At 38.1% G+C, this 144,055-nt stretch overlaps 8 protein-coding genes, 3 long non-coding RNA genes and 1 pseudogene across 18 annotated transcripts in view; 3 read left to right on the plus strand and 9 right to left on the minus strand.

Moving 5' to 3' along the window:
* LOC112202244 (protein NRT1/ PTR FAMILY 2.7) overlaps window positions 1–988 on the minus strand; it is a 5,019-nt gene extending 4,031 nt beyond the window's left edge. The window contains exons 1-2 of the mRNA XM_024343196.2: window positions 840–988; window positions 462–679 (exon numbers count right to left, since the gene is read on the minus strand). Of these exons, the coding sequence (XP_024198964.1) occupies window positions 462–679; window positions 840–918 (297 nt within the window). The 5' untranslated portion in view covers window positions 919–988. The remainder of the gene's footprint in view (window positions 1–461; window positions 680–839) is intronic.
* Window positions 989–7,096: 6,108 nt separating this feature from the next.
* LOC121049254 lies at window positions 7,097–23,885 on the minus strand (annotated as a pseudogene).
* Window positions 17,625–18,316, minus strand: LOC112164964. The gene is made up of 2 exons (XR_002922568.2): window positions 18,053–18,316; window positions 17,625–17,888 (listed from the first exon to the last, which is right to left on the minus strand). It is a non-coding gene; the product is annotated as an uncharacterized LOC112164964 (long non-coding RNA).
* A 120-nt stretch (window positions 23,886–24,005) lies between the features above and the next one.
* LOC112164963 (mitogen-activated protein kinase 3) lies at window positions 24,006–26,875 on the minus strand. The gene is made up of 6 exons (XM_024301334.2): window positions 26,447–26,875; window positions 26,219–26,348; window positions 25,822–25,959; window positions 25,369–25,701; window positions 24,732–24,915; window positions 24,006–24,588 (listed from the first exon to the last, which is right to left on the minus strand). The coding sequence occupies exons 1-6, from the start codon at window positions 26,602–26,604 to the stop codon at window positions 24,419–24,421; spliced, it is 1,113 nt and encodes a 370-aa protein (XP_024157102.1). The 5' UTR covers window positions 26,605–26,875; the 3' UTR covers window positions 24,006–24,418.
* Window positions 26,876–42,169: 15,294 nt separating this feature from the next.
* Window positions 42,170–43,363, plus strand: LOC121049255 (putative MO25-like protein At5g47540). The gene is made up of 6 exons (XM_040505938.1): window positions 42,170–42,304; window positions 42,400–42,459; window positions 42,554–42,622; window positions 42,970–43,014; window positions 43,102–43,215; window positions 43,316–43,363. Exons 1-6 carry the CDS (start codon window positions 42,170–42,172, stop codon window positions 43,361–43,363), a joined length of 471 nt encoding a protein of 156 aa, XP_040361872.1.
* A 4,660-nt stretch (window positions 43,364–48,023) lies between these two features.
* LOC121049560 lies at window positions 48,024–48,468 on the plus strand. The gene is made up of 2 exons (XR_005800734.1): window positions 48,024–48,184; window positions 48,278–48,468. It is a non-coding gene; the product is annotated as an uncharacterized LOC121049560 (long non-coding RNA).
* Window positions 48,469–54,272: 5,804 nt separating this feature from the next.
* On the minus strand, window positions 54,273–57,031 carry LOC112167733 (L-ascorbate peroxidase, cytosolic). The gene is made up of 10 exons (XM_024304784.2): window positions 56,872–57,031; window positions 56,605–56,738; window positions 56,328–56,502; window positions 56,152–56,217; window positions 55,350–55,398; window positions 55,173–55,258; window positions 54,968–55,047; window positions 54,751–54,853; window positions 54,604–54,662; window positions 54,273–54,510 (listed from the first exon to the last, which is right to left on the minus strand). The coding sequence occupies exons 2-10, from the start codon at window positions 56,721–56,723 to the stop codon at window positions 54,495–54,497; spliced, it is 753 nt and encodes a 250-aa protein (XP_024160552.1). The 5' UTR covers window positions 56,724–56,738; window positions 56,872–57,031; the 3' UTR covers window positions 54,273–54,494.
* Window positions 57,032–72,981: 15,950 nt separating this feature from the next.
* LOC112202134 lies at window positions 72,982–80,223 on the plus strand. 3 transcript variants are annotated; one of them, XM_040505374.1, is made up of 15 exons: window positions 72,984–73,141; window positions 74,020–74,119; window positions 74,466–74,590; window positions 74,669–74,822; window positions 74,940–75,052; window positions 75,177–75,260; window positions 75,369–75,417; window positions 75,515–75,606; window positions 76,041–76,179; window positions 76,358–76,437; window positions 76,521–78,028; window positions 78,267–78,380; window positions 78,463–79,212; window positions 79,536–79,646; window positions 79,862–80,223. In XM_040505374.1, exons 2-13 carry the CDS (start codon window positions 74,027–74,029, stop codon window positions 79,047–79,049), a joined length of 3,138 nt encoding a protein of 1,045 aa, XP_040361308.1. In that variant the 5' UTR covers window positions 72,984–73,141; window positions 74,020–74,026; the 3' UTR covers window positions 79,050–79,212; window positions 79,536–79,646; window positions 79,862–80,223. The 3 variants fall into 3 exon arrangements, with proteins under 3 accessions (XP_024198819.1, XP_024198821.1, XP_040361308.1); XM_024343051.2 differs by lacking the exon at window positions 79,536–79,646 and having other exon boundaries at window positions 72,982–73,141; XM_024343053.2 differs by lacking the exon at window positions 79,536–79,646 and having other exon boundaries at window positions 72,983–73,141; window positions 74,943–75,052.
* Window positions 80,224–88,851: 8,628 nt separating this feature from the next.
* LOC112165104 (ethylene-responsive transcription factor RAP2-7) lies at window positions 88,852–92,946 on the minus strand. Of its 2 annotated transcripts, XM_024301519.2 has the most exons (10): window positions 92,022–92,946; window positions 91,886–91,911; window positions 91,745–91,775; window positions 91,542–91,629; window positions 91,299–91,444; window positions 91,010–91,054; window positions 90,793–90,896; window positions 90,524–90,654; window positions 90,060–90,173; window positions 88,852–89,548 (listed from the first exon to the last, which is right to left on the minus strand). In XM_024301519.2, exons 1-10 carry the CDS (start codon window positions 92,534–92,536, stop codon window positions 89,309–89,311), a joined length of 1,440 nt encoding a protein of 479 aa, XP_024157287.1. In that variant the 5' UTR covers window positions 92,537–92,946; the 3' UTR covers window positions 88,852–89,308. The 2 variants fall into 2 exon arrangements, with proteins under 2 accessions (XP_024157287.1, XP_024157288.1); XM_024301520.2 differs by lacking the exon at window positions 91,010–91,054.
* A 9,536-nt stretch (window positions 92,947–102,482) lies between these two features.
* On the minus strand, window positions 102,483–103,464 carry LOC112163892. The gene is made up of 2 exons (XM_040505939.1): window positions 103,170–103,464; window positions 102,483–103,100 (listed from the first exon to the last, which is right to left on the minus strand). The coding sequence occupies exons 1-2, from the start codon at window positions 103,401–103,403 to the stop codon at window positions 102,483–102,485; spliced, it is 852 nt and encodes a 283-aa protein (XP_040361873.1). The 5' UTR covers window positions 103,404–103,464.
* An 18-nt stretch (window positions 103,465–103,482) lies between these two features.
* LOC121049525 lies at window positions 103,483–104,588 on the minus strand. Its single transcript, XR_005800628.1, has 3 exons — window positions 104,276–104,588; window positions 104,097–104,179; window positions 103,483–103,837 (listed from the first exon to the last, which is right to left on the minus strand). It is a non-coding gene; the product is annotated as an uncharacterized LOC121049525 (long non-coding RNA).
* Window positions 104,589–127,069: 22,481 nt separating this feature from the next.
* LOC112166559 (DNA repair protein RAD51 homolog 2) lies at window positions 127,070–131,211 on the minus strand. 5 transcript variants are annotated; one of them, XM_040506888.1, is made up of 12 exons: window positions 131,005–131,147; window positions 130,813–130,902; window positions 130,564–130,716; window positions 130,350–130,453; window positions 130,181–130,244; window positions 130,012–130,067; window positions 129,731–129,811; window positions 129,129–129,188; window positions 128,944–129,035; window positions 128,748–128,867; window positions 128,130–128,273; window positions 127,070–127,438 (listed from the first exon to the last, which is right to left on the minus strand). In XM_040506888.1, exons 2-12 carry the CDS (start codon window positions 130,894–130,896, stop codon window positions 127,383–127,385), a joined length of 1,014 nt encoding a protein of 337 aa, XP_040362822.1. In that variant the 5' UTR covers window positions 130,897–130,902; window positions 131,005–131,147; the 3' UTR covers window positions 127,070–127,382. The 5 variants fall into 5 exon arrangements, with proteins under 5 accessions (XP_040362822.1, XP_040362823.1, XP_024159202.1 ...); XM_040506889.1 differs by having other exon boundaries at window positions 130,564–130,730; window positions 131,005–131,042; XM_024303434.2 differs by having other exon boundaries at window positions 130,564–130,730; window positions 130,813–130,926; window positions 131,004–131,031.
* Between the last annotated feature and the right edge of the window lie 12,844 nt (window positions 131,212–144,055).

Consider the following 144,055-nt stretch of genomic DNA (forward strand, 5'->3'; position numbering starts at 1 on the left):
AATGTAAGCTTAAATTTCTAACAATACTTTATCCCATATTTAAGCTTCTACAGGAATCACTTGTTCATTGCTAACTTTAGGTAGGTTTTCCTTTTCTGTAAAAGGCAAGTTTCTTTAATATTAAGAATGTACCTGTTCCGAGGCACAACCAAGTGAAAACATTAATATATCACTTAGTGCCCCATAGATCAGCAAAAGATAGCATGGATTAATTAGCACATACAAAAGGGATAGTATGTATATCCTACAGATTCTTTTGTTTCTTTCACCCATTTAAAGCGCATAACGACAGGAGTCTCATTATAAAAACCTTGAATTGTTTCTGACCATTTGATCATATATGGAAGTGTAAGATGTCATTCATGTATTGTCTAAGAAGACTCAAGACAGGGGCACTCATTTAAGGACTTCATTGAATAATATATAATTGACGGTAATTAACAGACAGAATTGTTACGTACCAGCAAAGAAATGAATGAGGAAACTGAGATAACTGGGAATGAGCCTAAGAAAGAGTCAGCTATGATGGCTCCAATGACTGGAAAAAAGCTGGTAGAACCATTGATCACGTTTGAGACCTGGGCTGCATCAATGCTCTTTACATTGAATTCTTGAATCAGGTACACAATCAGATTTGAAACCCATCCTCCGGCTGCGAGTGTCAAGCCTGCCATAGTCCCTGCTCAATATTCATAGAAAATAATCATTGTCACCACAAAATTAGATGTAACTTTGTCGCTCTTTTACTCTGTAGTACATGTAGTGCTTGTACATATCAATGCAACATGCATGGTTGTGTGCGTCTAGAAAGGAAAAGAGAGAGGGAGTCTGGGAGAGACCGGTGATGAAGGGGAAAGTGATCCAACCACCGCGCCTGCTAGCGGAATCTGATGACAGAGGGGAGAGGGAGCTAGCCATGCTGGACTTGTAGGTGAGCTCTGTTGAAGAAGTTCCAGGTTGCTGCTGTTTTTATGCTTGCTTGTTGCAGTGCAAGTGACATTCAATGAAATATGACCCACTTAGTTAATACTTAATACATATATTCTCAGAATCTTAATGAGTAGGCCAATTTTTTATTTTTAGTAGGACCTTATACGAGTGATCTTCCCACAAGGAAAATCCTATAGTACATACCAGTATCTTATACACATATTTACAAATGTGACAACAAATTTGTTGTCAGAGTGGTAATGTTGAGTCCTATTTTGTATAATCTTAGTTCTAATAATGGTAATTACACCTCTTACGATATTGTTACAAGCTTTTGAACAAATTCGTTGTCAATGTTGTAATTTTTGTTTAACTATATGTAAATAATGTAAATGAATATGGTAATTTTTGTTCTCAATGTTGTAATTTTAATTCAAATAATTGTAATTTTTTATTCAAATAGATCAAGCTGGTATATTGGTGGGTATGGGATACCCCTCATTTACAACTATTTGAACAAAAATTTACAAGTATTTGAACCAAAATTACAACATTGAGAACAAAAGTTACCATATTCATTTACACTATTTACATATAGTTAAACAAAAATTACAACATTGACAACGAATTTGTCTAAAAACTTGTACAAATGTCGTAAGATGTGTAATTACCATTATTAGAACTAATATCACAACATTAACAACGAATTTGTTCAAAAACTTGTAAAATGTCGTAAGATGTGTAATTACCATTATTAGAACTAAGATTACACAAAGTATGACTCAAATTACAACTTTGACAACAAAATTTGTTCTCACTTTTGTAAATGTGGGTATGAGATACCCACCACTACACTAGAATTTCTCGTAAAATGAGTGTATGAGATACTGATATGTATCATAGCTTGTCTCCTTACATAAACCTGGTAGCTATACCATTCCAATTAATTGCATGAAATGATGAAATTGTCAACTAAAGCGGTTGCTGCATAATGCAGCTTCATTAGATGGCTACTTCTTTATTGTTAGAGGCCTCTAAACCATTATCAGTTTGTCTTTTCATTAAAAACAGAAGCCACCATCAATCATTTCTTCAATAAGACAATCTTTTAATTTGACGCAAGTTAATTAATTTGTTCATCCAAAAGAGGTAGAGATCAAGATGCGGTTAGTCAATCAATTAAATCACCCTCCTATAGATTTGGATTTTGTAACCCACTTACAACTATCTTACGATCTCAAATCTCAATCATCAATAATTTTAGATCGATCTCAAATCTCAATAACCAATACTTATTCTATCGTGTAAAGCACTAAACTCTAAACTAAATCATCAACTACCCAATACCAATACTCACTGCCTAGTTACAATTATCAACTTTCTCCGCACTACTCTTAATATTTTAAATTTTATGTCCCCAATTATTGAAAATGAAATCTATAGTTTCTTGTCTGCAGGAATCCAATTGTCTTAACCCCTGCATGAGTTCTTGTTTTATTGTAATTTTTTTTTTCTTTCACTTTCACCAACTGTTGAATGTGGTCAAAACTCATACAAATATAAAGGTATACTGTTTTAAGTAAATTAATGAAAGTGAAAGCAATACTTTCTCGTCTGCCGGAATCCAATTGTCTTAACCCCTACATTACTCTGGCTACCTGTCTTCTTGTTTAATTTTATCTTTTATTTTTCTTTCACTTTCACCAACTGCGAAATGATAGGTGGTCAAAATTGATACAAATATAGAGGTTTACTGTTGTAAGTAGTTAATATATAAAAACTCAGGTGACGCTAGTACTGGTTGTTTTTTTTTAATTCAAATAAGAGATTAGGCGGTATTAATTCCTCGGAAGCAGACGATGTAAGGAGCAAGTCCCACCCTCAATTCCGAAGGAGAAGGGTCTGCCACACTTTGGGAACCCACCGCCCGTCCCCCTATTCATATTTTATTAATAAAACAAAAAAAGGAAAAATACAAAAAAGAGGGGAGGTACATAAACCTTACCCCAGAAAACCAGAGAAGCAAATAAAGCACAACTCTAATCAAGCATTACGCTGAGAAGGAATGCCCATATCATCCCTAAGCAAGAAAGGAGACAGAGTAGATGGTGCGGTTGAGTACCAAACTAATGCAGTGGATGCCAAACCCATATTTGTCAACCTATCAGCAATTGTATTCCCTTCACGGAGCTTATGAGAGCAATAAAAGGTCAGCGAACGGATACGCGCTAAACAAGTCGACCAAGCAATCCTTAGAGGCCAAGGAGGGACAAATGAAGAAGAGACAATGCAAGCAAGAACACTAGTGGAGTCACTTTCAAGCCATATGTTATTCCATCCAAATTGAAAAGCGAATTCAATTCCAATAATGACACCCATTAGTTCAGCGAAAAAAGCTGTCTGATGACCAAGTCCTTGACAAAAACCACCAAGATAACAACCATTCTCATCCCTAAAAACTCCACCACATGCAGCTGGTCCTAGCTAAGCCATCTGTGTTGAGTTTGATCCATGGAGTAATTGGTGGATGCCAAAAAATCAAGCGAGGAGCTACTTATCTTCGTGAAATCAGTTGAATACCCAAACCCACAAGCAACTGAGAATCCACCAAACCAACTGTGTGTCCTAGTGTATGGGGTGCAATAAAGTGAAGCCATGCTCTAATGGAGCGAAAAACACGTAATAAAGAAAGAATCTTATTGTCAAAGCGAAGCTTGTTACGCGCTTTCCAAATTGCCATCAGTGCATAAAGACAGCCGGCTATCCAAAGATTCTTCAGTTGAGGTGAGAATGTTTTACCCTTGATTGTATTCCATAAATCAACAATGGTACCATGAGATGGCAAAGAGCAACCAAAGCAACATGCCAACCATTGCCATACCAGTTGAGCAAAGGAACAAGAAACAAACAAGTGGGTGGAGTCTTCAACAAACCTGAAAGAGCAAAGCTGACAGACTGAAACTGTAGTTGTTGATCCACTTGATTGCATTCAAAAGTGAACAACTACCATCCAGTACTCATTATCAAGCCTCCCAATCATCCCAACAAGATTCATTCAAAATATAAAGCAATGCCTATATATTATCACTGCAACTGTTTCAGTTTCTGCTATTTTAATTGTGCCAAACGGGGGTTAGGAAGCGATTACATAGTGGGACTGTGGGAGAAAGATACGAGTGGAACCAACAGTCGCATAGACCGAACTGGGATTTGGAAAGTGAATTAATTGAGGTAACAGTCCATAGCTAGATCTTGGAGGATTGTTAAGAAGTATTTGTGAAATATTGTGAGAATAATATACTTTTTCCTAAATGAAATTTTGTGCTAGTAAGGTTGAATGTGCAAGTAATAGAACCAACAGTTTCCTTTAAGCACATGCATATGTATTCTTCGTTTTTTTTTTTTTTTTAATATATATTCTCCTATCGAAAAATTATATAATATATACCCATATGTCATACACACATTTATAAATGTGACAATAAATTTATTATCAAAGTAGTAATGTTGAGTCATATTTTGAGTAATTTTAGTTTTATTAATGGTAATTACACCACGTACGTACGACCTTGTTACAAGTTTCTGAACAAATTCGTTATTAATGTTGTAATTTTTATTTAATTATATGTAAATAGTGTAAATGAACATAGTAACTTTGTTCTTAATTTTGTAATTTTAATTTATAAAAATTATAATTTTTATTTAAATAGTTGTAAATTAAGTGCATGATCCTGTAGCTTGTCCCTCTCGTGTCCCACCTTTCACAGGCTTCTCAAAACAAGATATTTAGCTTAGCTGTACTGTGCATAGTTGGAGATGATGCATTGCCACAATTCGTTCTGTTAGTGCTCTAGCTATTCTATAATTGATTATCAAATTGAAAGTGTTTATAACACGTGCTTTCTATTATTGTTGAGAATTCAATTATCTGATGGACTTGTTCCACATATACTAGGGACTGACTTGATTGGACCCTGCGATGGAAACCATGCAAACCTGTTGATAGTTCGCCCAAGACTTAGTCCACAAAGGCCTCCACTGTAGTTTACTCCGGCCGAATCTGTTATGCCGAGTTCAACACTTCAACGCCTTTGTAGACTTGGACTTGGGCGAACTATCAACAGGTTTGAATGGTTTCCATATCTAGTCGAGACAGTCCCGAGTATATGTGGAACAATTCCACTAGATGCTTGAATTCTCAAAAAATAACAGAAAAGCACGTGTAATAAACACTTTTAATTTGATCATCAATTATAGAATAGCTAGAGCACTAACAGAACGAATTGTGGAACTGCATCATCTCCAACTATGCACAGTGCAGCTAAGCTAAAAATCTTATTTGGCCAAGCCTGTGATAGGTTGACAGGAGAATTGGTAAGAATATTATTCTAAACCATGCATGGATAGGTTGCTTTCCCAGCTTCAAAACCATGCATGGATACTATGCTGATCGAATGTTTAATTTACTAAGCTCCCACGTAACTGAAAGTTTCTCTATCCTAGGTTTTCAAACAAAAAAATTAAGAGAATGAATGGTTATTATCTACTCAACATAAAATCTAGCTTCTAGCCCAGTTTTTTATTATCACTCACAGTTCAAAAGAAGACTGCTTTGAAAGTAGGGCATTACACTTTGAAAGTATATATCATTAGTGCTACTGTTTCTGAATGTAAAAATGGAGGTTTGTTATAGTTCAACTTCAGAGTTTATCATTTCATTTGTTAGGAAATTAATCCCCCGCCACGCAATAAGTATTAGCAATAGAGATGGAAAGAAGAAATAAGCAAACCAAGAAAACAACAAGATTTAACGAGATTCGGCCAAAATCCATGCTTACGTCTTCGAAGAGTTTTCATCTTCACTAGGAGAGAATTACATAAGTACAAGATACACCACTCAAGTTTATACACAACTCGAGCAATCAAGTTGACACCCAACCTAAACCCTTGTATCCAACAAGATACCCCTTGTATACCCTCTTTCATCCTAGAAGATCACTCTACCCCAATAGTTATACACGCCCCTTGAACACAACGAAGATCACTCTACCCCAATAGTTATACAAGGGAGGGATAGGCACCAAACCCAACAAATATTGCATTTGAGTTTCTTATGCATCCGAGTTGAAACTATAGTAATTCTCTTCTGCTTTATTCTACAATAGTTTTCTTCACCAAAGAAAGAAAAAATGAAATAAAACTGATGATCATTCTGTTTTCTGCAGAAATAGGTAAGCAACAGAAATTGCATCATCGTAACTGACACAAAAATATGGACATGTAATTTAAGTCAAATTCGTACCTCCACTTGGTGTTTCAGGCACTAGCTTTGCCTCCCCATCACTGCGGTAGTGGACTAGTGGTAATCCTATCTTCTGGTTGAGCGCAAAACCTTCGCTTTCTACATTAATAACACGAGCTAAGTTCAATACTGTTCAATTTGTGGCTCACAAATGACCATAGAAATGGCTTCCTGAAAAGGAAATGGTTAAATTGGTTAAACCAATGAAATCAAAAAGAGCAGATGAGCTGAATCCCAATTCCCAACTGACATTGTCCTTAATACAGATAAATGGCTGTCGTAAAGCAAGTACCTCTCCCACGCCAATTGGTACCAAAGCTATTCGTATACAGGCATAGAGGACCTTAATGGTGCTCCACACAAGCTTGGTACTGAGGCCTCAAGAAGCCAACCATTGCAGTCAAAGCTAAAGAATCATCATTCCCTGAAATTTAAAAACACAAACTAGCTACAGATTATAATGAAGGTCTCAAGTCTCAACAAGAAGATTGCATGACTCTGACTATTTGAGTTGCTGAGGGACAGCTGGATATAGCAAAGATGGAATTCTACTAAGCCTCTCTAGGACCAACCCATTTACGTACGAACCAGATGTTTCTTTACTTCCAATCCCTTCGCTACTATTAAGCATATCATCAAATACTTGGAAAAGAAGTAATATTCTATAACTAAGAACTTTCGTCATCCAGACACACCAGTATTGTTTTGCAGGGGCCGGGCTTTTTGAAAATTTTAGCCTGTGACGATTTGAACAGGGTTTCAAAATCCTTTTTATTTCTTAGGCAATAGAAGGTGGTTACATTGATAGAATTATAATTATGGTGTACAATAGCTGGTATTGAGTGCTGAATGCACTCAAAGCTGTCAACTGTGAGAGCCTGAACTCCCTTTCACTACTCCCTTGTTAACATTCTGATTCTTGGACAACTTGGCACATGATAAATAATAACCGAAGTTAAGACAGCTATCACCACTACCATGCTGTACACATTATCTAGCCTCCCGTGGTTTATATTATCAGGTAACCATCCTGTAACTCTTCGAACAAGATCAATCAAAGCTGTGCCCAAGTAGTAAACAATGCCTACTATCACTGCAACCATTGCAGTTGCCATGCTTTGAAGTGACACTGGAAATTTTTGATACAACAATTGAAGTTTGCCCGGAGCATGAAATGCTTCTCCAATACCAACCACAAAGCTGACATGAATTTTGAGCTGTTTTAAGACGCTTCTACTCCACTAACGCTGAAACAGCTATGCTGATACTGAAAATGTTTAACACATGGCCTAATCCAAGTCACTGAAGTGGAGTAGGAGATTGATGGGTCAGTTTATGACAGATGGGGTTCAGGAAATGATCGATCAGTGGGAGAGAAAAGCAGGTGGACATTGGAACCAAGACTAGTGTCAAGGGCCGAACCTTACAATGCGCAAAGCGGACTGTGCGGCACTTGCTAGCAAGCAAGTCAGCCAAGTGAGTACCTTGCAAGGAACAATAAAAGCCACACGATATTAAAATAGTGCTAGCAACAAGCAAGAACACAATTATATAAACGTTGGGCAACCACGAAGAACAATGAATAATCGAAAGGAAAGATCAAAGGGCAATCTCACAAGATACAGATGATAGAATAATTCCTCTTTTATTGATGGTAAGACGGCAAGGGAGGCAAAAGTATATGTGCTTACCTATACTAGTTCCGTAGTCCAAACTATGCCGACTAGGAACCCCTCCCCAAAGAGCATATCGGCCTTACATGAACCTGGCAGGAGGAAACATGAAAAAGGCCAAGGAGACTAAATGCTAAATAAAATAAATTACATAATTTGTAAATTACCAAAACACCCCTAGCACACAAGCAAACCAACCAAAGGCTTGACTAATGACCCTGGATAAGGTTTCTTGCGGCATTACAAGTGCGGCCCCTAACAACTAGCATGGAGCCAGCTGGGATTTTGAAATGTCTATTATCGAGGTGGCGGTCCATGGTTAGAGCTTGGAGGTTGCTATTGGGGTACTGAGAAAAGTATTGGTTGACCACAAAGGGAAAACTCTGGTGAGAATTTTGAGGTCTTCTACATATTGGATTGTGCATAGCCACCATGGCTTTGCAATTGAGCCATCCACATTGCAGTCTCCTTCAGTTTCAGCGCAGCATGGTTCAAAAAGCTGCAACAAAAAAGAGCTACCACTGTTAAATTGTGGAAATTGGCTCTATGTCACATCACTAGCCATTTTGGATGCAAAACTTCTATTCATGGCGAGTGGCCATTTCATCATTGACTCATTGTGCATGATACTATGTTTCCTACAGTTTACACCACACTAGCTTTCATATCAGTTCAACAGAATTTCCAACTGTCCCCTGGGCTAGAAGATCTATGTTAGCATATCCAAGCGGGCCAAATCGCTGGATCACCGAATGCCAAATGTTAAGGTTTATATGGTGTTAATTTAATCAACTCATATTGCTTTGCCTCCCATTAAACTATCATGAAAGTATACAGAAGACCACATGGACGAGAAGTTTGCTAGCCCCTTGACACTGCAGATAGTGTCATCGCACATCACTAAATCCTTTTGGATTAAGTGATGTGCAAATCCAGCACTAATCTCACTATTGTTGAGAATATATACATTCTCAATTGGCAATGGATGGAGTGACCCGAATCCTAATAAACTCATAGAAAGTAATCTGGGGTTCACATCCAAAACCAATTGGCAAGCCATACACATGTGGAGTTGCCCAATCCCTTATAAAATGATACGCAATGTCCCATTTTTCCCATTTGGGATGTATATATTCTCAACAGAACTACCCGCCATGTAATTGACAATTCAATGATAACAGAGCAGTGATGAGTTTCAAGACTTTGCATCTTTAATCTTCTTCTTCGTTAACAATGCTTCATCTCAAATGCACAATCAAAGTATGCTAGGTATTGTTAGGTCAAATTTGTGATGAGATGACTTTTGAGATATGTTTATTTAGCAGAAGAATAGGAAGGATTAAATTCTGTTTGCTATGTGTCACAGGCCAACATTGCGATGCGCAAAGAGGACCACACGGCACTTGCAAGTAAGCAAGTCAGTCAAGTGAGTTCCTTGCAAGGAACAATGAAAACCACACGATATTAAAAGGGTGCTAGTGGCAAGCAAGAACACAATTGTATAAATGTTTGGCAACCACGAAGAACAAATGAATAATCGAAAGGAAAGATCAAGGAGCAATCTCACAAGACACAGATGATTGAATAATTCCTCTTTTATTGATAGTAAGACGGTAAAGGAGGCAAAAGTACATGTGCTTACCTATACTAGTTCCATAGTCCAAACTATGCCGACTAAGAACCCCTCCCTAAAGAGCATATCAGCCTTACATGAACATGGCAGAAGGAAACATGAAAAAGGTCGAGGAGGCTAAATGCTAAATAAAATAAATTACATAATTTGTAAATTACCAAAACATCCCTAGCACACAAACAAACCAACCAAAGGCTTGACTAATGACCCTGGACAAGGTTGCTTGCGGCATTACAAGTGCGGCCCCTAACATCCTCCCCCACTTAAGTTGTTGGCGCTCTTGATGACGGAGTTGGTCCTGAAGTCTTCAATCTTCTGCTGGAACTTCTTCTTCAGGGCTTCAGCGTTCTCCTAACTGGTTTCTTCATCTCCAAGACCCTTCCACTTGACCAAGAACTGCTAGCATAGGCGCTTTGACACTCTGATCACTCTCTGTGCTAGGATCTCCTCTACTTCTTTTGGCTTGGGTGGTCTAATGTCGACATGCTCTCGAACAGGCTGGTTGCGTGCTTGATCTTCACGGTCTGGCTGGTACGGCTTGAGGTTGCTGACGTGGAAGACGGGGTGAACTCTCATCCAGGCGGGAATATCAAATTTGTAGGAGCATTTCCCCACTTTAGAAATGATGGGCAGCGGTCCTTCATACTTCCTGAATAGTCGCCTGTCTCTGGAGCGCAGGAACTTGAGTTGTTCCAGGAGCAGCTTGACAAGGCCATGTCTCCTGCTTAAAACTCCCTGGGCTTGCGGCCTTGATCTGCCCACTTCTTCATTCTCCCCGCCGCTTTCTCTAGGTAGGCTTGAGCAATCTCGGCATTGGTCTTCCACTCTTTTGTGAAGTTGAAAGCACGCGGATTCACCCCTTTGTAGACTTCTTGCATAGTATGAGATAAGAGAGGCTGTTGGCCAGTGACAATTTCAAAAGCACTCTTGTTGGTGGATGAGCTCTTCTTCAAGTTGAAACAAAATTGTGCAACATCTAGCAATTGTGCCCAATTCTGTTGATTGGCATGAACGAAATGGCGCAACTATTCCTCCAACATCCCGTTGAACCTTTCTGCTTGCCCATCAGTCTATGGGTGATAACTTGAAGATATGTTGAGCTCAGACCCGAGTAGCTTGAATAGCTCGGTCCAGAATGTTCCCGTGAATCGAGTGTCCCGATCACTGACAATGTTCTGAGGCACCCCCCAATACTTCACCACATGTTTGAAGAAGAGGCTTGCTGTGTCTTCCGTCGAACAATACTTTGGGGTTGGCACAAAGGTGGCATACTTCAAAAAGCTGTCAGCCACCACTAGGATGCTTGACAAGTCTCCCACCTTCGGGAGGTTAGCAATAAAGTCAAGGGAGACACTCTCCCACGGGCGAGTCGGAATAGACAGTGGTTCCCTGGAGTCTTTTGACGCTCAATCTTGTCTTGCTGACATGTTAAGAAAGTCTTGGTGAATTCCGTGAAATCGTCCCGCATTTGGGGCCAATAGTAACCTTGCTTGAGAAGTGCGTGGGTTCTCTGCCATCTAGGGTGATCTGCCCACAGGGTGTCGTGACACTCCCTCATGAGCATTCTTCGTAGCCTTTCAGCTCGCGGAACAAACACTCGTCCTCCTCTGGCCATCAATATGCCATCCTCCATCCAAAACCGACAGCTCTTCCCTTCCTTCACCATTTTTATAAGGGATTGCACCATGGGATCATTCTCCAAACTCTCCTTGATACGTTGCTTGATGTCTATGGCAATGATACTGCTCGACAAGGCGGCCAACACCTTAAGGGTGGCAAGGTCGGCCTTGCGACTTAGAGCATCAGCAAATTGGTTTGTGTGCCCGACCTTGTGTTTGAACTGGAAGTCGAACTCTGCGAGAAACTCTTGCCATCGAGCTTGCTTTGGAGTTAACTTTGGCTGGGTCAGAAAGTGGCTGACAGAAGAATTGTCTGTTTTCACAAGGAAATTTGACCCCAACAAATAGTGTTGCCACGTCCTCAAACAGTGAATTACGGCTAGCAACTCTTTCTCTTGAGCCGTGTACTTCCTCTCAGTTTCCGAGAGTTTATGACTTTCATACGCCACAGGATGCCCCCGTTGCAACAGGACACCTCCTAAGGCGAAGTTAGAAGCATCTGTCTGGACTTCAAATGACTGATTCAGGTCGGGTAAGGCAAGGACCGGATCTTCCATCACGACCTTCTTCAAATCTTGAAAGGCCTTCTCACAATCACTACTCCAGTCCCATGTCACTCCCTTCTTCAAGAGCTCAGTTAAGGGAGTTGTCTTCTTTGAGTAGTTTTCAATGAAACGTCGGTAGTAATTAGCCAGCCCAAGAAAAGAACGTAGCTCTTTCACATTCTTGGGGTTTCGCCACTCCTTTATGGCTTCTACTTTCTCCATATCCATCCTGATTTGACCCATTTCAATAACATGACCTAAAAACTTGATGGTCACTTGCGCGAAGGAGCACTTCTCGCTCTTGACATACAACTGATTGTCCCACAACCGTTGGAACACTAGCTACAGATGCTCTACGTGTTCTTCTAGGGTTTAGCTGTACACCACAATGTCATCTAGATAGACCACCACGAACTTGTCTAAGTACTTGTGGAAGACTTGGTTCATCAAAGTGCAGAATGTGAGCCCCCGAAAATTTTTGTTTAATTTTTGAAGGTAATTTTTTTGCCAACAAGATTTTTCCGCAAGGTGATTTAAGTGAAGGAAGTGACTTTGGAGATTAATTTGGTGTCGAGACTACTAATTGGGCTATTCGAACTAAGTTCGGGCTGAGATTCCTTCATTTGGGCCTAGGAAGAAGTCGAGTTATTAGGAAGTTTCCGACGAAAAACGAGTAAAAGAAAAGCTACGAACCCAAAACCGAAAGCAATTAGCTAGAAGAGTTTCGTAATTTGTCGCAGGGGCAAAATGGACTTTTCGCATGGGCTATGAATAAATGGGTTAGTGAAACCCCAAAATCTCAAAACTCTCTCTTCCCCTCTCGGCCGTACCTCTCTTCTCTCTCCCCGACCCATCTCTTTCTCGTCTTCCTTCTGCAACCACCGGAAACACAGCGTCCGGCCACCATCTCACCACACCGCTACCCCCAATCGATCCAGCATCCAAATTCGACCCAAGCCCAAGCCTCACCATCGACATGCATAGACTCCGGCCTCCACCTGCGATCCTCCGAACCACGACACCACTGTCGCTACCTCCTTTCGAATCCCAGCTACCGCCTCGCCACACCACCATCACCGCTAAACTCAGTGGACTACGGAGATCAAAACCCCAACAGCAACTTCCCCAACCGACGCCGGAAGACCACCGTAAGCGCCATCGTCGAAGACGAGGATCTGCGGTTCTTTGTTCTTCAATTTCCGGTCTGAATCGAGCTATAACACTCACATGGATACAATCCTCGCTTCACGACCTCCCAAGCACCCCAAATTCTGAACCTCCGACTCCGACTTGAGCTACTGCTGGTGCGTGGTCCACCGTAGCTCCGTCGCTCACAGTCGCCGGAAACGTTAGGTCTTCTCGATTAGGTAATTTCCTGATTTCTCTTAGCTGGAGCTTCTAGTTTGAGTAGAGTGAGCCCTACTAACTTGTTGTTTAATTTGGAGTATGAGGTTTGTGAAGTTCTGCGTTTTTGGAGTTCTGGAGAAAAGGAACTATTGGGTCAGTTCATTGATAATGGATGGAGGTAAGGACCATGAACTCTGTCTTGCATATGAATTTGGTTAAGGTTGGATTATTAAACTCATCCTGCTTGCTAGGAATTCGAGTGATTGTTGGTCAAGGAGCAGTCGAGCCAGAGCAGCAAAGATTGGATTCGCCTTTGTTTGAAAAGGGAAGAAATGGTAAGGATTAGGCTCAATTTCTGTTTTGGATACAAAAGTTGGTGTTGGGTTGATTGTTGAGTTTATACTGTCTGCTAGGGATTCGAAAGATTGGTGAGGATGGGGCACGACTATGTTGGATCGAGTTACAATTTGGGAAAGAAGAATGGTAAGGGCCCGATTATTCTGAATTGTGAAATTGATGGTGATGGTGTTTTGTTTCTGATTGTTGTAAATGGAATTGTTGGAGTTGTTTTAGAAAGTGAAGTTGTTAAAATCAACAGAAAGTAGTTTGTTGCCTCATGAATGGAAAAGAGTAAAAATGGTGATATGGTGGTTTAAACGTTTGGTATGGCATTTGTGGTGATGTTGTGATTTCTAATGATGCTTGTGATCTGTTTGTGTCTAATTACGGAGATGAAATTGTTTTAATTGTGGATTTGTCGTAAATACAAGGTAGACAAAGAATGGTTAAATTGGTGACCTTTATGCTGTTAAGTGAAATTAGGACATTCAATTTCGATATTTGAAGCAAATCACAAGTGAGGTACTTTAAAAGCTACCATATCCCAAAAAAATCGTAATCCATCTGGAATGGTAGTAGTGTTTTGTTTTCTTAAAGTAGAATTGCTAAACAAATGAAGGTGAATGTGTCAAGTATGGTCACCATATCCCAAATGATTTAAATGCTATATCATTTGGATTATTTGGGAATGGTGGTTGCTATTTAATTGCTTAAGGTTTAAAAGATAAAATAAAATGAGGTCAAACCGGTTGACCGAAACTTTAACATGGAAACAAGTGTGATCACCATATCCCGAATGAGCTTATTACGTTAAGTGAATTGTTTGGGAATGGTTACCATTAAATATCGATTCAGAATAAATTGGTGACTCATAAAGAAATTGAGCAAATGAGTTATGAATTGGTTACTTATTGGTTTAATTTTATTATAAAGGACTCGAGCGTGTGCCCATGAAATTGGAAGAAGTATCGAAAGGCATAAACGAAGCTAAGTTTGGGCGAGCACTCCAATTTCAGGTAGGGTGAGCCGTCCCTATCTTGTTAGTGGTTTTCTTGTGCGTGTATATGCTTATACATATATTAAGCTGCCTGCAAGTACGTTTTTGGTTGTTCATTAGTCGATGCCTCGTGATACATGTGTTTTCAGAACTGATAATTGCTAATTACGAAACCCGAGGCTAGACTTGCATGTTGAGATACTGTACCCTTGTATGTATGTACTTGTGACTTAAAAGTGAATGGGACCTAGACGAGTAGATTCCTAGGGATCCCACGGTGTCGATAACCGTGAACCTCCGAAGGGGGCCGTGCTCCTATATTTGTCGAGGAAGAGTGAGTACAGACAGTGAACCAGTCATAGGAGACTCAGGGCCAGAAAATAGACACTTTCGCTACTTGTAGTCACAAGGGCTACAGAGTAGTTGGCCGGTTCTCGAAGGATGACGAACCAGGTCAGTCACCGATTTGTTTTAGATTGGCCGGCAGGTAAGTATCTCGGAGCTCCAAATTGTGTGAAGCATACTGCATATGCTTTATAAAAGAAATAAATGTTTGTGGTTGCCTCTTTATAAAGTATTTTCGATAAACGTGCACAATATTATGTAGTAAATATTTTCAAGTATATTATTATTTCCAAACCTAGCATGGTTGGGTCGGCCCCTACTGGGCATGCGAGGACGAAAGCTCACCCCTATAACAGTGTGCAGGTTTTGAGCATGTGGTCGGGAAGCGTATAGGAGAGGCGCATGGCCCGTATTGGCGTATTCCTCTTTGTCTTTACTAAAGTATGGTTTTGGGTCCATTATCGGATTTCGAAGTAACTTATTTATTTACTTTCTTACTAATTTATTTATTTATTTATTTCTTACTCGCTTACAAAAATTCCGGGAGACCCGTAACCCTGGGGCGCGTCTCCCATGCTTGTAGTCACTTAGTGATTTGTTTTATTTTCCAAATTGGGCTCCGATTGCAAGCCCAAAACTCTTAGCCCATTTCAAATTCCGCTTTTGAAAATGTGTTGCTTGGTTGCTAGAACGACTTGTCCAAGAAAGTGTTTTGTAAACCAACAGTTTGAACCCAAAAGGCCTTGCGATTTCGGCTTGATAAGTTATCAGGATGTTATTCGTGACATGTAGGTTTCTCATTGGCTCAGGGTCGCGGCGCTGTGGGACCCCCCTCTCGGGTCACCACACAGAATGTGGCTGGCGCGTTGGTCAACCCGAACGGCATCACCAGGAACTCAAAGGAGCCATAACGGGTGAAGCACGCGGTCTTGGGTTCATCACCTTCTGCAACGCGAACTTGATAGTACCCCGAGCAGAGGTCTAGCTTTGTGAAATACTTGGCACCACTGAGTTGGTCAAACAGATCTGCAATCAAAGGAATCGAGTACTTGTTGCACACCGTGACTTTGTTGAGAGCCCGATAGTCCACACACAATCTCCAACTTCTATCGTGCTTCTTTTGAAACAGCACGGGCGCACCAAATAGGGCTTTAGATGGCCTATTGAATCCTGCCTTGAGCAGGTCTTCGAGTTGCTTTCTAAGTTCCGCCAGTTCTGGGGGAGCCATTCGGTAAGGTGCCTTTACAGGAGGTTTTGTAATGCCCCCAAACCGCACCTCACCAGCTTGGGCACGTCACAGTGCCGCGGGGCTCTAAAATATAAACCGAAAGCTTGATTCACATTCTAGAGGACCGCTAGGCATTTTGTTAGAAAACTTTTTGCAACACACAGCGGAAGCTATCGATATTTTTGAGGTGAAAAACTTGAGTTGCTGAAATCTATTTCACTCATCCAGTACTTGGATAAGGATCACACGAGGTATGAATTTCAATGAAAGAGAATTCAACTAACTTTGACACGATGCTAAATAACCACAAGTTCCGAAACACGGAGTTCGAGAACTGGAGATCAGAATAAAGCCCAGAAGGTGGTTTACCAAACTTGTTCTGCACACCCAGCTCCGTCCACCATTGTCCCGTCACCAGTGCACAGTACCTGCATCCACACTGTTGTAGGGGTGAGTTTTCGTCCTCGCTGCTCAACAGGAACTCTATCTCGACTAGATTTTAAAATCGATAAATAAATTATTGAGGCCTCAGTATGAAAACATGCTTTAACCAAATATTTCAGTGAACGACAAAACTTTTTAATAATGCTTTCTGACTCAAAAATCAATGCAAGGTACTCAAGTAGACATGCGCGCTGAAACTTACCGGATGGCCGGTCCCATAGACCCACTACACGACCTTACCTCAAATTAATTTAGCACCAGGTAAGCGTAGCGAGAGCGTCCACTACCTAGCTACACACACGTACCAGGCCCGTTATTACGATCGGAATACTCGGACGACCGGCGTAACTAACCCTCCGGAGGTTTTGGGGATTGAACCCAAGGAAGTCAGAGCCACCCTTCGCTCTCAAGCCATTACATTTCTCACATGGTTTGGTTAGTATGCATTGCATTTGAACATAACCAAACCATACCAACTAACATGCATCATTTAATAACAATATATAAGAAAATCACCAACCGAGGAGAGTCCTGAATCCCTACCTGGATTCCGATGCGTTCTCTCACGTACTCCAAGAGTTGCGAACCTTCTGTTCCTCGAGTAACTGGAGTCCTAGATTCCGACATTTCGATAGTTAATAACTCTGAACAGTTAAACGAAATCTCAACGATTAATATATCGTCCAACCCCAACTTTTCCTGGTTTGACCAGGAGTTGACCAAGGGTTGACCACATTTGACCAATCGAGATAGGTTCGATAATTAACCCAAATTACCGAACATTTTATCATTTTATCACTTTTAGATTTTTCACCAATCATAACCACATCAAGATGTTTCTCAAATCAACACAATTTCCTTTTCAATTAGGTGCACTCTGAAAATTACTAAGGGCACCCAACATTAAACTTGAACCATAATTAGCTTTCTATTTAAATACAGATCCCATAATAAGCAAAACCGTGATTATGCCATATTGAAAATACCATGGCATACCCTGGAAATTTTCCTTGACCAATAGTCAAACAAAAGGAAATCACCACGTACAATTCAACCTCACATGTCCAATTAACAATCAAGCTTGATCACCTTTAATTCCAATCAGAAAGCAACAACCCAATCTAGACACCCACTATCAGTTTACCAACTCGTCCAGATTTCCAACTAACCCCAATTCCTTTTTTAATTCACAACAAACCAAATTCACCTCCCTTAAACATGATTTCACGGTAAGCATACAAACACATGCAATCAAGTTTCCAGAAGCCAACTACATAGGTAAATTCTCAGAACCTTCAACAAACTACAACTCACCTTGTGATCAACTAAATCAAAACAGAACCTCAGAATTACAGGTCTGCTTTCCGACGAAGAACGCAGCGAGTTGAACCCAGCCTAGCCCATCCCTTGATTCTGCTACTCGAGTATTACCACCGTCAATTCTTCCTACTAGCAACTAACACGTAGAGCACGAAGAGCAGATCATCTTTCATGTAGCCAGCGAACCCAGAAGTACCGGAAAAGTCGTCGGCGTCGAGGAACCACGACGGAGGCAGAAGCAACCCAGAAACAAAATCATCAAAACTTGATTAAATCGAAAAACTAATCATACTGGGGTGTAGAGCAAGACGAGGAGGTGAGGTTTCATACCACAGGCGGCCCAAACGGTGGCCGGAGTCGCCGGGAACTACAGAACTCGCCGGAGGCAGCTCGGGCTTCCAGTCGTCAATTCTTCGTTCCGGGCCATTGCATGTACAATCCGACACCGCAGAGATGTAGGCGATGACGAGACAAGGCTTTTCCCGGTGGTCCGCCTCGAAGAAGTGGTTGGGGAAGCGTTTTCCGGTCAGGCCCAGTCGCGGGTCTCATTCCGGGTCGGAGAACTCTGGTTCTCTCTCTCTCTCTCTCTCTCTCTCTCTCGATCATTCTGGTCCTTCCAACTGATCAAGTTCCTATATAAATGTGTCCAATTAACGAGGGACGACCACGATCAAGCAGTGGCTGGATGGACGGCCTTGATTGCACCACTGATTTTCTATTTTCTTAATTCCAAAATCTCAAAACTTCGGAAAAATCATAACAAATAGGTCGGGTATCCGAAAAATCTCCCGAAAAGTCCCACGAACTAGTCATGTCGTGCACTTTATCATCCAATCCTTAAATCGAGGATTTCACTTTATGAAAATTTCTGAAAATTTTCTCGAGCATCTTGACATTTATCGAGATCGTAAATAAATAACTTGTTGAACGATCTCAATTTAAGCTCGATAAATTTTCCAAGGCCCACAGGTTTGGGCCCCGGAAGCAATTCGATCTCATGGTCCACACTCCTCCTTGGAGGTAATTCTTTGGGAAGTTCAGGAGGCATCACATCTACATAGCTCTCCAATACCCCCTCAATCTCCTTCAGAATCACTTCCCCTTTAGTCTCATCCCTTATCAAGGGAACTGCTACATAGGTCGGCTCATGACGTTTCACGCCTTTCTTGAACTGGAGGGAGGACAAGAGACAAGGTTCACTTGGTTGTTCGATTCTTGCTGGAACCACACATGACCTTTCTCCCATAATGAGCAAGTGTTAGGCACTAGGAAAGGGAATAGCTTTGTTAGCCAACAATAACTTCATCCCCAATATGACATCAAAGTCGTCCATCTGAACAACTACGAGGTCAGTCTTCCCTTGCCAGTGACCCAACTTGAGTGATACCCCTCAAGCTAGTCTGGTTGTGGGCGAGGCCTTAGAGTTCACAGCTTTCATGCGGCCGACATCCTTCTCCAACTTCAGCCCCAACCTCCGTGCTTCAATTTCTGACATAAAGTTGTGAGTGGCCCCTGTGTCAACCATCACGCTCTTGGCTACTGTCCCATTAATACTACCATCTACGAACATCAAGCCTTTAGCTTGGTACTTCTTAGGTGATTGTGGATGCTTCCCTACCGCACCCAAAAATCTCAAAGCTCCCATGTGACCAGGTTCCTCCTCTGGCTCTTGTTGATCCTCCGTTTCTTTTGATTGAATATGAGCTTGTAGGGCAGAGAGGGCAGTCTTGTGAGGACATTCATTCACTTTATGGGGTCCTCTGCATAAGAAGCATGATAGTGGCTTTCGAGCATAGCCTGAGGGATTAAAAGGCCGAGGGGTGAAGACTCCTATCGAGGCAGCAGGCTTGGACCTTGCCGTGTCCCTCGCATTCGCTGCTCTCTTGTCCCTTCCTCCTGAGTTGGAAAATTTGGACTCCGCTCCCCCACTTCTACTAGGTCCAGGCCTTATATTTCTGTTGACATTCGCATTCGAAAACGGCTGAGTCTTCTTAGTAGAGTTCTCTTCGAATGTGTAGTCCGTCAACCTTTCAGCAGCAGCCTGTGCGGAGGCCAAATCCTGGACCCTCTATCGCTGAAGTTCTGTCCTCGCCCATGGCTTTAAGCTTTCAAGGAAATAGAACAATCGATCCTTCTCTGACATGTCCGGGATGTCAAGCATGAGCACAGAGAACTTGTTCACAAAGTCTCGGATGTTGTTGGTGTGCTTGAGCTCCCTTAGTTGCCTTCTGGCAATGTATTCTACATTCTCGGGGAAGAATTGAGCTTTGAGCTGCTTCTTAAGATCCTCCCAAGTGTCAATGGTGCATACTCCTCTTTGGATGTCATTATACTTGGTTCTCCACCATAGTTTAGCATCTCCCGACAAATACATTGTCGCCATGTTTACCTTCACCTCTTCCGAGTCTGGCTTCATTGTCGGAAGTATTGCTCCATATCAACTAAGTAATTCTCAAGCTCCTTAGCATCTCGCGCCCCTCCAAAAGCTTGAGGTTTCGGTATCTTTACCTTCCTGTAGTCCGTCACAGGTTGGTTTCCCATCACACGGATGGTCAGGTTGAGCTTAGTATTCATTTCCACTAGCTCGTTCCTGAAAGCATCAATGGTGGCTCGGACATCTTCTGCCATATTGTTCACGGTCACCTGGGTGTGTCAAGGGCATCACTCATCGCCCCCATTTGCTTGTTCGGAACGGGAGCTTCTTCCTCATTTCTCTCCCTTCCGCTTCCTCGAGCTTTACATTTTTCAAGGGCCACAACTTGTCCTTTAGGCTCTCCACTTCTGTCATCCGCGCCACCAACCCATCTAGGTTGACGCGGTCCAACATATTAGTGATATCAATCAATCTGTTCGGCACCCTCGCAAGTTCTCCGAGCTGTTGGTCATACCAATCGAATCTTTGTTGGTTTGTGATTTTGCTTGTCATCGTAGTGAGCTTTCTTGAGCCGAGTTGGCTCTGATATCAACTGTCACGGGCCAACTTTGCAATGCGCAAAAAGGATCGCGCGGCACTTGCAAGTAAGCAAGTTTGCCAAGTGAATACCTTGCAAGGAACAATGAAAACCACATGATGATTGAATAATTCCTCTTTTATTGATGGTAAGACGGTAAGGGAGGCAAAAGTACATGTGCTTACCTATACTAGTTCCGTAGTCCAAACTATGCCGACTAGGAACCCCTCCCTAAAGAGCATATCGGCCTTACATGAACATGGCAGGAGGAAACATGAAAAAGGCCGAGGAGACTAAATGCTAAATAAAATAAATTACATAATTTGTAAATTACCAAAACATCCCTAGCACACAAGCAAACCAACCAAAGGCTTGACTAATGACCCTGGACAAGATTGCTTGCGGCATTACAAGTGCGGCCCCTAACACTATGCCAGGGACAAACTTACTAAAAAAATTCCAATATTCTGTCACCTAATAATTATGTGCACCATGTTGCTGACACAAAAACGTCTTTAAGACAAATTTCCTTCTCTCTTTCCTAGATTATGCACATTGGTCCTCACAATGCGAAGAAGGAAGAGGCATACATTTCTTACAAAGATGGAGGTTGTATACCAAGAAAATCAAGGGCCTATGTAAATCTGTTTGTAAGGAACATAGGAAGGTAAAATAAATGTGAGTATACATGCAAGACTAATTAAAGACTCCTTTTGCCAGGATATGAACATTTTGCCTTCCATAAGAGAAAATACTTGCTGAAATCTGCTTTCATGAGCAAAACATTTCAACATACGAATACAACATATTAATCATTCATTGTTTCAGTTGTATTATGTGGAAAATTACTTTCAAGTCTTTGTGAGTTTCAAATAAGATTAATAATTCAGCCACAAGTATCAAATAAGATTGCTACAGTTCTTGAGCTAAGAGATCTTATTAGTTCTGGACTATCTTTGGAGTTTGGTGTTTTCCTGTGAGTTTTTTATAAAACTTCAGTTTAAGTGAACTGTTCTACTTTTCTTCTACCATACTCAAGACAAATATATCTCCTATATCCAAAAGAACAAAAAAAAAATACTGATTATTCCAGGTTTCTTAATATACAAGGAAGATGAAGGTTATAAACAGGCAAGTATATGAACATGGGAGGCAAGTCAAATTTGCACCCAAAACTCTTTTTAGGTGTTGCAGGCAACATCTCTGCCTTTCCATCATACCTGTAGTGGTCATCATCTATCCCGGATGAGAGTAGGACCTTCCTTTTCTGGATGCTGCAACTATAACACGAGCTAAACTCATGAATGGGCTACACTGTGGCTTATCGTACGTGATGGTATAAATGGCTTCCCATAAAGAAAATGATTAAACCAATCAAATTAGCAACAGCACATAGGCCAAATCCTAATTCCCAACTGACATTGTCCTCAATATAGACAGTGGCAGTAGCACTTATGATAGAAGCTGTATATAGTGTGAAGAAAAACCAGTTAAACAAAATCCCTTGATATTTCAGTTTATCAAATTGATTTGCTCCTATTGTTGCTATAGTAAAGCGATCGCCTCCCACCCCACTTGATGCTAGATCTATACTGGCATAGAGGACTGCAAACTGAATTCTTGATGGTGGTCTGCATGAGATTGATCCATTCTCACATGCTGGAGACCTCAATGAGTCAACAGTTGCAGTCAAAGTGAATAAGACCATTCCCTGCAAGGGTAAATGGTAATGAATTGCAAGAAAAAAAAAATGCAACTTTCTGTAAAATAATTTTTTCAAGGAATAAAATAAATTTTTTCAACAGGAAGATCATTTTTTTTCTGATGTACTGGACCCATATAAGCTGCAGGGGATGCTAATAGGTGGATACAAGAAGAAAAGATGGAATTCTGCCACTAACCTATACTAGGATTCTTTTTTCTTTTTCTTTTTTTGGTCTGAACCTATCCTAGGATTGAGATATTTCATTTTATTTCCATCGCTTTTAGGCAATCATGTAAAGCATTAAAATATTTATATATTGTTTAATATCATACTGCTATATATGTGAAGACACTACTAAATTCATCAACTGTTACTTCAAAACTGCTTTCTATATTTTCTCAATGAGTGAAACTAAAATTCTTTCCTAGAAAATGCAGACATCCTGAAGAAGAAAAAATATCATAACTCCTTTGTGTGTGTGTGTGTGTGTGCGCGCGCACGCGCACTTGTGAGCGTAAGAATAGAAATCGAGTGAGACTATTACCAGCAAAGAGATACCAGAAGAGATGAAGATGACAGGGAAACAGCCCAAGAAAGAGTCTGCAATAATTGATCCAATGACGGGAAATAAATTAGTGCAACCATTGATCGCATTGGAAATCTGACTATCCGAGAAGCAGCTCCACGTTATATTCCCGAATCAGATATACAATCAAATTTTCTTGCCATCCTCCAGCGGCAAGCGTCAAGTACATTACAGTTCCTGATCAAACAAGAAAAACACATGTCTAGCTAAGAAAAAGGATTTTTTGTTTTTTCCTCCTGTTGTGCTGAACAAGTGTGCATGAAGACAACTAGAGATACAACATGTACTAATCTGAGAGAGAGAGACCTATGACAATTAAAGAGATGATCCAACCACCTCGTCTACCACCAGAACCCGACATTTCTGCTCCCGTGTTTACAGAGAGTGATGCATCCATGAACCCAACTGCTTAAACTGCGACGGTCTCTTTTAACCTGTTTTCCCAACCCTTATAGATAATGTAAATACATGTAGATGCCACACTAATTGTGGTTCCCTACTAGAATCATTAAAGGACTCAGCTAAAAGGCTTTAATATCAACAAGCACCAGCTTCCTACTTTCAAATATCTGTAAATGTCACACAAGTATTTTCTTGTCAGTGCCATGACTTTCATATTTGAAGGAAACTTCAAGCTAACCAAGTTCATAATGTCATGATCATTTGATAAATTCCACACGTAATTCTTTCTTGGATGTTAGCCAAGATCTACTGATTTATTTGGAAAAAAAAAAGAGTTAACACCATGTATTGTTTCCAACCAAGCTACACAAATAGAGCAGTAAAATCCTTTAACTAGTACCATCCGAGTTTATTGTCACCAAACTGATTTTGATTTGCTGCCAACTGATTAAAAATGTCAACCAACACTGATAGATTGCATCCACAAGCAAACTATGATTGTGGCAAAAAAAAAAAAAAAAAAAAAACCCTAGAAGAACAATCTCACAACCATAAACTGGTCCATTAAACAGAGGCAGATAACTCAAGTACAACAGCTTCACAACTTGTGACAATTAAATCCCAGATTAGACCCAGAAGGAATAAATAGAAGATATTATTGAATCTCAGTTAGGTTCGTCAATCCAATCGTGGTATACATGGTACAAGTTTCGTACATCAAAAGGCAAAAAAGAAAAAAATTAAGATACAAACAAGATAAATCAAATACAAGTTCAACTGCCAGAAGAAGAGGAACAGACCTCAAAAATAATATAAAACATCTAATAATATTGATGGGCGGTCATATTGGTAAAATCAGCAAACCCATCTGAGTAATGATGTAGATGAAACATGATGATCACGGTGACCTGATCAGCAGCCTTCTATTCAACACAATGCACACGGATGCTTGGAGTATTTTGATCACCATAACCTTTTTGATCATAGAAGTGGAACTCCAAATCTTTCTCTTTTATAAATATAAGAACCGAGGAGGAATTCTGCTCATCATATCAAGCATACTCAGGATTGAATCCTATAGCCTCTCTGTAAATCATATCTTTCATTTGCTCTTCTACCAAGGGTTGTTGCTCAAAATCAAAAGAGAATGGAACAGTACAGGCTGGTTCATCAGCTACGTCATGCAGTCTTTCCAGGTAAGGATGAGCTAATGCTTCTTCAACTGCAAAACCACAAGTAAAAGAATTAAACCATGGTGAGGCAATAATAGTATAACCATTAAGACCATGTAATAGAAAAGTTAAAGATAATTACATATTGCTGTTTCAAAAAGCACCAAAAGAATGATATGGGATGAGAAATTACCAGTTATCCTTTTAGTGGGATCAAAGGTCAACATTCTATCCACTAGATCAATGGCCAACGGATGCACATGTGGGAAAAGATTCACCATTTGCTGACGAGGATGCTGGGGAAGCTGCCGAATATATCTTCTGGCATCCTCATTCCGAACAAACCCAAGATCAGACTCGGTTGGTGTCCCAAGAAGCTATAATAAAACATAAAAAACACGTTTTAGTATATTTCCAACAGATATTTCTTTCTTTCAGAGATAGCTAATAACTCAGTCCTCCAAAGTCATGGAGGAAATCTGGACAGTGGACTAGAACTTAACAACTAGAGATGATTAAGTAATTTTGAACGAAGCATGAAGTAACTTGAGAATCTATTATAAAGTGTTCAGCATTCTAAAACAGTAGAAATCATCCCTGAAAATGTAAGTTGGATTTTATATATTTTCCATTTGTTATGTACTTGATGCAGGTGCCAAACGCCTTTTAATTCAAGCACAAAGTCACAAAAACCATATAACAGATCTCCAAGGAGTGAGCATTATAATGGCATTTCATTTCTTCGAAACTATGATCCCGCAATCCCAAATCAAAAGTCAGGTCAATGTCAAATTTAACTTTTACTTCTACCTGTCTATTATTCATCTTACCTCTGTCAATAGGCGCATCTGATGCACATGATCTTTGCCGGGAAATAGAGGCTTTCTATTCATAAGCTCCATAAAGATACAGCCCACAGACCAAACATCTATTGCTGCAGTATAATCTGAAGAGTTCAACAATAGCTCAGGTGCCCTGTACCATCTGGTGACAACATACTCGGTCAATAACTCATTCTCAGCAGTCGGACGGGCAAGGCCAAAATCACATATCTTCAGATCACAATTAGCATTCAACAAGAGGTTGCTGGGCTTCAAGTCCCTATGAATAACATTTGCCGAATGTATATATTTCAGTCCTCGAAGAATCTGATACAAGAAGTACTGCAAAGCATTCCAACATACACCAATCAGTCTTCAAGCAGTCAAACCATTTATATACACCAAAACCAACAATGGGGGCTGGTTGAAGAACTATAAGAGCAAAGAGCCAAAGGCTGGTACCTGACAATGCTCCTCTGATAAACCCTGATTCGAGCGAATAATTTGATGCAGATCAGTATCCATGAGCTCTGTGGCAATGTATACATCCGAAAATTCTCTCCTTAGAGGTGGAGGAACCACATCCCTAATAGCTACGACCTGTTTAAACATCATAAGATTCTACTGTTAGCAAAACTTTTCATACCAAAAACAGTAAATACTTCAACTTTTCTACTTTTTATCTAAAAGTTACCATCAATTAAGCTTCTACTTCAGCTAATTACTAAAAATAGCAAAATTCCATTTTATGGCATAAGATGTCAACTTTCACACACACATACATACAAGCAGTTAGAGCTGAATTGAAAAGCAATTGAGAATCAAGATAAGCACTTTGACGAAAAGCAGTAAAACTCACATTTTCATGATCCAAATGACGAAGCAGCTTAATCTCACGGAGCGTGCGCTTGGCGTCCATGTGATTATCAAAAGCGTTGGCAATTTTCTTCATCGCCACCATCTCGTTCGTCTCCGAATTCAACACGGAGCTGCCAAAAACCAAAACTTCCGATCATCAAAACCAAAACCAAAACCAAGACAAAATCAAAGCGAAAACGATCCTGAGGGAGAAAAAAAAACGACGTACCAGACGATGCCGTAGGCGCCGCGACCGATCGGCATGATCGGAGGGCGGTACTTGTTGGTGATCTCGAAGAGGTTGCCGAAAATGTTGTACTGAATGTACTGGCCGCCGTGCGACGGAACCGCCGGGAAGTCGCCGTTGCCGGTAGGGAGGTCAGCCATTGGAGTTGGAGTAGTGGAGTTGACTTTCTCTCTCTTCAGGAGTATTTGGGTGTTTCTCTCTCTCTCTCTCTAGAAATGAGCTTTGGGGGTTTTTTGGTGTTGGTTTTGAAGTTTGACGAAGAAGAAAGAGGAGAGTGGAGGGGCTTTTAAACTTCAAACCCGGAGAGGGGGTCTCTCCTTCCTCATGTTGGTGCTGCGAAAGCGCGCCACAGACTAAAGCCCGTGGGGACGCGTTTGGAGGAAAAGAATGGAGGGCTGAGATTTCAGCCGCCTCTGGTGAACGGATGCGATCCGTTCAAACTTTTCAACGCCATCGTTCTTCGTTTTTCTTCTGTGACTGCTCTGAATTGTTCTTTTATTTTAATGATGGGGAGACGGGGGTTGCGTGTGGGTGGTGTCACTGACTCACCGAAATGGATGAAGACTTGAAATGAAGTCATTTATGGGTTTTTTTTTTTTTTTCTATATATAAAGTAAACACGAAAATTGCAAGATCAAAATGGGGTCATTAATGGTTTATTACATGTTCTGGTTTAGCAAAATTTTTCAAGATGGCAATTGATTATATCGTAAGAAAACTCAAAACTTTGATATCATATATGTTGGCATATGTGAGGAAAAATGTCAATGCATTTTGTGAACATTGTGCACATAACCCACTTTAGAGTACATTTCAAAGAGAGCAAATTTTTCAAGATGACAATTGATTATATCGGAAGAAAATCCAAACTTCAATATCATGTGTTTCCCATATGTGAGATAAAAGCGTCAATGCATTTTGTGAACATTGCACAAGTAACCCACTCCAGAGTACATGTCAAAGAGAGAAAACTGTATATAAAAGACTTGGACGGTATAATCAAAAGACTTGAAGCCTTATTATTTGTCCGCAACATGAAAAGAGTGATGATTGTAAAGAAAAAGAAACTCCACAATCTCATACCGTAATACAAAAAAGACTCATTCATTGCTTAGGCAAAGACGCCTAGTGGAAAAACTGCCACGCAAGGGCTGCTAAGATTTTGAAAGAGAGTCATTTTATATGATTTCAAGAAACTAAATAAATCATAAGTACATGAATATGATAATTTTTTTTCTTTGTTTCTTTAGAGAGAGAAAAATATATATTGTTTTTGTAAAGAAGAAAACAAAATTCACTTTTAATTCCAATTATAGTGAGTATGTACTTGAATCGTACATGATCTAGCTACCGTAGTTTGTCTTAACTGCTTGATATTCTATTCTATTCTTTTTTCTTTTTTTTTTGAGAATTTTGATATCCTATTGTTTGGCTTGGTTAATCCCTTTCATACAAATGACACGTTGACACATCTCTTTTGGTTTTTTTTACTAAAGTCTGCGGTGCAGTGGATTAGTTTGGCTTTCACCGCAATGTTGGTGCAGGTGTCCTAGCGCTGGGATATCACTGCATGGGTGTGTGAGTTATTAACCGCTAACTACCTGATCAAAAAAAAAAAAATTGGACGACAAAAAATAATAATAATAAAACCCTAATTTTATCTTCGCTCCCTGAATCCATATTTTTCTTATACTACATTATTTTCTATTCCTTTGCATATATTGTCTTTTTCCTTTCTTAGTCAAATAGAATATACTAAGAATAATTTCATGGATGATGGAACTAGAAATCTTATATGAAAAATTGAAAATAATGTGCCTAACAAATAATAATAGAAAATAAAATAAAAAAAATCTCCTAGTCACACTAATACTTGTTTTTTTGACCTAGCCGTCTCTGTTAGGGTTTCTCGGTGGTCTCTACATCGACAAATTACCAAAACTTCATCGGTCTTGTATCGATCTCTCTTTCTCTTTGATGGCAGACGGTGTGAATGGGTTTCCTGCATTGGTCATCGATACAAACTCGTTTTTGGTTACGCTGGGGGAGGCAGGGGCTGCTGTGTTTCATGGTGGCTATTGGTTCATTGTTGGCCGTCTGTTGGCCCCAAAAGCTACGCTTCCAGGATTTAAAGAACCATTGCTGCTATTTGGCACCTTAGATCAGGGCTCACTATACAAGATGCCAGTGAGCGATTTGTTGTCCAGTTTGAGAGTGAAGCCGTGCAGAATCGTATATTGCATGGGGGTCCTTGGTTCTATCGCAATACCATGCTGGTGGTGGGAGTGTATGATGGATTCTGTCCGGTGGAGGTTGTGCTGCTGAATACAATGGAGACTTGGGTTCTGGTGAAAGGTCTTCCTTTTGCTCTGCGAAATAAGACGGCACTCGAGTTGTTGGGGGCGTCAATAGGGTTAACAGTCCAGGTGGATCAGAACACTATTAAACGAAAGGAGGAGGAGCTGCGAGTCAAGATTGTTTTTGACGTTCGACTTCGGATCCGTACCTGGAAGGTAATCGAGTTTTCCCCTGTGGTGAAGTTGGAATTTTCCTTCATTTATGAGAAGGTTAAGGGATTTTGTCAGGACTGTGGATTGTTCATCCATGATGCTCTCGGTTGTGATAAGATGTTGATCAAAGAGAAGGCGGCGATTCAGGCCGCTCCACCAGCGTCTGCTATGGCTGGGTTGTCTCTAACCTCAGGGTCAGAGGTTCATCGTTCACCGGTGGGGTCTGGCCTAGTGTTGGAGTTTTCGAACTGGATGCCGAGGAGCTCTGCTGCACCAAATTTGGAGAAAGGTTCGGGATCAAATAATAAGGGTGAAGGGGAAGTTCCCGCTGGGAAGGGAAGTCGAGAGGTTTTGAGATCACTCGAGGCCGTGGGATCCAAGTTGGTGGGAACTCCAATTATCTTGGGAAACATTCTAACTGGCCTTAAAGATGGAGGTGGTATGCAACTTCCTGTGGTTCAGGGTGGGGTTAGTGATTTGTCATTGGCAGTGGTTCTTGTTGCTGCGATGACTATGCATGAGATTGCCCACGTGAAGTTTTCCTCCATGCAAGTGGAGTCAGCAGGAAGGAAGAGAAAAGCTATCACAAAGTTGGATAAGTTTGGGAAGAAATACTTGGCATTGCCTGATTCTTTGCTTGAGGTAGGAGAGGATGTCTCATTGATCCTACAGCATAAGAATGGTAAGATTTTGGTTTCACTGAAGAAGAAGAAAATTGGACGTCCGAAAGGAAGTAAGAATAGGGTGAAATCCACTGATGAGAAGGAAGAGAAAAAGCTTCGTAAATATAAACGTCGGGGAAAAACTTTGACTTTGGATTCCACTCTTGAAGATTCTGATCCTGACAAGCAAGCTATAGCGCTGGAAGGGGTGAATGAGACTAGTCCTTTGGCGGCGGATACTGCTGTGAAGGGAGCAGTGGAGTGTGACGGTTCACAGTTCACCAATGAGTTAGTTTAATTCTATTTTGGGTCGCAAAAACCAATAGCTTAGTTGGAATCTTTTTATGTAAGGTTCGAGGTATTCTAGGTTTTTGTTAGAATAAAAGGGCTTAAATTTACCAAAATGTGGGTGTACTCGGGATTTCTTAGGGTTTTATTCTGCTAGGATAGGGTCTCTTGAGGTACTAAGAAACGATTCTTTCTGTCAACTCCAAATGGGTGTTTCGTTTTTGTACTGCTTGCTGAAGATTTAATGAAAGTGCTGACCTATTTTCTTTCAAAAAATAATAGAAAATAAAATAAGAAGGAATCAAGCTTGTGCTGCAGGCTAACTAAGTTGCGTAATTGGAAAATCAATAGCTCGGCTAAGACCGGATTAAGCGGATTTAATAATTAAAGCCACAACTTCTGACAAAGACAAGATTCCGAAAGCCGCTGTGAGTGTTCTCCATTATTGGTGCTTTTTAATTGCGTGCCCCATACATTTGTGCATCACAAAGAGATTATTTTTAGCACGTTTTTCACTCACTTCCCAGAAGTGTCCCTTATTACAAAGAAGACTGACTTCTGCATTGGGTTTGAAATGTTTGGTTACATGACTACGACCGTACTGTTCTGCAGGTTGACTTTTGTTTGGTTTGCCAAAATTAGGAATCTTATAGTAAAATGTACACACTTCATCCAATCCAGATTAATGTCGTCCGAGTTTGAAGTTTCCTAGCATCGATACTATAATCAACATATATCCGTTAAATAAAATACGCATGTTGATAGACGTAGATTATATCATTCACACTGTAACCGACACTGACTCATTGACATGTGGATGGATGTAAATCGTGTATGATATAAGTATGTATGTCAATATAGGACTCGATACGTGAAAAACACATATCGCACAGATCCTATTATGATATTATTAGCAAATTTACTAACTGAGGTGAACTTTAAAGCATTCTCCGATTTTCAATATATCCATTGAGGGATCAAATGTGCTTCTTTGGCTTGACCAACCATCACGTGAAAACCTACGAAGATATGAGGAACTTTTTTTTTAGGTCAGGAGACCTCAGGTCTCTAGTTATCCATGATTTACATGGTCACTGGTCCAATTTGACGTATTGTCGTTTTTGTATAAAAATGGATTGAAGTCTAGTCTCACTTTGACCATCAGTGAATTAGTTTCTTATAAATTATCTGGTCTTAAAAGGAAAGAAAAGAAGAAGAGGTTTCTCTCTTCCTCTCGGCATATATGGACAGATACAATGGATCTACTCTATATAGATTAGGTTTTCATTCTTTTCGGCCAAAGAGCCTGACGATATGTAGCTTCATGCTAAAATTGATCAGAGAGTCATCTGTTTTATACTAGAAAGGGTCGTCTTCATTTGTATTTTAATGTGAAGGCCGGCTTTTCTTTTTATAATTATGTTAGGCCATACAATAAGTAGGTATTACTGTTAGGTAAGGTCTTCACCAATTGACCATATAGATTCTCATGGTTTGATGTTAACGTGCATTCTGAATTGTTGTCTACTACTCAATCCGGAATCATGGATGCCATGCTTTACCATTGTACTCGTACATATCAACAAAACTCATTTTTCTTCTTCAAACAATTACAATCATGAGGATATTACATACGTCAAAGCAATAAATCATAATGTCCGGTCAGTGAATGAATAACTCACTTAGTCCAAATAGAAATAGAAATAAAGGAACACTTCAGAAAATAAAAATAAAGAGTAAAGTAATTAAAACTCTATGATATGCAAAAAAAACCACTCAAGTAGCAATTGGCAAATCCCTATTTAGTCATTCACTCGTTCCTTTAAAGTATATTTAGCAGACTCTCTATCTTGACTCCTTAGCTATTTTACAGAGCATATTTAGTTTTTTTTTTTTTTAGCAGCTTCACTAGACTCCTAAGTGGCTCTCCATTTTAATTTTTAGTTATCTCACTCCTAAATATAGATAGCGAGATGAGGCTCTCTATTATTTTTGTTAATTTTTTTTTAAGGGAAAGACGACAAACTATATTAAGTGAAACTGAGAAGTACATGGAGCGATGTAAAAACATCGAAATAAAAACAATAAAGCATAACAAGATGCACAAACACATCTAAAGTGTAGGAAAACAATAAAAGATAACAAGATGCATAGACGCATCTAGAATGAAAGGTAACCATGTGACTTGATGCCGAACGACATCGATGCACTGCATATGTCACGAGAGCAGTGTAAATATAATAGTAATCGTAACTGTAACCGTAACCGATGATATGATCACCTAGGAGAGATGATTCGCTCACCGAGAGTTCGAAAGTAACCGAGGGTGTCAGAAACTCGAAAATTAGCAAACGAACTCCCAAGAACCAGAACAAATACCAGATCAATATGAGCAGCCGTCTCGGATCCAAGGTCCGGATTTGAATAGGACATGCACATCCCACTTCTGAGCCAGAACGTCGTGTCACCATCACCCATGAATTGCAGCACCGCTGTCTCCTGCCGCGAACTCCCTCTAATCTGATCTGGGAATCAAAAACCAGAAAAAAAAAAAAAAAAAAAAAAAAAAAAACCCGACAGCTGCACTCTGCCGGAAGGTTGAGGCGTGAACCTTCCCATCTCGAGCCCTTCCCACAGCCTTACTACCAGAAAGCCTAAGAAGGCACGGCCAAGGTTCTAAGACATCTTCATAATCCCTAGATCTCAGATCAGGATCCGATCCAACACCTCCGATTTCCAGGTGGAAGGTCGCCGACCATAGGCCCAGATCGACCACAGCCTGGGATCCCAAGTTGTAGAGATCTGAGAGAGATGAAACACATCGCAATCCGCCGCCTTAGGAGGAGTCGAAAACCACGCCTTTGAAAAGCAAACTGGAAGGATAGAAGAGACGGTTTGCACCACACTCGAGGTATACGACACCAAAGGAGGAGCCGACATTGATCTCCATCGGAGATGGAGAAAATTGCAGAAGCGACCACCCATCAGGGCAGCTTTCTGATATGGTGAGGTTTATCCTGAAGAATTTGTCCTTCACATAACTGAAAAGGTTTGTTTATTTGAAATATATTATTATTTTTGTTAATTGAAAACATTCAGTTTAAGTTGTATTATGTAATTTATAAATATATTTAAACTTTTTTTCTTCATTCAATAAAACTAGTTAAAATAGAGAGAACTGATGCAGACGCATTCAAAAGTGGCTAGCCAAAATAATATATTGGCTACTTTGACTAAATAATAGCTAGTATTGCTAAAGATGTTCTTACCTACCTACAAAAGTTCCTCGCTCCCCCTTGTTTCCATTAATGTCTTATTAAATGAAAAATACCTCGCCTTGTCGCATAAACAATGGTCTTCAAGTCTAAAAAACCAAACAAGGCAACATTTTGGCTCAAAAATCCCAATAATCAAAGTTAGGAACCGAACCCCACTTCACTAGCATATACTAGGCTGGATTCGGTAAGAAACCGACCAACAATTCAGTCAACCGGCTATCGACAAATTTTGGTCGGTTTACTGAATCTGTAACTGAAGCCAAACCGCCACCGTCGGTTACCGACAGATCGGAATACCGAAAATTCGGCTTGAATTTTGGTTACAGCCGGAGACCATGGATCTGGAAATCGATGATAATGCAGATGGAGATGAGGAAGATCTGATGATGCTAATTTGATGATTTGATGACTGGAAGATCTAGAAACCAAAAGTGAATCACTGATAGCTATTCATGGATTGATACTCATTCCCTACTTCATGTCCATTCATGCATTCATGGTGTCCAAATCAATGAATCATACCCTTCACTCCTTCAGTCTACTATGCCTTCATGGTCCCATTACAAAGTTACAATCTTTGTAAAAGATTTATGAGAAAACAAAACCCAATAATTAAATTACTTTAATCATTGAATCACGCAATCGTTCTTATCAATAATTTGAAAGAAACCTAGATGAATTTTGAGCTCAAAACCGAGACAAATCTTTACAAAGTTGAGTTAAAATGTGGGGCTCTTCATTCTTCGTCTTCTTCACTGAAGTATGGGGTTACTTCACCCTCTCGAACAGCTCTGGAAAACTTTTGTTCTTCTACCCGAAATCTCAAAGAACTAGGGTTTGGGCAAATTCGGGTTTTTGCAAAATCTTCTAAAAAATTAAGAATAAGGCCGAGAAACTATTAAAAGATGTATATGAGAAATGGAAACGAAGATGAGGTTCACTTAGGAAATGTTGAATCCCTATCTCACTTATTGGTTTTGTTTTAATTCGATAGGAAGAACTAAGATATATACTATAAATATAAAATTTGTATATATTATAGTAAGAGCTACTCGTGTTCTAGTGGTTGGAAGCAGAGGTTGTGTGTTAGAGGTTTAAGGTTTGATCCTTACCTCTTACCAATTTTTGTATATATTCGGTATATATACGTATATACGGTCGGTACGGTATACCAACGATATGCGAATATTCATATTGTAGCCAAGTTGAGTATACATATTCGGTACAGCTCAGCCGAGCCAAAGTGTTGGTAAACCGATTTTTTGGGCCCATTCCGGTTCAGACCGGTTTCGAAACTAGGTTGGTTTGGCCCGTTCGGCCCAAAATGCCAGCCCTAGCATATACCATCCATCGCAGGCCATTGTACTACATAGTTAATATTTCTTAAGTATGCATCATGATATAAATATATGCAATTCAAAAATTATTTTTGGGTCTCCATATATGGATGGGTCTTGCCTTAGGTTTGAACCTGGTATGGGCAAACAATGTTCACAAAAACCGAGGACTTTAGAGAACTTGACATTGGTGAACCTGGCTGCAAGCACAGAACCTAAATGTTTGTTTGGATTATGAGAGCTAGAGGCATAGCTAAAATAGCTTGCCCCATCACTACGTCCCTATAAGAAAAACCAACTTTCACAAGAGTAATCGATTCTTCCAAGGGGCAAGATGCCCAAAAATGATTCACAAAACCATACTTCAACAACGCAGAAGCTTAGCATAGATTTGCAACAACAATGACGAGAAAATCAGAGCGGCAGCTATAGGTCATGCTCCTCTAAAATATGAACCAAATGTTACCTCTAAACATATCTTTGCGCACAATTTTGGAAGGAAAAAAAAAACATAATGTTAAAGCGTTGCAACAATCTCTTTGCTCAGTTTAGATTGGAGCATAGTTGAACTTCCGTAAGCACTTGTCATTTTTGTGGACATTGTGAAACTACTCATTGTCATGTTGTACGTTGATAAGTTATCTTTCATCTGATAACACCCCTAAAATCAATTTGTATAATCCTAGTGATGGTCAAAGCAAAAAAGATTATGATTATGGTATTACATTGATTGCAATGTGGATATGAATGGTCCAAACAAAAGAGGATTCTAATTAGGAAAATACTTGGGATCCCCAAGGTTCGAAAAATCGCTACGCGCTAGTTGAGCGGTGACTAGGAGACTAGCGCCCAGGTGCCTAGGCAGTTTTTGTTTTTTAATTATTTATTTATTTATGGGCTAAATACTGGTTACTACCCTGTGGTTTAGGTCCAAAATCAATTCAGTCTCTGGACTTCTAATTTCATCAAAAACACCCCTGTATTTTCAGTTTTGATCTAATAGGTCCAATTCATTAATATTTTGCTATGGGTTCAACTTATAGTTGGATTATTTGATGAAAAACTTTTTATTTGATAGATTTCTAATAGTGAGACCCACTCCTAAATTGACTATGCATGCCACCTCAACACCACATCATAAAACATAGGCCATATATGAGCCACGTCTACAAGTTAAATGACTCAATTATAGGAAGACTAACATATTGGACCTATTAGATCAAAATTGAAACTGCATGGGTGTTTTTGATAAAATTAGAAGTTCAGGGACTGAATTGATTTTGGACTTAAACCACAGGATAGTAACTAGTATTTATCCCTTTATTTATCTAGCATATAACAATATAAATATGAGTATATATGCTTAAAAAGATATATAAGTACTTTTTTTGAGTTGAAAAGGTCACACTTTTATAAATTTCAGCAAGCAGTACAATAACGACTTGCCTATAGGGCCGTCAAAAGAAGCCATTACATAGAGCACACTACACTAGCACACCTCTCACGCAAGCGTACTACACTAGCACACCCACCTTTTAGTATTAAGCTCAGACAAAGAAAAATTAGAGCTTTGAAGAAGAGTAAAAAAGGCAATAGAGCCCCAATCTTTCTTTGTGATCTTTCCCGCTCAAGCCAAGAAAAATACAGACCCATCCTCTTTTTGGACCAAATGAGAAAGGCACACTACTACATTAAAAAATAAAAACACAGACTAGAAATGAACCCAAAGCCCAGCAGAAATTGACCATATCCAAGGCCCAATTTCCGCAAACCCTAGAGGAAAAGACAGCCCTGTGTTGCCCCGCCTCCTCCATGTGGGCCCAAACTCTAGCACTGCCTCTGCCGCCACCCTCTTGGAAACCCCCACCATCACCATGGAAGCTACCACTCCTATGGAAACCACTGCTTGTGTCGAAGAGATCGCTGCCACACAAGACAGACTGCACAATCGGATCCGAATTCGAGCTCCAGATTGCCGACAAGCAAGACCGATCCACCATTACCACCATCGGAGCTATGTAATCCCAAGAAAACCAACCTGAATAATCAACGCGACAACCACCACCGGTCCAATCACCGCCGAACTCCGCAGGCCAAACACCGATATCCATACGCCCCACATCACTAATACTCTGATCCAATCTCAGATCAACACCACTATCACAATAGCCAACGCCGGTGATGAGAAAAATTAGGCAGAAGCCTAGGAGCAAGGAACCCCGCCGGCAGCACCAAGAAGTAAACTAGAGAAAGGTGGAAAAACACCATTCACAGTCAAAAACACAAGACCGCCACCACCCGAAAATAGTCGCAGTCGAGAAACCTCCTTTGCAGGAGTCAAAGAAGTGAGCATCGTCATTATGTTATGAAACATCTAAGATATATAAGTACTTATTATAAGCTATAAATAAAGATATTCTAAAAATATATATTTTATCAACAGATTCTAAGGTAGGTCAAACACATGACTTGATGGTATCCTAATCCATATTCAACACAAACCCAACAGATCACCCAGCATTTTCTCCAAAAAAACAATATCACCTAACAAAATATAAAATTTTACTTTCTCACTCCATACTTGGACCGAGTCAAACTCCACCCCCAGCTTCCACGAAACTCACCCCTTTCATCACTGCCTTCCTTTTTCAATTCCTTCTTACCTAAACCACCGGCCTCTTTTACTCACCACACCCACAACTACACCGCCAGACTCATTCTCGCTCTCAAACGAACGACCAAGACCCATTCATTCTCTTTCCTTCATCTTTGATTTGATTCCGTCAATCTTGACCATCAACAAGACCCTTCAGGCCATTCTTGCCGCCACCGGAAGCTTCTTCGCCATAACCGTAATCTTCGCCGCCATCCACATACTCTTCAAGAAAGATCTTGAAACTCTTCACCGTCTACATACTCATCGCCATAACACCAACTTGGAAGTCGACATATTGCATCTGCTAGAAAAAAACCTAGCGCCTACCGCCCAGACACGACATCCGAGCCGCCTAGGCCGCCCAAACGAACACCCAAATTCTTACGGCCCAAAGCCACCGATTACAAATTAGTCGACTCAGAAGGTTGCCGCCCAGCGCCTAGGCGGCCTGGGCGACCGATTTTTAGAACACTGGGGATCCCAAAACTCTATACCAAATATCAATACCAAAAGATGTGGAAAGCAACACATCAAGACCACATCATTATCTTCAACCTAATAATTCTTAGCTTGTATTTCTATAAATTATTAAACTTTATAATTTTAAAATGAAGTATTAATAATTAAAAATATTAGTCAAACTCGAATACGTTTCAAGTTCGAATATGTTTCAAAGTTTCAAACTCTATCACATAAGCACTTCTCCAAATGATTGTATTTGATAAGCAGGATATTAGAGACCAATTTACAGATTCCATTACTTTAGAATTAAGATTGACAGCTTCATGAATCCTCACTTGAGAAACATAGTTGAAAATGCAAGCATAACAGAACAGAAACCCAAAAACTATCATTATATACAGATTTACACGCCTATGTGAATGATAAAGAATTCTATAGAGAGGCACTGCAATCTGTAGGTACAAGGTTTACACTTGATGTATTGGCATCCCTATACAAACCATTGAAGAAGCCTACAAAGTTCATCAAAACTGATCTTAGAGAATTTCAGGTAATTACATCTCATGCATAAGCATGGGATTGCAACACATGTTGCAATCCCCGAGTCAGTTCTAGTCAACCCTACGTTTTTGGGAGTCCAATTTTGGAAAGTATCTTTTGGTTTTTAGATTTTATTTTACAAAGATATTTTCCAACTGATAAAATCGTGCTTTTGAAGTCCTAGGTGATTTAGGATTTGTTTATTTTAATTGGATATCTTTTATTAAAAGATCTTTCCTAATAGGAGTCCAATTAGGGTTAAGTCTTAATTGTTGAGAATTTATTTTCTCCTCAATATATTCAGAAAATCAGCGTTGATTATGGAGGGATTTTTTATGCAAGAATTATTGTGTGTCTTGCTTCCTTAGAAAGAGTTCCATAGGAGTCCATGAAACACTTGTTCTGTGTCTAAGTGTTTCATTGTTCATTCATATACATGCATTGATTCTCTCAAGATTAGTAGAGAAGGTTGGTAGTGTAAGTGGAGCGATATTTGCAGATCGTTCAAGTGAAGAAGAATGTCAAGATTCAAGACAAGCACCTCTCGAGTGAGTCTAGAGATTGTAGCCGCGTAGAGAGCTATATGTGTTTGTAAAGAACCATATCCTTCATCAATAAGTTGATTGATTTTATTTGGGTTCTCAAGAGTAAGAGCCCCGCAGTGTTTTTAATCTCAAAATTGAGGTTTTCACTGAGTAACCAAAATTATGCTTTCTGTGTGAATTTTTTTATTTCTGCCCAGTAAGGATTGCAATGTGTCTATCAATCCCCGAAACCCATAAAAACGTTTCATCCAAGTATTTTCACTTGGCATCAGAGCTAGTTCTAAAGCTTTTTAGTAGATCCGAGGACAGGATAGAACGTGAATTTGACAGAGCTGCTGGTTCGATAAATTGTCCCCCATGTTTTGATGGTGGAGATTACTCGCAATGGAAGATCATGATGAGGTTCAAGCCCAAGAAAAAGGTACAAAATGTTGCTTTCTCTTTTGTTAAAATGAAAGAAGTAGATGATAGTGGTTCTGTGGATTTGGCTTTACTAACCAAAGAATTTAAAAAATTTCTTAAAAATAAAAACTCTTTTGGTAGTACTTCAGAAAGTATCTTTGAATCAAAAAGGGGGCAATTATCTGAAAAACCTTTTGACAAAAACACCAAAGTCAATAATTTTGATCAAGAGAGAAGTGTTGTTGAAAAACCTAAATGTTATGAATGTGGTGGTATTGGTCATATCTCTTTTGATTGTGGAAAGAGAAAATATAGCTCACCAAATGACTGGACTCTTAAGTCAACTTGGAGCGACAGTGATGAAGATTCTCAAACTGAGAATGAAGAAGAGAACATTGCATTCACCTCCTCACTTTATCATGAGGCATCTGTTGATTCCAACAATGAAGGTGAGATTTTTGATGTATCTGATGATGAGACTAATGATAAGTGCAGGGAACTGTATAAAGCTTCCGGAGTGATGCTCAAAAGAAATCTCAAGCTGGAGAACGAGATTGAGCAAGTCAGAAAAGTAAAGGAAAAGGCCGAGTTAAATCTTGAATCATGCAAAGAAAAATGGGAAGGTGAACGCATTGCTTATACTGACAAAATTGATGTTTTGTAGGATAAGATGAATTCCCAAACTTGGGAGGTGGAGTGTACTGAGTTGATTGACATGATTAAAACCCTTCAGGTTGAAGTTAAAGCTCAATCAAATTTGAATGTCTCACTAACCTCTGAAATTGAGAATTTGCAGGTTAAGGTTAAAGAGTCTCAAGAAATTCAACAAATTCTCAATAGGGTCAGATTTGGTTTCCAAAATGATTGGAATTGGAAAACCACACACCAACAAGAAAGGGTTGGGGTATGAAGGTGCAAAAACAGAAGGTGTAAAAATTGATCGTTCTGACTTTGTAAAAGGTGTAGAATGTAAAAGTTTATTGGATCAGTCACAAGCTTCAAATAATAATGATACTGGTCCCAAATTGCCTAAAAAAGCAGAGGCAAATTTAGCCCTTCAAACCCATCAAGAAGTTGCTCAGGTAAGTTTTGACAGTCACAATTCTGTGCGTCAGCCCAGGTATGTCCATAACTCTAAAAGCTTTATTCCCACTTGTCATTATTACGGAAAATTGGGACATATACATCCTAGGTGTTATATGCTTCGCAGGGTCACTCAAAATCATAGGAAAGCATCAAAAATTAGCCCAACTGCATCGTTGCAAGCTAAGCTGAAAGAGCATCTGAAGTTGATTAGCAGAATTGCAGAGCGTATTACAATCCCCAAAGAGCAGAATTTGAAGCAGAAGCAAATCTGGATTAAAAAAGGTTCAAATAATCATTTTTCTGCTCATATGGATAATCTTGATAATATGCTTGAGCTTGCTTTTGTTCCTACCGAACACAAATTAGCTAATTCGTTTACTAGGCCTTTAGATATAACTTGATTTGAATCACTTAGAAGCACCATTGGTGGATGCTCTAACTATTGATACTCTCACTTCGCTTAATCTATTTTGCATTAATTCATAGTGTATGATATCATTTTAGTATAGGTGCATTGCTCTTTTTATTTCTGCATTTCTATTTTCAGATTTTTGGAGAATCAGGATTGCATGTGAGGTTTGTATCTCAGCGTGTCTGACAGATCAAATTGAACTTAGATTGACAAGTGTTCTAATACTTTCCTTAAATATGATTGTGATGAGTCGAATAACATGTTTTGAATGGGTTCTTGCATCACTTTGTAATCTTGAGCATGAACAACATATTCTTTATCACTTTGTATCACTAGGCCAAAAATTCAATCAGACAACACATATCAGACGACAGAAAATATTTTAACTGTCGTCTGAAATAATCAGACAATAGCAAAAAAAAATCAGTCGTCTAAATTTTTAAATCAGACGACAGTTGTTACATTACTGTTGTGCAATTGTAAATCAGACAATGGTTGTTTTTCCGATGTTGTCTGAATCAATCAATTCAGACAACAGTTATTACATTGATGTTGTTCAAGGTTGATTAACACAATAGTTGAAAAAAGATGTTGTCTGATTGTTTTTAATCACACAACACTTATTACTTCTCTATTGTGCAATTTCTATTAATACAATGGTTGAAAAAGATGTTGTCTGCTTGTTTTGATTCACACAACAGTTTGTTAGTTATCTGTTGTGTCACACTCTTTCAGACAATGTACTTAAATTGATGATGTCTTAGTTTTAGGGTTTAATATGCTGGCGGGTTTAATATGCTGGCGCTCTTACACTTAGCCAAATTTTCAATTTTCACTTCCCTCCATTCGACCAAAATTCATTGTTCACAAGGAGTACTATATAAATGAAATAACCTTAGACTTCTCTCTTTTCTCCTTCTTCCTCTCTCGGGCCGCACACGCTCCTCTCTCTATCTCTCTCCCCGGCTCCCCCCTTCTTCCTCTCACCTTCTCTTTGTCACGCCGGAAAGCTCGACTTCTCACCGTCAACATTTGGCACCGCCACCACAAAAGATAGCCTAGGCGTTGGAGAACAAAACCCAGCCACCCCGCCCTCGATCGAGACCGCCGAACCACCGCACACGACCCCCAAAGCTACGGCGTCGTATTCCTTAACCCTCTTCGATCTCCGGCCATACACCGCCACCACCATTACCACCACCAATGTACTCAGAGAGATCTAAGCTTCAAACCCAGGAGTTTCATTACCATCAAGGCCGGAAGACCACTGGACGACGTCTTCTCACTCAATCATTCTCTGACTCTGTCAAAAGGTACCCAATCCCTCTTTCTCTTCCTTCCTGATTTTTCTTTACTTATTTACCCAAATGAATATGGCCAAACCCCTTATCTCTCCCATCCTTCTCTCTAAGGTAACCGCCTCTCTCTCTTCTCTCTCTTCCGCTTTTATATATCATGTTCCACCCAATCAGTGACTAAGATTTGGTTCCTTTTTTAGCATTGACTGCAAAATGAGCCCGATTAAGGATGGGCTATGGAGGTCACTCGCTGCTTTTAACAGTGTCACAGTGGGTGGAGATAGAGCATCAAGCCTTGGTTTTTAAGTATCTCAAGGCAGGGCATTGCTTTGAAATAGCATCGGATGCTGCAACCACTTTCAATGTTGAGTATGGTTTAATCATTATTCCATATTGTAAAAACTAACACAATCAACTATGTTTGTGTACTAATTTTACTGTCATTGACATACTGCACAGGAGCTTATGACCAGGCATAAATCAACTGTTGCACAATTTTTATCTAATCATTATGACTGGGTAAGATTCGCAATCTACATGAGCTCTTCTGGTTGTAAATATAGAATGATCATTGTCAATATTTGAATTATTTCCCACTGTTGGTTGGTTGTAGTTTTTCCAAGAATATAATTCGCAGTTGCTGGAGTCTCAAAATTACATCACCAAACGGCAGGCTATCAAGGTAAGTATACATAATTTTTGTGCCCCCGAGAGTCTTGTTTATGTCATCCAATTGTCTGTAATACATTCATTGCTGAGATTTATTTTGCAAAAATAACAGGAATAGTTGTTCTGTTACACTGATGAGTACATCTTTGAACATTGTTTCAGCTGTTAGGAAATATGTTACTGGATTGCTCAAACTCTGTTGTGAGGTTCGATACGTGTGCTCTTTGGATAACATGAGAATCCTAATGAACCTTCTCAGGGTATAGACTTGCTCTCACAGACACAGATGTGCATGCATTCTAACACAAATGCAGATGTTTAATTCCTTTTCTCTTTTTTATGCATACTACATGTTTGCAGGATCCAAACAAGATAATCCAATTGGAGACCTTTCATGTCTTCAGGGTTTGTGCACTATGTACCAAACTTTTAATATCGTAAAATGAAGCATTATACATCACAAGGCTGACTTCTTTTTTTTGTTATTTACAGCTATTTGTTGCAAATGAAAATAAGCCTCCTCAGTTTGTTAATGTACTAGTAACAAAGAGGAGCAAGCTTCTCCGTTTGAAAGTCCCTCATGACCTCAAAGATAAGGAAATTCAGGTTAGTTGATGTTCCTTGCTTTACTTTAACACTATATTGTGGGCTACTAGATGATATGTTATTCAGCATTGTCCATTGATTTGCAAAAAACAAAATGCAGGTTAAATTAAACAGAGAGAGAATCCTCTCCTACATGACTGGGGTATAGGTATGGCAAAGGAGGTGATGTGATGCCCCGGAAATTTGTATTTATTTTCCGATGATTTTCTCGAATTTAAATTGTGGGTATAGGACGGTTTCGTGGCTCGTGGATGGAGCGAAAGTGTTTCGGACGAATAATTATTCAGGAAGCGTCGTTTTTAGGGGGGTGCAAGGGTTGACTTTTTATTCGTTGGGATTCTCCGAAAACTTCCTCCACGAAAGTTGTAGAGCGCGTCAATATGAGTTCGTGGACATGTGGAACACGAGAATCGGAGTTCGTATGAAGAAGTTATGGGCTTCGGAAAAAGTTTCCATTTTGGTATATATGGGATTTTTCAGGAAAAATATCAGAAAAATCTGAGTTTCCATTTTGGGAAACTTTTCTCTCTCTTCGGTCGCGACCCCGGTTCGCCCCCTCACCTTCGCCGGCGTCGTTCTTCCTCCTCCGGCCACCGTTTGCTTCGATTCCAAAGGGAATCCTGCTCTCCTTAGTCCCCTTTGCACGTCTGTGGTGGTGATTCGTTGTGGGAAGCACCGTAGACGGCGCTACAAGGCCGGGAAGTTTGGCGGCGACGATGCTTCGAACCCAGATCGGAACTTCCGATTTCGGCCACCTTTGCCGGTGATTCTTGAGGGCTTTTGGAGCCCATAGGATGTTGATGCTTCTCCCAAAGCGGCTTGGGACGATTTCACTTGTGGAGGACGAATCGAAGCTTTGAAATTCTATGGTTCATCAAATTTCAGATGTTGCGAGGTAAATTCTGGCCAAACGGCTATGATTTAGACTTTGTGTTAGTTATGAAAGTTTAAATTGGAGTTGAGATGAAGAACTTTGGTGTTGGGAGCTTTGTCAAATTCCAACTTTGGTCCGGCGGTGGTGCCGCCACTGTGGTGGTGTTTTCCGGCGGTTTCCGGCCACCTCAGGGATATTTTCTGTTTCTGAGTTCGATCTACTTGTCGATACGAGCATTTCGATATATTGTTTGTAATTTTTGGAGATCGTATGAGCATGTTAGGGTTTTTACGGTTTCGGACCGTTCGATATTTTGATCCGTGAGGATTTGAGCATCCGATCGACTTGTGATTTTGACATATCGATCGTATAAGTATTCCGGGGACATTGGGTGGTCTCGGATGTGGTTTCGCCTCATTTGGCGTCACCTTGGGAATTTTGGTTCGATTTAAGGTTTCAAACGTTATTCCTTGTGATTCGTTGACTGAATCAGAGCTGTAATTCCTTAGGTACGTGACGAGGTATTCTTTGGACAGCTATTTTGGGTAGTTTGGCTGCTTTGTTCTGTATTGAAGACGCAGCGGGAGTTTCGAGGTGAGTAATCTCACTATGTTCATTCACGAACGAGTTTACCATATTGTCTTGGAGTTATGGGATTAACTGTGACTATAGTGGTATTAGTGGCATTCCTGAGTGGATGATCATGTATATATATATATATATATATATATGTATTGGTGGAATCTGTGTGATGAGTTGGATGATTGTTATCTATGTGATGACTGATGAAATTGTGTATTGAGTTGTGATTGTAGGGTATCATGTGTTGAGATACCATGGGTCTAATATGACCGTCTTAAGTGAGATTTAAGATATGGTAGCTTGTGTAGGAATATCTGTGTGATGAATCGATGACATCAGTATGATGAATCTTCGTGATGATTGTCATGTAAAGCTTGTGTAGGAATATCTGTGTGATGAATTGATGACATCAGTATGATGAATCTTTGTGATGATTGTCATGTAAAGTTTGTGTAGAAATATCTGTGTAGCTTGTGTAGGGATATTTGTGTGATGATTGTTATTTGTGTGATGACTAGCAATGAATCTATGTGATGATCGCTATCTATGTGATGACCAGCGATATCTGTGTGATGATTAGTTGGATGATCGCTATCTGTGTGATGACCGGCGATATCTGTGTGATGATTAGTTGGATGATCGCTATCTATGTGATGACCGGTGATATCTGTGTGATGATTAGTTGGATGATCGCTATCTATGTGATGACCAGCGATATCTGTGTGATGATTAGTTAGATGATCGCTATCTGTGTGATGACCGGCGATATCTGTGTGATGAATATGTGCGATGATCGCTATCTATGTGATGACTGGTGATATCTGTGTGATGATTAGTTAGATGATCGCTATCTGTGTGATGACCGGCGATATCTGTGTGATGAATATGTGCGATGATCGCTATCTATGTGATGACTGGTGATATCTGTGTGATGATTAGTTAGATGATCGCTATCTGTGTGATGATTAGTTAGATGATCGCTATCTGTGTGATGACCGGCGATATCTGTGTGATGAATATGTGCGATGATCGCTATCTGTGTGATGACCGGCGATATCTGTGTGATGATTAGTTAGATGATCGTTATCTGTGTGATGACCGGCGATATCTGTATGATGAATATGGGCGATGATCGCTATCTATGTGATGACTGGCGATATCTGTGTGATGATTAGTTGGATGATCGCTATCTATGTGATGACCGGCGAATTTGTGTGATGATCAATAGGATGATGGCTATCTGTGATGATCGGTGAAATCAGTGTGATGACAGCTCGGTAGCGGAGTTGAATTGTTATTAAGTTAACAAAGATCGAGAGGACTGCTGTGATGGTCGGGGCTACCTACAGATGTCAGAGTGTGAGGGATTACGATGATTACTATGATTTGAATTGCTTGACTGAGTGTGACCTCCTGAACTAAATTATATGCAGGGGTTACCATGAATTGTTTTGCTTGTTTTGAATTGTGATTGCCCTTGTTTTCTTCTTGATTTGGTTGATTGATGGTTTGATTTATCTTGAAGACCATAGTGGTGACGATTGTGCTCTGTGTGAGGATAGGAAGGTGATTCATTGTTTTCACCTTGATGTCATGATGATGACAAGGTTTCCTGTGGGAAGGAAATTAGTGTGATCCTTATGACTCACTGTTGTGCGTCAAGGGATTTTCAAACATTATCTAAGGAGGTTTTGTTTGACGGGGAATTTGTGTAATGAGATGCTAGGTTGAGAATCTGAGCATGTAGTTTAGTCACGAGTTGACCTACGTAAGCATGAGATGGAAGAGTGAAGCAGATAGCTGTAGGTGTGAGATGTTTGCTTATCGTTGTTTAGGTTGGGTGACTTAAGAAATGTGTTTTGCTTTGTGGTTTTGAGTTACTCATAAAGGCTTGCAAAAGCTTACCGGGTTTGTCATGTGGCAACTCGGTACACCATTCCAACGGTGTAGGGGTTATTTCTGCAGGTCAGGTTGATCGTGGCTGATGCTGAGCTAGCGTGCTTGCAGCTTAACGGTAAGAAGTCAATTTTGTGACTTTACCGTTATAAAGACTTCCGCTTGTAGTGAGCTCTGAGGAGCATTTACGTTTTATTTTGTTGTTGACAATTTATTTCATAAGCTCGTGTATTATGTGACTCTGTGGAGCGAGTCAATATTGAAATTGTGGGTTCAGGGCATCAATATGTACTTGGGTTAAAAGGGAAAAAGGTTTCTAAGTATTTTGTATTGATGGCTGAACGTTTCACGCATATATAATTATGGGGTTATATATCGATTTTTATTATGTATAAAATCAGGGGCGTGACAGGTGACTTGATCAAGAACTTGGGAATTATAGCAAAATCTAGAACTTCATGTATCTTTTGCTGTTATATTGAAGTTTACATTTGTTATCTATTTCGAATGAAATCGTTGGAAAGGTAAAAGTTATTAGAATCTATTGTTTGTTTGTTTGTCTTCAGTTTGTATACCAATACCTTCTTCTACTTGGCATGAGTTTTGCATCCCTAATAAATGTCTTATTACCCTGGAAATAAAATGCTAGTAATACAAGATCGATAAATTATTGTTCTTTTGTGTGAGGACCTTGTTGATCTAGTTAAATTAATTAATTATAGTTTGCAGGGGTTGATGTTTTTTTTTTTTTTTTTGAAATAGGGCCAATACGGCTGCCCCAAGCCTTGACCATTAATGAAACCTCAGAATACATGGGGGGGGGGGGGGGGGGGACATGATACCTAAACCCCAAAATACAATAAGCATAGAGAGAACATTCTAGATTAAAACCGGGATTCTCCACAAAATCTATGTATTCTAACAAGCACCAATTAGCGAAGAGTGCATCATTGGCTACTATATTCGCTTTACAAAGGTAGTGACATACCGGAAAGATTTTGCTCACGCGGAGCCATAAGTTACTTTTATTGATAATAAATATGAAGAGATAATTGAAGCAACTTCAACTGGCTCCAGTTCAATGATTTTCAGGATTGTTCGAATGGTTAGTGAACTTACTTTTATTGATAACACAGACAATTATTTTGAGCAACCTTGCCTTTGTGGAAAAACACAAACTCATTGAGGATATTTATGTATCTGTGCAAGGAAAATCTCTTTCTTTTGTTTATTTTTCATGGCACCTGCTTTCTGACTTTTGAATTTTGAATGATAATTTCTGACTTTGGTTGTTGTTCTTTATTGCATGAAGGAGGTAGACAAGGAGAATGTGTGGTTATTAATTAACTACATGAGGAAAGTCAGTGAACCAAGTTGTCCTCATCAAACAAAACACCTCCTCTGTTTTCCAAACCACAACCATCTCTTTTTACTGTTGCAGGTAATTGTTGTTGGCTGTTGCAGGTAATTGCTCCTCCTCTCTTTGCTGAAATTTATTGGCTGTTGCAATTCTGATAAAACAACTAGTTGGTTGTTGCAATTTCTTTTGATGGTGCTCTGAATCCATATTGGGAGCTTTTGATTGATGATGTTCCTGTGGTGGATCCCAAACCGGAGGTGTGTATTTCATACTTTAGTCTGTTTGTATTTACTCTAGAAACTTTAACGATGTGTCAAGTGTTGAGTCATTCTTCTGCTATCCCGGTGTAGCAGCCCAAGATTCAAGTCATTCAACAAGATGGTGGCAATATATCATGTAAAAAGAAATATAGAACAGTCAGATACAAACCAGAGTTATCAGAAGGTAAATATTACCTCCTTTCTTCTTCTTGTACTGTTGCATGATTGTTTTGATTGAGAACGTCTTCTTTCTTGTTTAATTTGATTGTTTTCTTAAAACCCTAAACCCAAAAATCATTGTCTTGTTTATTTCTTTTGTTTTTGTTTTCGCAGGTTTCTGTGCTCTATTTTCTTTTTATTGATTAGCATAGCAAATGATCTCCAAAATCCCAAAAAATTTACCAGTATCCAGTTTAGTATGTTAGCTTCGTGTCTATAAAATTTCATTTAAATCGGAGCAGTTTAGGTTAGGTTTTTATTCTCGTTTTGGTTTCTGGTCAGAGTCGTACTTATCTGTTTTGTGTTCATTAGATTAGTTGTTATTCAATCTTCTGTGGGTAATGACCCATGTTATTAACTTGTATTTATTTGGTGTTGTTTTATTAAAATGATCTTGCTTCAACGTGAATTGGGTTCTTTCCTAATTGCATTTGTGGATGTGGATTTTGTTATTGAAGGTATGCTTTGAATGTGAATGTGGAGAGGGCAAAAGATGTTCTCATGCATAAAAGGCTATTGCAAAGGCTATTTTTTTTATATGATTTCCCAGTTTATCAGTCCCGAGTGTATGTAAACTATTTGATTGACTTGTGTCAATCTACTTTTTATAAGAGCTTTAGTATTTGATCATGATGCTCTCAATACTTTGACAGTTTATTAATTGCATCTACTTTTCTTTCGTTGCAGTGATTTTTCTTACAACTATCTTGGGAGATTGAGCAAATTGTATTCTTTTTTATTATCATGTAAAGCTCATGAAACTTGAAAGCTTGGTAAGGAAATAGATATAGGCACTTGGGCAAGGTTAATTCTTGTGTAAATGTTGGGATGAATACTGTTGATGGAATGAAATGGTTTTTGGAATCAAGGATGTGTTGTTCAATTGTACAAAATGTATATCTTCTTTTCTATCTCAGATAATTCCATACCAATTGCAAACCATTGTCTAACAAACGAATATAAAGAAAAAAGAAAGAAAAAACTGTTGTCTGAAGCAATGACAGACAATAACTTTAAATAGTTTTCCTGTTGTCTTGTTCAAAGTCAGTCAATAGTATTCAATTACATTGTTGATCTACAAGCGTCCTTCAAACAACAGTTTTTTACACACAAAAAAAGGTCCTCCAACCGTTCTTTACATGTCCCATCCTTACAAGATCTGTCAATTGAAATTGCTTTACACAAGAGTGAAGGTACCAACTCTGTTGTTCTTTGTGGTATTTAGACAACAGACTGGGTAGTAACTGTTGTTGTACTAAATTTTATCAGACGACAGTTTTCTAGTATTTTCTGATTCATGTATCAGACGGCATTGAGATAGACAACAGCAAACCTTATAATCAGACGACAGTGAAAAACTGTCGTCTGATTGAATTTTTGGCCTAGTGTATTCTCACATGCACACATACTCCTTTGTGGTGGTACGTATCCTCTTGGTTGATTTGATTTTAGTTCAATCATACTAAGTGAGTGAATATTGTTGTTGCTCCCTGTTAAAAAGGTACAAATATTTGGAGCAAGGCCAGGCTATTCCCAAAGTAAACAGGCCTTGGTCGTGGTGAACGATATGAGGTTTGGGAAGAAAAGAGAATGGTTTTGTCACCTCGATGGATTGTGAAACTATTGACTCAAGTTGATATGTCCTTTGGGATGTCATTGTTACATCTAGTACCCTAAAGTCAACTGACTTAGGAGTTGCTGGCATAAAACTTGTTACATGAGTCTTAGTTTTCTTGAAAAAAAATATGTGAAAAAGTTTCATAGTGTGTGAAAGGCAAAAAGAAAAAATATTATGCCCACACGGTGTCATAAGGGGAGATTTGAGTTGATTGTGATTATCTTTTTTCACTTCTTATGTGTGTTCTACTTTCTCTGATTCTGAGATTCTTACAAACCCCACTTTGAGCTATGTTCACTTACACAACAAAGGTAAAGAATACTCGATCATCTTCTTGCTTACTTTGTTGTTGTCAAAATCTCTTCACTCATGTGACCTTAACTTATTACTTTCATGTTTGAGGATTGGTGCTAATACTCTTGTCTAAAAGCTATGCTTTTGTCTCTGTCATTTGTACAAGGATACAAATCCACTCATTGTGTGTTTGCATTTCATTCTTGCATCTTTCATAGCATGATCACACTTAGGGGGAGTATTGATACTTAAACTATTTCCAACTGATTGATTTTACATAGCTTCCGCTACATAAGTTGTCTTTGTCATTCCTAGACAAAAATGGGGATATATTGGTGAATTTGATCAACTTGTGTTTTGATTGTTTAAATATTTTGATATTGACCTTGAAACTGTGTTGACACTCCTATGCATTATCTTTAACTTGCTTTCTACAAGGTGTGTTGATAAGTGTTTCAGGAAAGGCATACTGCTGATGGAATGAGATGATCTTCAAGTACTTATTGAGGGGGAGTGTGCCTAAAATAGGATGTTTTGTATAGGAATGCCAAAGGGGGAGATTATAGGTACAAAGTTTACACTTGATGTATTGGCATCCCTATACAAAGCATTGAAGAAGCCTACAAAGTTCATCCAAACTGATCTCGGATAATTTCAGGTAATTGCATCTCATGCATAAGCATGGGATTGCAACATGTGTTGCAATCCCCCAGTCAGTCCTAGTCAACCCTACGTTTTTGAGAGTCCAATTTTGGAAAGTATATTTTGGTTTTTAGATTTTATTTTACAAAGATATTTTCCAACTGATAAAATCGTGCTTTTGAAGTCCCAGGTGATTTAGGATTTGTTTATTTTAATTGGATATCTTTTAGCGTCTTTCTAAATGTACCCGGCTAATTTCTATGTAGACCCAGCAAGTTTTTTACACCCAATAAAAAATAGAATTTATAATTATACTCAGCAACTTTTCCAACAATACCCTCAGCAAATCTCACACCTAGCAAAACTTGGATTATCTCCGCATCAATTTTTGATGTTGATTGTTGCAGTGTGCATTTGAGCAATGTCCCACCGCCGCTTCTTCGCCTCACTCTCCCTCTCCGCCTCTTAATCATCGTCGCGACAACCAAGTCAGTCCCTCACTCCCTTCCCCGCTCCAATCTTTACACCTCTTCTTCTCTCCATCTCTCCGATTATCTCTGTTTAACTTTCGAATCGAATGTGCTATGAGTCTAAGATCAAGACTGATGAGGAATTGGCTGAATTGATCATTTCAGAACAAAAGCTAGAAAAGAGGAGACTCATCATGGCCGGGTATCATAGATTATACAAGATTTGAATCCCACACTTCTTCACCTTCATGGCCGGGTACTCGAATCTAGTCATGAATATTTAATAGCTGCACTATCCAAAAACTTAATTATAAAAAAAAAAAAGGAAAAAAAAAAGAGCAGAGGAACCAACCTACTACTTTAGACTTGAGAGAGAGAGAGACGTACATGTTTTGATATTGTTCCCAAGGTTGCATGAGTGTACTCCTTGAACTTGCCACGCTTTTCAATGACGTGCAGCCACCCACGTCTAATTCTTCTAGCTGTGAAGGGAGCTCTGGTAAAAATCGAAGCTTCTTGCATCCGAGCAAGCATAGCCAGCGCAGCCCAGAAACATATTTGATATTTGCAGGTATTTTCTCAATCATGGTTCCACTTAGATCTATATCTTGTAATGTTGATAAGCCAAATGAGACTATCAGGGATTTCTAAATAAGTAATCCTGCAATAAGGGATTCACGCAGCCTTCCAGATCTAAATAAGTAAGATTCTCAAGATTTTGGAAATATGAAGGAACTTCAACCAATCTTTTACACCAACGTAGATTCTCAAAATTATGGCTCAAATGCACACTACAACAATCAACATCAAAAATTGATGCGGAGATAATCCAAGTTTTGCTGGGTGTGAGTTTTGCTAAGGGTATTGTTGGAAAAGTTGCTGAGTATAATTATAAATTCTATTTTTTTATTGGGTGTAAAAATCCTGCTGGGTCTACATAGAAATTTGCCGGGTACATTTAGAAAGACCCTATCTTTTATTAAAAGATCTTTCCTAATAGGAGTCCAATTAGGGTTAAGTCTTAATTGTTGAGAATTTATTTTCTCCTCAATATATTCAGAAAAGCAATGTTGATTGTGGAGGGATTTTTGATGCAAGAATTATTGTGTGTCTTGCTTGCTTAGAAAGAGTTCCATAGGAGTCCATGAAACACTTGTTCCGTGTCTAAGTGTTTCATTGTTCATTCATATACATGCATTGATTCTCTCGAGATCGGTAGAGAAGATTGGTGGTGTAAGTGGAGCGATATTTGCAGATCGTTCAAGTGAAGAAGAAGGTCAAGATTCAAGACAAGCACCTCTCTAGTGAGTCTAGAGATTGGAGTCGCGTAGAGAGCTATATGTGTTTGTAAAGAACCATATCCTTCATCAATAAGTTGATTGGTTTTATTTGGGTTCTCAAGAGTAAGAGCCCCGCAGTGTTTTTAATCTCAAAGTTGAGATTTTCACTGCGTAACCAAAATTGTGCTTTCTGTGTGAATTTTTTGATTTCTACCCAGTAAGGATTGCAACGTGTCTATCAATCCCCGAAACCCATAAAAACGTTTCATCCAAGTATTTTCACAATCCCTCTCTGGCAATCTATTAAAAATGATGGATTTGACTATATAATAGTTAGACGTTGATGAAATTAGAGTTCTAATCAAAGATCCAAACAAATCAAGTGATTAAACTGGCAAATATAAATGTTCCAATTAATTTACTGTTATTAGAACAATAAGCAAGCAGCCAATCTCATTACCAATCTAGAATGATTTCTAATTTTGATTTGAAATTAGCCCAGAAAGCAGTCAATCTCATTGCCAATCTAGAATGATTTCTAATTTTGATTTGAAATTAGCCCAAATGGATTACAAGATGCTTCACTTAGGGAGGAGGTGGGCATATGAGTTTTGACCATGGAAATTGATATATTTGGTGAAACTTCCATCGTTAGTCGATCTACATTTTTGGTTGTGTTAGGGTTAATCTAGCTCTTTAACTAAATTTTTTGTTAAAGAATAATTTTGTTTTAAATGAAATTAATTTAATTTGCTGGATTTTGGTATAATCTTTTGGGATATGTAGCACTACTCTTCTAATTATTGCACAATATTGATTGCAAAGTGGATGTGAAGAACTCTTTAGTCTTGCCTTTCCATTTGGTCCCTGCCATTGCCCATTGGAGGTCCTATCATGACCGAGATGGTGAGATCATAGTCACCAGCACGCCTGAAATACGGATGTAAAAGTGACCATGAACCCTTAGTTACGCGCCTTTACATCTGGACTTAAAAGTTGGCACGAGCATCTCTCTTTTCATAATTCAGATGATCGTTGAAACAACGCTCATTGGTTACCAGCACTCGGTTAATATCTACACCAATTGACCCAAAAAGTACAGGCATCTAGACGATGGCTTATTCAATCCTGCAACTGAGTTTCTTTGCTTGTTCTTTACAGAAGACTAATTGTCAAAATGCACCGCAAAATGACCAGCCCATTGTGCTGTACGCGTAAAATGAATCCTAAAACCTCATTGGACCGGCCCAACGTACACCAAAGGGGAAACTGAATCATTCCCGGATATGAATAGAGTAGTTAGAGAGACCAACAATACAAAAACGAGACTCCGTACTGGCTAACTACATCCTACATTCAAAGCCAACACCAACCCACCAGTAATAAATGTCTGGTGATTGGAATTGTTCAACTTGGGCAGATCCATGCCTCTTTATTAAATTGTTGACCAGGCAATTGAACAAAACTACACTGTTTATGCACGCACATCCAGGTTATAATCAAGCCATGAACCATTAAAGAAACAGTAAGGGAGTAATCAGACAATAACTAAAGAACCGAAACGATATTAAAGTAAAAGATGTGTATTATTTAATCTAAAGGATGATTACCAAATCTTTCTATCCCATTCAACACATTTATCAAACTGAAACAGAAATCCAACTTTCCTAACCCATAAGAAACAATACCAACTGCCTAAAACCCCAGAACTGAGGCATACAAAATACAGAAGCAAGGCACGCAGGCATTGGCATCATCCTTTATCCTTAATAGAGTTCCGCTGCTTAAGCTTCAGCAAAGCTGCATAATAAAAAAGTGATAACACATTTAGGCCCATTTTTCAACGAAAACAGAGCAAACTACAATAGCGTATGCAGGAGTGAAAAAGCCTACCCAAGCTCAGAGAGCCTCTGATGAGCTAGAGCATAATCAGCAAAGAAAGCATCTTCATCCTGAAAGGAGGTTTTTCAATCAGAACAATAATATTTAAGCAGAATGCAGACAGATATGCAGACTTTCCACCGCAAATAAAATACATACCGCAGCATATTTGTCAACAAGAGGGCGGAAGACAGGGTCGGACAGAAGAGCCTTGTCAGTTGGAAGCTGTAGAAGACCTTCCTTCTCTCCACTCAACAGCTCCCTGTGATAATTCCAAGAACATTATAAGTTATTTTACAAAACAAATTACATGTGAGGAGGCAATACCCCGGAGAACAGGTATTGCCAGAAACTTAAACAGAGAAACAAAACTCACGTGAAATATGAGTTGTCAAAAATAAGGGGGTTGGGAGTCCAGGGTCCCTCAAATCCAGATCGTTCCTTGTGGCACCTTCCCTGAAATATACCATCATCATTAGGCAAAGAGAAAACAGCACCATTAGTTGACAATAAGATGCATGTCATGACCAAAATGCAGAATAGCACGATTGATGCCCAAGAAGACAAGAGAATTAACGAACCAAGGTGTGACCACCAGAGAGAGCAACAATGTCCTGGTCGCTGAGGCCCATGGTTTTGCCAAACACATCCCTCAAGTGGTCAGAACCTGCAGAAATTCAAGAGCACTGATAAGCTCGATCACTAAGTCGAACATTTCACGTAACAGACTAACCAAGACGATTTAATAAAATACTAACCCTTGACAGCATCAGGAAGACGGCCTTCTGGAGGTGGTTCAGGCTTGTCCTGAGAGACAAAAGCAGTATCAATATATATAGCATAGAGCCCAAATACACAAAATAGTATAACCAATGAAAAACTAAAATAGCATGTTCTCCGGAACAGATGCATGAAAGCATTGTTTTGTTTTGTTTTAAGAGTATGTACATAATGTATAGCTTAACATAACCAATGGAAAAATTGAATTGTATGTACTCCATAGAAGATGCATGACTCCAGCGAATAATCAAGCCTTGTTTTGTTTACTAGTATGCACACCATGTATAGCTAAAATAACTAATGAAAAAACTGAACAGTATGTACTCCAGAAAAGATATCAACTTGGACGGACGAATAATCACGCATTGTTTTGTTTTGTTTACTGCTACATAACAATCTTATATAGGTTGAGTAAAAGAAACAAAGGACAAGAAAAGCAAGAACTCTTATTCTCAGACACTAGAATATGAGCAACCCAGGATTGTGCAAATGCATTGGCCTTAAACTAAGATCCTACCTAAGGTCCTAATATCAAACAAACAAGCCGGCCAGTAGTTGTTAAATTATGCACAGCAATCCAATTTCCTAAACGTTAACTCTGAATGCAGTAAGAGCAAGACACACTAACAACCTTCAAACCACAGTCATATAAATAATTAAAATACAGCCTAATCAAGACTGCGCACTTACATACACCAAGAGCTCAGTCAACATCAATAAAAAATTAAATACCAATTGAAGCTACAAGATCGATGTAAAAGACGATGAAAGCTAACTGACCTTTCTTCCTGGGTGGAATGGAACATCAGGTCCACCAGTAACCTCTACAGCAACAACTCCAGCCAGCTATTTCCAAAACAAAAACCAAGATTTAAAATATAAAAAAATTTGAAAATTCATCCAGTAAATTAAACCATAAATATATATAAATTCATAAAATTGTTAATCTATTATACCTGGTAGAAGTCAGCGTAAGAGAGAATAGGGAACTGCTCCTTGATTGGCTCCAAGAGCCTGACAGCAATATCAAGACCATTGTTAGCACCGTGAGCAAGCTCAGCTGGCTGCTTCATGGTTCCGAATGGACCTCCAGTCTTAGTTTTCACATCATAGGTTCCAGCAGAGTGCCATCTGCAGCCGACCACACACAATCAAATCCTCACTCTCACACAACACGAGAATTTTCACACACATAAAAAATAAAAATAAAAAGCAGAGGGATCGGAGACATACGCGAGACGGAGCATGATAGGAGCGCAGTTCTTCTCGGCGATGAGGCCTCTGAGCTTCCTCTTGGCCTTGTCGATGGCCTTCTTGTACTCCTCGCTGACGGTTGGGTAGCACTTTCCCATGGTAAAAAAAAAGTCCTGCAATTTTAGATCAAAATCATCAATTTCAGATCGGATTTCAGAGCCGCCGGCATTGAAAGAAGAATCGAATCGGGATCTGGAAACGAGGTCGTTTCGATCGCCGGAGAGTGAGAGTGTGGCCGGCACGTACCTTTGAAGCAGATGAAACGACGAGAGAAATGAGAGGTCAAAACCCTAGGCGATTGATGATGGACTGGCACGAGTAGAGCACAAGTCCAGGGCTCAGTAAGGAATATAAAGGAGGCTGTGAGGAAAGAGAAGGTTCTAGCGTTTTGATATCAGCCGTCTGATTCTGGATCTTTGGACGGTCAGGATTCGCTTGGACGCCTGTGGTTACGGTGGTTGTTGGGCTCTTTAAGGAAAACTTGGTCAGTCGAGGTCTGTGATTGGGGCAAATTTTCCAATTTCATTTCCGTCGCGTGGGGCGAGAAAAAGAAATTGGGTCCCACCAGCAAAAGTTATTTTTCGAGTACTGTGAAAGTAGGAAACGGATTGGTTTGGCTAATTGACCAAAGTGCCCTCCTTCCATTTTGATGCTTATTGGATTTTTGTCAACTTACTTTAATTGACTTTATGGATACATATGTGCATTTTACCACAGGGATAAAAACAACCACGCCTATATGATGTGTCAGTTACTAATTTATTGGGTAATTCCCTTTCTGGATTTGGGGCTCAAGAAGAAAAATATTAATTGAGATGGGGAAAAATGTTAGATTTAAAATCTATAAAGGAATTTTTTATAAAATTTACAAAACGTAAGATATGTCAAAACATAAACATAATATCGAAAAGATGTTTTATTGAATATCGGTATTTCGAAAAGAAAAAAAAGTTTGAATATTATTCCAGTGATTGTGTGCTAACAAAATCCTTTCTTTTTTATTTGGTTTTTGATCCTTTTTTTTAGCAAATGAATAAAATTCATTAAGGCTTCTTAGAGCTACTGTCAGAATAATACAATCACCAGAGCCTAAGCCCCAAAGCATCACTAGTGCTATGCATTTCGGCCTAATCAAAGCTGTAAACCCTAGTTAGTAAGATTCATTGTAGAACTAACTACCTACACACTTGTTCAAAGTGACTACTACACTAAAAAATCAAAAACCTTGATCTAAATTTATTTTTGATCTAGTCGATTCATTGTACTATGAGTTTTATGACAAAATCCTCAATCATAACACAATCATTTAACGTGATTAAGTGGATTTACATACCTTTAGTTTAAAAAATAATAATGTACATTCATATTTTTTTAAGGAAAATTTTAAATTTTACAATCATACATACTCACTTAACTTTCAGTTTCCAAACAATTTTAAAAAACACCATTCATTTTAATTTTAATTGCCCTCAAATTAATCCTTATCTTACTCGTCTGTTTTGATTGTTTAAGTAAAAAATCACCACCTTATCGTATAAAAGACAAAAAAGACAGTAAATGAATGCTAATGTCCATAATTTTCTTCGGCACCTGTTTCCATTAAAAACCGGACGAAATTAGAACGACAGAAAAGTGCGGCAAATTCGTTGAACTAAAATGATGCCCTAGTAAGGTCATTTTGGTCATTAATCGGTGTGAACACGCTATTCTGGGAGAAGATCCTCTATTTGCGCTATGATTAAACCACTTGGCAAAACAGGGTACCCATATTACTGCTCTCATATGATTGGTCCACTCCTATTTTTGTTAATGTTTTATTTCTGTGAAGCTGTAATACTATTGGTTGGCGTGGTTGTCAAGGCCCACTAGAAGGACGCCACGTTGCTCGGGCTAATGGACCTCAACCAAGGCGGGCTGAAACCGAAGAAGGGAAAAAAACGGAAGGCATGTGTACAACAACTTTGACAGAAAAATAGCGTTTTCTTTTTGTCAAGATATAAAAATAGCATTATTGGGAATTATTGTTAAAGAACAAAATAAGAAGGAAATTTCCTCAAAGTAGGAAAAAAATATATATAGAGTCCTAGAGGGGAAAGAAATTAAATCGCATTTTTGGAGGTTCTCGTATGAAATGGAATATGCCATTGTGTCAAAAGTTGTGGCAATTTAACAATCACATACTCCTAATGACATAATGGTCATAATCTAAAGTGAAACATTCTCATATGACCGAGATGACATCCTTTTTCTATCATGGCAGTACTAAATTATACCAAATTATAGACTTTCAATGAGTAGTTACACACTAAGAGCAATACAACATTCGAAATAGTTTAAGACTTGGACATATTGTTTGTTACGACTTTGTGAGTTACCTTTTTTTTATTAAATAGAAACATTGCATTAAACGACAACAGCCCATAAAAGATACGAGGTCCACAAAGGACAGGCTCTAGTAGGGGTGTGCAAAACACGATACAAACTTGCCAAACCAGTCAAAACGGACCGGTAAATATGATTTGGTTAAGTTTTTTAACTTTAAAAATTGAAAGCCGGTTCAATATCGAACCAAACTATTTATGAATTGAGTTGGTTTGGTTTCTCTTTTGCTTAAACCACGAAACCCTAACCAACCGGTATGTTTGAAATATAATAAAAAAATTATATATATATATATATATATATATTCATTTGTCCAATTGTTCTAAGTAAGTTCTAAATATCCAACTATAACTTTATTTTCAAATGATATATTACCATATTGAATCCAATTTCCGAAGGCCTAGAAGCCTAATATATAATTGTTACGATTAATTTGATCCTCTCATATCACTTATCTCAATCTCTCATTCTCTAACCTTTAATACTACCATATTAAGCTAGTATTTATAGCTAAGCCATCAAATAAGTCATTCACTTTGAATCTATTCTAGATTTTGGTTTTTAAATATTGGTTTTGGATTTGATTATTGTATTTTAAATTTAGATTATGCTTATTTAATATAATTTTTATTATTTAGATTGAATTTTACTATAATTTTTTTTCATAAATAGAAGGGTTATTATCACAAATGGTACCTGAACTATACCTCAATCTTATCGATAGTACCTGAACTTCAATTTTGATCACAACCAGTACCCGAACCTTTCGATTTCATTTTAAATGGTACCTAGAGCCACCTCCGGTCAATATTCCGACTAAAAACAGCATGTGAGGCGATCATAGTGATGATTTTTGATGATTTTAAGGGTTGCGATCATATATAATGATGATTTTTTGGTAATAGACTTGCCTTGAACTTGAATTATTTTTTTTTTAATTTTTAAATTTGGCTTTTTTGGCCTGAATAGTGACCGAAGGTGGCCTTAGGTACCATTTAAAATGAAGTCGAAAAATTCGGGTACTGGTTGTGATCAAAATTGAAGTTCAGGTACCATCGATAAAATAGATGATAAGTTCAGGTACTATTTGTGATAATAACCCTAAATAGAATGTTAATATAATATAGGTTAAAACCGTCTAACCGACCAAACCAAACCATATTTAATTGGATTGGGTTAAGCCTTTTTTTTTTAATGACCGGTTGTCCAAAAGGCTTAAACCGCTCACTTAAGTTAGAGATGGTTTAGAGTCAAAACCGATCCAACCCAATCCGTGTGCAGCCCTAGGCTCTAGAAGGAGTTACAAAAGCCAACCTAAAACTAGAAAACATAGAATAACAAACAGAGACCCAACACATGGACCAAATACCGAGCCCAACCCATGAACACCAATTCGAAATGGGAAACAACCACTACCCAGCCTCACTGTAACCAACAGTGAGAGGCACCAAAATCCGCATGAATGAATCCGATGTCGAAAATGAAACTCCAAAGATCTCTGGCAAGCAGATCTAGATTTCCATCTCAGTACATGCATAAACGTAAATCGGGTGTCCCAGCTAAATGCTGAACTGGGGATCTCCCAACAAGATGCCGAACCAAGGGACTCAAACTGAGCTCTCGTCGTCCAGGTTCCCGTTCGGGAACTCCACGAAGGAGATCTAGATCAATATAACAGCCAAGTATTTTTTTTTTCTTATCCCAAAAAGGGGGGAACTGCTAGCTGAGAGGGAATAGGAGAACATTTGCAGTCATTTTCCAAGAGTGACTATGCGGCCATGAAACTAGGTAAGAAGGGAAAACAAAACAAAGGTGAGGGAGGTATAGAGATGGCTATGGATGAAGAGCATCAAGAATTTTGGCTTCATGGTTTGAAAATTTGAATTGAAGAGATGGATTGAGCAAACAAATAGTTAAGACTAAAACAAAGGAAGTCAAGGAAAACAAGGAGATTGGGACAAAGCCAGACCAAAGGAGTCGCCCCCAACTTTAGGCCTTAGATCTAGATCTAGGTAAGAGAGGAGGGGGAGGGAAACTGGGTTTTGCATATCTATTTTCTCTCTCTAAGTTTTTAGAGAGAGACACTCTTGATTTTGTTTTTATGAATATTCACTCTGTGAGTTACCTTCACTACTAGAATTTTGCTCTTAGACATTACAACAATTACATCAGTGAGGAATGCACGCGATGTAAACAAATGTTAGTAACATCGATTTCTCAAATTCCGATTTCTATGCATATAACTGACATCGATTTTTGCTGTTAACTGATGTCTATATTTTGATTCCAAAATTTTCAAAAACGCGGAAAGACTAAGTTGAAAAAATTTCATACACGTGGGGAACAAAATTTTGCCACTCTACTTCACTCACTTTGTCTCCAACTACACACATGAAACTGGCGACCCCTTTTCCCTCACGCTCTTCCCCGAAATCCTATCCCTCTCCTTCTTATGTTCCCGTTCTCTCTCTCTCTCTCTCTCTCTCTCTCTCTCTCTCTCTCTCTCTCTGTTCTAATCAATCCCAAACCACAAAACCCTAGAAAACTAATTCGCAGAGAGGTGGGGCTCATCTCGAAGTTGCAGCCTGGTGTTGACTCATCGGAGGAAGGCGAAGAAGATGGTGGCTACGGTGAGTCCACTTCGGTGGCTAGAGATCGGTGACGGAGGAGAGAGAGTCCTCCATATCTACTTTCTCTCTTTCCCGTATGTGTTTTTCTCTGTTTTCTCTCGTCTGTACTCTGGTCTCAAGTAAACCTTGAGGTAAAAATTTCAGCTAATCCATCTAGTTAAATTTTTGGGCCTTTATCAATTTTCAGTCTTGAATACTTAGACTTGGTCAGAATCAGTGATCGAGTTCATTCTATTTCAGGCAAAGAAATCCAATGAGGATCTGAAGGAAGCCTGCTGGTATGGGTTTGCTTAATCAGATCAATTACTCAAATTCTATGCTATTTAGGAATCGTGCTAGTGAAATCTCAAATTTGATATTGGTATGGATAATTGGAATTGAAATTATTGTTGGTATCTGTGCGGCATTGTTCTCCTTTAAAGGATGGATGTCATTTTGTTGACATTGTTTGTTTCTTTTTTGTTTAGCCTGTGTATTCTGCCATTCTGATCTCCATGTTTTGAAGGGTAAGCTTCAATTTGCTAGCCCTTGTGTCGTGGGGCACGAGATTACTAGTGGGATTGTTGAACATGGACCGGCTACAGACAAATGATCCCAGAAAGGTGCACCTTATTTCAATGGCAGGCTGGCAGCAATGTATTTTCAGTAATGTTCTGTGGATTTTGCTGTGATTAATATTTATAGTTATACTCGTTGTTAGATTTCCCTTGGCATGTACTAATGGATGGAGCTAGTATGACCTAATACCCCTCTGGAAGTTATTAGAGCCTCTCCACTAAGAGTTTGGCTAATGGTGGCTTAGTGTGGTGAATGGTTATAAACATATATGTGCAGATGACCTGAGGTCTCTCATAACAACTTGCATTTAGCTCTTTCACATTAATATTTTGTATATGCAAACATCTTCTCAATGTTTCAGATTACCTATTCTTTAGTTCTAACGAAAAAAGTTTGTTTCAGATTACCAATTGGATCTAATGTTGTTGGAGCTTTTATCATGCCTTGTGGTAGCTGTTTGTTCTGTCCAAAGGTAACATTACTTAGTGATTCAACTTTGATTCTTTGTCTTTAATTAGTTATTGATTGATTTATTTTTTTGATAATATTTAATGACTGCTTAGTTGTTGAATCCTTATTAATAGCCATCTTAAATATGTTTTGTATTTTTTTTTAAAAGTATTTTGTAAAACTGCTCATACCAGTTGACATATACATGTTCTTTTTGGTGTATGTTCTGGCTTGTTCTGTGGCAGCTGCAGACTACTTATTGACATATTTTTTTGTTAATTAATTCATGTTTCTCACATAAAAAAGTATTTGTAATTATAATCACTCTTTTGTCTTGTAAATTCATTTTTGACTCCATCTATTTGAGTCTGAGCTGATATCTGAAATGCATTAATATTTACTTGAGCAAAATGAATTCTAAGCTGATTATTTTCCGATATATGTTTTTCTATGTGTTGCTAGCATAGACTTCTCTAGCATGCACATCTGGTCATGTATAATCAGCTAGCAGCATGGATTGTGTATGAGATCCTTCAAGACCAACATGGAGAGTTTTTTATTAGGAGGTAGTAAGGCCTTGTATTTTTCCTTCTGCAGATATGTGGCCTTCCATTTTGTGTTATACTTTATTGAAGTGATTTATTTGGTTGGTATTAAGGCTTTGGGAGGTGACGATCTGATGTGAAAATATGTTGCAGTGAGATATCCCATTTTGTGATTTTGATTAAGATATGTAGTCAAACCCTTTGAAAGTATGCTAATCACATTTTCTAAATATGCTGATAAGAATGGCAAGACTCCACATGCTAAAACGAAAAAAAAAAATAAACAATGTCAACAAAATCAACTTTCGGATACATGGCTCCAGAGTATCATGCAAGGGATGGTTAGTGACAAGTTTGCATATGATTAAGCTTACATTCAAAGTGTATATGGTTGCAGTCTATCAATTGCAGGTAATAGGAGCACAATTTTTAGCAATACTCGGACTGTCAAGGGGGTGAGGGTTGCTAGAGATGTTAGCTTTGCTACAAGCTTTTTGTTAAGATAGTGGAATCTTTGCTTACAAGGATGTTGTATACGTAGGTTGTATATATTCTTACAAGGATGTTGTTATGACCTTTGTTTTTCAATTGTTTATGTACTTTATCAATATCAATGAAAATTAATATTCTCTCTATCTTTATGTATTTTTATTTTGATGGTTATCATCAAGAACTGATGTATATAATGGAAAGAAAATTGATTGTAAAGTTTAGCTGAAGCAAAAGCAATAACAACAAAACACATTCAAATAATAAATTGATGTTAGAAAACAAACCGTACATCGGTTCTCTCTATAAAACATATGTTCAATAGAAGATCATAAATCGATTAAAATGATAAAACGATGTGATAATAAGAAGATAAATCGGTTTTATAAAAGAAAACTGATGTGTTAAGACCCAATTTATACATCAGGTACTTACAAGGAAGCGATGTGTATCGACATTTTTAACATCGGCTACTAACCGATGTCTGGGTTTTCATGATCTTTAACATCACTCACTAAGACATCGGACGATTTTTTTTTTAACATCGGTTTCTTGCCGATGTCTAAGGCCAAAATTCTAGTAGTGCTTGTATGCATGTATAGGATTCACTTAGGTTTTTGGTAGAAACCAAAATTTAAACCCAGTCGAACTGGATTTTTAGTGCGATGGGGTTTGAGTCTTGGTTTTTGTATTACAAGTATAAGAAACCAAACCAAACCGTTTAATCTAGTTTGGTTTAGTTTCGGTCAAAAAAGTAAACACTATTTATAACACAAGATTGTAAAAACAACATTTATTTATTTGTCACAATCACATGAGACCATACATAAATATACACATTTGCATAGTGGCCGGATAACTTGTAACTATTAACAGCATTCATGCGTTAAACTACATAACATATTTTTTTCCTACAAAACAAGCGGTAAATCCACATTATGTGAAAAGAAGTCATTTCTATGGTTTTCATAACTTGAAGCCCCATGATCCTGTGAGACGTAATGAGAAAAAATAAAGAGATCAGGTTCACCAGCTAGTTTTTTTTCGATGACAGAAAAAGTTACAACAAGAAAGAAAAACCACGACTAACACCCCTTCCCAGCTGATCCAAATTGAATGACGGGCACACAGAAAGGGGTAGATAGTAAAACCAAATACTAGGATGAGAATGATTATAGGCTAAATTTGCTAAGTGATCAGCTGCAAAATTAGCTTCTCTATAAGTATGCCTAAAGATAATATCCTGGAACTTTGTAGCCAATTGCTTAGTGTCCTTAATTAGAGTCCTTAAAATCCACGGAGTCATTGCAGATCCTTTGATACAACCAATTAAAAGCTTTTAATCTTCTTCAACAGTAAGATGAGAGAATGTTTGAAGATACGCTGTATGAAGCCCCTCACGTAGAGCCGTAGCCTCAACAACTAGAGTATTTGTGTCACCTAAAACTCTGCAAGCTGCAACTAAAGGATTGCCATCCGAGTTCCTAATAATGAAACCAATAGAAGCCTTTCCGTTCCTAAATGAACCATCAAAATTTAGTTTAAGAAACTGGTTAGTCGTTGGATACCATTTAAAGTGCATATTAGACTGTAAATGATGACTATTCCTACTATTATTTACTTGGTTATAAGTTAGGCCAAAATGAAAAGCATCATACCAAACAGCAGTAGGTGAAAACCGTTTCTCTTGGAAAATAGTTTTGTTTCTAGCATTCCATATAGACCAGAGTATGAGAATAACATTAGAAAGCACCTCTTTATATTTCTATTATTAGTAAAAGATTCTAACCAAGAAATTTACGAACCATTCCAATGAAAAGTTCTAGCAGTTCAAGTATGGGACCAAACCTGAGTAGCAAAACGGCAGTTTTTGAATAAATGGTCCAGAGTTTCAGTATCATTATTACAAAGAGGACATAAATGAGATATAGAACTGTTATACGAAGCAAGTCTATCCCCGTTTTTAAGACGGTTACGAATGAATTAGAGCCAAGTAAAAATTTTAACTTTAAGAGATATATGTAACTTCCAAATTTTATCTAACAAAAGAGCTTTAGGATGAGAGTGAACCTGGTTATATTGAATCAAAGAAGTAGTTTTGATTGAAAAACTACCCGAAGGGGAAAGACGCCATAAAAACTCGTCATTAGTAGGTTCTATAGGAAGAGGAATATCAACAATCTGATCAACAATATCTGAAGGAAGAATAGATAATAAAGCCTCTTATTCCAAGTAGGATTAGAAATAAAATGTCCAACTTTAAGAGACCAATCCAAGTGATTCCTATCCTGTTCAGGAATCAAATAATAGAGAGGAAATGGATTCACCTAGTTAAAAGACCAAAAGAGAATTGACATACCATCACCTACAATCCATCTCATACCCTTAAGAATGATATCTCTGGCATCAAGGATTCCTTTCCAAGCTATAGAGTGAGAGGCTTTCTTCCGTTAGGTTAGAAAATGAGAAAGGTGAAGATATTTGTTAGGGACTAATTGAATCCACTAGTTTTGAGATCCAAAGAGAGTTAGGTTTTGGGGCTATGCATGCATCATATTAACTTGACATAACAAAAGTTACCAGCAAGTTCAGCAATTTTTAAACCACCAATGAAGCTGGAAGGTTCGATCCAGTGTTACTTTTAACGAACACAAGAGTTTAAAAATCCTATATATATACATATCCTATCCAGAGCGAGACCTCACTCTGAAATTAACGTGTGAGGTTGGAGTTTAGGGTCACTTTTCGGTCTCATATCCAAATCTCGACTGTTCAGTCTTTAGGTACTAAAGTATAAAGTATAGATCATCTATACAGATTTTCAGCCAATTTGATGATCTTTAAGGTATCTAACTCATTTAAACCAATGAACGAACTGAATCTGTCCATCCTGAACCGTACTAGCTTTAAGACAGTTATCAATGCTTTAACGACCATCAATTTGGTTGAAATTTTGCAAAGATGATCTATACATTAGTACCTGGAAACTGAACGGTCACTCTGAAATTAAAGTGTGAGGTTGGAGTTTAGGGTCACTTTTTGGTCTCATATCCACATCTCGACCGTTCAGTTTCCAGGTACTAATGTATAGATCATCTCTACAGATTTTCAGCCAATTTGATGATCTTTAAGGTATCTAACTCATTTAAACCAATGAACGAACTGAATATGTCCACCCTGAACTATACTAGCTTTAAAACAATTATCAATGCCTTAACGACCATCAATTTGGCTGAAATTTTGCAAAGATGATCTATACATTAGTACCTGAAAACTGAACGGTCGAGATGTGGATATGAAACCGAAAAGTGACCCTAAACTCCAACCTCACACGTTAATTTCAAAGTGAGACCTTACTCTGGATATGATCTATATATATATATATATATATATATATATATAGACACACACACATCCCAAGCTACTTACTACACACTCCTATTTTTTTTTTATACTTTTCTCCCTAAACTTCCTACTTTACCCCTCTTCCGTATATTGAATTGTACCTCTCCATATATGTTCTTCTTTGTAACACAATAATTTGCAGAAATCGTTGGAACAATTTTTTTTTTCACCACTCAAAAACCCTCATGAAGAAAATTAATTTGAGAATGGATTAATGTTTCATTACTGCTTACGTCTACAATAATAAAGCTTATAACTTTGCCATGTAGTGAAATTTTACTTTCCAGCGCCAATTAAAAGAATGAAATGATCTACAATATATATATATATATATATATATATATAGCATAGAATTTTATTAGTTTGTGTTGAACATGCAAATAAAGTGCAATGGATTAGACAGAAGACAAAATCCCTGTGAAATTGAGTACATATTCATTACAAAATAGAAGAATAGCAAATAGACTGCAATTGCCGGCATTGAACAATGTGGATATATGATATTGTTTAAAATTTCTCAAATCCCTCTGGTACTTGGTTTGTGCTTTTGTCATTCTTCAACTCATATCTCTCGATTTGGTTTTCTTTTTTAGTTGCTGCAAGGGTAATATAGGGATTCAATTTTTTCAAAAACGTACAAAGATAAATATTTGGATGTGCATTAAACAAAGAAATGAGAAGTATGTGTTGGAAAAAAGATATGCACGGATGAGAGGAAAAAAGAGATGAGTCGGTAGATAAAAAGAAAAAGAAGAAAGAGAATGAGGCAATACGTTATAAGCAAGATCAAGGAAGAATAATGTCAGAAAATTTAAGTTACTGCTGCGGAGGAAACAGTGGAATGTGATGTGTCACATTTTACTGATAGTCTAGTTTAATTCTGTTTTTGGGTCCCAAAAACAGGCAGTGCCTTAGTTGAATCCTTTTATGTCTGCTTGGAGATTTCAATCAAGAAAATAATAATATAAATTAAAGTCAACATATTAATTTGCTAATTTTACATTAACAAGATTGCAATAATTTAGGATTACAATTAATATAGAGGAGCGAAATCCACACTCCATGTTTCCTTTTTTGGTAACTTAATTTTGTTTTTAATAACTTAAATTCTGTGTTTTATATAAATTCCTACCAAAAAATGAAAAGTAGAGTATTGATTGTAAAATGTGTTTTTCTATTGGAACCTCCAAATTTGCTCATTTGACCTCTATGCTTTTTACACCTCTTATCAAATTTTCAAATACTAAATTTACTCATTAAACCTCACTAAAGTTCCTCAAATAACCTCACTCATATAATTTACAAACAAACTAAGATCTTTATAATAAAAAACTTAGTCATTTCAATGATTTAATTACTCTATAAATCTTAATTACATCTCCATTCCTTAATCAGACAACATAAATCTCTTATCCAATAAAAAAAAATCAAACACAAGGTATTGAGTTTTAAAAATTAATAAAAATAAAATAACATGAAATATTATGTGATTTTTTTTTATTTACTTTTTCTTTTTTATCTGTGCAAAAAAAAAAAATTTAATCATTTTTTCTTAATGTTTCTCTATTTTCTGTACCTCATGATTAATTATTTAAATATTTTTTTTATTTAATTTTATTTGCTAGCTCTGTTTTTTTTTTCTTCTTCTTTTTGCAAATATAATGGATAGATTTAGATTTAGGTCATAATACAATTTATTTTGTTCTCCCTGACCAATATGCGTTCAATATGCATATCATACATTTTTATCTTAATCATAGTTTTATTTTTTTATTAAATATATATGAATGCTTTAATGAGTATGTAGTGAAATTGGAAAATGAAAATAGATAGGGAAAATAATAAAGAATGCAATCTAATATTATTGAATAGGCAAGTCTAGAGAAAATAAATATAATAATTTTTTGGATATAATTATTGTCCTTAATGGTCATTTTATAGTAGGTTATATATGTCATTTAATAATTTATAATAGAGTGAGGTCAAGTAAGCAGATTTGGAGGTCCCAATAGAAACTCTCTTGTAAAATAGGGAGGAATTGGGTGATTTTAACTGTTTATTATGCAAAATCTATTAAACAAGGGTATATTAGGAATGAAAAATTTACGTGTTGAGTCAGCAAGATAGAAAAAGAAGTAAATCTAATATGGCAGCTGAGTCATAGGACCACGATTGACAACAAAATTCAGTTGGACTACATCTAATACAGGGTGTGAGTTTTGGACTTAGATCAAATTAACTCTTCTCTTCTCAAATATGAACAGATCAAATTAATTCTTCTCTTCTCAAATATGAACACCACCTTAGGGTCAATATGGTTACACATAAAATCCATGTTGAGCAACCCAACAAAATCAACAAAAAACTCAAAATACTCTTATTTTTTTTTGTTTTAAAAAATATTTAATTACAAACAACTATGGTAAGGGAGTTTTGGGTTTTTTTTTTTTACTTAATCAGTTCAATTAATTGATATTTTTCAAAAATAGGGTTATCGGCGTGAATTTTAGAAGATAAGAAATTAAGAAGAGTGACTAACCCTATTTGACTATTCTTTTTTTTTTTTTTGAAGGGAAGACGACAAGCTATATTAAGTGAAACTAAGGAATACATGGAGCGAGCAAAAACATCGAAATAAAATAAAAAAGCATAACAAGATGCACAAACGCATCTGAAATAAAAATAAAAGATAACAAGATGCATAGAAACATTTGAAATCAGAGGTAACCAGGATGTGACTTGATGCCGAACGACATCGCTGCACTGCATATGTCACGAAAGCAGTGTAAATGTAATAGTAACCGTAACCGTAACCATAACCGTAACCGTAACCAATGATATGATCACCTAGGAGAGGTGATTCGCTCACTAGGAGTTCGAAAGTAACCGAGGGTGTCAAAAACTAGAAAATTAGCAAATGAATTCCTAAGAACCATAACCAATACCAGATCAAAAAGAGTAACTGTCTCGGATTTGAGTGTTTCCTGGATCCCAAATCCGGATCCAAATACGGCTTGAAGCAATGAAGTCTGACAAAGCCGGATTGACACAGGTATAGGCCCAAATAGATCTACTGTGGGCACCCTCACTCCAACCCAACTCTGGACACCCGAAATGCAGGGCACCCCTCCTGAGCAACACCGCCATGACGCCGAGACACACTGTACCGTCGCTGCCATCCCCTGACCAAGACAAGACCGAGGATCCCCTTGCAACCAAAGGGCCCAAGAACAGCGCCTTCATCCTTCACCTGAAAGGGCCAATCTCTTTGTCGATACCCATGACAGCCAGGATCGCCACTGACGTAGAGAAATCGAAAGCAATTTCTCTAACCATCTCCTGATTTCAGCAACAACCCGGAGCCGATTTGCTATAGCCGAAGAAAGTCTGATCGTACCTCTTACCGTAAGCCTCCACTTAGTAGATCCCGGATCCCACATCTGGTTTGGATCCACCAAACCACGGCACCGCCGTCCGTCACCATCTCTAAAGAGGGTGGCACAAGCACGAGGAAAACCCGAAGAGGAAGGATCCCACCGACAAACAGATGAGATGAGGATGCAACAACCGGATGGTTGGAAGGGAAAGGTAAACGAGTCCAGAGAACTCGCTAGGCAATGACCGCGAACACCATTAACGCAAGCCAAAGAAAATGGACAGCAAAACCCTAGGGTTAGCCGCCGCAAGGAAGAGAGAGCGAGAGCTCTCATTTTTTTTTAACAAAACCATAGAACTAATCTTTTCTATTTGACTATTCTTAACCATAAAGCTAGCAATTAAGTAGCTAGAATAACAATCTCATACATGGTTGGACACTTGGACTATGAAGTTCCAGGACTTGTTGGACGAAATCCACATGCAAAAGTGCAAGATTAGAACTCTAACCTAAGCGTTGTCTCCACAGATTTAGACTCCTGCTGGGTGGGATCAATGTATCTTGTAATAGCATCGAATATATAACCAAGCACAAACAAAGCACATAGAGCGAAAAAAAAAAAGGGTCTAAGGACTAATATGCATGCCAATTAATGTTTTGATTTACAAAAGAAAAGGCAACCGTTTGATGCGACTGATGACACCCAATGTCTCACATGGTTTTGCTACATGTTTGATGGTTTACTGCATGTTTGATGCATGAGTTTGCAAAATCATGAGAATCTTATGTGGTCTTAAGTTCACCAGCGCAATTGGGTGGGTGACTGAGTGTGGAATGTTGACTCTATAAGACTATGGATATAGTCTTGATTCCATAAGCATAAAAGACTATTAAGCCTTTCTCTCAAAATTATTAGAAGTCACTGTTATCTAAAGCTATGATTGAAGAAAGAAAAATGGAAATTGAGCAATTTTATGCTTGAAGAGGGTTTCCAGAAAAAAAAAAGGAAAAGAAAAAAATCCTTAATAACAAACATTCTTAATAAATTGGGGCCACTAAGGTAATACAACAGTATATTATCATTATGGAACAAAATTACATATATGACAGATAACAACCACCGACTATGGTATTAAAGTACCATGTCTTCATGTTTGAATAAATGAAATCACTACTTACCTTGTCATAAACTTCTTGTTCGTAAACATCCTTCAAACTGTATGCTTCGACTGCAAGCATCTAACACATGCTCAGCTCACCTTTTCAACCAAAAACAAAAAAACCTTTATTTCAGTTATAGGTGTAAGTTTAAACCTGCGCATCTTCTATACTATGCTAGACATCGCTAGCTCAACCATCACTTGAACCGTCGTCGACATTGAATCAAGCTGAAACTGTCAACAATAAAAACAATCTCTAGCATTGTAATTGTGTAATGTGCCACCTTCTTTAACTTCAAGTCTGAGAAAATATTCATGATTTGAACTCAAACGCCAATCGTAGTATATTCTACTAGGTCCGGATTAGATTACTTATCATACTCCGCCAATACAATCATTCTATTATCGAAATGTCATTGATCATTGTGTAAGACACCATCTCATAGCGCCAGAACCTCAAAATCTCAAAATGAGCCATGAGACGACCAAAACCATCGTCTCGAAATTGTACACCACCTTGGGACCCTTAAGCATTCCCATCATTCCCTAAAATACCTCGAGCTTTGCTGATTTTCAAGAATGAAAATGTTAAAGCAAGTAAGAGCCATCAGCCAAAACTAATGATTCTGCATAATCGTGAGATCTGTACCTGCATAACCTATTAAAGTAAGTTTGGAAGCAAGACTCACAGTTTATCTCTTCGGTTTGAGATATTGAATAAGGTATTTTTGCAAAAAAAAAAAAAAAAAAAAAAAACTCTAGTAAAGAAGAAAACCCTAATAAATTTTTTCTTGAGATTTCTTATGTTCTCCTCATTGCAAAAAATGCAATAAGAACAAGTGTACAACCACGAAATTTTATAGTTTAAGGGTGTCTACATAACGCTATGTTATGATTTGTTATGGACTATCACGTGTTCAAGTATGTAATATTGTTTAATGTTTAGTTACTGACATTTATCTGTCACATCTTTATTATATGTAACTTTTTTAAGTAACTAAACGACCGTATTTTCTCTAAGATTTTTGTTGTTGTTTTTTTGTTCTAACAACTACTACAGTATTATAAAAAAAACATGGCAAGCATCCAACACAGCACTGAAAATCCACACAGAAAAAAAAAAATTAAAATTACGTGTAGACCCAATCCAGTAGGAGTCAAATAACGAAGCAAGTTTGCAAAGTCGACAAAACCGGAAATAGAAGGGCCGAAAAGACAACGTTGCCACAGCACAGCGATTCCCCAAAGGAAAGGCAAGTGTCGGTAGTTTCACCAAAATCCAAGGGCATTTCTGGAACTCAACCATATTTAATTGACAGCAACGCGCAGAGCAGAGCAGAGCAGCCAAACAAGCCCTTGTCTCCCATCCTCCCTTAAAAAAGCACCCTCTTATTGTGGCTCTCTCTCCATCTCTCTCCTCGCTCGCTCTCGCTCTCTCTCTCTCTCTCTCTCTCTCTCTCGCGTTTCGCTTCTCACACAATCTCATCCTCACAGATTCGTCCTCTTCTCGATCCCCCAACTGTAAGTCTCCTCTGCTCTCTTCTGCCAACCCTAATCTCTCCGCCCGATCGTTTTGTTTCATCCTCCAGATCCCTAATTCTTAATTTTTTCAATCGACTATTTTTACATCGTGATTTTTTTTTTCTAGAGTTTTGATTTTTTTGATTAGTTTCTATATCGGATTAGTTCGATTGCAATACTCTCTCCGATTCACCTCCATTTACATACTTGCGTTAGGTTCTGCGTTTTTTTTGCATGTCAACGATTCCGATTAGGTTTTCGAATTGCGGATTTTGCTTTTATTTTGATGATTATTATGTATTTTTTTTGTGGTTATTGATGCTTGAATTTGATCTGCTTTGTCGTCGATTTGATCGGGTTTGTGTTCGGGTACTGAATTTGTCAATGTATAAATGGCGCCTGTGTAATTAGTTGAGCTCTTTAGGGTTTGGGGATTCGGCAGACTGATTTAAGTTCCACTGTTTGCCAGTCTTATTTTGATTTGGATTTTTCTAGGGTTTTGCCATTTTTCGATTTTGTTTTCAACTAGTAATTTATGCTTATTGAGCTCGGTAATGTGAATTTGCAATAATGAACTTGCGCTTAAACTTAACTACTATATATTGGTGACATTCAGCTTAGTTTCTTGGAAACAAATGCAAACTATATACTGGAACTTTGAATTCTGTGTTTGATGTCAATTTGTCTCTACTTGAGTATAGAAGCTTACTGTTAGTCTCATGATTTAAGGAAACAACTGCTTTCAGATTTATAATTAGTCAAGGTGAAATCTCGTTGTTTCTTATGTTTCTGCCATTATAGCTGACTTGAGTATAGATGTGTTGTGTTCTTCGGCATCGTGTTTATTTATATTTCTACCCTTTTGCATCTTCTTTTAGGAAAATCATGAGTGATCAGGGAGAAAAGACTTGTCCTCTTTGCGCTGAGGAAATGGATTTGACAGATCAGCAATTGAAACCTTGCAAATGCGGTTATGAGGTGCGGGATACTAACGTCTCACTTTCACTTTGATGGGAAGTTCAGTGGTTAAATGTTCCCCTTTTGTCTGCCTGGTTCCTTTGATTAAATTTTTGAACTTCATCATTGTTATTCAACTACTCAGTAGCCTTGCCTCAGAACATATTGTGGCAAGACTAAAATAAATAAATTAAAATTCACAAAAGAATTGGAGTGTCATGCACTGCACGAGCAAATAGTCATATTGCAAACTACGAGTTTGTTAGTTCTGAATCTTGAATTTATTGAAGTGGTGAAATGTTGTACCATTCTGACCAATTGAACTTTATAATTGTTTGACAAATTGTATTATATTTCTTGAATGCAGATATGTGTTTGGTGTTGGCACCACATAATGGACATGGCTGAGAAGGATGACTCTGAGGGCCGGTGTCCTGCATGCCGTACCCCTTATGATAAGGAAAAGATTGTAGGGGCTGCGAAGTGTGAGAGGTTAATCTTGAAACCATAATTCTTTTTGGATCAGATAAATTACAGTATCAATTGTTAATTTAAATCCCTCCCCCTCAGATTGGTGGCTGAAATCCATACTGAGAGAAAGAAGTCTCAGAAGACAAAAGTTAAGCCAACCACTGAAGGAAGAAAGCAGCTTAGCAGTGTGCGAGTGATTCAACGGAACCTTGTTTACATAGTTGGGTTGCCTCTTAATCTGGCAGATGAAGATGTATCCTCTCCCTCCATATCTCTTTTTCAGCATTTGTGCGTTAGATCATATTTTTATTTGTCTTATAGAGGCTCACCGACTCTTTTGTTTTTTTAATAATTTTATGCATCTATTAAGCAGCTACTGCAGCGTAAAGAATATTTTGCTCAATATGGGAAGGTTTTAAAGGTTTCTATGTCTCGGACAGCAGCTGGTGTCATTCAACAATTTCCAAACAATACATGTAGTGTGTAAGTCGAGATGTTTTGATGTATTAAACTAATCCATCTTCTTCTTCTTCTTCTTTTTTTTTTTTTAAGATTGTTTTTTATATTTCCATTTACTGTTGTTTTCATAATATTGTTTTGTATTCAGATATATTACTTACTCAAAAGAGGAGGAAGCGGTTCGCTGTATTCAAAATGTACATGGGTTTCTATTGGATGGAAGATCTTTGAGGTATATACATGTTTCTAGATATTTGACTGTGTTACCTCAGTAATATTTTGCAACGATTTTAGCAGCATAGGGTTGTCAGCATGATAATCTTCTAGTTATATGTTTCAGGGCTTGCTTTGGTACCACAAAGTATTGTCACGCATGGCTAAGAAATGTGGTATGATTACTCCCTTATCTGCTTTAATGCAGTAATTTTTTACTTAGGTGCTAGATTGTATGAATCTTGTTGAGTGTTGACTTTTTGTTGTTCCCAGCCTTGCACCAATCCCGATTGTTTGTATCTGCACGAGGTTGGATGTCATGAGGATAGTTTCACTAAAGATGAAATAATTTCTGCATACACTAGGTATTCAGTTCTTTATCTTCTCCATTCTTTGTTACAATGATCAGTGTACTATCACTTGTTAATGACAATCTTCTATCAGGACTCCCTCCCTAATTTTATGGAAATTTGTGTTGCTTTCAGTTAAAAAAAAATGGCTGTTGGGGCACAATGTGCATTAATTTTGTTTCTCAACCCAAAAAAAAAAAAAATCTTGAAGCTTTGGTCTTTTTTTTTTTTTCATACACAGTTGTTTGAGCCTCGAGGTACAATGGGTCTTCTAATCTTGTAACTCGATCTCCCAAATGTGCATGAGTCACAGTTAAACAAGTCATAAATTTTTATTGGAGTTTAAGCTCTGAATATTTTAGTTTAATATGCTTTCTCTAGTTTTATGCTTTCTGTAACGTGAGTAGTGTTCTCATTGAATGATCAACTAACTGATAATGGTTTTAAAGGAGTAGAGTACAACAAATTACTGGTACTCTAAACCCTATGCAGCGGCGGTCAGGGAGTGTGTTGCCTCCACCACTAGATGATTACTGTAATAGCAGTTCTGCTTCTACCGCAGGGCCTGTTGTTAAAAATGGTTCAAGTGTAAGTCTCATATTTTATTTTGAAACTGATGAAGCCAGACGAATGAGCTGGTTGCAATCAATTTGGAGATTTACCCTTTTTTCTTATCAAGGTGTTGTTTTGCTTTGACACTCTAGTGGATAGTTTAGACATGGCATATATTCTTATTCTAATTTTTTTGTTTTGTTTTATCTGGCAGAATACTGGAACCCTCATTAAAGGTTCTCCTCCAAATGGAAGCTCTGGTAGATCTATTGCTCTTCCAGCTGCAGCCTCATGGTAGTTATCTATTTTTGGTTGATTACGCGGGTGGTGGGTTCATGGTTGTAATGAATTCTAAAAGTATGGAATGCATATTGCAGGGGTACGCGTGGTTCAAATTCGCAACCACCAGCTATGCAAATAATATATTCAAACGGACATACAAAACAGAAACCTGATACAGTCAGTTGCACAGTGCCATTTTCTTTGGCTGCTGTTTCTACTGGCCAGGCTTCTATAGTGCATAGCGATGCAGGAAAGAGGCCAACTTTGAATGAAGACAGTCGGACCATGCAAGCTAAAGGTAAACCGGAATCACTGAAAATTGTGAAACAACACATTAGTGTGGATAGTCAAATTGCCCTGTCGGACAATCCTGCTGCACCCGATGAAGCTTCTGCTTCTGTTAATGTTAGCAGTCAGTTATCTTGTCCACCTGCATCCAAGGACAACAATAGTGGCAGTAGTATGCAGCCAACTTGCACTGCCACCAACCATAATCGGCAGCCTTTTAGTTCCTGTCATGAAAGTGATAGTATTGTTTCTAATGAAGAAGCCACCCAAAGCTTATGCTCCGATATATCTTTAATGAGCATTGATAGAAATTCTATGCTTGATCATTCTGGTGTAGTCGGACCTAATAATTCAGCTTCAGATAATTCGTATATTAAATCGCCTCGGGACCAAGGGTTACAACAATATTGTGCTGAACAGCCTAGAGAATCTCCTATAACAACTGAGAGAGCAGTAACAAGAGAACAATCCAACTGGTTATCAGAGTCACAACCATTACCTAGTATATCTTCTGAGGTGGAGGAGGATGTACTGTCTTTTGATAATCAAAGACTCAAGGACCCAGAAGTGAGTCGTGCGCCGTATCTGTCTAGTTTGCCCAATGCAGTCCATGTTCCAAATCACTCTAGGTCTCCGTTGCTACCTAGTGAGGGTTATGGTGCAGTTTATTCAAGTGCTGATCGCCTTTTTGTAGATAATAAAATTAGGGACAGCTCACTTCTATCTTCAACCAACATTCCGGTACAATCTAATGGTTACCATGAGAATTTTGTAAGCAGCTCTTCTGGTTTAGAGAAGCCTTTGGAGCATTCATTTCTTAACCGAAATGAAAGCCTGGGGAAGCATGGTCGAAGATTCTTGGGTGATGCAGCTAATCCTGATTTCAGTAATGCTGTAGACAAGGGAGAGAGCAGCATAATCTCAAATATATTATCAATGGACTTTGACACTTGGGATGACCCAATAACATCGCCTCAAAATTTCTCCAAGTTTTTGGGTGAATCTGATAGACAGTCTGGATCTCAGAAACATTCCAGTTCGTGGAAGGTGCCAAATAATAATCAGTCAAGATTCTCTTTCGCAAGACAGGAGGATTCTAGAAATCAGGCATTTGATCTACAGTCATCTCAGAATGTCATTGGGCGGTTGTCACAGAACCAGGCACAGAACCAAGGATTCCATCATGGCTATTCTGAAAATCGAGATTTATGTTTGGATAATTTTGGAAGTGGAAATGGGTTTGCTTCTAGTACTTTTGAAGATTCTGAAAATCACGCCAACAATCTTTTAGCCTTCTCTTCTAACAAGCTTTCTGGTGAGTACTCTTGCACTTAAGGGATTCTGGTCTTCTGTTGGACATTTGTTGGTGTTCGGTTAGTTTTTTATTTGTTGATAAAATTTATTTCCATATCTTAGTCTATAATTTGAAATGGATTCATCAGATAGGCCTCTTTGCTGTCTGTAACATGTTAATCTTTTGTTTGATGTTTTGATTGTGGATGATTTTTGCTGCCTATGGTTATTTTCTTACCTTTATTTCTTGCATATTTCAGCAGTTTCAAGGGCTCAAATCTCTGCTCCTCCAGGATTCTCTGTGCCAAGCAGGGCCCCACCTCCGGGCTTTACTTCTCAAGAGAGAATAGAGCATGATTTTGACTCACTGTCTGGTTAGTTGTGCAATTTCTATTAAATTGACTTCACTGTCTATTTCATGTGTTTTAAGTATTAATTTCATTAACGGCTTCTCAGGGAATCTTTTGCATGATAACTCCTCTCTGTTGAGAAATGCCTATCAACCTCAGCCCACGGGGAATATTGGTAGCTCTGTGGATATTGAGTTTATGGATCCTGCTATATTGGCAGTTGGTAAAGGGAGACTGCAAGGTGGGCTTAACAACCCTGGTGTAGATATGAGATCCAACTTCCCTTCACAGTTAAGTGCCTTTGAAAACGATGCAAGACTTCAGCTCTTGATGCAAAGATCCTTCTCCCAACAACAAAACCTTAGGTATCCTGATTTTGGGGATGGCTATTCTCATGTCAATGATAACTATGGAATGTCTTCGAGACTTTTGGATCAATCTCAGGCAAGCAATATGTCGCCTTTTGCTCAACTCTCTCTCCAACAATCCAGAAATAATCGGTCCATGTCAAATGGCCATTGGGATGGGTGGAATGAGGTTCAGGGCGGTAACACTATGGGTATGGCAGAGCTCCTGAGAAATGAGAGAGTAAATGAGAGACTAGGATACAATAAGTTCTATTCTGGTTATGAAGAATCAAAGTTTCGGATGCCCAGTTCTGGCGATCTGTATAACAGAACCTTTGGGATGTAATATTGCGAAATGATAGCTTTAAATGGTTGGATAATGGGGAAATTGAGGGGCCGTGTTTTCTCGGCCTTGTACTCAGGATGGGACTGACTCGTAACTGGTCTTGCTCTTGGCAGCCTAATGTAGGGTCAGACTCCTGTAACTATTGGGGTCTAAAATCCTGCAGGTAAGGATTTATTACTTTAGTTTTACTGTAGGGGTTGGCAGGGTTGCCATGGAGATGTTGCATGGTTTGTGCTGCTACTAGTTAAATAGAAAATAATTGTACTTGTTAAGGTTCATCTATGTGCCTGTGTGCTCTTTGTTCATCTATGTGCATATTCATTTCCAGCTCAGTGTGCTCTTTGTTTGTCTTGGAACCAAATGATTTTTTTTTTTTTTTTTGTTTGTCTTGGAACCAAATGATTTTTTTTTTTTATTTTCTGTATTTGTTTTTTTGGCCGTTGTGGCTACCAATGAGTAATGGTCAGATCCATGGTTTGCTCTTAGGGTTCACACGAGGTCCCAGATTGGAGCCCGGGTCCGGAATGTAGGGCAGGATTTCTCGGTATCTAAATAAAAGTCATTCTGGCTACCCTGTGTCGTGTATTGAATTTAAATGTAAAGCCTCTGCCTGCCGGCCTTTCTTTGTCTTGTAGTGCTGCTAATGGGCATCCTTTGATCTCATGTAGTGCCACTAATGCAGACATTCCAGCAGTTTTTTTACCTTGTTCCTTGAAATGCCCGGGCATTTTGTTATCATATTTTTGGTATTTGAAATTGTGAAGGATATTGCACTTTTTTTGTATTGAGTTTTGCTTTTACCTTTGATACAGGTGCTGGTGTGCTTGATTTAAAGGTTGCATTGCGGGTTGCTGTATATGGTCGAACTGACTGGCTGATCATGAAGATTTGAATATTCTAATTGTTGTACTTGAGATGCATTTCCTCTAGCTCCCGGAAAGGACTCAAATGGACTGCTCCTTGGTGTACCGATACTTTGATTGTTGCTCGCGCAATAAAATGAATGAAATCGGACCCTTTTTGGGGAATTCAATACTGCTTTGAACTTTTTAAAATGATGGATGGGATATATTTCATTGATTAATAATCCGTTATATAAAACATTTCGACCTGTATTTTATTTTGAGTTGGCAGTTTGGCACATAGAAATTGGAATTAAAAACCAATTTTCCAATTCTGTTTGGAGTTTGGGGCTTGGTAGATTTGTTAAAGCTTGGGGTTGTGAGGTTAAATTTGGGGTTTAGGGTTCGGACCGGACTGATTCTTTCTTTGTAATGTGGATTTAATCTTTAGAAACTGATCTACTTTTTTATATCGTACCTAGAAATATACATGGATATGGGCCTTGCAGTTGAGCAGTTCGTCCACAATGTTGTTATATTCCTATCCAAGACTGGGGATTGGCCTTTTATTTTCCGAGCCTTGTTAAGGTCGGATGTAGATTGATTGATTGTGTAAGATTGAAATTGAGGGGGACTCGCAATTTGAAAGTGGTGATGGTGCCTTGTGACCAGGTCGTTATCGTGTACTGGGTGATTATGACTTGCCATTATGCCCATTAATTCTGTACAGGGAAGGATGCATACATTTCACTTCCTTTTGACTTAAAATTAAATGGAAAAGTGGAAGGGCCGCACAAGCACCGGACCTGTTTTTCAGGCCTGTTGACCCATTTCATTTTTTATTACCTGAAGTGTGGTAATGTTGTTAAAGTACTACACATTTTTTGGCACAAGTACTTTGACGACTCAAGTTACCTGTGAGCCTGCAAGTGATGTAAAGCACACATTTGATACAACATATACACTAGTCTTTGGACACATTTATCGAGGTCTGCTCATCTAAGGGACTGTGAGAGACAAGTGAATTTGACAGCTGAAAACAAATGCACAGTTTTAAGTTGTTATAATTTCAGGTTTTAAATTTAATATATGTAATTTAGATGCATTTGACCAGATAATCTTTTAAAACTTTCCCTCAAGTGAATATCGTTGGGTTGTGATTTAACGTCACTAAACTGTAGTGAAGCAATTGGAAGGATGAAATGAGTGAAGCCATGTAATACTATCTTTAAGTAGGACCATAAAATGATTAAAATCAAATTGCTTTTGGAATAAATCTAAGGACAGGTGTGTACCTCTACATGGTTTCCATAATCATCTGGGAGCTTTTGGTATCCTTAATCTACGACACCATTATCATCACTAGTTAAGAAATTCATTATGGTTCGGCTGTGGGCCTGTTTGAAAGTTTGGTAAACAAAAGTGGGCCCACTGGAGGCCCCAGACTAACATCATCAATTCCCTACCAATTGGGGTGTGTCATTCACTTCCACACATTAAATTGTTTCTTTAAATGACATCCCAACAACTGGAAGGACCCTAATCATAGCATCAAACCTAACCCTAAATGGTCATAACATAAAATTTTGGACCTTCAATTGGATCTATGATTTCCCCTTAATTCAGCTAGTTGATGCGACTAGCAGAGCCTCTATTGATCTAGATGAGTCTTTTTCCGATTATTTTGTTAATGGAGTGTGGAATATTGAGAAACTCTCTCAATATTTAGATTTTTCGATTGTTAGAGATATCTCCTTTGTTAAAAAATTTGGAAGCTCAATATCGCTCCAAAAGCAAAAATCTTTGCTTGGCTTCTTGTTAGGGATAGACTAAAAACAAGAGCAAGACTTGCTCGCTTCAATTCTAGTATCAACCCTGTTTGTGGCATGTGTAACAATGGTGTGGAAAATTTGGATCATATTTTTCGATCGTGCCCAAAAGTTTGGGATGTTTGGTCTATATCCAATCTGAATCAGAACCCTACTACCTTTAATTGTTTTGATGATTGGATTGTTTACATGTTTAAGAATGCTCCAATTGATGCTTTGGAAAACTGTTTGCTTCTTTGTTGGCAAATATGGAAAAATAGAAATGATGTTGTGTTCAGGGCGACGGAGTTCAGTCTGGCTTCTGTAGTGCATGCTTCAGCCTCCTTTAGTGCTGCCTACAGGACCCATGACCCCATTCTGCTGCTTCTTCCAATAGCTTGAGTGAAGTCATTAAATGGCACGCTCCGCCTGAAAACTTCGTCAAGCTCAACTTTGATGGTCAGTTTCTTTGTCAAACCTGGCTGCTGCGGGCTTTGTTATCAGAAACCATTTTGTTGATCCCATTGTTGCTGGTTCGAGATCTATTGGATTTTCCACAGTTCCTATGGCTGAATGTACGGCTCTTAAAGATGGCTTGTTAGCTGCTAAGCGGTTCAACCTGGACCATATTTTAGTGGAGGGTGACTCGTCCCTAATAATCAACTGTGTCAACCTCAAGTGTGAAGCTCCCTGGATGATCAAATCTCTCCTAAAAGACAGCTTCTATTGCTAATTCCTTCACAAGCATATCCTTCTCTCATGTTTTTAGGGAAGCGAACTTCTTAGCTGATGCTATTACGTATATGGGATCAAGCTCGTCTCCAAGAGTTTGGTTGCAGTGTCTCCCTGTTTTGGCTCTCCCTGCCCTTTACTGGGATAAGTTTAGCTTTGGTTGCCCGATGGGTTTTTCTTTGTAATTTTCTTCTTTTTCTCCTAAAAAAAAAAAAAAAAAAAAAAAAAAAAAAAAAAACTAACCCTAAAGCCAAAAACCAATCAAAATGGGACAATTGCAGAGGAGAAGAGTCATGGCAACCTTCCGGCTTAGGGCCACCACGTGTTGCCTAACTTTATTGAGAAAATGTCCCTCCTCTTTGGCCCAACCTTTCATCAAAAGACACTTCTGAGAAAAGGAAATGCCAATTTCATGAGAGAATTGTCAAGTGGCAACTTGTTATTAGGTAATTGTTAGAGGAATGTGGGACAAAGAAATCCTTGAAATCCTTGTCACGGTGCCACAAAGAAAGATCCAAAAATGGTTGCTATGGCATGTAACTGTTTATCATTTACAGTTGAAGTGACAGATTGTGATATTTTATATGCTCTGCAACATTAAATTAGATATATAGTTGTGATTTAGATGACACATAATGTAATGTAAGAATTCGTAAATCATAATTAGAGTGAACATAAAAATACTCTATAAATTTATATACAACTTTTGCCGTGCAATGGTGAGGTATGAGTTGTTTCTTCAAAAACACTGGGAGTGAATAATAAGACCGTTAAAAATCGAGAGTTATGAAGATATCAAGTAGGGCTGGGATCGGTTTGGCTCGGCTCAGGAATAGGCCTATTCTGAGATCGATACCGACTTTATAATTGGCTTGGGTCGGTTCGGAATGTCGGAATTTTATCAGGGATACCGATTGGTCCCGAAACCGATCGGTTCTGTATAGTTTCGGTACCAATCGGTTTCAACAGTTCGCCGGTGGAAAACCAACTGTCTTTCATGCAACTGGCTGTGCCTTTTGGGTCTTTCACTCTTTCAGATAACCCAACATCATAGACCCGCCTCAGAAAACCACCTCCCCGCTCTAATCAAGGTCAGGGAAGTGGGGCCCACTCTTTCTCATATGCCCATCTTTGGCATTCTCTTCCCTCTGAGAACAGAGCATTGTCTCTTTCCTGCTTACCCGTATCTAGATCCACCACTCCCTGCCTCGACTTCAGCCTCGCCCTCTCCGTCGCCGACAACTTATTCCACCCGGGCTTCCACGCGCACTACACCACCTTCGTCAACCCGTACCCATGGCTCACCACGAATCCCAGTGACTCAATCCTAGACATAACCGCCACGGGCAGCGGAGCTCCAGAGGTCATGATCTGGTTTCAGCTTGGGTCGGACAATTCGATATGTATTTGACCCATACCGGTGCCGACCTGTTTACATAGTTTTCGGTATGGTTCGTGTCAAGATGCCGAAGAGCTGTCTTTTCATATAGAGCCGATCGGTTTTGGTTCGGATCTGACATGATAGGTATCGGTTTCTCGGCTTTGAATTCCCAGGCCTAGGTTTATCAAGTGCAGAGCAGGATAGTTTGAAAACGTAAAAGCAAGAAAAAGACAATTTTAAACAAAAGGAAGGAAAAGTGGCAAAGCATATTGAAACGTGAGTAACTTCTAGGCTCATTTGTTGCAATTTGGTGTGGCCACCATCTTTTATTATACATATGAATCGAAAGCTAGAGAATGGAAGATAATTGTCTTTGTGGATAGCGTCTAACAAAAAGAGTTACAATATCCTATCCGCCAAGCAATAAAGGTAAGTATAAGGGTAAAGAGTAACTTTGGGACACTATCTTTTATCTCGAGAGAGGAAGGGCGTTATGTGGAGTTTTTTTTACCCTAAATAACCAAAAAAATTAGTTATCATTCACTCATTGCATAACAAATATATTTGCTTGTCATAACCTAGCAACTATCTAATTTTTCTATGGTTGGCGAGATGGCGGCACTAGCATCTACAATGATGTTTTTTCAGAAGGCAGTGGTACTCATGGTCGAGTGGTGTTCTAACTCGCTCTCTCCTTCTCTGAACATTTATTAAAATTATCATTGTAGAACTAAGGTTTAGAATAGAGTTATCAAAAAATAAAGATGAAAGTTGAGAGCTTTTTCTCTCAAAACCCTAGCACCGCCTCCTTTGGGTGGCTTTCAGGGAGGTCCCTGTCACCTCCACCATTCTCATCTTGACGATCATGCCAAGCGGCTGATCATTTCACTCCTCGCTTCAAAGGATCGCAAGCTACACGTTGCTTGGCAGCATGTATTCGTTGGCTCAACCTCGGGCTGCGACCATGGTAGGGACATTTCCGTGGTCAGGGGAGGAGATTCGGGTTTGGGCTCGGGCAGCGCCTTCCTTCTTACAGGGATTGGTGGATTTTTGATGGGGGAACTGGACTGTTGGCTGCGCTAGCGCAGAGCGGCGGCTGGATTCTAATCTGGTGGTTGGAATTGTTACTGGCAGCGTCGTCATTGAAGTGGCCAGCAATGGTGGTCTGGATGCAGTTGGCGCCAGAGTCAATAATCCAAGGAGGTTGCTTTTTTTGGTCGATGTGTTTGGGGCAGACGACGCCGGAGGCAGGTGACGAACGATGGTTGGATCGGGGAGCCGATGTTGGGTGTCCAAATCAAATCCGGTGTCCAGGAGTTTGGGCTGCTATGGGGAACACCTCGCCCTTCTGTTGGGCCAGATTTCTGTATGGGCTTGGATTTGGGATCCAGGAGTGCATGATGTTGTGTTCAATTATGCTGTTTACATTTGATCGGATGTGCTGCTTTTACCGACTGGTAGACGACTCAATTCTACATTTTATAAGAATTCTCAGTGTAAACACGCTGTGAGTACCACAATTGCGTGCCTCGGCAAGCATCGTGCTTTAGGCTGGGATGAATTTAGTTTTGATTGGTTTGCCGATTTTTTGCATATCCAGATTGCAAATTCTGATGGTTTAGTCTATAAATCTCAAGGTCGTGACAATTTTATTGTTGGTAATTATCTTGAGGAGGCTGAGGCTCTACCTATAGTTTTTGCTAGTTTCCCTAGGAAAATTTCAGAGCAATATCTTATTGTACAAGAACAACTAGTTGGTGTAGTACACCCTCTTATTTGTTCTATCTTAGCTCTAGGGTCAGGCTCGTTCTGGCTTCTGTATGCTCCCCATTGGGATGCCCTCATGAGCGATTTCAATCGCTAATTCAATGAACTTTTCCTTTCAAAAAAAATATATTTGCTTGTCATTAGGTTGTTTGTTTATTTATTTATTTTTTTAAAATATCAACATACTTTGGCGCACTCTATCGAATGCTCATTTTAAATGTCATTAATCTACATGCTTTATAGCTTTATATAACAAGAACTGAGATAGTTTATAAGCTACATATAAATATATAACTCAAAGGATGTACAATTTATGAAATTTGAAAAGGAAACTAGAGCTTCTAACCATTCTCTTCCAGTTACTATTTAGCAGCGAGCCACATGTCAGTAGTCTAAACCATATGGGATTGTGTGAGAACAATACAACATTCATGCTGCTAGGCGAAAATGTGGAGTGCTTCACCTTAGATGATGAGAGTGTATTCCTTTTATTTTTAAATTTTTATAGAAGGCTTTTAATGAAAAATTCATTAGCAAAGGTATGTTTTTTTTCTTTTTATTTGTAGCTTTTGCCGATGAGTCAATTATCGCTATTGATATATCTGTTTTTATTTTATTTTGTGCGGTTACTGATGAAAATGATGAAACATTATTATAAAATCTACCAGATGTAACGTAAAAAACTTGACGATCTATGCAAATTGAAGCAACATTGATATGAAATCTACTAGACTTGCAGAATGAAGCCAAATTTGATAATAAATCTGTCTTCATCGGTCTAAGAAAACCTAACATCCCCACGCAAACTGCCAATGAAAATATTTCTGAAATCTTCGTCGGTCTCACATTGTCCTTCCATTTTTTTCAACAAGCACGTTTTCCTCCTATTCATTGGTTAATTATGTGTGATCTGCCCTTCAATAATGTTATTAGTTTGACCTTGCTCTTCCAAAGAAAACAATCATCAACACAATCTCAGATTCTGAGAAAGAAAACGAGCATCCGAGTATTATTATTCAGTGAAGTTGCCATAAGAAGACAGGACCACTTCAGAAGGTAGAAGGAGGAGAGAGAGAGAGAGAGATTTGACAGTAGTCACAGTACAATGAGGCTACCGACTAGCACCAAAATATCCAATAGGAGCATCAAGATGGGGAGTTATTCTGGGCAATCCCAAAAACCAAATCAAGTATCACTGTGCTGTCACTCACAGCCCTCAATTGAACGGTTGAACCTACGTGGTCCTTCCCTTGCCAATTATACTGCAGAAGAGCCTAGTAGCGGTGGGCCAATTAAATGTTGTCCAATCACGTAGCAAAATGAGAACATTTATAAGGGAAAAATTTACAAACAATACCCCAACTTAAAGTCATTTTATGCTTTGGTACCTCATCTTCTAAATATATCATTTTAGTACTTCAACGTATTACTTACTTATGCATAACTTTCTTACACTCCGTTAATAACACTGTTGACTCAAGTGTTATGTAGCTTTCTACCATGGGTATTTTGGTCAATTTATGTTTTCCCACAAAAAATTCTATGGAGAGAATCTAAAATTCCTTTCTTTTTGCTGAAAATAAAATTTGTCATCAAGAAAATTTTGACTTATTGCTATGATCCTAAGAAACAGAATAAATTAAAATGAGAAGAAGTGAGAGATATATCGTTTTTCATCCTGCTAATCCACAAATAGAGAGTCGCATGAATGAGATCAGATTGTCTCTTAGCTTTATTAATTGTTGATTCTATATCATCTTATCTTAGCTTTTCAAGTGTAATTTGTTGGGTAGATACTAGTTTTTTCTTCTTCAAGTTTTACGCTTTGAGCCTGTCCCTTTTTAATTGAAGAACTCTTCAGACAAAAAAGGAAAAATGCTTGTTCAATTCATTATGCATAATCAATTTCAATATCAATCATAGCAGATTGTCTAGTAGAGTTGTAGAAATTGCTAGAAACTTTTAGGATCTATGGTTGTTGTAGTTATTTGCTTACTCTTTAAATATAGATCCATGGTTGTTTGGTTACATTGGCAATGAAGAAGGATTTAACAAGTGTTTTTGTTGTGTTTTTATATTTTAATAAAAATAAGTATGAATTAACAGAGTGAGTTTTTGTTAAGTGACAAATACCATGAGATTTTTAGTGGGACAATATAAAAAGACGAAAATACTCATGACAGAAAGTTATATGACACTTGAGTTAACAATGTTATTAACAACGTGTATGAATTTTATGCATAAGTAATAAGTTGAGATACCAAAGTGATATATTTAGAAGATGAAGTACCAAAGTGATATATTTAGAAGATGAAGTACCAAAGTATAGAATGACTTAAGTTGGGATACTGTGACTTTTTCCGCACTAATAAAGGTCACTGAATTTACTGCCTTTTAGGTGTAACACTCTTGATTAGGTGATCTATATTTTTGTAAAATAGTTGTTACAATAGTATAATACATTTAGATCTCGTTTGGTTTGCGAATATTGTAGTTTGGGAAAAAAAATTTGATTCACTTCGTGTGTTTCATAACTGTAAATTAACCTGACAATATTATACTAAATTTCCAACAAATTCTTCAATTATCTCCCGAAACACCAAGTGGCTAAGAATTGAGAAGGACATAATAATTGAAAATCTAGTATCATCCTATGCCTCAAGTGCATGTCGCTTCTAAAATGGGTGTATACTTCTAACAACCTTTCCAATTTGAGGATTAGGATTGTCCATCTTTTCCTTTCCTAAGATAATGAACTCTTTTGAAAACTATTGGTGACTCGAATTAAATATATAAATAACTAAATTCTACTAATTTAGTGATAAAAGTATATATTAAAGATCATAAATTCGACGACTGATTGTTGTGTATTACAATTTTATATATAAATATGGCATATGTATTACATAAGACAACATGTAAATAGTAGACAAAAATGTAATTCACATAGTATTATTCTTTCTTTTAATATATAATAGGAAAAGAAGAAAGAAATCCTTCCCATTCGAACAATAGAACAGAGCACGCAATTGGGAACTTGACCCCGGCTGTGGGTGGCCTCTAAAAGGTTATCCTCTAGGATAGAAAGGAGTCAAAGTAACCAATGAGTTTTCATGTCAATCTTTCTTTAGAAAGATTTAAGAAAGATTTGGTTTTGATCTTCCTTAGAACTTAGAAAATTGCTTTTCAGCGTAAGACAACTGGGAAACGACCTCCTTTTTCCAAGCTTTGTTCTTCTTCCACTAGTAAAGCAGCAATATCTACAGCACCCATCACTAAAAATTGTCCCATTGCATTATGAAGCTGTGTACTTGTACATCCTTTTGTTTTGGACAGAGTATATAGCAACTATAATTATTCCTCTACATGGCTTTTCTAAACTTGGGACAAGTACAAATACTTCTGTCCCATATGCTGGAAAGCATTATACGGTTTACATTAAACAAACATTGAAATCGGCAACCGTCTTAGAATAAGAGCGCCACCATGAGAACTTGAAACTTTACATTAGAGCTCAGGTCAGCTATAACATATTTCAGAGAACAAATATAAATAGAGTTCAGAGTGTGGTTGATAAACATGGAGTCAGTTGTGGTGTACTAGTGTATGTATCAATCTCTATTTGAATCACATACAAAGAATCTGAAGGACCACCGGCCAGTTTGTTGTGGATGCCCTTTGAATATATGGGAGGCAATCGGCTACCACCACTTCAATGTGGTAATGGTTTTATTGAGACGTATGGTGGGCGGCCGTGGCTGAAGATGTAAAACAGAGATTGAGGGCGGTTGGGTTTGAGGGGATTATGGGGAGGACAGCAGCGGACGGACTGGTAGCTGTAAATGAGAATCCTGATGATGCTGCAGTAGAGAACAGTGGCATTGGGGCACTGACCTGGCCATGCATTTGCCAAGCCCAATTGGGAGGTCCTTGAGATCCTAATGCAATTCTCTTCTCTATTGCTCTTTCCTGTCAAAATGATTCAAGAAAAGAATCAGTATTCGGAAGGTTATACTTATACTATGACCACTTTATACTGAAGATTTCTTAGTAGTGCGAAGTGCACCTTACTCTTCAGGCCTTGATACAAAAATGAATGAACAAACTTGAACATAGTAACAAGGGCAGTTCCAAGTTCAGTTTATAAAGTCATGCCAACACGAGAAGGACCTTTCTATCTTGTTGTTTTCTTAAATCCCACTACTCATACTCATAGTGATGTATAACACAGAATACAAAGTGTCAACTTATAAGGCATACACCAAAGCTAAGTTAAATTTAGTATTAATGTTCTGTTCTATGCCCAGTTCATTCACCATTAGTTATGTTAAGCTACCAATATGGCAGGTTGTTTTAGAGAAATCCAGCATCTAGGCTATGGCAAAAATGATACCACTAGGTTCAACGGAATAAACAAGAGCCACATAGGTAACAGAATTGAACATAAGTTGTGTCATTCATAACAAAGCATATAAGCTACCTGATTCGGAAGGAAACTAGGATATACACCATTCCATAAAGGAGGGTGCTCTGATGTCATTATTACGCCTCTGAAAGGTGAAGCAGTCATTGTTGCATTTGCATTGGGCACCATCTGCAAAAATCATAATTGTGTTTATTTTTAGCAGCAAAATATGGTCACAAGACTATCAACCGTGATTAAAGGAGAAAGAGAAAGGATTTAACCAACCAGAAACGGAAAAATATGTAAATGTATCATGATAGCTCTAACTGCACACACTTTCAGTTTTCTTTTTCCATTTCAGAGATGTCAAAATAATGAATGCGGGTTATATTAGTGTTTAAAACCATTTCAAACCAGAATAGCTTCCGGCCAAAAAAAAAAAAAGGGGTGAGAACCTTGAATGGGAATAACCTAACTCGGTACTTATCAATACAAAATCTAACGGAACTGATATATGTATCAAAGATAAATTAAGTTACCCTCATATTCTTTCCATTTTGCTCCTCATAAGGGCCAGAATGGAACTGAAGATGCCCCTCGCCTTGCTTCTGACCATTACCAAATGAAGGAGGAGATATTCCCAAATTCAGATCAAGATTGTGATTGCCATCTGCATTGAAAAAATCAAGCACATCTATCAGGACAAAGAACTTGAGATATGAAAACTTGACATAAGTCAAGAAGATGTTTGAAAAACGGATGCATATGTGCAATATAATTGTACAAATTACTAACATTTCTATTATACCTTCATTAACAGCATCAGATATCATCTCCCCTTCGTAAGTACTTGCCTCAAAGTTGGTGACAGCTTCCCTTCCATTACATTTGATAGCTGCCTTGTCATAAGCCCTAATTCCAGAAAAATCAAAAGGGAGAGAAGTGTTGGATGGAACCCAATGAGGTTGAGAATTTAGGGTAATAAATTCAGTGTCAGGTAGAGTGTAATTCATGATCATTAGGACCTTGCAGCTTCTACTTCACTGTCGAATAGCCCAAGATATATATACCTGCATGCAAGCATTGTTACCTCCATGATAAAACCACCATGCCCACAATTATTTTTTCTTTGAAATAGGCACTCAAGACTTTTTTCTTTTTTTTTTTCAAACAACTAAAAGAGAAAAACAAGAATATTGAGAATTTACAGCACATCAATTAACAGTTCAAACCAACAGCTTATATGCTTGTTATAGCTAGAACCATCCGTACAATAAAAAATAAAAAATTCAAATTCCACAAGAGAGTCCTCACTTTTTGCCAAGGAATTGCCCCATTCGAGCTTCCCAACGACCACATTTGTGCAGTGTAACCCCTCTATATCTTGAGCTCCCCCTCGAGAAACCAGTGCTCTGCCGACGTAGTATGTGCACGAATTCTTCCTTGGTCAAATTCTTCATCTGCGCATTTATTAGAAATAGATCAAAACCTCGTTACACTCGGAAGTTGAAATTAACCAGATTTTAGTTTCGGCAAGAGACTTGTGAATCATCCAACCTGTTTCATATCCTCCTCATAATCACTGAGATTGTAATTGATATCAGCATCAACTCCCCTGAACTTAATCGCAGCTCGATCGTAGGCTCTAAATTCAGCAAATCCAAACCGCCAAAAGTAAAACATATAGTACCCACAATAATAAACTATCTGAATTGACAAACAGTGTGAAATTCAAGAAAACGTGTGAACAAGGCTTTTACCTAGCAGCAGCATGAGCAGTGTCAAATCCACCTACATCAAATCCATATTTTTCATCAAAACTTCCCAAACAGAAAAAGCATACCAAATAGTTTGAATAATTACTAATCCAAGTCAATCATACAAAGGTCAAGAAGCCATACCCAAATACACTTGTTTGCCACAATCCCTGCGCCCACCAAACAAAATAATTGGGATTAAAATACTTACAAAGAGAGACGGATGCATTTGCATTCAAGCTGAAAAATCAACCTTGAAGTAAATGAAAATTTGACTAACCAAATATGCGATTCCCATCTACCAGTTCTTCTATAGAAAGTGACCCCTCTGTACTGAGAACTCCGAGACCTGGGCCCTCTCCTGCTCTTCTTCACCTGCGGTTGTTGTGGTGGCGGTGGCGGTGGTTGTGGTTGTGGCTGTTTCTGCTGAACCTCCGCGGGACCACCAAGCTCGATCAAGTTGTGCCTCGCCGACGATGATGCCGGCGAGTACTGCTGCCCCTGCCCCTTCCCCGGCCAACTGTTCACCGGAAACAGCTCCTTCGTCACAGCGACGTCGTCTTCTTCTCCTCCACCGACCTTGAGAATATCGAAGTTGAACGTCGTCACGGTGGCGCGTGCGGAGCACGAGTCGTCGTTGGAGCTGGAGGCGTCGGCATTGACGACGGACGAGTTGGACGTCCCGGACTCGTCCATTTGCGTCGCGCTGCCGGAGCCTTCCGGAAACGAGCCGACGACGAAGACGTCGTTTTGTTCCGACGACGATCCCACCACGCTGAGATTAAGATCCAACATGACTCCGATTTCACTCCCCTAGCTCAATTCCCCTATCTCTCACCGTTGATCAAAGGCGGAGATCGACCGACAAGGAGGATCACACACCACTAAGTCAAAAACATGATCGGAGCTCAAATTACAATCCGAACACGCGAGAAAACAACACAACGAAACGCTGAACGGTGCGTTTTGGCGATCCCGGGAGAAATCAAAATCAGGTGGAGCAGTGGTAGTGGAAGCCGGAGCTGAATTAAGCTAATGAGTTTGATCGCATTAAGTGATTTAGTCTCGGCGATGGGTTTAAAATCGCCGGCGAGTACTAATTGCTCTGTACGATTCGAGTCGTAGAGTCACATAGGCAACACAGAGAGGCAGAGAGAAGAAAGAAGAAAGGGAAGAAATCAGAGTGAGGTGATAGGACGTGTGAGGGAACATTTCAGACCCATTTTAAGCGGATATGGAATATTATTATTTCCTTTAAAATATTTTCACCCCTTTTCTCTCCTTCCACCGCCTCAGCCGGTTGCCGGTTGTTTGTCCGAAGCTTTATTATTATTATTATTTATTTGTTTTCCTTTCTGTACCGGTCTCATTGATGGGAACAGTACTTCTGTGACCACCCACCCATTTCCCACTTTCAGCTTAACAGTTAAACTGTCAATTTTTACCATTTTACCGTTTTACCGTTAACAACTAAAGCCTCCCCATGCTACAGTAGACCTGTTAGAGTATCTATGATAAGCTTACGAGTCACTTCACTTATGCAGTGCGTCTGTCTAGCTGTTTGGCAATCTGGATTTCTATGGATTGGAAATTTCAATTCCTATCATAGTAGGACATATAATCCTGTTGAATAGGTGGGATAAGAAGTGGATATAAATTTTGAGAGACATTGACCCTATCGCAAAACAGATACGCGCCAAGCCGCCAACAACAACCACCGGCCTTCCATCTTCATCCCATCCTCAGCGGCCAATACCATTCACTTCTGGCCATATCCGGCAAAACCCAACCATCTCCGGCCAAGTTCGCCGACATCTTCCTCTTCAGCTAAGTTCCGCCAATCTCCAGGCAATTTTCGGTCCACTCTGACCTCCATTACATTTGTATTCTTCGTCTCCTGCCATCTCCGGTCCCTGACACGAAGCTTACGCTCGTACTGCAATTCATATCTACGTCGTCAATGGAAAATTTAGGGGAATTCTCTCTCTCTCTCTCAACGTTCTTTCTATATTTTTTTTGTTTTCAATTTTTTTTTTCTTTCTGAAAAGGACAGAGCTCCAATCCAATTCAAAATCTGATGTAACAAACAAAGTATAAGGTTAAGAATTTCTTCGCCAATCCAATTATCTATCCTAGTCCATTCCTATCTTGGTTGGCCATGGAGTCTCTGCAATCAAGAGTTTCATCTTGTTAGGAAATTTCCTTTGAATCCGCTCCATCTATTGCAATTTTGGTTGTTGCCTTAATCATTCGCCTAATTCTACCTTCAATGATTCGTGTCATTTGAACTTGACTTTGATACCAATTATTGTTGTGCAACACAAATCAGGTGGCTTAATTACTACTAATGGTATCACATAATATCACATAACACTGATATATCTTCACTTTGGGAAAAGGTTGGTTTGAGGTTTTGTACCAAAAGGATTCACATACCATTTCAAATCAATCAACCATATAAATTCTATATGTTTGTACCTTGTTGTGTCTTTTTTCTAATATGAGATTTTTCTTTCCATATCATTGATTTTCAAGGAGTCACGTACACAACTCTAAAAAGTTTCACATTCCCTACACTTTAGAGCAAGTCCACCGGAGGTCATAGTCATAGTCATAGTCAAGAAAAACATGACTACATGACCTTGAGATGGATTTTGCTCCTTCCACCGTTGGTTTTTTGACTGGGCAAAACTCACCCTTTCTTGACTACAGCCAAGAAATAAGTCAAGTTCATGACTTTTTCCTTGCCCAGCCAAGGCTTGTGCCAGCTCGACCCACACCCAAACGTGGGTGACAGGAAGAGGAGAGAGAAGAGGTCAGGCGACCTCGGGGGTAGCAGCAGCAGAAACTGAAGCAGCAACAACAAGCATACCCGCCTGGGGTTGCTTCGATCTCCACCTGGGGGCAGCGTCTGGGCGGGCTGAGGCGACGAAGAGGCCGGACGAGGTGAGGCGACCTCGGGGGGGGCCGAGTCCTTGGCCGGAGGACGCCGGAGGACGGAGAAAAATCCGGGTCGGGTCGGACCTTCGTCTGGTGCAGCTGCGAGAGAGAGAACCGGAGGGGGGGAAATGAAAAACTGAAAATTTAAGATCCTTTTAAACAAAATAGAAATTTTTTTTTTTTTGCTATTTATGGAAAATTTTCAGATTTCAAAAATTCATAATAAATTCATACGAACTCCGAATATTGCGTTCCATGTATGCACGAGATCGTATCGACGATCTCTATAACTTTCATGAAGGAATTTTTCCCAAATTATGTATGTGTAAAAAGTCGATTTTCGAGACCCCCTAAAATTATATAATAATGAATAGTGTTGACCGGGCAAGAAAAACAACTGGTGTAAACCCATGTCCAGTGGCAGTGAATAGTAACTTGACTGGTCGAATTCTTGACTTCTCGACTTTGCCTTTTCTTGACTACGGGTGCACTTGCTCTTAGAGTCAATCTCTGTAGGCTCTAGTTTTACCTTTCTAAATATCTAGAGGAGGGTTGCCTAGTTCTCTATGAGATCCACGTCGAATCTCATGGGTGCAAGACAGTGCCTCATTTTCTGTAGTGGGGGTTTATAGGCTGTATTTTTTGTTAGGGAGACGGATATATATGATGCGTTTTGGTGTTTTGACAAGTGAGTGAATGTTCATGTCAGGTGTCTAACAAGTTGCTAGAGCTGTTTGGTTCCTAACTTTTGGTTGGAACGGGATTGGTGGTTTCTAGCCACCTTGTTTTCGAGCAACTATGTTCTATGATTGTAATTGGGCAGTGACGGTTGTTTTTATCTTATGCGTTATTGGTATGAGAGGCTTTTTGGTTCCAAATTGGTCTTTAGTAGGTATCAAATTTGTTAGCTACGACCGCCACTGGTGGAACTGCTACTAGCGGCGTTAGAGGTATGTAGAGCCACATGTAGGGCATTCCAATAGTACTTTTTAAGCTTTTTTGGAATGGTCCATCAACTCGTAGGACATCTTAAGACTACTTTGAGCGGTGTTTAAGATTTAGAATCTCTTATTTTTCAGTCTACAATTATGGAAAGAATTATCATTGGACCAACTTAGAGCAAGTTCACCCATTGGGTCATCGGGTCACCTATTATTCACTGTTTTTTAGTGTATATTTTCATTCTCTGGGTCACGAAATACACTGTACCCGTGACTCAGGGCACGAAATACACTGTGCTCGAGACCCAGATGGTGAAATTAATACTAAAAAATAGTGAATAGTAGGTGACCTGGTGACCCAACGGGTGAACTTGCTCTTAGCATAAGTTCCTAGTTTCTAATTATTTTTTGTTCATATTTTCTTAGGCAGCTTATGGGCTGAAATATAAACCCAGTATTAATCATACTTTTAGCACTATTTCTAATTGTTTTGGTGATCATAGTAAGAAGAAGAGGTCTAATGAGCTGCTTGTAGTCATTGTGGGAGCTCAATAGGACATCAAAAGAATCCATAGATCATGAGTTTTCAGGAGTATTGCTTTTTTGTTCTACTAGTTGTGTTGTTATCGATTGTCAAATGTGAAATTAATTAAAGAGTTTTTATTTTCTTCGTGCTTTTAAAGGTGAGTTATTATGTGTAGTCTATATATGTCTTGGGCACATGAGTCAAACTTAGAACATTCTTTTAACTAAAAAAAAATTACGTCATTATACCAAATGATTAAAAGCACATGATTTTAAATCAGGTAATAGACTTGGTTTAGAAAATTGGAAGATGATTAACCTTTGTGTAGGACCCCTAAAGGATTTGGTTGTAATTTTCCAAAAATAAAAATGTAAATAAACCTGTTTTAGGTGATTTGGGGACAACCCTAAGGTAATTCTCTATAAAAATAGATTTGAGAAATTATGAGTCATTCATGACTTGACATCCCAGGTGGGCATAGTTAATTAATTGGGAAGATGGTCAACTTGACATGGATACGGGTTCGTTTCGAGCAACTTAACTAAATAACTAGTATAAACATTAATTAATACGCACTCGCATGTTGATTGATCACATGCCAGCTAAAACAAATGTTAATCAAATGATCTGGTAATATTAATCTAATATCAAGTCTCATTCATAATCACCGGATTTAATTGGACCATGCATTTTTTGAACGGTACAGCTATTGCCATTTTCTTAATTCACGCTATTAATATATTTGAATAATTAAAAAACTATATTACTTAAGTATAAAACTATATTACTTAAATACAAAATGATTAATAAGTACACTAATTTTCTAAAATTCAAATATATAAAAAAAACTAAATACATAACCAATTAATTAAATATATATGGATTGCTTAAATGATTTCTCATTGGATAATATTAATCTTCATCTTCTCCACCCAAATATGAATTTATTACCATTTTGTCTTTTTGTTCCCTCCTCTTCGATAATTCGTTATTCAAATCACAAAACCATTAGTGTTAACTTCATAATTTTTTTTTTTTTTGAGAATAAAGGACTTGTACGGCTACCCTCAAGCCTTGATTAATGAAACTGAATACAAGGGGGGGGACGTTGAGCCTAAACCCCTTATTACAATAAACATCTAGAGAACGTCCTGAAATAATATCAGGATGTATTCTAACAAGCACCAATTAGCAAAGAGTGCACTACTAGCTACTCTATTTGCTTTAACATAGCGGTGACATACCAGAAAGACAACTCGATTATAACGAAGCATAATTACTAACTTAGCTTTCCCACTACGTTGCTGCCGGAAAATAATTCTGACGACACTTAGTTTCATTCTGCCACTAGGAGGTTGAGACCATTTAATTGATCGTCGCCTCGGTATGCCAGACAAGGCACTTAGAGTGCACGCACAGGCATTTAGCCCGACTAGTCCTACAAAATAGATGTAGGGACTTATTCCACGCCGAAAGCGAGACATCACTAACTAATTAATATAAATAAAATTAAAAACATAAAGAAAAATCCCAACCCAGGCCGTACCCAAACGAAGGGCCCAACAAGCCGCCCAAGCCCAAGCCTCTACCAAGGAAACAAGGGAGATCCATGATGCCATCCAAGCCTGGCACAACCCCACCACAGCCACCACCGACAGACCACCAACTACACCGCGCCTCCAGAGTCGCTAGACCGCCACCATCATTAGTCCCCCCTCCCTACTGCGCCATGGAACCGCGCGGGCCTTGTTAAACAACCCCAACCCCATATTAGTCCGAATAGAACCAAACCAGATCAAATTAATCTAATCAGGCCCAAACCGCGTCGCCATGACCCCGGCACCCCCCATCATCATTCCGCCATCCTTTCCTCGCCATGGAAACACACAGCCTTTGCTAGAGAAATCCATTCCCATATCAGATCGAAAAGATGTGACCCAGATAGAACAAATCCGATCAGACCCGAACCGCGCCACCACAACCACGGCGCCACCCAGCAGGCTCTGGACTCGCTTCACCACGCCATTCTACCGACCAGACCACCGAGGGGCACACCAAAGCCCAACAACCACCACGATCACCCCATGCCTCACCACAATAACCGCCATCGCAATTTCCTCGATCTAAACCAGATGTCGATTGAGGAATCTGGCTCGCTCCAGACCCACAAGGGGTCGACAAAGGCTAGTCTGACGACAGCGAAAGGCTTGCCGCCTGACAGGAAGGGAGAAACCAGTTTTTTCTCTCAGGCGCGTAGTTATGGTTTTTGTTTAATGCTTATTATCAAATCATTCTCTTCTTCATTGCTACAGTTGGTAACTTACTAATCTTTTAACATGGATTGAAATAAATTAACATTGAAACTGAAGAGAAAATTTTTTTTAAAAAAAGGAAGTACATCAGACTATGAATTTGTTAGGAAACTTTAATATATATATATATATATATATATATTTTGGGTTATTATCACAAATGGTACCTGAACTATACCTCAATCTTATCAATAGTACCTGAACTTCAATTTTGATTACAACCAATACCCGAACTTTTCGATTTCATTTTAAATGGTACCTAGAGCCACATCCGATCACTATTCCGACTAAAAACGGCATGGGAGGCGATCATAGTGATGATTTTTGATGATTTCGAGGGTTGCGATCATATTTAGTGATGATTTTTTGGTAATAGACTTGCCTTAAACTTGTTTTTTTGTTTTTTCTTTTTTTAGATTTGGTTTTTTTTGGCAGGAATAGTGATCGAATGTGGCCTTAGGTACCATTTAAAATGAAATCGAAAAATTCAGGTACTGGTTGTGATTAAAATGGAAGTTTAGGTACCATCGATAAAATAGAGGATAAGTTCAGGTACCATTTGTGATAATAACCCTATATTTTTTATTGGTATAATTTAAATTAGAGATTTTGGTTAAACAAATCTTTTTTAATTGTATATTTATGGAAAAAGAAATGGGTTAGATAATTAAATTTAATATGAAATTAAAATGTACAGTGTAATGAGCAAGTAGAGTGAACAAAGAAAATGATAGGGTGTCAATAGCCGCACTCTTTTTGAAAACAAAGCTTGTATGTATTTCCTTAGCTTTATAGTGAATTATCTATATAAACTTTGTATTTTGGTAAACTCAACTTTCCATTTTGGTCGAGGGAGAAACTTTCTTTTTTTCTTTTTCCTTCCTAGAGACAAATAATGTTAATGTTGTGAAAAAAGTTATGTAAAGCACATGCGATAACATATTATTTTCCAGTTAGCCAATAACATTCTTCGTGTCTTACCCAATTTCAATATGTGCCTTTATACCCTATTTTATTTTTGGTTTGAGAGCTGGTATTTTTGTGTGTTTTACATTTATATTAATACTCCTGTACATATGGTTTATCGCCAAGCTAAACATCGGGTGACTGTTTCGGCCGCTCTACAACCCTGCTGGAGTAAGCTCAACCTCAGCCATGTTTAGAAAGCGCCTTAACATGTACGCGCAAAATCTTTTTCCAGTAGGAGTCTATCAATCCCACATCAAAAGACAAGTGCAAGGAATGGACCCAAGCACCAATATATAAACATCACTATCTCATCATTTATGGTAAGCATTCATTACTCACGTACAGTTGTTAAATCAACATTAATACATTGACTAATTCATGTATCGAAAGAGAGAAGATCGATCACCCGGTCTAGCTCTTGACGCCGGTATATTACATTTGATAGGTGACTGCCATGCACCACACCATATTTGGCTATTCGCCAAACATCAGGCCCCAGCCTACCATACAGTTCTCTACTGGACCTTTGAATTTAGGCAGAAACATGTTCTTATGTGTAATTTTAGTATTTTACCCATATTGTTCATCAATGAAATATTTCCTCATGTGCTTTTAGGGAGGAGCATAAATCTTCCTATATTCAAAACTATAATCCCGATTATCCCATGTTTTTATAAAAAAAAATCACTTAGGTCCTAAAGACTAACCCGAGTAATTACATGCTCAAATATACGGCTGAAACATACATCTCCTAGGCCTAACCCAAAGGAAACCCTAGCATCTTGTGTTGTGCACACCAAGCAAGCGTCATTTAGAATTCCCGCAATGGAGTCGCTGTCGACAACTGCAAACTTCTAGACACTGTCGCCATTAAGTATTACGCCTCCATGCCAGCAACAAAATCATCAACAGAACCGCAGAACCACAACAACCAAAAAGCTCGTTTGAAAGATAAATCTATAAGTAAACGCCACAACATATAGCCTTAAGAGTACACAAAGTTGAACATTTGAGATGATCTCTTTGTGGCACATGTCGTGATCTGCAAGCAATCTCAAGATAACATCGATGATGACAGTAGGAGCCACAAGATGCCCACCAACCTAGATTTTGCAAAGCCGAGGGTTAGAGTTCGTGCGTGGTTGATTGTTAAAGAAGAACAGAGCAAGCTAGATGCTTGAAAAGTTGACTCCCTGTTGAGGTAGAATCTGCCACATGCCTTAAGGTGCTGCGTCGTGCCAAGTAGGGTGTTAAACGTTGTCCCTGTTGCTAACAACATAACCCTAACGTTACGTTTGTAGCCATAATTTGAGAGCGAGTACTGTGTGCTTGTGAAACTTAACCGTAACACAGTACAAGAGAGAGACGCGACTTTTTCTTTAGGAGTAATTTATACTTCTTAATTATTATTCAATAACAGTGATGTTTAGGGACTGTAAATGCAGTGGCACATAGACTTTTTCAATAACTTCTTATTATTTAATGAATTCAAATTTGCTAACCATTTTTATTTTGTGGTGATATTACTACCCTATTAAAATTTTCCACGTCATATATAATTAATTTAATACTTAAAATTTATTTTTTTAATAAAACATCATGATTAACTATAATTATGTTTTATAACACATGACAGTTTTATATTGAGTGGTGATATCACCACTAAAGTATCTGTGGTGAGCAAATTTGAATCCTTATTCAATAGCTTTTTCTCTATCTGTAATACACCTAGAACTGCAAATGCAGTGGCACATAGATTTGCAAGTGAAGCTTATGAGTCTAAATGATTAGTTTGAATGGAATGATATTGTTCCTAAATTGCTTAGGGATGTTCTAAGCTTTGCTTGTAACCATATTTCACATGATCAATAAATTTTTATGTCAACTCTTTAAATTTAATTTTTTTTTCTTCAAGAAAGCTCTTGAAATTAATTCAATTTAAGAGTGAGTGACCACAAAATCTTTTAATGCTACTCTACACATGTTTCAAAATTATTCAATGACAAAAAAAAAATTCTCATCATCCTTTGCCGGCCAATTCCAAATTACAAACCATGAAGAACACATGCTTTCTTTTACTCTCTGATCTCTCGGATGATTAGTTAAGCGTGGATAACGCATTTTATGGTGGTTTAATTACAAAGAACCCATCCTTTTTCTGCTTGTCGCGAACACATAAAACCTCAAGCCGTGATTCTCAAGTCAAAATTAATTAACTTTATTTCTGAAAAATATTTATGCATTTCTTTCGTGAAACTTTAGGTTTTTACAATTGATTGATGCCACCTCAATGTGATTCATGAGCTACCGACAACACAAAAAAAGGATACTAGTGTGCAATGTATAAAATATGAATCGAAGAAACTAGAAAGAAAGGGTCATATAAATATTGGAAGTTTCCAAGGACAGGGAATAACCACTTTTGCTTAGGATACTAATATAAGTCGTCGCAAAAATTGACTACTTTGATCTTCAATTTGTAAAACCTATAGAATCCATAGCAAATGGCTACCATATAGCTATTGGACATTTGAACCTAGGAGACATCATATCTAGGAAATTTCAAACTTGTCTGTACGTGACCATGGATTTGATTCAATACATATTATCAAACTATATATGATGTTTTTGCTTTCTCCTTTTGCCTTTTGCAAGATTCAATGATTTAGACGTTAAAAATAACGAAGATTCAAAGTACATGGGAACATTTTTAGCCAGCTGACTAATTAACTTCAACCAACAAATCTCGTCCGGTCTGATTCCCTGTAACATGTTTTCCATGCCGCTCCATACAGGGGCGGATCCAGGATTGAAACTTTGGACGGGCTGAGATTTCTTCAACAAAAAAAAAAAAAAAAAAAAAATATATATATATATATATATATATATTATAGAGAATCTCGACGGTGCGAGAGAATTTTATTAATTTAAGAAAAATATACACCTAGTCAAGGGGGATGTAGTGAGCCTTACCCTTCAAATGCATATCTATACAAAACTAAAAAACAAAATCAATAACAAAATAAACGTGCAATGCAATACAAGAACCTAAACTAACTAAATCTAACTCTACGAGTTCCACAAGCTTCAAACTCTTTGATCACCGATTCATTGTCAATAGATTCAGCATATTCCTTCTCAATATGAAGGACCATACAATCACCAAGAAACTCATCTTCCATCTTGTTTCTAAGTCTATTCTTAATGATGTTCATAGCTGAAAATGCTCTTTCAGTGGTCGCCGTAGAAACAGGAATAGTCAGAACTAGACAAATCAATCTATAAAGCATAGGGAAAAATTCTGACTTCCTTGTTTGAACCAACATTCTGCACAAATCAGAAATGGATTCCAAATTCTGGAACTTTGGATCACTACGCATATCTTTCTCATAAAATGCACACTCTAATTCTAGAGCAAACATTTCACTATCAACAAAATCTTCAGGATAAAACTTCTTTACAAGATTGCATGCATCTTCAGTTTTAAAATTTCTGAAGTTATCACGAGGATCCAAGGTTGAGCTAAGTATAAGAAGTTCAGATGTTTGGTCTGAGAATCTTCTATTCAACTCACTCAACTGAAAATCAATTAAAGCATTGAAGACATCTATATGGTAATGATGCTCAATTGTAATGAAATCTCTTTGTTGGCAACGACGACCTGTACCATCCTTATAACGAGCATTCATATCAGGCATATCAATATCATGCTTTTCACAAAAAGTTTCAACATTTCTTACCAAGTCATCCCAGCCTTCTTCTCTCATCTCTTGAAGAAATGATTTTGTATGTTCAACAAACTTCATAGCATGTACGAAGTCAAGAGATTTTCGCTGCAATGTCTGACAAAGAACTTCAGTAATTTTCATCAATTTGTGCATTAGAAGCAAGCAGAACACAAAATCAAAAGACATCATAGCTTTAAGAACAGCCACAGCTTCTCCTTGCAATTCCACGGGTCCTTGGTCAATCATATCATTAAGAGTTTTTTTTATTGAACTAAACAATTCAATCAAACTCTTAATTGAACGAAAATGTGAGCTCCAGATTATCCTTGAACCAAGAAAACTGAAATCTACGTGGTTGACTCCCTTGTTCAGTGAATGGAAATTCTAACTGAGGTTGAAATGGACCCAACAAAACATAGGCTTTTCGAATACTATCACGCTCATTCACTGGATATTTCCATATGGCACAACGCAATCCAGGATCACGTTCAAGACCGTTGATATTATTTTGTGGTTCAGGAATGGAAGGTTGAGGTTCAACATCAATATTTGGAGAGGATATGGAAGGTTCAGAAACTACATTTGAACTTGAAGACTCAACATTTGTTCTTTTAAACCATGAGTCAATGAATTTTGATCGCTTCGGTTTTGGCTCATGATTTGACATGTTACTCTAACACCTATAAATTAAGAAAATAACTTTGAATCAACTACTTTTCATAATAACTAATTTAAGAAAAATAAAAAACCACAATATAAGTCACAATTATATGCACTGATGCACTGATGCACAATGAAACTATGAAAGGAAAAGAAATAAGCAACTCAGATTTGTAGAACCGCTTGACAGTTAATCAATTAATCAACTTAATCACATCACATTTAACCCACAGTCCACAACAATTAAACAATAAAATGTTAAATTGCAGATTTGCATACCAGACGATGAGACGATTAGACGAAGATGAGTTCAATCCATGAAATCTTCATTCTTCAATGAGTTCAATCCATGAAATCTTCACCTGAATACAACCCAGGAACATGAATTTCACATCAATCCTTAAACCCTATAAATTGCCCCAAATTGGATTGATTCAATTAATTAAACAAAATCTTACATTGAATCAATGAATCATTGCCTCAAATTGATGTTGATGTCTTGGAGAAGCCGAGAATTCCAGAGCCCAGAGGCCAGAGCTGCAGATTTGCAGAAGTTTAGAAGAGGTCCAGAGGAGGAGGAGCCGAGGACGAGGAGCCTGGGAGTGTAATCGAACTGATGACTGATGAGGACTGAGGAGGAGGAGGCTGGGAGCCTAGGAGGGTAATCGAAGTGATGAGGAGCCGAGGAGGAGGAGCCTGGGAGCCTGGGAGAGTGGGAGCGAAATCGACTTGTACGGTGTGATGACTGATGAGGACTGAGGAGGAGAGGGGCTGACCAAGTGAATAAGTGATGAAGGGCGAGTTAGTCGACTCGAACGGGCTGGAGTTATATATAATACACTTATACCCAACTAAAATATATATATATACATCTAGGTTTTTTTTTTTGTCCAAAATCTTCGGACGGGCTATAGCCCGCCCCACATACATACTAGATCCGCCCCTGGCTCCATAGAACTTTGATTAATATGGCCGGTGGATTAGGTTACGGTGAAAATGAAAGTTGCTAATTATAAACTTGAATTTTGATGGACATGGCCGGTGAATTAGATCACTAAATGGTTATATATTTAATTAATTTTAACAAAAATATTTTCAAATAGCACTCTAAACCTAAACAAAATCATTCTTGTCGTTGATTCAGATTTCATAGTTATCGAAAATGAGTTTCACATTTGAGAAGGAAGTTGTATTGGGGGGGGGGGGGGGGGGGGGGGGCGGTGGGGGTGGTTGGCCGATGAATAGGTACATATATGGTGAAAAATGAAGTTAATAATTATAAATGACAGCCAGTGAATTGGATGACTAAATGTTTATAATATGACTAATTCTAACAAAAATATTCTTATTTCAAAAAAAAAAAAAAAATCTCCAACAGTACTCTAAAGCATCTCCAACAGCTTCCCTATCATTTCTCTATTATAGGGAAGCAAAAATTAAAAGCTCCAAAAAGATTTCTGCTTTAACTCCAACAGATTCTCTATTTTAGAGATTCCATAATTATTCCCTAAATCCTTCCCTAAAATTTTACCGATTGCTGTAAATATAGGGAATTTTGTTTTCTCTCTCATCACTATCTCTATTTTAGGGATAATTATAGAGAATCTGTTGGAGCAAAACAGCCAAATTTTTCCCTAAAATGGAGAAAAATTAAGATATAGGAAAGCTGTTGGAGTTGCTCTAAAACTAAACACAATCATTTTGATTGTTGATTCAAATTTCATAGTTGAGAAGGAACTTATATATGTATGGCCGGTGAATTAGGTACATATATGGTGAAAATTGAAGTTAATAATTTATAAATGTGAATTTTGATTGACATGGCCGGTGAATTAGATAACTCAATAGTTATAAATTTGACTAATTTTGACAAAAATATTCTCAAGTAGTACTGTAAAGGTAAACAAAATCATTCAAATCGTTCATTCAAATTTCATAGTTGTCAAGTTTGAGAAGGAACTTGTAAATTTGAGGATGTCTTCTCAAGAACAAACATACACCACTAGAAACTAATGGCACGTTTACTTACTTAGAATGAAAATAATCATGAATCGGAGACAACTGGAATGAGAGAAGAAAAAAATCGGTATTGATTCTGGAGGAGTTGATTCTTAAACTCATTTTCCTCCTTCGTAATCAAATTTTTGATTATTCAGGAATCGATTCCTTATAAGAAGGTGGGGCCTACACTCATTATGATTTCTTCCTGTATTAGTAAACGCATGAATAAATTTACCCCGTAATCATTCTCTCCCATTTCAAATAAGTAAACATGCCCAAATGGGGGTTTAATGATAAAGGAAGTGATTTCTTTCCTTTCAATCAAATCCATGTTGTGGGCGTTGATTTTCCTTCATGTGTTGGTTGGACTTCGGCTTTGGTCATTGTACCAAGGTTGGGCATACGAATTTTTGCTTTTGTTTTATTTTAGTCTAGGGATGGCAATGGGGCGGGTTGGGGATGGGGATCACAATACCATCCCCATCCCCGAGGTCATTCTCTACCCCCATCCCCGCCCCAATCCCCAATAAAATTATATTGGGGATTCCCCATCCCCATCCCCATTGGGGACTAAACCTCCAAACCCGCCCCAAATTCCCAATAAGAATTTAATAAATAAAATGTTTTTTTTTCTCATATTGCCTTTTTTAAAATCAAAATCTACAACAAATAAATTTAAAACATGATTAAATTCATAAATCATAATTCATTGAGTGCAAAAGTCAAAACATCATTAAAGTAAAGTAGTAAATGTATATATTTATGATTTATATTATAAAAAATAAATTAAAATATATATAGTTAAATATATGTATATATTATTGGGGCGGGTTTGGGGATGGGGATCACAATACCATCCCCGCCCCATCCCCAATCTTAGATAGTAGGGATTGGGGATCCCCATCCCCATTCCCCATTTGTCCCCGAATTCTCCCCCCATCAGGGGAGGGTATCCAATGGAGCTCCGCCCCTCTGGGGATTTTTGCCATCCCTATTTTAGTCAAAAGACATCTAAGTCAAGGAGATGTTGTAGATTTGCCCCCATCTTGCATTATGTCTCAAGGGAAATGTAAGGGCTTTTTAGGCCGGTCATTATGACAAAAAAAAAAACTGAGTTACACAGGTAATAACTTGAAAATGTTATGTAAGAAAGATGTTGCAGATTTGCCCTTATTTACCATCTCTATTCACTTAGGTAATAACTTGAAAAGGTTGAGTAAAAGAGATGTTGCAGATTTGCCCTCATCTCCCATATCTATTTGTATTGCGTCTCATGGGCATTGGAACATCTTTAACAATGCTATCCATTTTTTAGTTAAATTTGGACTAAAGTAGTTAAAAAGTCATTTTGGCCCGCCACTTTAGAAATTCGTCTGTATCAGTGCTATCTATTTTAGCTAATTTTAAATTTATATTATTTTTAAAAGAATATTAAATAGTTTAACTGTATTTATAAATTACATAAAGTAACTCAAAATGAATGTTTTGAATTATAGAGAGCCTCATCTTGCTCTCTATATTTAGAAGCGAGATAGCTAAAAGTTATAATAGAGAGTCACTTAGGAGTCTGATGCAGCTGTTAAAATAGATAAAAAGCTAAACACGCTCTCTAAAATAGCTAAAGAGCAAAAATTATGGATGACAAAAATCCCCAGCGGGGCGGAGCTCCATTGGATACCCGCCCCTAATGGGGGGAGAATTCGGGGACAAATGGGGAATGGAGATGGGGATCCCCAATCCCCGCTATCTAAGATTGGGGATGGGGCGGGGATGGTATTGTGATCCCCATCCCCAAATCTGCCCCAATAATATATACATATATTTAACTTATATATATATTTTTTAATTTATTTTTTATAATATAAATCACAAATATATACATTTACTACTTTTCTTTAATGGTTACCCTTTTACTTTAATAGTGTTTTGACTTTTGCACTCATTGAATTATGATTTATGAATTTAATCATATTTTAAATTTATTTGTTATAGATTTTGATTTTATAAAAGGCAATATGAGAAAATTATTTTATTTATTAAATTCTTATTGGGGATTTGGGGCGGGTTTGGAGGTTTAGTCCCCAATGGGGATGGGGACGGGAAATCCCCAATATATTTTTATTGGGGATTGGGGCGGGGATGTGGGTAGAAAATGACCTTGGGGATGGGGATGATATTGTGATCCCCATCCCCAACCCGCTCCATTGACATCCCTAGCAAAAATAAAGAGTCTGCTAAATATGCTACACTAATATGGTTATCTAGATGAGTTTCAGTCACTAGTGGAGCCAATTAGGGCTTAGAGGGGGTTGTGGCCCGAACTAAAATTTTACTTTTTATAACTACACATATAATTTATGTCTAGAAAATAATCTCAATGAAAAATGGGTAATTAGGCTCCACAATTATCATATGATATGATATTTTTTTTTTTTTGTATTTTTTCCTCTATGTATGTGAATTAATATCCTTCTTTTTTGTCTTTTCTTATCATGGTTGATATTTACGAAAAAAAATTCTGCCCCATTGTTAGTATTTAGGGCTGTCAATGGGTAGTATCGGGTTGGGTTCGTGTCGGGTCAAGGTATTTGTCATATCGCAAGATACAAATCCAAACCCAACCTATTTAATAATCGTGTCAAAAATTTAAATCCAAACTCAACCTATTTATTAAACGGGTTACTCGTTTCCAACCCGCTTAACCCATTTAACAAATATGTCGTGTCATGTTAGACAAAATGACTCATTTAAGGGTCAACAATGCAACCCATTTAACTAAAAAAAAATGCATAAATTGATTAAATTCACTAAAAACTCTACAAGACGAAGAATATAAATAATTATATATATTCATAAATAATTAAATCCAATAATTATAAAGCAAAATATTTCAAATTGTCTAATCTTATGATCAAATACTCTCAACATCTAAAATTTCAAAAAGAAGTATAGCATAATCAGGTTATACGACTCCACTTCGTGTTGGCGGGTTGACCAATAGCCGACCCATTTATTAAATGGGTCATGGCGGGTTGACTCACGGCCGACCCGCTTTTTAATAGTGCGGGTTCAACCCGTTTTATTTCGTGAGAATTTCGAGTCGTGTTATCGGGTAGTGTTAGAATTGACAGTCCTAAATTGCTTGAAAATGTTGAGTTACCTAAATAATGACTCTTTCTAATATCTGATTCAAACATATTTTATGTATAATCTAAATATCAATAAACTAATGTTCTCTTAAAACGAAAAAGAATATTGCATCTCTAATCTTAAACTGTTAGAATCAAACAATGAATAATACCATGTAAAAATAATTTAAAATTAAATTATTCTAATATTGTAAAAGTCATGAATTCAATTTTCATTGACATATATAAAGGTGAGGTGAGTTAAGGATTTTTTTTAAAAAAAATTAAAATTAAATTTTCATTAGAAATGAAAAAAAGGTGAAGCGATTCACTGATTTGTCTACTTTACTGGTATTACAGGTCATGAGAATTGACAAGAAAAGCATCGGACCAAACGTGACGGTGGGAAATAAAGAAAGTAACAAAACAATCAATAAATATAAAAATTTAAAAATGGTTCTAATTAGTACTTTCCCATTAAGGTAATGGTCTTACCTTAAAAAAGTTAAAATATTTCGTAAAACTTATTTTCCATTTCTGGTAAGGAAACTTCAACCACCACTCTTCATTGCGTGACTTGACTTTCCCCACCGGCCATAGCCGGTCGCCCAAAGCATTAAACAAATTCCGTCGCCTCACCACTCACCATCCGCCACGTGTTGATCTCCGTGGCAGCCCTTATCTCCGTCGAAATTGGGTGCTGATCCGACGGTTGGTGTTGATTTGAAACGAAGGATATTTTTCGCGAATGATTGATTCTTGTTCTTGAATATTATATATATTTTCTTTGATAGAGTGGGGAAGCTGTACTATCGTATGATTTATGAAGCTGTACTATCAATTGCACCTAAAATATTTGTCCCGAGGACAATTTTCTCATGTGTTTGGTATTGTGTAAACTTTAACTCTGTTAAAGTTAGGAAATGTTTTTCATTTGATAATATTGTGTAAACTTTCTATAGAATTTTCAAAGATTTTGCGAGATTCGATTTTGGCATCTTACTTCGATCTTTCATGGCTCATATACTGAGATGATAACTACAAAACTTGCTTCCAAGTTTGGGTTGGCCAACTCTATTACGGCATTTTATGAGATGTGATCTTCGTGTTATGATAACAGCTAAAAAAACAGAAAGAAGGAAGTATTGTGGAGAATCTAAACATTATATTATAAAGTGTGTGCATGGTACTAGTCTTCATGATTGACTCTAAAATAATATATCTCAAAAATAATTTACCTATTCTTAGATTATCAATTATCCCCTTTAAGATAATTAGACTTTATTTACACAAAATTTATAATTACACATCGAGCTTACCATTAATCTCTATATCATACACACCCTGATGCATATCTCTACTACTATAAAGGGAAACATAGTCTTTTGTGTCAAAAACTTCACTAAAAATAAAATTACCTAAAAAACCAAGCCAGATACTTACCACGTAATAAATTAAAGAAAGGTTTCAATGGGCACTATTATAAAAGCCATACAAGAAAAATCATGGAAAATAAAGACCGTCTTAGAGAGAGAGAGAGAGAGAGAGAGAGAGAGAGAGAGAGAGAGAGAGAACTACTAGATGCACGAACGATTAACTGCCAGATGCACGAGTCGCACGAATGATGAACTGCCAGTGCACAACGACTATGAAGATCGTGGTGATCGGAGTTAAATGGCTTCAACTACCATATATATAAAGGAGAAACATGGCCAAGAAGAAGAAAAGAGTAAAATAAGACGAAATTCAAATTTGTCAAAATCCTTACTCCGTTTAAAATGTGTTCTTTGGATGATTTTTAGGGTTTCATTTTCCATAGATTTTGGATGATTTGTTCTTTGCATATAATAATATATTGTTTGCTTTATTTCGGTTACATTTTATAATAAAAACCGTATTACTATGAAAAAGGAGAATATCACAAATAATCACTCAACTTTTTCCTATTTGACACTTTAGTCACTCACCTTTTGAATATATCACTTTAGACACACAACTTTAACTCTGTTATTCACTTTAGTCATTTTGTTAATTTTTTTCATTAAAAAAAAATTATTTGCCACAATATTAATGATATTTTCGTCCAACCAATTGTGAAAAATTGAGAAATTTGTATTAGAATGATTGGGATAAGTGATTAAAGTGAGATAAAATGCCCCTTGAGTGACTAAAGTGATTGACAGATAAATAGTTGAGTGACCAAAGTGATATATTTGAAAATTGAGTGACCAAAGTGTCCAATGAGTCATAGTTGAGTGACCATTTATGGAATTCTCCCATATGAAAATGTGAGTCTAATTATATAAAGCACTTCATCATGTAAAACTCCAAATGCACCAAGTAATTTATTAGTGTCTCGCACCCTTTCACGTACATAGGTCCCTACAAGTCTGCAACTACTCAATCTATTAGATAATTATATGGTTCCATTGACCTGATACTTGGTTAAACTCGAATGAAAATTATGTACTACATATAATCCGATGTGCTATAAGCTCTCCTACCACTTAAAAGTGATATCCTTATTGATCTATTAAATTTATGTTATCACATTTTTATTTTTTTTGAATCAAGCCCTTGGGGGCGAAATAATATATTCATCATAAACCAGAATAAACCATTACATACCCTTCCGCTGCTATTTATAGACAGACAAGAAAATAGTGGTAGTACCCACAATGGTACATAGAAATAGATATACTCATTATACATTCAAATAAGTAGAGGCAGGGGATCCTCCATTGGTACTACGCCGGAGGCGCTAGAAATATAGGTTCCTAATACGAGGAAAATTATTGTAATTAGACAAAAAACCAATGTTCTAAAAATCGGCCTAGGCGGCAAGGAACCGCTCCGATTTTGGCCTAGGCGTTTCCCTTAGGCGCTGGGCGACTAGGCGGCCGCCTAGGCGGGCTAGGCGGGGACTAGGCGGGCTAGGCGGTTCTAGGCGGAGCCTAGGCGGTCATAAACCCTAATTTATTCTATATTTTGACTATTTTTATATTTATAATTAATTTTTAGACTTTAAATATTGTCATTTATATTATTATATGTCATTAAAATAATTTAAAAATTAAAAAAAAAAACCGCCTAGTCCCCGCCTAGGCTCCCGCCTAGGCCCCTAGGCGCTAGTCCCTGGGTTACCGCCAGACTAGCGCCTAGCGTTTTTTAGAACCTTGCAAAAAACTAAAAACATTGGGTTGGGCCTAGGGCCAAAAAACCCCAGCCCAACATATCCAAATCAAAGAAGCTCTAAGGGAAGGTCCACTCAAAAGCCCGGGCCTGCTCCAGCACAGCATCCATCTCCAACACGGTGCCCATCGCGCAATTCCAGTATAGCTCCATTGACGCACGTCGCCATGACCGCTCCGCCGTGGTCCCCGCCGTGACCCAAAACGTCTCAAAGCACGCCGCCACAACCTGCCTCACTCTGAAACCACCTCAACCCAGCTCCCTACAATCCCTCGTTGCCGCCGATTTTGAACCTCAAAACCCTGCGACCGTCATCGATTGAAAAAGAAGAAATCGAGACCCACCGATCCTGCATCGCAGAGCCAGTAGAACCAGAGCTTTGACACTAGAACCAGAAGCGAAACCAGACTGCAAAAACCTTGAGCGGCAACCCTCACAAGAGCTCTTCGACTGTTTGTATCAATCCCCCGTTCAGTAGCGGTGTCGCTGAGGCTCAGAGGCCAGCCCCAGGCCACCACCGGACGAAGAGCGATCTCTCAACTGAAAACCGTCGTCGACCTTCCTTAGGATTTTGGGACAAGAGTGATAGAGCTCTCTATAATCGGATTTTGAATTTGTGACATTTTTTCTTTGAGAAGGAAGGTTTAAAAAAAATGTGATAACATAAATTGTGTTAAAGGAAAAACATATTATGTGCCTTCGTCAAAGTAACTGACGAAGAGGGAATCAAGGAATCAGTGATTACCAATCAATTAGCATAAAAGATAGATCAATCAGTATTTAATATCATAATTGTAATCAATATTTCCGTTGTAATGTCTTCCCTATATAAAGGGACTATGAAATGAAATGAGTAGACCATTCCAATTATCATTTTACTTTTACACGTTATCAGCACGCTAAGAGCAAATAGCCAAGAGAAAAAAAAAAACCAAACCCTAGATTTTTTTTTTTCTGCCGCACCAATTATCACAAAAAAAAAAAAAAAAAAAAAAAAAAAAACCCAGTGCATATCGGGGGCCGCCAGACAACGTCACCGGCCTCGGCCAGCCTCAGCCTTGACCAGCGCTGCACTTCTTCCCCGACCACCGGATCGGCCCCGCCCCGTCCAGCCTCCATCTCCATCGAACTGCTAAGGGCACCCAACTCATCCCAGTCGCTCACCTGCAGCACCGCCCTCTCTTCCCAGCAGCCCACCGATCCCAGCACGGACGCATCCAGCCCACAGAGCCTTCGATCTGCCCAGCGCAGCCCCTACCACCGCGTTGCTGCTCACCTCCGCCTACAGCCCAGACCGGCCTCCGCATCCAGACCGGCGCACGAACAGCAGCTTATCGATCTTCAGAATAATCGCTGCAGACCGGCCTTCACATCCACGCCCGGACACCGGCGCTCGACCATGACCTGAGTCAGCCACCTGCAAACCTGGTCGCTCGTCTCCACCTAGCCCCGATATCAACTGGGGGTTCTGCAAACCAGAAGGAAGCGAAAAAAAAAAAAAAAAAAAAAAAAAAAAAAACAAGAAGGGGCAACTCAGGCCGAAGTAAGGACCCGGCCCAGAAAGAAAAAAAAAGGGGGCCCTGAAAAAAAAAAAAAAAAAAAAAGGGAGCAGGCCCAGAAACGAAAAAAAACAGAAAGCTCAGAGAACAGAAGGCCCAGAGAAAAAAAAAAAAACAGAAAAAAAAAAAACTTGACCCAAAGTAAAGGGGCCAGTCCAGAGAGCAGACTCGGCCCAGAACGAAAAAAAAAACCAAAACAGGCCTTGAGGCCCAGAAAAAAGAGAGAAAAAAAAACAAGGCTCAAAAGAGAGAGGAAGCGGCCCCGTTTTTCTCAAAGATACAAACATCGCACGCCTGCATCAACACGCGCGTGCGTAAGGATTGTTTTTCTCGAAACCAAGTATGTTCTGTTTTATTTTCATACCATGGTATATTTAATTATTTATAATTCGAATTTTTATTTTTATTTTTGAGCATGCTATTTTATTGCTTGTTATATATGTGATATATATTCGTGGAATCTAAAGCATGTGAAATTTATTTATTTTTAAGCATGTTTTATACCTTATTGTTTATACATTTATTATATTTTGTTATTAAGCATGTTTAAATTAGATAATTTTGATCATTTTAAGCATGCCTTATTTTTATGTTTTAATTACCTTTAAGCATGATTATATATTTCATTGTTTATGGTTTATTTATGAAATTTTGAGCATGTTTTTTAATATTTATCCTTATATAAACTATTCCTCAGCATGCCTTTATATTATGCTCTCATTTGTATTTTATGTTATGCATGATATATTCTTGTTATTGTTATATGTAGTATATAATTTGTTGTATATTTGTGAAATTTTGAACAAGCCATGTCATTTATTTTTATATGCTATGTTTTATTATTAAATGTGTTATAGTTATTTTTGTAATACAACATATAAAATTTTGCTTTGCCATGATAATGAAAATTCATGCACATTTATACACACAACATTACTGTGATAAAGTATTTTCACATGGCATCGAAAAACAAAAATGTGACCATTACGAATCTTGGTCTTGAAATCTAATTCATATTTTGGAAAATAATTCACGTGGATGTCTTTATGACTGCGTAATTTATATCTTCTCTCTTGTTTATGTAGATGGCTGATCCAACTCGACCTGAATTTGACATTTTGGACTCAGAAGGACTTGAGTACCACCGTTGGGTTTCCGATGTAGAAACTGTCTTTGTGGCAAAAGACTACACTGCCACCATCCAAACTCCCACTGACCCAAAAGACGATGGACCGTCTAATAAGGTGAAAGCAAATGCCTTAATGTTTCTGAGGCGACATATTGATCATAGCTTACGCTGGGAATACCTTCAGTTGAAGACACCCAAAGAACTGTGGGATGCCCTTAAGGGACGTTTTGGGAACATTCATGACACTTTGCTCCCAGAACTGATCGTTCAGTGGAATGAAATCCGCTTGCTTGACTACAAAAAGGTCAATGACGTCAACAAGGACATGTTGCGCCTAAAGGCACGTCTAAATTTCTGTGGAAAGGAACTCACAGAAGATGATATGATCCAGAAGACTCTTTCCACTTTTCCTACTTCAGCAATTATACTAGCGAACCAGTATAGGCTGGAGTATGAAAACAAAAGAATCACGACTTTCAACAAGCTGATCAACCTACTGCAAGTGGCTGAGAGGCATAATGAGGTTCTTTTGAACAACAATGCAAGGCCCGTTGGGACAAAGAAAATTCATGAGGCTAATTATGGCAAAGTCAAAGGTGGAAAGAACCCCAATGAAAAGAGGGTTGGACGTGCTGATCCCTACCCACGTGGCACCAATGCACCACGTGGCAAGGGACATGGGGGTCGTGGTATAGGCCGTGGAGGCCCTCCCAATGTATGGCGCAGAGATGGTGGTGCTGGCCCTAGTGGTCATGGAAACAAGGTGCAGAGGGCACCCAAGAACCCTTCAGTCAAACCTGGTAGAGTTGGTAATGAACCATGCTATAGATGTGGAGTCATGGGGCACTGGTACAAGAATTGCCAAGCAAGCAACCTGGTTGCAGCCACTTACAAGAGGTATAGGGAGTCTAAAGAACAAGAGGCTCACTATATGGAAGAAGGAGGCCATGACCCAGACGTCAACCTCACATTTGCAGACTTCAATGGCAACAAGGAACTTGCTCAGTCAATGGATGCTTCAGATTTTGACTGATCTGCTTTATTTATTTTATTTTCCAAAATAGTTGTGAAGGCATAATGCCTCATTTTTAATTAGACTATTACGTAGTCTTAAAGTTTATCTCAATAATTGTTTGAATTAGATTTCTGAACAACCTTGATTTGATTATCGTTGGCTTATTAATAAATTTCGGATTTTATTCTGAAGCATTAAATTTATTCGATTTTTATGTACCACACATATCCACATGGTTCGAAAAAGCACTATAAAGATGTAAAGCAATACATCTAGAGAAAAAAATTATTATTAGAATGAAACATTATCATTCTACTAAAATAGTCATGCTCTAAAGAATATGAGTTATATTTTCAAAATTAATAATATATCCCATTTATTTGTAGGAATGAATCGAGGAGAAATCGAGTGCTTAGTTGATAGTGGGACTACCCACACCATATTAAGGAATAGGCAATTATTTATTGAATTAATAGCCTATAATTCCTCTGTGACTACGATGATTGGATCATCACAAGTAATAAAAGGGCGAGGAACTGCAAAATTTTTGCTGCCTAATGGCACAACATTTAAAGTCACAGACGCTCTATATGCACCTAGAGCTAATCGAACCTTGTTAAGTTTCAAAGATATTCGTGCCAACGGTTATCATGTAGAAACACACTGTGAGAATGGAATTGAATACCTTTATATTACATCTAATGAATGTGGAAGGAAACGCATTTTAGAGAAACTTATGAGTCAATCTAGTGGACTGTACCTCACTACGATTCAGATCATTGAATCATATGTTGTCACCAACAATGAAATGTGGGACACTGACTCATACAGGCTTTGGCATGACCGCCTAGGGCACCTTGGTCGTGACATGATGATCCGCATTTTAAAGAACTCACACGGACATCCCTTCTTTCGAGTGAAAAATAAAATGGGAGAAAAATCCGCCACACTGAAAGGTGTCGGTCCTCGTATTGCTCGAATGCAGCCATTACATTCTGAAGTACCAAAAGCACTACTTCCCTCCCATTATGCCTCATTGACTATTTCAAAGGCACATCACTCGTTTTGCAAAGCCTGCTCTTTAGCAAAAACAGGATCGAGACCTTCCTATGCTAAAGATACAAAACAAAACATTCCATTCTTACAAAGGATACAAGGAGACATATGTGGACCTATCCATCCAGAATGCGGACCATTCAAGTACTTTATGGTTCTGGTGGATGCCTCGACACGCTGGTCACATGTCGTTTTATTGTCCACAAGAAATGCTGCATTTGCAAAACTCCTAGCACAGATTATACGCTTAAGGGCTCACCACCCTGATCACCCTATCAAGTCTATAAGGCTTGATAATGCTGGAGAGTTTACATCAAAAGCATTTGATGATTATTGCATGTCTATTGGGATCGATGTAGAGCATCCTGTACCCCATGTGCATACACAAAATGGTCTCGCAGAAGCCACCATCAAAAGGCTACAGATGGTGGCTAGGGCATTGGTTATGCGCACCAACTTGCCTATATCTGCATGGGGTTATGCAATATTGCACGCAGCTTTACTCATTCGTTTCAGACCCATTACTAGCCAACCATTTTCTGCGTACCAGTTGGTAACTGGATATGAGCCTGACATTTCCCACTTACGCATATTTGGTTGCGCCGTATATGTGCATATTGCGCCCCCACAGCGCACTAAAATGGGTCCTCAGAGACGATTAAGTATTTATGTTGGATACGAATCTCCAACGATTATCCGCTATTTGGAACCCTTGACAGGCGATCTCTTTACCGCTCGATTTGCGGATTGTCACTTTGATGAGACAGTCTTCCCGTCGTTAGGGGGAGATAGGAAAAAGGATTTTCCAAGGGAACGACAAGAATTGTCGTGGTTTGTTCCCACTCTGTCTCATTTTGATCCCCGCACTTCACAATGTGAAAGTGAAGTGAAAAGAATAATCGATCTTCAAAACGTAGCAGATTCGATGCCTGATGCGTTTACTGATATCGCAAAAGTGACGAGATCACATATACCAGCTGCAAATGTGCCTGCAAGGTTAGAAGTCCCCAACAAGGGGCACGATGCCGTAGATAGAGGCACTACAACCACACTTAGTGGAGGTATGGTTGAGGCCGTGGCTCCTCAAAGGAAGAGCGGGAGGCCACTAGGTTCGATTGACACTCACCCAAGGAAGAAGAGGGCGAGTAAGGCACAAACCGATCCATTAATCATCAATGTAGAGAATCCCTCTCATGAGATTGTCTCTGATTATAGCTATGTCCATGAATCAATACTGGAGGACGCTCCGATGTTTGAAATGATTCCAGAGAACAAAGAAATCTCAATGGATTATGAGAGTGCGTATGAGTTGATAGAAAGATCTTCCACACACATTGATGATGTATTTGCATACACTGTTGCTCAAGAAATCATAGAGCACGATGATATCGAACCACGCTCTGTTGCAGAATGTCAACAAAGAGCAGATTGGCCTAAATGGAAAGAAGCAATCCAGGCAGAATTAGATTCTCTAACAAAGAGACAGGTATTTGGTCCGGTAGTGCTAACCCCACCAAGTGTAAAGCCTGTAGGACATAAATGGGTCTTTGTTAGAAAGCGTAATGAGAAGAATGAAGTCCTGAGGTACAAGGCTCGCCTTGTGGCACAAGGTTTCTCCCAACGCCCTGGAATTGACTACGAGCAGACATACTCTCCCGTAATGGACGTTATAACGTTTCGTTACTTAGTTAGCCTAGTAGTTTCCGAAGGACTGGAAATGCAGCTCATGGCTGAGGTTACTGCATATCTCTATGGGGATCTAGATTCAAAGATATATATGAAAGTGCCTGATGGCCTTACATTACCCAAGTCAAGTGACTCTAAACCACGGAGTGCGTTTGCAATTAGGTTGAAACGCTCACTTTACGGATTGAAACAATCTGGGCGGATGTGGTATACCCGTCTAAGTGACTACTTGATTGGGAAGGGATATAAGAACGATGAACTATGCCCCTGCGTATTCATAAAGAAAACAAGTTCCGGATTTGCAATTGTAGCAGTATATGTCGATGATATGAACATAATAGGTACTCTTGATGAAATAAGAGAAACCACGAGCTACTTGAAATCCGAATTTGAGATGAAGGATCTTGGGAAAACTCGATTCTGTCTAGGCCTTGAACTAGAACACCGAGTTTGTGGAATACTAATCCACCAGTCTGCGTATGTCCAAAAGATGCTCAGGCGATTTAACATGGACAAAGCGCATCCTGCTAGCACTCCCATGATCGGTCGAAGTTTGGATGCAAAGAAAGATCCATTTCGTCCAAAGGAAGATGACGAAGAGGTGTTGGGAGCTGAAATTCCCTACCTAAGTGCAATAGGCGCATTATTGTACTTAGCCCAATGTACTCGACCAGACATTGCATTCTCAGTGAACTTGTTAGCTAGATTTAGCTCAGCGCCAACGCAGCATCACTGGAATGGTATCAAGAACATTTTCAGATACCTAAAAGGAACCATTGACTTAGGACTGTTCTTTCCATACAGAGAGACAAGGGGGACCGCAGATGGAACTGCAATCCCTGAAGAAAATATTGATGGTGAAAGTGCCACACACTACACCGAAACGCCAAATGATGTTTTGGTTGGTTTTGCTGATGCTGGGTAGCTCTCTGACCCACATAAAGGTCGTTCCCAAACTGGTTATGTATTTACCATTGGGAACACAGCGATATCTTGGAGATCAACCAAGCAAACCCTTGTGGCTACCTCCTCGAACCACTCAGAGATCATCGCTCTACATGAGGCGGTTCGTGAATGTGTATGGTTAAGAGCTATCATCACACATATTCGAGGGACTAGTGGTTTGAGTTCTACCACTGAAGAGCCTACTTGCATTTATGAAGATAATGCAGCTTGCATTGAACAGATGAAGATAGGATATATCAAGGGTGATAATACAAAACACATATCGCCAAAGTTTTTCTACAATCAGCAACAACAGGCCCTCCTCAAGATTCAAGTGAATCAAGTACGGTCTGAGGAGAATGTGGCAGATTTGTTCACCAAATCATTGCCTAAGGCCATATTTGAGAAACATGTGAAAAGCATAGGAATGCGAAGACTTTCCAAGCTCCCTTGATTAATGTAAAGATCAGGGGGAGGTGTAGACGTCAGGGGGAGTCTAACACACACATGTCCTTCTCAAATGTAGAAGGTGCGTTGTGCTCTTTTCCTTCGACCAAGTTTTATTTTTTGTCCCACAGGGTTTTTATTGTTACTTGGCAAGGTTTTTAGTGAGGCAACAACTTATGCACCATTTCGTCTTTGACTTGGCACAAGGGGGAGTGTTAAAGGAAAAACATATTATGTGCCTTCGTCAAAGTAACTGACGAAGAGGGAATCAAGGAATCAGTGATTACCAATCAATTAGCATAAAAGATAGATCAATCAGTATTTAATATCATAATTGTAATCAATATTTCCGTTGTAATGTCTTCCCTATATAAAGGGACTATGAAATGAAATGAGTAGACCATTCCAATTATCATTGGGTGAGGCTATTGCCACTCTATAATTTTCTTTGTTCACCCTACTTGCTAATTACACCCTACATTTTAATTTCAATTATTAGATTTACTTATCCAACCCATTTATCTTTCCAAGAATATCCTCCATCATATGACATATCAAATTAAAAAAGAAATTTTGTTTAACGAAAATTTCTCATTTAATTTATATCAATTAAAAAGATGTCCTAAAATATATTAAAGTTTCCTAATAAAATCATAATTTGATTTACTTCCATTTTTTTTATTTTTTCCATTCAGTTTCAATGTTCGTTTATTTCAATCCATATTAAAAAAAATTAGTAAGTGCTACTATGAGCAATGAAAAAAAGATTGATTTTTTTTTTTGTGTTTTAAATTTTTTACTTTCGGTGTTTATAAAGGTATTATAAAGATTTTGATGAAGTTAACACTAATGGTTTTATGAATTGAATAACGAATTAACGATGAGGACGCAACAAAAAGATAAAAAAGAAAATTGTAATAAATTGAAATTTGGATAGAGAAGATGAAGATTAATTTTATTAGAAGAGAAATTAAGTAGTTTTGTATTTAATTAGTTATGTATTTAGTTTTCCTTAAAGATTTAAATTTTAGAAAATTAAAGATTTAAATTTTAGAAAATTAGTGTACTTATTAGTCATTTTGCATTTTGGTAATATAGTCTTTCAATAATTCAAATATTTGTAGGGTGAACAAAGAAAATAGGAGGGTGGCAATAGCCGCACCCTTATCATTTTACTTTTACAAATTGATATTTAATGTAATTTCATCAATAATTTACACTCAGAACTCAGAAGGTTCAAATTACGTATAGTTGTTTTTTCCTCTTTACTAAATATTATATTGATTATTACTCTAATTTTAGGTTAATGATAAAAATGGCCAAATTCGGTTTATTTGCGGAGTCAACATGGAAGTTCACACTATAGGAAAGCAATTAATTGCTTAGCAGTTAGCCAGTTAGCACTATGATACTTGATCAATGGAAACATGTCGACTAACTTCATAAGTACAAAACCGTTTGCTTCTAATGATAAACATGTTGGAAAGTGAAATCAAAATTATTGGAGGTATGAGATTGTGACGGCCAGTAGCAACCCCTCCTCAAAATCACTTGTGGGAGAATACGTTAATAAGCTTCTTCTTCCTTCAACCACGTACCCAAGCGATTTAGGAGACGCAATTGATGATGATTTGTAAGCAAACCATCAAATTTAGGCTTTATGGAGTGAGCTTCCAGAGGCTTTCATTTAATAACTTTTAGACGAATAAAGTAAATTTACAGATTAGAACGGAATAAAGTAATAAACATAATTGTTTCCGTATATTAAGTTGAAACTCTATAAAGATGAGGTTTTCTAGCAAACCAAATAATGGCAGCATCTATTAAGAATCTTGATAATCTGAGTCTGCTGTTTAATTATGTTGCCTTTTTTAACCACATCGATAACTCATAATTACAACAATTAATATTTTATGAGCTGAATTCACGATCTCCTATACAGAAAGAAAAGACTTATATCGTTAAACCAAATGAAATTAAACAACATGCTAAACTTTGCGTTCCAAAATTAAGAAAATTACGTCGTTTTCTCTCAATTTCTTTGTTTCTGGCTCTCAGAAGTCAGACCGACATAGGAAATTGGAGAAGGTCTTTATCGTTCAAAGGCCACCATGATGAGTAATTGAGGTACTCAATTGCAATATAATATTTTATTAGGGTATTGGAGAGACGGATATATAATAATATTTATAAGCAGAGTACAAATTAGGGTTTTCAGAAAGGACAAAGCGTTTACAAAGGGCAAAGGGTACGAGGTTTTGTTTATGCGTGGGGAGACGTGGACGCTCCTTCTCCATTCATGCAAAGTCACCCCTACAATTCTTAAATCGTTTTGTCAAACTTTTTTTTAATATTTTTTTTATATCTAATCTCTGTTTTGTTTATTCCATTGCTTTAGTATTTTCTTACTATTCAACTTCAATTAATGATTAATTTTGAGTGCGAAGAACATAAAATAATACATTCAGTTAGAGAAATATCTAAGTCAGTAAATTACTTAAATGTCCTCTCAATTTTTTTTTTTTTTTGGGTCTACGAATACCTCCTAATATCATTTAACTATATTAAGAAACTGGTAGTACGTCACATATTAGTCGAATAAAATAAGTTTTCTACATGTTTGGCCACTCATAAGTCATGGCACACTGAAATATTCAAGAAGTGCAGAGGAGACCAAATCCAACTGTATGGTTACCATGAGTCCATGATACCTCTAAACTTTAAGAACAAAATATTTTTATCTTTTAAAATGAAAATACAGGCATAAAAATAGACACTTACCTGCTACCCGTAAGAGAATGAGGATAGAGAATTATATATATATATATATATATATATATATATATATATATATTTGAAAAGGGTTTGGAACCCAGCCTAGTTGGAAGGCTTAGTCCCACTCCAGATTTGCAATGAGGGGACATAAAACCTGAACCCCGTGCTACATTAGAAAGATTACAATAATCCTCGTAGAGTACATCCTGAATAATAGTATGAGTCTCTTCTAACCATACATCATCCAGCCCAGCAATACTAGCAAGGTGTGCAAGCCTATGTGCAACACCATTTGCTTCACGGAAGATATGCCTTATTCTACACGATTGAAAAGAAGAAAGATAATCTTTACAATCATCTAAAACACGACTTACATCGGAAAAATCATCATTCTGGCAATTTAGAGTAGCAATCAGAATGGCAGAGTCGCTCTCAATATCAATTTCAGACCAACCTTAGTGTATACCAAGTAGAAGACCAACTCTGCACGCCTCGGCCTCCATATTAATAGCTGAGTGTGCATGTAAAATAGGCCTTGCAATAGTTGCAATACCCGTGCCCAACTCATCTCTGACCACCACTCCAATGCCACCAACACCACAATCAGCCCTATATGCCCCATTAATATTAATTTTCAGGCTCCCCCGCGGTGGACACTCCCATTAATTTTTATTTTTATTGTCATGAAAGTTTTGTACTTTTCAATGTCGTTAACACATGGGTAGTCATATCTTTACTACGCTCAATCATAAAAAACTAGTCATAATTTTTTTTTTTTTAAGTTACACTGGAGAAACTTAAAAAGTGATATAATGTAATCTTAACTCAGTCTTCCACTCTCTCCCACTATTTGGGTTAATCCTATTCATCATTCATGGTTTATTCCCTGAAACATTTCAAATGCATAATATCGAAATTTTGTTTCCTCTCATTTTTTTTTTATTGAAACTCAACACACTTTTTTTCCTTTTCGGTCAGTATTACAAATTACTGTCAAGCATGAGTAATCCGCAATTATATTACCACACCACAGTAGATTTTTTTTGGACAAGATTAGATTTTACGAAAGTATCCCATATTATTACAAATCTCATCGTTTAAACTTAATCAACAAAAGCCATTTGTCATTTAAGCAGCAACTCGATGAATCATATAATAAATGACTTAGCTTGGATTTCTTATACAATAATTGCTTTTTCAAATAATAAAAGGCATCAAACATGAATCACACCAGACATGGAGCATCAAGAAGATTAATATAAATCAGTCTTTTCTACAACTTCCTTGCCCCAGAAAAAAACGAAATGGATAGAAAGACCATTGGACCTGAGGAAGATTTAAAACACAAAATAAATCTCACAGGAAACAAAATGAGGATGCTCAGGATACATATGGACAACTTTTGACCATCAGAAAGAGAAAAATAGAATACAAGTTTTATTTTTTCTATTGGCTTTATTCCAGGTATATGTACTATGCACTCAGACTGATATGTACTGACTATTCAGAACTGAACCCAGATGTACTATATATCTGCTTTCTTTATTTAATTATGAATAGTTGAATGCCCCCTTGCCCCCAAAAAAAATTTGTACTTAAAAACTTGTATGAATTTTGAAGAACAAGAAAAACAAATAGTACAGAATACACTAGAATTGTACTAATAAGGACTAAAATAATGGCAATCATAGAGAGGGAAGCTTGACTATATATCAAGTGTTTTCCTATATTATACTGGAATAGAGATCAGTTGGTCTCTTGAAATGCAAGCATTGGTGGAGCAACACAGCCAATCATATATGTTCATATTCATGATCAACTTTTGATGCATACCCAGATTTCCACTTACTGCAGCTACAACAAAGTTGCACTAAACAAATGCGCAAAATTATCAACGAAATCCGATTAGTATAATTAATCATGGCCATGGGATACAATGCACTAACTGATATAATATGTTCAATTGGGGCAAACATAAAGCATAAAATTTCGAGGAGATTAAGATGCGAAACTATATTTTATGTAGGAAACAAGAAAGCACGCCTATTCGGAGCTGAATCAGAATATAATCCAGACTTATTTGTTTTAATAAGGTTTTGTTGTGCCTGTGCTTAAAGTTAATCAACCTAATCAGGTCTAAATTCATACCAGACAAGGTTTTGAAAGCAATTTGGTTTTGTTTAATATGTCAAAGTCAGGGTGCTACAGCTGGTTCAATGGATTATTCAGATTTCCTGAATTACATAAAATAAACAGCTATATACAATTCATACAATACAAACAACTTGTGCATAAATTATAATAGAGAGACAAGAAACTTACCCATTGTGTACAGAGGGGATCATATAATAAAGCTAAGCAAGAAATGAAAAGAGAAACCTTAAAACCTAGTCCAAGGTAGGCTTCTTCTCAATATTTTTTTTCTTGTTTAAGGAAGAGCTTGTCAAATAATACAGACTACTTGGTCACTTGGAGTACATTGTGTCCTTTTCGGCTATGAGGCAATACTAGTTTATGGTTCTTGGTATGTATTCATTATAATATGAAAGCACCCTTTTCCTTGGTTCCTAGAGAGAATAAAGAAGAGTAAAAATTGTCTCCAACTTGATTCTTGATGGAGTAGATACTAAGATATTCTTGTTAAAAGATCTGATCTATCATTTCTTATTGAACCAGTGCAGCAACTTGTCAAGGATCACCCAGATCCCTCGTTCCCTCGTATCCCAAGCTCAATTCAACAGTTTGAGTCGAATTTTCAAAGGACTACTCGTAAGAACATTGGCATGTCAATATCCATAAGAATGATTTTTTTTTTCTTCATAAAATTATCAAGGCTTGTAGCGGTTAAAATTTTATCCAAGTGAAGAAAATAAACTGTGAGAGAAAAAAATCACATTGGTTACGGCAACAAATTTGTTCAAGTAAAAGCATCTTTAGCAATGCTGGTTATATTTTAGTCAACTTTTAGCTGAAGTAGATAAAAAGTTATTTTGGCTAGCCATTTTTAAAATACATCTGCATCAGTGTTCTATATTTTTTTTTTGAATCGAAAGAGGTCAGCTTGGTTTTATAATTGACAAGCAGTACCAAATGACATACCCCAATGGGGTCGACAGAAAGAGCCGTCCTTTAGGACATACAAACATCATATTCTAGAAAAATAGAACTTCGCATACCCAGCTAGAGTACACCCACATTCAATACTCTCTATTTTAGTTAGTCTTGAATATATAGTATTTTTTAATGAATATTAAATAATTCAAATATATTTATAAATTACATAAAATAACTCAAAAGTTTTAAATTATAGAGACTAGAGAGTCTGATTTTTTTTTTTATATTTAGGAGCGAGATAACTAAAAGTTATAATGGAGAGCCACTTAGGAGTCTGGTGCAGTTGCTAAAATAGATTAAAAAAAACTAAACATGCTCTCTAAAATAGCCAATGAGCCAAAATAGAGTTTGTTAAAGATGCTCTAAGAATCAAATTCAAACTCATTGACTGGTTAGATCAAGTGACAATTTATTTCAATACAAATTGTTCATATGGTCATCATAGAGTTTTTCCTTTTAGGTGAATACCATATTTGCAACTTAGCACTAACGATTCTCTAAATGAAAGTGTTATTGCAATATTGGGCAATTCTGTAGCTACAAACCTCCGCATTTACTTTTGGCCTCTGCTACCTATAGTAAGTCCAAAACTTACACTTTCTTCTTTTCATTCTCATCTCTTATTTGGCCATTCTAACTTAAAACATAATATAATCACTGCAAGTGGCCTAGTGGTTCTTGCCTAGTTGGGTGTGCTCCCCAACCTAGGTTCGAATCCCGAAGCTGTCAAAGTGGCCAGACACTGTGCTGCGATGCACAGTTGGAGCATTTCACATGCCTAGGAAGCCTTTAGGTTCCCCTTGACAAAGTCAAAAAAAATAAAAAACTTAAAACATAATATGAATTTATATCAAGTCTCAAATTACTGGGTAAACTCAAATAATTGCACAATAGAATTTGAGTAATACATTTTCTACTACTTTTTATTTGAATTTTCTAGTTTCTTTCAACATCTCACTTAAACACCATGTCATTTATACGAATATAAAATGACAAATGAGTGTTGGTCCCGGTTTCACCACAAATGTATTAGAGGTGATAAGTATCAAGAAACGAAAAATGATACAATTCATCATTTCCCTTTCCTTTAAATGACAAACCCACATTGTTTTCATTGTTGTTCGCTTGTTCACCAAAGTTTTTTTCATTGTTGTTCACATGTTAGTGGTACGCGCGGTCACTCATACCGTGTAGGTTTTCAAAATTCACAGAGATGGTATGATTTTATTCATATTATTCTACCGTCGGTCAAAGCATAGATCCTTGATTTTGTCACTGTGGCCTTCAATGACATTGATACACACAAGGAGTATAGAATGAAACTACAAACTTGTAGAACTAAAAGCATCATTGATCTATACACACTCTAAACTTGTCAAAGACAAAAATGGCCTTTGGCAAGTTTTATATCTTGGAACCTTAGCTTATCTTTCACTATCAGTGTTAGCTTCCGAGGCATGGACAACCCACAATCACAGATGGAATGATCATTCAATTTCTTGCAACAGGCCCGTAAATTTATGCAGCTCTATACTGCAATCTTTCCCCATCAAAATGAATTATGTCACTGTGACCTGTAGATTGGCATTATAACAGGGGACATTAACTTACTAAAGAAACAATGCAAACCCCCGTCCTTCTCTACTAAGGACCTCCACATGTTAAAATATGCGGATTTCCTTGATAGACCTACTTTTCAGTCACATATTCACATCTTAACTGTTCAGTTTTTAGGTATATATGAGTAGATCATTTCTATAAATTTTCAGCAAAATTGATAATCATTAGGGCATTCAAAACTAAGATTTACAATTATGAACACAAACTGTTCAAGTTGGACAGATTCGGTTCGTTCATTGATTTAATCTAGTTCGATACCTTAATGATCATCAATTTGACTGAAAATTTGCAGAAGTGATCTATACATTATGACCTAAAAACTAAATGGCCGAGATGTGGATATGCGATCGAAAAACGAGTCTATTTAAGGAAATCCGCATATTTTAAGGTCCTTAGCAGAGAAGGACTGTGCAAACCCTTGAATATGCTTGAGCGTCAATGTCCCACAATTAAGTTGCCTAGGATAGCAATTCAATGTTATAGGCAACTGAATTACTACTATTTCTTCAATCCAATGGGATATTGGATGAGCAAGAATTTTAAAAACAATAGATATTACCAAAACTTAGGTTCTCCAAACTATTGATTAAGTTTGACTAGATATGGTTTTCCATAATCACCCAACAAGAATTCTCAGCGACAAACCTTGACAATGAATTGTGTTTATCTCTGGTCCGGTGAGCTCTATTCCATCATCAGTTAGCAGTGAAATTCCAGATGATGTTATGTTGAATGGGAAGGCTAGAGGAGGTGATACTGGAGACTTTGCCAGCTTGATGAACCTCTTCCCTGCAAGAGAAAACAAAAGTGGGGAATCAGCAATAAGGGGACATGGTTCGGGTTTTCAAGTGTCATCATCATTAAAAGGTCAGTATATACAACTAGGATGTTTCTTAAGCATGTTTTCTCTATCTATAGCACCATCAACTCTTATGAACAACTGATTCCATTTAATTGAAGAATCCTGGCTAAAAAAACACCCACAAGGATATTGCTACTACGAAAAATCCAAATGAAGAAAATAAGGATTTGTTAGTTATACTCTTCTGATAGATTGTGCTTAGTGTCAAAGCATTGAGAAGGAACAATGAGGCAAGGCCCACACACTCACACTTACTGATAAAGATTACAATATATTTTCAAACTTTCTAAACCAAAAAGCCCACAAAAAAAGAGAAAAGCATACTGATAAATAACCAAAGGAGCAAGAGTTTGCTTCATGACAGCGTAATCATTTGCAAGTCAAAATTCCTCTGAACAAACCAGATTTAGCATCAAGCACAAGGCGTATGGTGACAGCATGAGCCCAATGAATCCCCAAAGCAGGAACAAGATGAGAATCATGTCCTTTATAATCCTCTTTAGTCTTTTGCCTGCTATGCGCTGCCAAAAATAAAATGTATTGCATTCAGACACATGCCGGAAGTCACAACAAATCTGCACTTCCATTATTCCATACCTTGAAAGGAATACTGGCAGATTTCATCATGACTTTGAGATCTCACTTGGTTTGTAACAACAACAGGGATTCGTGAAAATTCAGCAAGTGATCTAGATACAATAAGCAAGTAAAATGAGCTTTATCATGAGCACAAAGACACATTCACCAACACCAAAGAAGTTCCACTTATCTATGATTCTCACTTAATAAAGGAGATATGCCAACCCAATAAATGTTGCCGAGTAGCTCCTTGCACATGTTCCCTGGGGAAAATGTTAGCATTTAGTAGCAATCAGAAGCCAACCGGATGATGCATGAAGTATGACTGTGAGCATTCTATTGGAAGAGATGCTACATAAAGGTAAATGATAAATGGCAAAAAAATGATAAAGATGTCTGAATCAAAGCAGTATACGTATAGAGAACAATACATGTAGGATTTTCACAAACCATTTATTTTGACAGACAAACAGAGATATAAAATGATACACCAGTCTAATCCTGTGCCCCATACTTGACGATGGTGTCAAAATATTGAAAATAGAAGGGTTCTTGGATCATTTTTTATAAAGCTCACCAGGAAAGGGAATTTTGAAGGCTAATTTAAATTAGATATGGTCCTGGTATTACCCTTTCAAGACAAACAAGGTTTAGTATCAGAAGTAATATTTCTTATTCTAACACAAGGTCATAGATGGCAATCATATCAAACTATCAAAGTGCTTGATTATTTCAAGGACCCACAACTTGATCATAATGTATATCCAAAGCAGATTGGAAGCATTCCTGAAATATCTGAACTTACCCTGAAACGAGGGCGGCCATGCTATCAATGAGTAGCAACTTCACTTGGTTTTGAAGGAGTGAAATCTTGATTTGTTGCAAACTGGTAAACATTAGATCAACTGATTTAAGCCTCATCTGAATATGTTGGCATTATCTGAACAAGTCATGTTTAACCATCTAGTTCTACCTAAAAAGCCCATAGCACTTTTCAAAATGCTCATGGACCTCCCAGTCACCTCCAGACCAGGACTAAAATGCTTACTAGGCTAGGAGAATTAAATCGTCACATGAAAACAATACCTCTCAGTGAATTCAGAAAGTGATGTAGGCCGCAAAACAAGGATCCTACCAGCCATCTGAAATGCAAATAGAAGGGATCTTTTTAACTTCTGATGATTAGAGAATATAGTTCATTAACCAAGCACGAATAATCCATTAAAAGACAAGTAACTAATTCCAATCAGCACACCTCTTGCGCCAGTCCTTTTGTGTGAAATATTTCTGGGAAGCTCTTTACTCCAATTTCTATCAGCCTAAGTATAAAAAAACAAGAAATTAAAAATGCCCATTTCATTGACAAGATAGCAGGAAAAACATTGCCACAAAGCATTTGACACATCAATATTCCCTTAAATTACCTTGTTGAACTAAACTTGGATTCTACATCGATATATATTACACGACCATCTAAACCCCCACAAGATGCCGGCAATGAAGCCAACAATGCAAGCTTCAGGCAAAACTGCAATCGAAATCTTCATTCAGCCGGATACCAAAAGATGCATTACAAATGCATACGCTTAATTTCGACATAAGAAATTAATCACGATCAGATTGGCGAACGAAATGTACCTGTGTTTTGCCAATCCCAGCAGGCCCAACCAGCTCAGTCAAAACCCCAAATGGGATACCACCGCATAAGGCCTGGTCTAGCCCTTTGAGCTGCGTCGAAAGGTGACCACCCATGTGCTCCATTTGAACTCTTTGCTCCATTAGAGAGAGCACCTAATCAAACACAGCTAAAGCCAGAGCATCTCAGATCACGACCAACAAGTAAAAAAACCAACCTAAAACTTCAAAATTAGGGTTTTGATCGCTCACAGTTTGGTAGGGTGGACATGTGATTTCACTGATGCGAGCTATCGCAGACGTGACTTGTGCCATACTCACATCTAGCACTTCCATTAATTCGAATTCGGTCAAAGACAAAGCTTCCTGAGAATTTCAATCGGGAATTTCACGAAAACGAAAAAAAGATTGAGAATTTAGAAATTTATTGAATCAAATGGTACCTTGGCGGTGGTGATGTTACGAGCTGCGAAGACGTTGGCGATAGATTTGGGAAGGCCCATCTGGTTGATGAGCTTGTTCGCCATTTTCTCGCTCAAGCTCCGAAGCTTTCTTCCCGCCAAATGAGAAACCCTAAAGCGCCAAAAATGATAAAACGTCACGGTTTTGTTTATTGCCGGCCGGGTCCAATATTGGGACCCAAATGCAGGCCCACTGCCTCTTTTGGGCTTCTGGCAAATCGTCAAATTTACCTATAGAAGCTTATTATTGATGGATCAAGATTGTCTCCGAATGGTTCTAACTTCTAAATAGGAATGGGCAAACGGGGGGTGGGGGCGGGGCACCCGCGGGTTTGATGTCAAGTGGGGACAGAGTTTCCCATTATCCATGCGGGTTCCCCATTTTTTAAATTTTATTATTATTATTTTTTTCAACCGGGGCATTTTTATAATTTTTCTTATTCTAAAAAAAAAAGAAAATCTATACAGGGTGTTTTTCTTACCCGTCTTCAAGTCTTGAACGAGACTAGGCCTCGTCAACAGGCCGGGCCTAATTAAATTTTTAAATAGTGACGGGTCGGGCCGGGCCGGGCTTCATTGTAAATCAACGGATCCAAGCCCGTCCATATAAGGCAGGCCTTGCCGGCTTTTTCGGGCCGGGCCGGGCTTTTCTATAATGCGAGTTTTATTGTGCAATATTTAGCGTCGTCCACAACAACTAATTTTACTCAACCTCATGCAACTAATTGATAAGGTCTTGGGCTAAAATGGATATCCTATATCTTGCTTCTAGAATCTAGATCATCTCACAGGTCATATTAAGGATGCTATTTTTTTCCTTTTAAAGTTTTAAGGGGTTTGGAACCTAGCCGAACTAGGAGGCTCATGCCCACGCCGGTTTTAATGTACTGAAATAAAAAGACAAGTGTCCCAATTTACAACTTAGAATGAAAGCAAATTATTAATACAATTTCTATGAGTTTATCTAATTAGGCATATTGTCTTCCATTCAGACTTGGTATCAATGAAGCTCACACTTAGAATCTGCCAGCAACCTTGCATAATTGGTACAGCCTTGCAAAAAATTCTTGAAATGAGCCACTTATTTGTAATGCACGGACTACACAGAATAACCAAAACTCCAGTTTTATTTCTACTTGGGCATTAAGTTGAACATGCTTATTACAAATATCTAATCTGCAAGTTTTAGTAAAAGCAAGCAACTCAAAGTTTCAAATGAACCAATTCAAGCTTTAAAACTACCCATTATAGTCTAACTTCAGATAAATTTTGTATGTAAAAGCATCTAAGAATTGTTAAGGATCCTATTTTCCACATAAACTGCAAGTCTGCAAACTGCAACTTACTGACCTTGAAAATTTAAGGCTTCAGATCGGTTGATAACTCATGGGATTCAACTGATCTTGATACCTACCCATTTAAATAAAGAATTAAAAAACCAGAAAACATGTTTTGCTAAACTGAAAATAAAAAAGGGGCTGTGACCACTTACCCAATTTTAGACAGAAAATTGCCCACTTATTCCACCAAGAGTTATTTAACCCCATTTACCAAATCTAACAGTGTTTGACAGTATTACCCTTATTTTAATTAATAAATTACATTAATCTCTCTCTCTCTCTCTCTCTCTCTCTCTCTCTCTCTCTCTCTCTCTCTCTCTCTCTCTCTCTCTCTCTCTCTCTCTCTCTCTCTCTCTCTCTCTCTCTCTCTCTCTCTCTCTCTCTCTCTCTCGCTCCCTCCCTCCCTCCCTCACGCTCACGGCCCAGAACCTCGATGCCTGGTGATGATCCTCGTCGCCTCGATGCCCGGTGATGATCCGCGTCGCCGTTGTCTCCGGTCACGAAAACCAAACCTCCTTCACTTCTCTGATGGTGGCGATGTCGAGGCCTTCGGAATCCGACTGAAACTCTGTCTCTGTCAGATCCGATTGGCGGAGCAGTACAACCTGGTTATGATCCTCGTCGCCTCGATGCCCGTCGCCGTCGTCTCCGGTCACGAAAACCAAACCTCCTTCACTTCTCTAATGGTGGCGATGTCGAGGCCTTCGAAATCCGACTGAAACTCTGTCTCTGTCAGATCCGATTGGCGGAGCAGTACAGCAATCGGAGCAACCATCTCGGTGCCGCGAAGCTGTCGGAGCCAGCCGGTCATTCGGACCGCTACCTCCTTTGGCGCGGTCAAGTATGGAGGCCGCGCATTCTGCTTCTCTCAGATTGGTGAATAGCTGCGTGGCACTACTGTTATGGTTTCTTCTCTGGCGGCTGGCGTTCGAGGTGGTCATGCCTTCTGGTATTGCGCGTCTCAAGGTGATGGCATGGATTGTTTTGACCGGCTACTCTGGGATTGGTGTTGATGTGTTGTAATGTAACTGTGGGGTTTGTTTGATGGTCTATTGGGGGCAGTAGACACATTATTGGCCCCCAGTAGACACATTATTGGCCCCCAGTAAACATCACTATAGTGTGGTGTTTTGATAAGTTACCTGTTGTTTTTTGTGTATTAAAGTCAAATTATCTGTGAATCCTACAAAATGGTGCATTTTTGGTGGTCTATTGGGGGGCAGTAGAGACATTGGACTTTGTATTGGGGGGCAATAATATGATTATTGGGGCAGTAATATGAGTATTGGGGGGCAATAATATGATTACTGGGGGGCAATAATATGGTTACTGGTGACCGGATTCCGGTCATCGGTTGTCAGATTCCAGTGACCGGTCGCGGGAGTCCGGTCAGAGGTCGTCGGAGTCGGCGACCGGCCATTGGTCACCGGAGCACAGCAAGGTGGAGGATGACTTATCTCTCTAAGTGAGAAAGAAGGAGAGGGCAAAAAAGTCCCAAAAATAAAAAAAAAAGAATTAATTGGGTAAAGGGGAAATAATCCCTCAGAGTGTTTTGGGTAAATGGGGTTAAAAAACAGTTGGTGGAGCAAGTGGGCAATTTTTAGCCTAAAATCGGGTAAATGATCATTTCCCCAATAAAAAAATAGAAGCAATGAAGTAACCAAAACAATATACCTGTTCATGGGACTCATTTTCAGAATCATTATCAGATTCATTTTCAGCTTCATCTTCACTATTTTCCATCTAATCTGGTCGTCCTTCCCTAATGAGCCTTCTTTCTTCAGCTAGCTGCATTTCACGCTGAGCCTCTTGCATCCTTTATTTTGCTAAACTCCAATCCTTCAAGCAAATTAATGTCTCTATTGTATTTGGACTCAAGCTAGCCCTTCTCTCGGATACAATCCTACCTCCTGCACTAAAACATGACTCCGAAGCTACAGTAGAAGCTGGAATTGTTAGCAAATCTCTAGCCATGAGAAAAACCATATGGTATAATGATTCATTTGATTTCCACCAAGACAAGACACTAAATTGATTATCATCATTAACTTCAATAGTTGGTAAATCATAATACATTTGTAAACCATTAGAAGTCGTAGTTGAAGTATAAGAAGATTATACCTTTGCCCTTTTCAAACTTTACATTGAGAAATTACCAACAATAGGCAATGATATAGAACCCGGAAATAAACTCGAGGTCGAAGACGCTAAATTTTCAGATTGCCTAGGTGCTACATTAGACACAATATTCTTTTTATATGTTTCATCAAGAGCTTGCAATTCGGTTTTTAACTCTAAAATTTTTGTATCAACATCAAACTGATCAATACCCATGCATTTTAGCCATTCTCCAAAAGCAAATAACTTAAATCTAGGATCGAAAATTGTAGCAAAACAGAAAACTTTGGGAAATGTACCCCAATACTTATCAAATTTGTCCTTCATTGCAGCCAATGCATCTTTAAAGACAGAAAAATCAGAATATGCCACAAATGCTGCATGGATATCTATCAAGAAATTAATAACACGACATAATGTAGGATAATAGACACCAGAAAATATCTTAGTTGAGGATGCAAAAATCCCCAAAAAGCCATTAACTAGAAATACAATTGACCAATCTTGTTCTGATGGAACATCTAAATTGCAAGACCTATTTTCATTCACCTTTTGAGCATACCTATTCAACGGCCCCTTATACTTTATAGCTAGGTCTAAAAGTTCATAAGTAGAATTTCATCTATGAGGCACATCATTGTCAATATTTTTTTTTGGCAAATCAAAATCCTTACAACAACGCACCCACAGTTCATGTCTCTTATTAGAAGAATTCATGTTTCGAACAACATTGATTATTTAATCAATAGATGGACCTAAAATATGTAAACCATCTTGCATAATCAAATTCAAAATATGAGCATAACAACGTACATGAAACAATCTTTTAGGCACTTCCTCAAGCATAAGATAAGTGGGAAGAACAAATGCAGCCACATCATTATTTGTAGCATTGTCTAAAGAGATGGAAAATATTTTATCATGAATGCGCCAAGACAACAATTCTTCAAATATATGATTTGCAAGTGACTCTCCCGTGTGAGGATACTCAATCATATTATTCTTTTATTTAAAGACCAAGTGTTATCAATAAAATGTGCAATAAGTGACATGTAACCCATTTTTTGACGCGATGACCAAACATCGGATCTCAAACAAATTTTCCCTTTAAACTTTTCAAAAAGACTCAAAAGCTCATTTTTGCCCTTAGTAAATTTCTTCATCACATCTCTTTTATATGTTGAGGCTGAAATACCTACATATTGAGGACAAAATCCTCAACAAATCATTCCTTTAAAATCATGTTTTTCAACGAAAGTAAAAGGCAGTTCAGTTCTAATAACATAATCAACAAGTTCTCTACATGCAACATTCTTATCGTAAGCAAAACTAGTGATATTTCTAGAACTATCAGGACCTAATTTTTTCTGCCCTTTTTCATGAAGTTGTAAATGCCTTCTTAAATGACTAGTACCAGCACTCGCACCACCTCTAAGCACTGCCTTACAAACCCCATATTTATTTTTTGGTACCATACTTCCATGCTCATTAACTTGAACCCTTCCAAAAAACTCCCAAACATTACTAGTGAATCTAGTTTTCTTAGAAGATACATAAATAGATGAAGCTCTGGCTTCTGTCAAGTTATCAACATTAATATCATCCATTTCTAGCTGGAAATAAACAAAGTTAAGATATTACTTGAGAGTTTTGAATAAGCAAGCTAAAACTTATTCGCAGAGATGCTACTGTCCATTTCTTTGTTTGCTCTTACTCATCCTGCAATGTAAGAGATCACAATCAAAACCACATTGCAGACAGCAATAATCAAAACCACATTGCAGTTACAAAAACAAAAATCCCAACTTCAATAAGAAGGAGAAGTAAACCCAACTCATTAAACACACAAAAAAAAAAAAAACACTAACCAAGATTACTACTTTGCAAATGCAACTAAGCCAAAAACTAATCAAACTACTAAAAAAAAAGGAGAGCAACACACAGCAAAAGCCAACTGCAACTGGAGCTAATAATAATTAAAACTAAGGGGAGACGAAAATGACCTGGTAGAACCCGAAATCGGAGACGAAATTGATCGGATGCGGAAGAGGCCGTGGTCTATCTGAGAGAAGAGGATGAGGGATGGAGTTTGGAGCTGGAGGCAACCTCGATCTGAGACAAGAGGAAGAGGCCGTGGTCAATCTGAGAGAAGAGGATGAGGGATGGAGCTTGGAGCTGGAGGTAACCTCGATCTACGACAAGAGGAAGAGGCCGTGGTCTATCTGAGACTCTGAGTAGTGGCTGAGAAAGTGAGTTGATGGAGCAATGGAGGTTTAGGTCGAGAGGAGGCTGAGGAGCTATGGAGATTTCATCGAGAGGAGCGGCTGGCTGAGGCTTGAGAAAGTGATAAATATTAGGACGAAGTTTAGGTTTAGGTCATTAGGTCATTTAGGTGTTAGTGAGACGTGAGTTAGTCTCAGTGTCTCACAGCTGGTATCCATTCCAGATCCAACGGTAGGATTAGAAAACGGACAGATAGTTTTCTAAAAACATATATATAATTTTACATAATTTACATATAAATCTATATTTATATATCATACACTCTAAAGAGAAATCTCTATAAATTCAAAGAAAATAGGAAGACCGATCGTTGGATGTGATTATTACAATAAATTATGCATGTGGTTAAAAATTTAGTCAATTTCACCAGTTTTGAACCCGATCGGATTGGTCAATCGTAGTCACTTATAAGTTTTATTGGTTGACCAATGGCGTGACAACCGCGAAACGTGCTTATTTTTTGTATATGTGTTTGTATATATTCCATCGATGGATGTGCATGGACATAAGATAAAAAAAATTAATTTTAATTACAAATACATTGGCCTATACCAATTTTCCTCCTAAAGTTGTATGACTTATACATTGCATTTAAATTGTTTCGGTTCATTCTAAAGCAACCATGAAGTGGAAAATGAATTCGGAGAAACCAACCGCTCGATGGAGAGATTGTAATATTTTATGGTGGTTGTAGAAAATCCAGTCAATTTGGTTCTCGTTTCGAATTCGATCAACTAGGTTAAACGTAGTTACTTTTATAAATCTATATTTATATCATACACTCCAAAGAGCAACCCCTATAAATTCAAAAAAAATGGAAAAACCGACCGTTGCATGAGTTTATTACAATAAATTATGAGTGTGGTAAAAAATTTAGCCAATTTCACCATATTTTCGAATCCGATCGGATTGGTCAACCGTAGTCACTTATACGTTTTCTTGGTTGACCGATTGCGTGACAACCGCGAAACATACTTATTTTTTGTATATGTGTTTATATATATTCCATCGATGGATGTGCGTGGACATAAGATAAAAAAAAATTAATTTTAATTACAAACACAATGGCCTATACCAATTTTCTTCCTAAAGTTGTATGACTTATACATTGCATTTAAATTGTTTAGGTTCATTCTAAAGCAACCATGAAGTGGAAAATGAATTCGGAGAAACCAACCGCTCGATTGAGAGATTGTAATGTTTTATGGTGGTTGTAGAAAATCCAGCCAATTTGGTTCTCGTTTCGATCAACTAGGTCAAACGTAGTTGCTCTTATAAACCTATATTTATATATCATATACTCCAGAGAGCAACCTCTATCAATTCAAAGAAAATGGAAAAACCGACCATTGGATGAGTTTATTACAATAAATTATGAGTGTGGTAAAAAATTTAGCCAATTTCACCATATTTTTGAATCTGATCGAATTGGTTAACCGATATGTAGAATATATATATGCACATATTTTATATAGAAGTATAAGAACTTCCACACACACACACACATATATCTATATATGTGTGTGTGTGTGTATATATATATATTTATTATGCGGTAATGCATATATATCTTTTCTATATATATACATTTGGAAGCTTCACATATTGGAAAGAAGAATAGCAAGCTCAAGGAGAAGAAGAAGATAGTAACAGAAGGCCCAGCTAGCTATTTTTTCTCACTGATTCTACAAGCTTCTATATATATGTTTATAAACACACACACCCACACACACACACACACACATATATATATAAACACACACACAAATATATATATCTATATGTGTGTGTGTATATATATATTTATAAACACACACACACACACACACACACACACACACACACACACACACATATATATATATACAGATCCCATCCAGAGCGGAGCTCCGCTTTGAAATTAACGTGTGAAGTTCGAGTTTTTGGTCACTTTTCGATCGCATATCCACATCTTGACCTTTCAGTTTTTAGGTACTAGTGTATAAATCATCCCTGCAAATTTTCAGCCAAATTGATGATCGTTAAGGTATCTAACTCGCTTAAACCAATGGACGGACTGAATCTATCAACCTGAACCGTACTAACTTTAAGCCAATTATCAATGCCTTAACGATCATCATTTTGGCTGAAAATTTGCAGAGACGATCTATACTCTAGTACCTAAAAACTGAACGGTCGAGATGTGGATGTGCAACTGAAAAGTGACCAAAAACTCAAACTTCACACGTTAATTTTCAAAGCGGAGCTCCGCTCTGGATAGGATATGTATATATATATATATATATATATATATATATATATATATAACACATATATATAAACACATACACAAATATATATCTATATGTGTATACCTATATATATTTATAAACACACACACACACACAGATATCTACATATATATATATATATATATATATATATATACAAAATATTTTACGGGCTTTTATGGGCCGGGTTTTTGCGGGCTTTTTAACGGACCGGCTGGCCTCCATCGGCCCACTTGATCCGCCGGCTTTTTGATGAGGCCTAAACGAGACTAGCAGCCATAATTTTGTGAGGATGATTCTAAAGGCGATCTGGGACGATCCAACCGTTGGATCTTCGTATAATTTTAAGAGGATGAACCTAAGGGCGATATGTGAAGATCCGACAGTTGGATCTTCGTATAATTGTGAAAAGATGATTCAAAAGGAGATCCGTGAAGATCTGACCGTTAGATTGTCATATAATTTTGTTAGGATGATTCTAAAGGCGATTCGGGACGATCCAACCGTTGGATCTTAGTATAATTTTGAGAGGATTATCCTAAGGGCTATCCATGAGGATCCGACCGTTGGATCATCGTATAAATCAGTAAAGATGATCATGTCGGTGATCCGTGAGGATCCGACCGTTGGATCGTAATATAATTGTGATTTGTGAATTGTATGCTAAGTTGAGACCGTATGTGATTAGGTACTTGACCGAATTGCATTGAGCGATCATATGTGATTTTGGCTGTTAGAGAAGATGCAGCGGGATTTAGAGGTTAGTAAGTCTTACACGGTTCATTTACGAAGGTTGAAACTAAAAAGAATAAAAAATTATTTTTTGTCAAAAAAGGCAAGGAAAAAAATTTAAAAAGATAGAAAATAGGAAATTTCAAAACAGAAAAACAAAAAAGTTCATATAGAGAAAATGGCAAATGCGGGGGCGGGGGTGGGGAACCTATTCCCTGTGGGAGCGGGGCGAGGAATCCCCCATTTGAAAATATCCCCAGATGAGGAACGGGGGCGCGGGGGCAGGGGTGGGGGAATCCCCGTTTGCCCATTCCTAGTTCTAAATAGTGATGGAGATTTTAGGTTTGTGGTTTTTCTGCCAATCATGGTCTAGGAGAAATTTTTGTGGCTGAACTATGGTCAGTGAATATTGGTTTGAAAATGGCTTTAGGACGCAGTATTATGGTTGAGTCTGATTTTTCTCTTGTCCTTAATTTGATTAATGGGGAGTGAGATGTTACGTATCCCCTTCATGGCCTCATTACAGATTGTAAAGCTCTTTGGTTGAGGAATTGGAATTGTATGATAATACGTATCTACTGGGAATGTAATATTTCTGTAGATGGCTTAGCTCATTTTGGGCATATTTTGAATTTAGGACAACACTTTTTTGTAAAACCGCCTGATTGTATCAAGGAAATACTCAAAAAAGATAAAGAGAGTCTATTGAGAATTTGAGACCGAGACTTGTACTTGCTTAATTAATTTTCAGGCTTTTATCCCTCGACGTAGTGAAAAAAGAGAGAGAATATTATACTATTTGAGATTTTGAAGGCCAAAGTGGTCATCTGCAAATTGCAATTTGATCCTTTTCTTATTTTTGGTTTGTTTTCCTTTCTATAATACTGCCAACATGATTTGAGCATTAACTTACAAATATTTTGTCCAAAAAAGAAATTACTTTTATATCTTTTATCATGATTAGCTAATAACTAAGCTCACTTCATCAAGTGATGTTGCTCTTATGTCATCTACAAGGCTAAGCAACTTCATTTTTTACAATTCTAAGCTTCAGAAAGTGACGGCTAAGCGAAGGGTCCTTAAGTGGAGAGCTCCTCCACAAGGGTGGTTGAAGCTTAACTTTGATGGTGCATTTGATAGAGGTACTGGCAGGACAGCAGTGGGCTTCGTTGTGTGAGATGATACTGGTACATATATGGGTGCTGTTGGGAAAGTTATCTATCATATTGTTTCAGCAGAACATGCAGAGTTGGTGGCTTGTATAGTGGCAGTTGGTTTTGTTATCAATCATTCTCTACATCCTGTTATTTTTGAAACAGACTGTTTGACTTTGAAGCAACAATTTTGTCAAGCTAGGACACAAAACATTTCAGCTCTTGGTAGGCTGTATGACGATATCAGTGAAGATTTGGCTTCTATTCCAAATTCTCGTTTGGTTCATGCTAGGAGGGAAGCCAATAAGGTAGCCCATCTTCTAGCAGCTCATGCTTTTGCACATGATCTAGACTTCTATTGGTCTCATGTTCCTTTCTTTATACAAGATGTAATAGATGAAGAGAAATTTGTACCCTAAAGTTTTTTTTATTATCAATAAAGTCTAACCTCCTTCAACTCAAAAAAAAAAAAGATTAGCTAATAACTATTTTTATTTATTTATTTATTTATTTTTACAAATGCAATATATGGATAAATGCTAGGAGGGAAGCCAATAAGGTAGCCCATCTTCTAGCAGCTCATGCTTTTGCACATGATCTAGACTTCTATTGGTCTCATGTTCCTTTCTTTATACAAGATGTAATAGATGAAGAGAAATTTGTACCCTAAAGTTTTTTTTTATTATCAATAAAGTCTAACCTCCTTCAACTCAAAAAAAAAAAAAGATTAGCTAATAACTATTTTTATTTATTTATTTATACAAATGCAATATTTGTTAGTCAAAGAGTTTAATGTTTTAAATGAGACACAAGTTTGGAATCACTTCCAAAGCAATACGAATGAACCATTTGTTAAAAGGATTAAGGAGGAGAAAATGTCGTACAACTATGTTGGTGATGAAAAATTCTGATTAGGAATTTGATTCAACAATTAATGTGGACTGGAACATGAACCGGGGACAATCGAGAAGCTTCTATTCGTTGTTGACCTTATGTTGACGAAGCGGAGACCTCTCTTCGCTTCTTAACCTCTCTCCGCTTCATAGCCTCTCTCTGCTCCGTTGCCTCTCTCCGCTAGGTTACCTCTCTTCACTTTGTAGCCTCTCTCCGCTCAATAGCCTCTCTCCGCTACGTCACATCTCTCTTCTCCATAGCCTCTCTCCGCTACGTTACCTCTCTCGGCTACGTCACCTTTGTCCGCTCTGTAACCTCTTTCTGCTATGTCACCTCTCTCCAATCCGTAATCTCTCTCTGCTACGTAACTTCTCTTCACTCTGTAGCTTTGATGAGGAAACAAAGACTCCTCTCCGTCGTCGACGTGAGAGGGGGGGGGGGGGGTACCTGTAAAGGACCCTTCGATGCCTAAGTCAATATTTTTCTGAGTCGAGTGTAGAAGTCTCAACTAAAGTTCGATGTCATACTTGGTCGCCTTGCCGCCCTATTTATAGGTGCATCACGGTTTGGGCTTCAAGTAAACTTGCATGGCAAGTCGCAGATAACTTGGGCGGTAAGTCACCATTAATGTCGTAGTTATTCCAGTAATTACTTATGGCTACAAATTATTGTCATACTCAATGTTGCAATGATTAACGCACTTACTGCTGTAATGATTGCCGCACTTATTGCTACATTCATTTCCACATTTATATTTGTTTTGATTGTAGCGCAAAAATATTTAACCACTCTCATGAACTAAAATGTCTAAAACTGAAATTGGAGCCCTACCTACATTCTTGGCACTTGCAACCATGGGATCAAGTTGATCTCTAATTCACATCCCAAATTAGCTAATTCATTTTACACCACGGAGCCATTGAAATTGAGATTTATAGTTCATCTAAACTCGGGAGGTTGGTATGAGGTGGAAAGTGTGTTGAAGATGGTGTTAATTGTTATGATTAATATAACAACCGGTATGAATCATAGTGATATTAATAGGGAGGAGTACTCCGTTGCTCAATAACAAATTTACCTAAAGTTTTAGTAAAAATTTGAGATAAAAATAAAATGATATGCATGACTGGGGTTAGTTTGTTCCGATATCTCACTTTATGTTCAGGAACTTAAAATGGAAGGATGTTCAGTGGAGCAATGATCTTCGATTTCACCACAAAACTATTAGAGCTGATAACTATTATGACAATAAGAAAAAAATAATGCAATTCATCTTTTACCAGTCCTTTGAATGATAAAAACAGAAGTTTGTTTCATTGTTTCTTCACGTTAGTAGTATGTGCAAAGCTATTCATGACAATAAGTAGTTTTCAAATTTCATAAAGGTGATGTGCCGATTTTATCAAATAACCAGAAATGATTTTTGACCAAAAGAAAAAATCTAAAGTCCATCTTGTTAAACTAGCCCTTTCAAGTTGCAACAAACTCTCGCTTGGGGAATACCCCTTTTCCTCTCTCGCTGGGTTTTCTCTCAAACCCATTGAGAGTCGGTGGCTTCACTCCTTGCCCTTCATGGGCAATTTTCCCTGGGTTCTATCCCAGATCTGAGGCTTCGTGCCTCTATTTTCGGCAATTTTCTCTTCTGTTTCCCTCCTTTGTTTGCTCTGTTTTTTACTTCCTAGTCTTTGGTTTCCTTTTGGGTTTGTTTTCAGACCTGATTGATTTCACCCCAGTTCCTTCCAGTCCAAATTTCAACTTCTTTCTCCTCTCAAATCTTTGGCCACCTTTGATTGATGCTACCTCTAGAGCTTTTCCTTCTGCCATGGATTGTATATATGCTCCTCGGAGTACTGTTTTAAACGGGGCTTACCCGTTATGGCGCGTAAATCCGGTGAATACGGTCGTGCCTCAAGGGGGGACTGCACACTCTTTGTTTGTCTGTCCCTTTGATCCCTGTGTGGATCTCCTGTCTCTTTCTCTTGTTCTGGTTTCTTTGTCGGCAGAGGGCGATCTCCTCCTTGGAGATGATTTGGGTTTTGTGCCTCTATTTCTTGATTTTGGCTGGAATTTTGCTGGGTTTATCTCGATCGGCTCCGCCATCGGTGTGATGCTGTCCACATGTGTTGTGGGTATGAGTTGCTGGGTTGCGTTTCAGGTGGTGGTGTGTGTGGGCTCGCCTGGTTTGGGCCTTGGTTGTTTCCGTTTTCAGTGTGTGCTTCTTGCTCTTCTCTACGGGGCGGTGC

The sequence above is a fragment of the Rosa chinensis genome, chromosome 5, assembly GCF_002994745.2.
Source record: "Rosa chinensis cultivar Old Blush chromosome 5, RchiOBHm-V2, whole genome shotgun sequence".
Classification (NCBI taxonomy): Eukaryota; Viridiplantae; Streptophyta; class Magnoliopsida; order Rosales; family Rosaceae; genus Rosa; species Rosa chinensis.

Coding starts and splice junctions, on each gene's coding strand:
- LOC112164963 (XM_024301334.2), bottom strand. CDS start 26,604: ATGGCTGACCTCCCTACCGGCAACGGCGACTTCCCGGCGGTTCCGTCG. Junction 26,349..26,446: donor GGCGCCTACGGCATCGTCTG/GTACGTCGTTTT, acceptor GGTTTTTGGCAG/CTCCGTGTTGAATTCGGAGA. Junction 25,960..26,218: donor GTCATTTGGATCATGAAAAT/GTGAGTTTTACT, acceptor ATGTTTAAACAG/GTCGTAGCTATTAGGGATGT.
- LOC121049255 (XM_040505938.1), top strand. CDS start 42,170: ATGGGCTATGGAGGTCACTCGCTGCTTTTAACAGTGTCACAGTGGGTG. Junction 42,623..42,969: donor CCAAACGGCAGGCTATCAAG/GTAAGTATACAT, acceptor ACATGTTTGCAG/GATCCAAACAAGATAATCCA. Junction 43,015..43,101: donor AGACCTTTCATGTCTTCAGG/GTTTGTGCACTA, acceptor TGTTATTTACAG/CTATTTGTTGCAAATGAAAA.
- LOC112167733 (XM_024304784.2), bottom strand. CDS start 56,723: ATGGGAAAGTGCTACCCAACCGTCAGCGAGGAGTACAAGAAGGCCATC. Junction 54,854..54,967: donor TTTGACAACTCATATTTCAC/GTGAGTTTTGTT, acceptor GAATTATCACAG/GGAGCTGTTGAGTGGAGAGA. Junction 54,663..54,750: donor TTGTTGACAAATATGCTGCG/GTATGTATTTTA, acceptor ACCTCCTTTCAG/GATGAAGATGCTTTCTTTGC.
- LOC112202134 (XM_024343051.2), top strand. CDS start 74,027: ATGAGTGATCAGGGAGAAAAGACTTGTCCTCTTTGCGCTGAGGAAATG. Junction 76,180..76,357: donor TTGTTAAAAATGGTTCAAGT/GTAAGTCTCATA, acceptor TTTATCTGGCAG/AATACTGGAACCCTCATTAA. Junction 78,381..78,462: donor TGATTTTGACTCACTGTCTG/GTTAGTTGTGCA, acceptor ACGGCTTCTCAG/GGAATCTTTTGCATGATAAC.
- LOC112165104 (XM_024301519.2), bottom strand. CDS start 92,536: ATGTTGGATCTTAATCTCAGCGTGGTGGGATCGTCGTCGGAACAAAAC. Junction 91,055..91,298: donor GGGCAATTCCTTGGCAAAAA/GTGAGGACTCTC, acceptor GCTTGCATGCAG/GTATATATATCTTGGGCTAT. Junction 90,174..90,523: donor AAAATGGAAAGAATATGAGG/GTAACTTAATTT, acceptor TGATTTTTGCAG/ATGGTGCCCAATGCAAATGC.
- LOC112163892 (XM_040505939.1), bottom strand. CDS start 103,403: ATGATTGACCAAGGACCCGTGGAATTGCAAGGAGAAGCTGTGGCTGTT. Junction 103,101..103,169: donor AAGAAGGCTGGGATGACTTG/GTAAGAAATGTT, acceptor GCTCGTTATAAG/GATGGTACAGGTCGTCGTTG.
- LOC112166559 (XM_024303431.2), bottom strand. CDS start 131,087: ATGGCGAACAAGCTCATCAACCAGATGGGCCTTCCCAAATCTATCGCC. Junction 130,927..131,003: donor GTAACATCACCACCGCCAAG/GTACCATTTGAT, acceptor TGAAATTCTCAG/GAAGCTTTGTCTTTGACCGA. Junction 130,717..130,812: donor CATGTCCACCCTACCAAACT/GTGAGCGATCAA, acceptor GTGTTTGATTAG/GTGCTCTCTCTAATGGAGCA.